This window comes from Alligator mississippiensis, chromosome 16, assembly GCF_030867095.1.
Source record: "Alligator mississippiensis isolate rAllMis1 chromosome 16, rAllMis1, whole genome shotgun sequence".
Classification (NCBI taxonomy): Eukaryota; Metazoa; Chordata; order Crocodylia; family Alligatoridae; genus Alligator; species Alligator mississippiensis.
The window spans coordinates 33,881,493-34,013,125 of record NC_081839.1 but is presented as its reverse complement, the minus strand read 5'-3'; the positions used below and the strand labels follow the sequence as shown (position 1 = coordinate 34,013,125).

The window sequence follows — 131,633 nt, the reverse complement described above, 5'->3', positions numbered from 1 at the left end:
TCGGCCTTCTGCGATGCAGGGATGTGGTCCGGACAAGGCTGCCCTTAGACAACATCAGAAACATTCCTGCCTGACGGTGCAAGGGAGTCTCCGAGGACCTCCAGGGCAGCAGCAGAGGAGTTATAAATGGAAGAGCATCTCCTCGAGCAGAGGCATGTCAAGGTGGCACGGCTGCTGCTTTGTTCCTCCTTTCAAGACACTTTTGCTGGCACCGTGCCGGTACAGGAAGGGAGCAGTAGGGCGCGTGTAAACGGCCTCACCAGGACTGGGTGCAGCATGGAGCTATTGTGGGGTCTCTGTCCTTCCTCTTCTCCACCCGGTGCCCGGGGCAGGAGGGCAAGCCCACCCTGCTTTGTTGCTGTGCCGACACGCTGGCTTTTCATTCACCTTCTTCCCCGTCTTTGCACATTGCAAAATCCCCAGCCTGACTGCTCTTCCCTGGCCCTCTGCACCTCAGTTCAGCTGCTGCTTGTGAGCTAAATCCCTTTAATGTGAAGGTTGTTTGTTTTTCAAATTCTCCTGTATTCATCCCCACCATCCTCCTGCACAACAACACAGACAACAAAGTAAACCAACCTTGCACAAATTGTCCTGATTCCTGACTTATGAGCAGAGACAGCTGTGACGGATGCAAGAGAAATACCTTTCGTCTGGTCTACAAAACCCACGTTAATCTCCACGCCGAACCAAAGCCGGGCCTTCCTGATCACATGCCTGTGCTGCCGGAGCGGGCGACGTGGCTAATACTTTGGAGCCACTACAGATGCCTCAGAAAAGGCTCTGCCATGGTAGCAAACAGCTGGTGCATCTAATCCATTTTCCAAGCGCATTTGCAAGATACATAATTAAGAGTTCAGCTGAGGAGGGAAGTAAAGCAAACCATTAGATTTGTTTATAACATTACAGCTAGTGTAAGGCCCACTCAGGACCTGCGTTCCTGGCAGAAGACATTATGGCGCTCCTGAAGAGGTGGCCCAGGGACTTCGTGATGAAGTCTGCATAATATTAATTTTGAGTAAATATTTGCAATCTGGGCTCTGCTATAATTAAGCACAAAGAAAGGATCCTGCAGATTTCATGTGCTTTAATTGTCAGGTCGCTTCAGCGGGTGAGCCCCTTCTTCTGCTTGCCATTGCCGCCGCTTGTTCTGCTCTGCGCTGCACTGGAGGAACGAGCAAGAGGGTGATGCACCCTCTGCATTGCAGGGTGTTTGCCCGCTGCTCGTGGAGGAAGCAGGAGTATCTGTTGCTCACTAGCTATTCCCTGCAGACGGCCAGAGCAATGCCTCTCCTTTGCCTAGCTGAGGTGGTGCAAGCTAGTGGCAAGAGCCCCCAGGTTACAAAAGCAGGGCCAACTTCAGCCCTGCTCGTCCTCTGAAAAGAGGAGCAAGCGCGAGCATAGGTCTTCTTCCAGAAGCACAAGACCCTGCTGGGACGAGGGGCTGGGAAACCTCTTGCCGGCTCCGGGGGAAAGCCCGTCCCTCCACTCCCGGACAGAGATCGGATAGCTCTGCTCCACCTCTGGGCAGCGATGCGGTGCAGCTTGTGGGCCGAGGTGTTCCTTGGGGAGGACCCAAGACGCGGCTGTAATCAGAGCGGATTGGGAAATCTTGGTGGATTTACCAAAGCAGCAAGATGTGTGTCCCAGGACTGCTCCAGGTACCAGTCAGGGCTGCCGGACACACACGTGCCCCGTGGTTTTCTTTTCAGACCTCTTACACGTGGTCCTTGCAGCCAGCTGTCATTGCCCGCAGCCCTCACCTGGCCTAGACTAAGGGCTAGTGCCTACATGAGCCTGCCCAAATTGGAGAGGGTCTCCCAAACTTGAGAAGTAAGAGACAGGCCAGGGCCCTGTGCATCCACATGCTTTCCATCCAGAGGCCTGAACCAGCCAGCGCCGCCTGGAAGACGGGGCAGAGCCGGTCTGCACATCAGGAGGGGCGAGGGGACTTCAAGGTCTGCTCTCTCATCCCTTCCCTTCCCATCCACATGCCAGGTACGAGCACGGCGAGAAGAACAGCCAAGTCAGCCGCGCCGGAGGCGCCCTGCGACCGAGAGCCCCCTCCGCAGCAGCACATTTGTGGAAATAATAAAAAACCAGAAAGCTGGGCAGGGGCGGGCGGGGGGAGCGGCTGGGAATGAGAGAGCGAGAGAGGATGTGTAATTTACTTCAGCCCCAGGCAGCAGCAGTGCCGTCGCAGGCAGCAGTGGCAGCAGCTAACGTGCTGACAAGTTGTATGTGTTTTACATGCCCATTAACTCGCTTACTCAATAAAAAATGCATAGTTACCACAGCTTCAACATGTCACGGCGGCACGTGGCACTTCAACTGCTTCGGAGACATGCAGCGTCTTGCGGAGAAAGGCACTTATCAGCCTGCCGGGGGAATCGGCAAAGGATGTTTTAGGCAAAATGCAAGGGTCTGACAGGCTGTGTCCATGGGTCCAGGCTGTCTCGGGTGTCCTGGCGTGTCTAGGACACGCGTGTGTGCCACGCTCTCTTTTGTGCAAGATCCTAAAAACATATCAGGTCCTGGAATGACATGGCCTCTACTCAGGTCTCTGCGCGAGGGGGGTTTCTGTATTTCTGGCGCGGGATGGTTGCGGGGAATTTGAGCAGAGCCCCGCGCGGCGCCCACAGTAGGTTGCGAGGGATGGTGCAGTAGGCGGGAGGCCCTCCCCTCCGCTCGATCTGGGCACCGGGGTCTGGGCTGAAACTGGTTTCCATCTGGCCTCGCGGATCTCTTGGGCGGAGGGGGAAGAGGAGCTTTAATTAGCCCGTAGTGATGCTCCAGCTGTTGCAGCGTGTGGTGCCAGCTGTTTGGGCTCTGCCGAGGCACTGCGGCAGGCCCCGTTCCTGTGTGTGCACAGCTGTAATCGGTCAGACTTCGGCTCCCATCCCTGCATTAGCAGCCGCGGGCTTGCAGAGGTTGGGGAGAGCCCGGGGTCCCGTATGTGTGGAAAGGGGGTCCTCCCCTGGACTCACTGCCCTGCTGCCTGCTCCCATCCCAGCCTGAGCTCCCGACCACTTTGCTCTCCCCAAGCCCCTCGGTTGTTGCTGGCTCTCCCTCCCCGCTCTGCCATTCCCATCCCCCTGCCTGGCTCTGCTAGTGCTTTTCATAGAAAGCATAAAGCGGGGAGGCTGGAAGGGATTTTCAGAGGTCACCTAGTCCTTGGATAGGATCAGCCCTATTCAAACCGCCCTATACAAATCCATCATCTCAACTCAGTCTGCAGGCAGGCTCCTCCAGCCAGGCGAGGCAGAGGCAGCACGGTGGAAAGGCTGCCAGAGGACGGGAGGGTTTGCTCTGCACCCGTGGTCATCGCGGTGTCCCGGTGCTTCTTGACCGGCCATGGGGTCCTCCCAGAGCCCGAGGCGACCCCATCCTGAGCATGGGCCTGCGTCCGTCTGCCTGGGTGCTGGCTTCTGCTTCAGCCGGCATAGCCGGGGCAGCACCCTGCACCCCGTGCCAAGCAAGGAGACGACTTTTTCTGCAGACACCCCTCTCGCCGCGGGAGCAGCGGTCAGTCCGGGGCCACCCCAGCCCCCCTGTCCCCCACCCACCGGGGACATGCCTTCAGTTAGTTATTTATTGCAAGCGGCTGCCCAAGGGCCTCACTTGTGGCAAGGATGCTGTTTAGCCAAGGGGCCGGGGGAGCCTTCACCTGGCTGCGTCGTATTTACGATGCCTGGTTAAAGATCATTAAAGCCGTTGTTAACGGCGCTGACTGACAAGGAGAGTGGATTAATATTAGAACACCCTGTCAAAAGTGGTGAAAAGGCGGGATTGATTTTATAGGGAGTTTAGTCAGAGCTCTGTGCAAAGCCCTTGGGGGGTTACACTGCAGTGAATCAATCTCCTACATTAGCAAGTCCCTCTGGGAATAGTCAGCTTCACTGTTTATTACAGCCAAGGCTGCATATAATAGATATGGCATTCGCTTTCTTCTCCTCTCCCCCTTGCCCTCTTTCTTCATAATTTGCTACTTGAAATGGCAGCCACGTAGGCGATCAGTGGAGATAAGCGGGTGCAGGGGTGCCGTTGGGAGCCGCAGACCTTGCCAGTCCTGATGTGTGGCTCTTCCAGCCCCGGCCCTTGCTCTCCCCTGGCGCAGTGGCTGTCTGTGGGCATTGCCCAAATGCCCAGCTCTTCCCATGCCAGTCCTGGATCTTCCCAGAGAGGCGAGGCTCTGCCGATGCCCCTCATCCCTTGGCCTCCGTGTGGGCAGGAGACATTTGCCGGGAGGACTGCTAGCACCATTGCAGGGTAAAGCCGTCGGGAGCTTTGCCCCGATGCTGTGACTCCAGCCGGCGCCAGGGAGAATTGCCAGTGCTACCGGTGGCGAACGCGGCGAGCGGTGTCCCCCAGACCTGAGCAGTGCTCGTCCATCAGCGCGCTCTTGGGCCGGTCTTGCCGTGCCTGGCATGATAGGCAGCTTCCCAAATGCCCCTCTCATCCCAGTGTCTCACTGGGGCTTTTGTTCTTGTTTTTCTTGAATGTAGGGTTTTTCCTATCCACATCCGGCTCCAGCCGGCACCAAGGGCTTTTTTTTTTCAATTGATGGTTGAAAGGGAAATAGTTTCAGCTTTTCAAAGTCTCGTTTCCCCTGCCACGCAGCATCAGTGGGCTATACTATTGCCTTCCACATGGCTGCACAGACACAGACAGCTGTGTTGATGACAATCCTCTTGGTACGAGTCCCGAGCCCTCTCCCGTGTACCAGGGTTCCCTGCTTTTGATGTCTTCTACTTAGAGATGCAATTTGCAAAAGGGCAGGTTGTTGTTTTTGCTTTTCCTCTAGGTGCCAAGCAGACTTGAGGGCATTGATTATTTTTTATTTTGGGGTCAACTAGTATCTGATGCACCTTGACAGCTGTCATCCTGGTACCTGAGTAACAGAAATAATATGCACAGAGCAACATCTGCCATGGGGGGAGCTCGGAGAGCTTTTGCAGACATTAATTAACAAAGCTCCATAACACTCAGGTAGGGAGATGTTTTGACATCCCTTATAACAGAGTGAGATCCAAGTGGAGGAGTGATGTAGACACTCCCGCGCTCTCCAAAACCCAATCACCGCCACTTAACCGCTTCAGTCGGCGGCGAGGAGATGGCGAGGCTGTCAGCCACCCGCCAGGCGCCTGTAACACCAGTCCCACCATCCAACCAGTTGCTTTTACTGCAGTGCTCTCCTTTTCCAGCCCCTTAACATGCAATCCCCTTGGCCTGTCCTCTGCAGACTGATTTCAGAGCTGGGCGGTGTAGGAGCTGCGCCCACCACACCTGAGCCACGTGCACTCTCAGTGCGGGCACGGGGGCAGTTCATAGCCCACAATGTTTGCCCAGGGTGCCTATAATCCCTGCAGCTGCATGAGCATGAGTCTGAGTACCCCAGCAAGGGACTAAGCCAGTGGTATGTGGAGTCAGCTAAGTATTTTCATCCACCTCTCACCTTTTAGACTTGCCACATTCGTCCCCGAGAGGTTGAAAGGCAATTGTGCTTTGTAAAGAGGCTCTGTGGGTCCTTAACCCCTGACGGTGGATCAGGCTAGTTCCACTGGCAGGTGAAAGGGAGTGCTCGTTTCTAATTGCCAGGGCCATCAGCTCTCCCTGGGATGTGAGAGGCAGGCCGGGCTCTTTTGTGCATTTTCCCTAGTCACACTCTGCACCTGAGATGCGCGAGGCACATGATTGATGCCAGGCAGGGCAGGGAGAATCAGGCTCACTGACTTGCAATTACCAGCTAATGAGGGAGAGGGTGAGGAACAGGTACTGTGCCGAGAGAGGTAACTGCAGAGAGGTACCTGCTGCATGGAGACCGCTTCTTGGAAAAATTGATGGGGTCGCTGCATATAGGCCACTGTCTCCATTTGATTGCATCCTGCAAACCTTTGGATCTCACTTTTGTTCTGAACCAGCAATTCTCTTCAAACACAGGCTGGGGTGGGCTGCTTGGGCCGTCGAGTCCAGCCCCCTGCTTGCACAGGCAGCCAAACTCTCTCACCCACCACCACCAGGCACAACCCCAGGGAGAGAGGGCTCTGCCCCAGCCCTCCTGCGGCAGTGGCCGAGGAGCAGTCCAGGCTGTACCTCCACGGGCTTGCAGAGCATCTTGCAGAAGGGAGCCCCGGGTGTGACAAAGGCCCCTCCGGGGCTGGATGCATTACAGCAATGCATGTTAGGTGCTTTGGACTAATTGCAGCAGAAAGCAGTGAAGACCTGTATTTTGGGGCTGCCATGTACGTTGCTTGGACCGTACTTCCACGGGACGCCTGGTTCTTAAGGCTGTCAGGAGCGGCATTGCTAAGGACAAAGGCCACAGCTCCCCCGGTCACTTTGGGCCATAACTGCAGGTGGAGCAGGATGATAGACAGGGTCAGAGGATGAGATAGAGCCCAGGTGGGGCATCTCGAGATGCAGGAGCCCCAGGGCACAGAGGAACGATGCCTGAGACGTGCAGCTTCGGGTCCGGCCCCAGCGAGGCGGTGCACAAGCGCGCTCTCAGAGCGAACCGTACCCAACCCATCATAAATCCTGCCAGGAGATGGACCGTGACGCCCCGTGTTTCATTTCCTCCCTCCCCGCCCTCGCGAGCCATGAAATACAGCACCATCGTGGCCTGGCGTGGGGCGTGATTTGATAAGGAAGGGAAATATATTTAGCAACCAGTGTGCACAAAAAAGCAGGCTCTAAATGCAGCCAGCTCCCAGGCTCGCCGCTGCTGATAAAAACACACCAGCCGGGATCAAGCCGAGTGAAATGGATGTCTTCGCCAGCTGAAATGTCGTGGGACAGATAGTGCAAGGAGGGAGGGCATGCGCGCTGCAGGATAAATGGGCTGGGCGAGAGCTGATATAAATGTCATCGCTGCATATGGGTGCAGGAAAGCCGGGGAGGGTGATAGAGCAGTACCAAACCACCCTCCCGACATGCCGAGGCTTGCACGCAGACAGGCTCCTTGGCACTGATTGCCAGGCCGCGATCCACTCCTGGCGTGCCCGGCAGTAGCTCACCGCGCAATAAAAAGGGGAACCCGATGCTTCCCCAAGGGCCTGTTGGTTCGGGGTGCCTCCGGGGTCCGGTGCATGGCTGGTGACAGGGTTGGGGCCCCACTATGTGCCCACAGCTCGGTTGGGCTTCGGAGACCTCCCAGCATCAGACCCCAAAAAACAGTCGCCCCATAACACCGGCTGCTTCTGCAAAGCCAGTTGCTTGCGCGGTCCATCGCCGCTCGGAGCCGGGCCATCCCCTCTCCCTCCAGTCGGTCTCCGGAGGGCCCTATTCCCAGGCTGGCAGCTGCTCCAAGGAGACTAATTGGCTAGCTGAGGAACTTCCAGCCACAGATGAAAGGCTATAAATAAATATTTTGATATTAAACATCTTTATTAGAAAGCATCAATGTTTTATTAGCATGGCTGCTGCCTTCTGGCTGTTTGTTTTCCGCCTGGCTCAGCCGTCTGCAGCCTCCTCGCCCCCCATCGCATCAGAAGTTGCTGGGAGCTACAGGGAAGGGCTTTTCCTGCTACTGTCTTGCATTCATTGCTAAATAAAAGCATCAGCTCTGCGCGCGAACGGCACAGGAAGGCTGCTCCTGTGAGGTTGAAATTAAAAAGACTCAGCCAAAGTGTTGGGAGCAAGACTATCAGGGGAGGCAAGAGCGGGGCGGATGTGTGTCCTTGGGCTCCTATTGCAGCAGGCTGGGCCTTGGGGAGAGGTGGAGCAGCCTGAGCCCTGGGTAGGCATCTGGTCTGTCCTGCACCCCTGGGCTCGGCTGCTTTGATGGCTGGGAGGATCAACCCTGATCAGCACCCTCCTATCCCTTATAACCCAGAGAGGCCTGGATCCAGCTGGGGTAGTTTGCCTGGAGAGAGACTTCATTGAGGCAGTGTTCAAGGCCAAGCACGGGGAGCATTGGCTTTGGAAATGCAGGCAGAAAAGAGTCCAAATGTCATGGGTTGCGTGCACTTCCAGTATCATTCCCCAAGCCCTTAGTACCCACACAAAGAGCCAACATCACTAATTTTACAGTTGCCTTAAAAGATCTGCCCATCCAGGGTAGACTGGGGCAACTGGCAGATCAACCGCAGGTGCATCTGGGGCCCTACCCGCCGTGCCGTGCCGTGCCGTGCCGCTGGTTTTGGACAAACCTCCGCATCCTGTGTCCCTGCTGGCCCAAAGGCACCCGCTGCGCACATGAGCAGAGCGCTTGGCTTCCATGCTCCAGCTCCCCGCTGGCCTCTCTTCTGAGACTGCTGAAGCTGCAAATTGAGATGGTGCATTTTATGTGTGATTTGAGCTCCTGTCAATTAGGAGCTGGACCGAAATCCACCGGCTCGTTTCCTGCTGGGCGCCGCAAGCGGCTCGGGTGGTGGAGCAGAACTGAGCATCTGGATCTCTTCCTGCTCCGCGGCATTAGGTGCCACGCACACAGTCGCTGGCACACGCTTGCAGACGTGAGGCTGAGGGGTTCACACGTGTGTGCAAAGCCTGCCCTGGAGTGAGGGGCAGAGAGGCACCTTCCTGATGCAGATGGCACATCCGACTCCCCCGGGGCTGGGTCTCTGAGGAAGGGGCTGCATTTCTGTCCACATCCATGCATTTTTCCTGGACGGCGGCATGCATAGCCCGGTCCTCCAGCCCTGCTCGAGAGCTGCAGACACACTGCTGTCACCCACGTGTACTGACCACGCTCACAGAGCCAGGCCATGGACCGAATACCTGCTACTCCACAGGGAAAAAGCCAGGCTTGAGGAGGGGGCAGAGGGAAGCAGCAGCCCCCAACCCCCATGCACATCTGCAGCATGCCGCATGTACCCAGAGCATGCCCTCCGCCGCGGCCATTCCCCATCCGGTCAGCTCAAATCTCCCTGAGATCCTTGAGGATGTTTCCTCCCATCCCATCCCTCCCTCCCTCCCTCCTGCTGCTCTTGACATTTGCGGGGCGGGAGGGTGGCGTGGATCCAAAGCAGCTGTCTCTGCTCTGATCTACCTCCCGTGCTGTCAGGTCCAGCCCACCACTTCCAAGGAGATGGGATGGGGAGTGCAGCAGGGGGGCATGCCCTGGCACAGCAGCGGGGGGTTGCCATCGCTCCTGCCCTCGGGACTGAGATACCACGTGGCCGGTCCTTTAGTGCCACGGAGAGCGGCTCTGCTCCACCCCGGGGGTGATGGGCTGCAGGGGGACATGCCTGTTGCCCTCCCCAGGACCCTCCAGCCCTCTCGGGCCTGTCCCTGTAGCAGCAGGAGGGTTGCGGGAGAGGCCGAGCCGAAGCCCAGATGCTCTAGGAAATGCAAAGTAGATCCCCGGCTGGACCCAAGCTCTATCTGAACGCCGTTGGAGCAGACCCAATGCACCTCGCGGAGGCAGCAGATGGAAATATTTATCCGGGATCTAAAAATAAGCTGGTGGTTCCCCCCTCAGTGTGCCCACCCCCTTCTCCATAAGTCGCATCCTTTCCATCCCTGCTTTTCCACTGTCATCGGGTTCAGTTTTTATCTGCACAACAGAAATCCCTTCCAGCTCCCCCCACCCTCGTTTTCACTAATGCTCTTCACTTTCAAATGCTAATAATCTCCAGCAGTAAAAGGCTTAGAAGTGGTTCTAGATTGTTTGATCTTTGGCCTGTGATCTACTTTCATCTTTCAGCTTTCAAATGTTACTTCAGATTTACTTTAACCTATTAACATGCTTGGTATTCACAGCCATGCCCTTTTTGTATGTTTTGCATCAAATCTCCCCAAATTCAAATGAGGCAAAGGAAAGTTAAACTTCTGGACATTATAACTTTGCGGAGCTGGAAAAGGAAAGCATGAAGGGGAAGGGGGGGAAACCCGCTACAAAACACCGCTGGCTAGAACTCTGCCCCGTGGCTTGTTAGACAATATTTAAATGTTCCTCTTCCTCCCTTGGCGGGGATTGTAAAATGGAGAAATGTCGAATTACTACTTAAGATTTCTTGCTACAGTAGTTGTGCGGGAATATTTGCCATGTTCATTTCCACAGAAATGGGAGCCATGAATATGGATGGAATCCCTCATTGAGACCGCACCAGCATGGTTCAATTATTTGTGATATGCTGTAGCCTGCAAATGGGATTTCTTTTCCCTTGTACTTCGCTGCTTGCAGAAGGTGCAGCCCGGCTTCCCCAAGGACAATTGGGGCCTTGTGTCACCCAGCTCCGAGGGGAGCACCTTGGGGAGTGGGAACTGTCCTCACCACCATCCCCTTCTACCGGGACGTCTAATAGGGACATCAGGAAGGTATAGAAGAGACGTGCTCCTCCTCCACCTTTTATAATTATGCCCCTGGAGAGCCTGACTTTGAAAACCACTGCTTTGTTCACAACCTCCTCCAGACTGTCTGGTCCTCAGTTAATGTTGGATGTCTGAGCAGTGGCACAGACATCATAGCCTTCTTGATGCTGTTATAACTTAATCTGCTAGCCCAGCCAGCTCTTCCATGCTTTGCCAAGAGCCAGAACACTAGATGATTTTCAGACATTAGTGAAGGCAATAAATCAGAGAGAAGAAGTTATCGAGTGCTTTGCTAATGGATGTTCCCTCCAAATGCATCCCCTCGCAGACCACCGGCAGGCACAGAGATTGCCCCCTCAAGGGGACAGCCGCGGGAGGCTTTGCCAAGTCACGTTCTCCGTGGGGAGGGTGGTACAAGGAGAGCGAGAGCGTCCGTCCATCCGGGGGCAGATGAAGGAGTCGCTGGGATGCCTGGTGCAGGCTGTGATGATGCTCTCAGTCTTTAAGGATGCTTGTGAGATTTGGAGAAGTGGCCCAGAGTCAGACCATTGCTGGGCCTCCCCTCCATGGTCCAGAGAGCGGGTGGAAGTCATGAGACTCCCTGGGTGATTTAGGGACCTTCCTTCTCTGCCTGCCCACCCCTAGGGGCATAGAGGCAGCTGCCAACATGGAGACAAATCCTGTAAGCAAACTTTGCTTAGACGTAGGAAGGATACAGGGCCCAGCACTTAAGTGTATTAAGAGGACTTTACATAGCTCTTTATTGGAGCTGTGAAAGCAAGGGATGGTTCACTCGCTGGCAAGTCAAACGAACCAAAAGCAAATCATCTTAGACCCACTCCTAAAATGAGGGGGTTTCAAAATTGTTTTGTTTGTTTGGGTTTTTTTGGAAAAGTCTATAAATGGGAAAAGTTCAAACTGGGCAGAACAAGGTGGCAGGTTTGCATGCAGGGAGCGGGGTATTAACTTTGGATTCAAGCCGCTGCCTCCTGTTGTCTTATGTGTGTACAGAATATTGCAGCATACGGCTGCTTGGAACCGACAACTCAAAGCATTTCATTTAAAAACGTTGAAATGAAACATCTTGACTTCTACCAAAAAGAGAGAGAGAGAGAGTCCCCACCCAGCGGTCAGGGGGGCAGAGAGGAATTCCCAAAGAAGTTCAGCTTCTCTGAATCTTTCCAGTACAAGAGCTGAGGCTGAACTATTTCCTCCCCAACCATCCCCATCCCCTTCCCCTTCCACCCATACTCCTCTTCTGGCCCATTTACACCTCAGCAGCGTGAACGAGCCTTAATGAGAAACAAGCCTAAAATGCTTTCACTGCTGGTACAAAATGCATGACTTTAAGCAGTGGGGGGCAACTTTTTTTGGCAGATGAGCCAAGTGCCACTCTGATCCCCTTCCCCTGCCGGCTCTGCTGCCCTGCTTTCTGCTCCCTGCCTTGTTCCCCCAGCCTGATCTGCTGCTCTGCTTTCTGCTCCCTGCCCTAGCTGCCATGGTGCTGCCTCTCCCCTCCCCAAACTACTGCATGCCACGTGCAGAGGCTGCCTGGGCCCCCCTTCCCCTGGACATGCAGCTTGGCCACCCCTGATTTCAAGAAGCTGCGGTGCTACCAGCTCTGGCATTTATCCACAAATGGGACAATATTGGGTCTTTCATAAAGACCCAAAGTTTTTGTGACAACACCAAAACTTCCCGCTTCACGAGGCTGATGGTCCCAACTCCCCAGACAGCCGAAGGATCCAGCTCCCCGGTGGCTGGGGTGCAGCTCCCTGAGTAAGGGCATCTATTTGGGTAGCCGCCTCCGGAGCTGGGAAACCCAGGGATCCTGGGCTGACATGCCCAGCGTGCGGGTGAGCCCCCGTCGGCTTGCCTGGCTGCTGTTGGGATTGCCAGGGAGATCAACATCTTCCCGCTGAATGCTTTGATTCCAGCAAATCGGCATTTCCCGACAGAGCAGGGCCCGCGGGAAACCTGCGGCCCAGCTCTGTGGAGCAGCCTCTGAGAAAGTGCATGGAAATGCAGCCAAGAAGCAAAAGGCAGCCGGCAGGGCCACCCTTCCTGCGGGCTCACTCTATGTTCAAGCTCCTCTCCCGGGGGCTGACATTTTCCCAGGCTCAAACAACATCTGTGCCTTGCTGAGCCGCAGGAAAGGTGAAGGCTGCGCTACGGGCGGGGGCTGAGCTGCTGCAGAGCAGAGCGTGAGACAGAGAGAGCCCGAGCACACACGTGTGCACACTCCTGTGGAGCATGCACACACCTGAGCCCTGGAGGGGGAGGCTGGGGAATCCCTCAGCCCAAACAGCCGAGGGCATGGGGTTAGGCTTCATGGACCTATTCTGAGGTCCATCCCAGCCCTAAGTTTCTGGGGGTTTTATGATTCATGCAGATGAATTTGCGCCCCAGCCCATGCAGGGGCATGCACGCTGGCCCCAGACACTGCCTCCTCCATGGGCTGCAGCAGGGTGAGGAATCCTTCCTCCCCTCTCCCTCATCCTCTTCCTCGAGGAACCCAAATGGAAGCTGCTCCCTGCCCAGGAAGAATCATGCTATTTAATATTTAAACTCCAGGCAAAGCTGCCTTTCTTTTTTATTTATTCTTTTAATTAAATGCCAATTAGAACGGAAGAGAGAGGAAAAATAGGCATTAAACACTTAAACACACACTGCACCCAGGTTGCTTAGGCAGAGCTGTTATGGGCTAATTAGATACTTAAGTGATCATTTGAAATTCCATATCAAACATTTCATAATCTAGCAAAAAACCCACAACCTGGATGGCAACAAGTGGAGGGTTGCCCTTCCTGCTACCTGCCAGGTGCTGCTGCACTTATAGAAGCCCCCTGTTATAAATGCACCGCCAAGGGCATGCAAAGCACAAGAGCCAGAGGTCTCTGCTGCTGCTAGCTGGTGATGCTTAACCACGGCCCAAATCCATGCCGTGGTCCCCTGGCCACAGGGGAGGGCAAGGATTGCATTCTGCTCCCTCCCAATGACTCCTGCTCCCTGTACACATCTGCATTGTAAAACCAGCAGCATCTCTGCTCTGCAGGGGACAGACCTCAAGCAGCTTTTTGGCAGCTGCAGCATTGGAACAAAAGACCCGGGGTGCTGCCTCCCTGCTGCTTATTAGCTGTGCGAATTGATAAACCGCCTGGATGCTTTGTCCTGTCTCTGCAGCTCAGATGAGCTCTGGAACACAACTGCTTTTGCTCAATCAGACCCAGGGTTCAGACGTTTTCTGTGACATCAGCACATTAATCTAGTCTAGAAACACGGGGAGGAGACAGAGCTGGGGAGCAGGCGCTGGGTTTTGTGGAGCTGGTTAGAAAACCCATGTCCCACACCCCAAAATTTCCAACAAAATGCTGGGTTTGAAATTTCTCGTTCCATTTTCTCAAATTGCCGTGACAAGTTCCTCGGTGGGGCACAGAGCGTGCTCCGGAGAGCATTGGGGATGGCCCAGGAGCTCTGCCCCTTCCCGTTGCTCCAGGCCTGTTTCTGGTCCTGCAGTTTTGGTGCTGAGCAGGGTGGGCATTTCCCTGTGACCTCTGAGCCGACCTCCTCATGGGTGAACGTGGGGCTATTTCTTCTCAGCACCCAGATGGGGTTTGCTCCCCTGCCTCTCCCCCTCCTAGAGGGAGCGATGAGCTCAGTGCCACAGTTGCACAAACGATCTGAATCCAGGATGGTTTTGCACAGGGCAGTGATGGACCTGGCTATTTTCTGGGACCATTTCAAGCCCAATGGAAACTTCATGGACCTTCTTTCTCCAGTGGGAAAGTGCTTTGCTCCTGCTAGATGATGCATCTTTCCTTTCGGGACCCAGCGGCTGGGCTCTGGCGCTGACTCTGAAGGGTAAGTTGTAACCTGATTGCTCAGGTTTGTGGCGGCTGATGCTGGGCCGTGTCCAGAACCCTGCCGGAGCACATTGTGCAGAGAACAATCCGTTAATTAGAGGCGGGCATTCAGCTCCTGCCGTGATTGATTCCACCGCTGCCTGCACATCCGACAAGCTCTTCCACTCCCTTCTGTGAGATTTATTTATTATCAGTGCTTGCCTCAGTGTGGCATGCAGAACTGAGCAGGGGCAAGGAGGTGCCAGAGGGAAGGAGGTCTGAGGGAGGTCTGAAAAGGATGTTTCTCTTTTTAATTAGCAAAACCAGCCAGGTCCTTGCATGAGGGAAAGGGAAATGGGCCTGCTGCGATCTGAGCCTGAGCTCCTGTCCTGGCCAGAGGAGATGGCTAATGACACTAAGGTCTTGCCTGCATGTAGGTATAGTCCTTATTTCACTGGGCACCCTGCTGCTAACCTCTCCTTTGGGCAAGCTGCAATGGCTCATGTGGTGGGATTGCTGCCTCTGAACTGAAAGCCCACGCTCAGATGCCAGGGAGGACTCTAAACTTTGTTCCTGGAGCCACCCGCAAGAAAGGTGCCCTGTCCTGCGGGGCAGGATGTGCAGAACATCCTGACACTGCAGCTTCCAGCTCACCTCCGCTGCAAAGCCTGGTGCACACGGATGCTTTCCTCGTCTGCCGTGGGGTTGTGCTCATTCTGATGGCCAGGAGTGGGCAATGCGTGGTACAAGCAAGCGTAAGAGCCGCTCTGTGCTCGGACTTGCTGCCTGTTCTGTGGAGGGTCTCACCATGCTTCAGGAGGGTGGGCAGCTTCGCCATCCCGTTGTGGGGCTAGATCAGACCCCAGAGCTTCCCTTTGCTCAGGAGCTCCACTGGGGAGAGGCTCAAGATGCCGCAAGAAAGCCAACTGCTGTCATTTCCCCGCAAGCCTCCTGCTCTCTCGTGCTCTCTGTAATGGCCCAGGAGCTCTGGGACCTGCAATCACAGGAGAGTCCTGGTTTGCATTTAAATTTAGGAAGTCTGTGGGGAAAAGCTTATAATGTTGCAAGAACCAAAAGGTGAGACTCCCCCTCCTACTGTGGAAAACCAACCCCCTCGTGCTTTTCAAGCCAGTGCCGCGGGTCTTGAGGCCTGACTCATGCTTGGGGTCATTTTGGGCTCAGCCAAAGTGGAACTGGAGAGCTGTGTTTCTGATCCACGCCTGCCCGAGCTGCCGAGGTGGAAGGGAATCGGGCGGCTCTGCCTGCTGGGATTCAGACCCTGGACCCATCGCGCTGGGCTAGGCTGTTGTACCTGATTTTCTTTTTGTAACTCTTCATAACGTGTACATGGTCAAACCGTAATGTGTACATGGTCGAATCGTAACGTGTACAAGTGCCCTAGAGCATAGGGCATCTTCCAGGGAAAAACCAGACACACAGACATTGTTTCTGAAGGGATGCTTTTCATTCTCCCCGAGAAGCCAGCCCTAGCCAGGATGAGACCCTTTACATGGATCCTCCTACTCTCCAGAGTCAGAGGGGCAGCGGGGACAAGGCTCAGATCAGGAAGCAAAGCCTGCCTTGCTATCTGCCTGCCTATTAATAAGGCAACATTGTTTCAAACTTCAAACCTCATTTGCCTGCTAGGAAGCAGCAAAACAAAGCCAGCCAGAGGCTCTGAAAGGAGACTATGTTCTAAATGCGCCTCTGAGAATTCAAAGGCACTTTAAAGTGGGGATGTGGTCCGGGGAAGTGTCTATTTTCAATGCAGATTTGTTTTTGTTTGAATTAGCTGATGCTTATTTTAAGCTCCTGTGGCACCTTGTTATCTCCGGATTGCTTGTTTTCCTGTGCCAAAGTCAACCTTAATTTTTTTCCCCACTTTCAAGAGGAAGATGCGATTTTCCCTCTGTTGCACAGCGCATCAGATGGGCAGGACAGACACGGTTCCTCTAAGTAATGCCGACAAGATTACCGACTGATTGCTGGAGTAAAATGTTGCATTTCAACTAAAGCCAGGGCAGATGGTGGAGGAAAGCACTGGAAAGTTGTCACTAATTTCTAGTGAAGGACAAACCTCTCAGGGACTGGAGGTTCAGTTTGGATAAGCCTGCAAAAGTTTGGCTGTTTTTCTAAAGCTTATCCGAATCCTTAGGCAGCCTCGGCAGCAGGCTGTTTCCTGGCAGCTATCTCGGTCCCAGGATCTAGAGAGACTTTCTGTGTGTCGACATTAGATAGCCGATGCTGCATCGGGCAGTCTGGAGGCTACGCGGCCGGAGGGAAACGTGGCACCTCTCTGAGCCCAGGAGCTTTGCTAAGGTATCCCCTCGGCTTGACCACTGGGACTGGGCAGGACACAGCGTTGTGTTATTTCTCTTCCTGAACTGGGGCAAAACAAGTGAAACATCTCATAAATTTTGAATCCCAAACTAAAAGTTGGCCCAGGCCGATGGAAGCGTTCCCTTCCGATGAGTCTGCAATGCTGCGCTGGGATGCCGCGCTTTTCAAAAGGGCCACCCTTGTTGGCACCAGCAACCTAACATTTCCAAAACACCTCTCCCCAAAAAGGGGCTCTTGGCCACGACCTGTGTCCTCAGGTCCAGAAGCCACCAGGATCGGGCATTCGGACAGCTCTGGAGCTTTTCCCCAAATATGTTGGAATCCAAACCCCAGCCTTTTTGGTTTCTCCTAGTTGCTGTTTTCCGAGGGGAAGGCATTCGAGCTGCCGACTCCGTGCCGGCCTCTCTTTGCAGCTGAGCCCTGTCTCTCTGCTGCCACAAAGCACCGCGCACCTTCGCTGTGCTGGCTTTTCTCCTCTCCCTTCTTCAGCCCTCCTTCCAGAGCCGCATCCCCGCTTCCCCCCGCTCCTCTGCTCCAGACTGAAGGGCGGTGGAACGATACGAGTTCATGCCCGTTTTGTTTTTGTAGCACGACGCGGTGACAGGTATTTGGTGGCCCGTGTGAAATGAATTTGGCAGGACTCGTGCCCAGTGGCTGCATCCCAAAAACAACCCTCCCCACACGCTTGGCTGCACTTTTGCTGGCTGTCTCGGTGCAAAAGCCCGGGATGCAGTGGACCGTAGAGAATGAGGTGGCAGAGGCGAGTCTTCCAGCGTGGCGGCCAGGAGCGCCCGTAGGCAGGAGCGCGTGCGGGACGGCTTGCCAGGCCGCGTACCTGTGTGGGGAAGCAAAACCATCTCCGGGGCGGCTCTCCTGGCATCTTTCACAAGCATCACATTCACTTTAAACAAGACAGGTGGCTCCTCCAACATGTTCTGTGTCCTTTGCGCTCGACGCGGGAGCCTCTGCCGGGCCTGGCACAAGCTGGACGTGATGGGTTTGTCTTCCAGGGGTCCGGATGCCAGGAGCAGGCTGCATCTCCCTCCTGTTCCTCCCCGATGCCTGCATGGAGACGAGACGCTGACGTTTCAGGTGCCGTCGCTCGCTCCATCAAGGCTCCTTCAGATGCGCCCCTTGATTCGAAGGGAGCCAGGCAGCAGCCGGCACCAAGAACATGGAATATTAATTCAGGCTCCTCGTGGGAGACGGGAGCGCGACGGCAAGGGAAATCCATTTCAAAGGGCAGCGCAGGCGGAGGAGGGAGACGTTTTTGTCAGGGCCTTTTATGCTTTGTCTCAGACGAAATCCTCATGGTCCTCAGCTCTTCGGCAGGGTGGGGATGTGTGCCAGGCATGCAGTGAGATCCAGGACTGCTCAGAGCCCTGTCTTGAGGGATTTGCACAACGCAGCAGCATCGAGGGGCTTTTAGATCCCCTTTACCCTTGGGTCGACCCTGCCTCCATGACCCTGCCTCTCACCGACCAGGCCAGGAGCAGTCATCGCTCCGGGAACTAGCTTCAGAGCCGGGAAGAAACACCTATCCTGTCCTGGTTAGATTAGAAATAGTGGAAACATTTCTTGTCTTGAGTCCGGATGGAAGATACACATCTCAAAACCGTCCCCGGGCTGAATATCCATTAGCAATGTTCACGTTGGTATTTTCAAACCATTTTGCTTTCAGTCTCGGCAATTTTTGTATGTATTATTTTTACATAAGCAGCCCAGTTTTCAAAACACAAGGCCATTTTAAGAGGGGGATATAATTTTCCATTGAGAAAGCAAGAAAACAAAATCTCTAAACATTTTAAAAACCTTTTTGAGTCAAAATCCTTGTCAAAGCTAACACCTGTCCTACTAAAACTAGGGATGGATCAGCATTTTCTGGCAAAAAGTTTTTTTAATCAAAATATTCACATGCATACACACACCCAGGGTTGCACACACCTCTCAGTAGCTTTCCAGACCCGGGTTAGGTCCCGAGTTCAGGTTCAAAGCCAAAGCTGGGCTACAGCGTCCGTGTGAGCGTGCTGCCACAGACAGAGGTTTTGAGAGAACTTCAGATCCAACTCCCACACCGTGCCCTGAAGTCCCGAAGGGTACGGACCTGTGGTGACAGTCCGTGGCATTATACGTAACCGTGCCTTTCGTTCACACCAGTGATTTCAAGACCTGTCGCAGGCTCCTAGATTCTGGCCTTGTTCCCAAGCTACTGAAGTCAACAGGAGCCTTTCCATTAGCCCCAGGGGTGTCTAGGCCAGGCCCTGACTGAAGGAAGGGGTGAGCTGCATGATGAAAATCAGCATTGGGGCATTCCCTGTTGGCCCCCTTGGTTCATTCACTTGGGCTGGAGCAGCTGATGTGTAATGGCTCCAAAGTAAGTATTTGGAGATGGGAACGAGAATAGAAAAATGAGACTAGACAGGCCCTTTTTGTAAGCAATCAGGGACTGGCGAGGACAGTGCAAACCCAGGAGGCTGTCGTGGGATAAAGTCTACCAAATTCACTCAAAAGAGATACCAACAGGGGATGGCAAAGCCTGCTACCTCAACGCTATGGGCTGCGCATGGTCCTGGGCAATGCAGACCTTTGCTCCAGGGGCATCAGCAGGCCCGACACCTGTGCAGCTCTGCACTGGCTGGTTCCCTGCGTGAAACCCTCTTTCTCTATCTCTACGCTCCTACACGCAATCGTGCCGTGAAAGGCCACCTCCCAACACATCTGCACCCGGGAGCTGAATGACAGCCGCACATTTCTGCACTTTTACATGCCTGTGTTGGCGACCTTAATGTTTTCGTAGCATCTTTGATGTAATATCCTTCTGCGCTGCACCCGGCATATCCATCTCCACTTTATCTCCTCCTCCAGGAAGGACTTGTGCCGCATTACCGATTCCTTTCTTTTCTCATTAGAAATTTCCCTCCATTTAATTAAGCGGCTTATTTCTCCCTGCAACTGGAGGTGCGTTGGCTTCCCGGCTCCGCTGAGCTGAGCTGAGCTGGAGGGAGCAGCTGCTCCCCTCGGTTCTCCTCCTCCTGCAGCCGGATGCCTGGAAATGTCAGCGCCTCCTTCAGCCAAACCTGAAGGCGCCAGGACCGCGTGGCCCCAGCATCATTACCATAAAGTTAATAAAAATAAGCCTGTGCTGAGGATAACAACAAAAGCCAAATTAAATGTGATGCTCGGGGAATAGAAGAGAGAGAGACTCCGAAGCCGTTCTCCCAAACAACACAGCGGCTGAGCCCCCGTTTCCCTCTCCCTCTTCTAGGTGTGGGGCAGTGCTTGGGAAATGCTTCTCCAGCTCAGTGGGAAAAGATGCAGAGATTCATGGGTTTCCTCCTCCTTGCATTGGACTTGTTCTTCCACTGCAGGGGCTGGCTGGTCGGATTTACAGAGATGCTCCCAAATGGCTCAACGCTGCAGGCTTGCAGGTGGGAATGCTCCCGTTGGCATATCCCAGGGGCATGGGGGCTGCCACGGCCAGAGCCCGCACCACAATGCAGCATGTCTTTGTCTCCCAGTTATCCCAGTGTCTCGATCTGCACGGCCGCGCCGCGCTGTGTCTGACCTGTTCTCTCCAGCAGCGCCGTGGGGCCTGCATCGAGCCACGGTCCCTCCCTGCAAGAGAGCGTGTCCCAGGGCTCACGGGCGTTTAACCTCCCCATCTCCCTGGATGTGTCACATTACAGCAGGAGCTGGGATTCAGTGACCCCTTTCTTCCCTTGGCCACAAAAACCTCCCCTGGTAATTTTGAGCTACACTCGCTGGGAAATGCTGCAGCTGTGTCTACACAGGGGATGGGCACAATTGGACTGAACTGGTTTGCAGTGTAGTTAAACTGGTGCAGCCTTTGGGGGCAGATCAGCTCTTCCCAGTAAGGAGACATCTGAGCTCCCCTCAAGTGATGGGGAGTTTTGCCATCACCTGCAACGAGGCCGGGATTTCACGAGAGCGCTTCAGCAGGCTGGAATCGGTGCAGCTCCCCTGCAGTCGATAGGGTCTGGTCCAAGAGATCAAACAGTAGCTAATTAGCTCATTATTAGCTTCTAATGGCCAGACACTTCACAAGCCTCTCCTCTCAGCACCCACTGATTGACTGGATGCTGAGCTAGTTGCATCCAGCAGCTAGCACGGAGCCGGTCGACACTCGTCTCACTCGTGACCCATTCAAGTCTTGCACCCCATTTTTTTGGAGCAATACTGTTTTGCTTCTATGCTTGGCTCCTGTAGCTTTGCAGATGGGCCCTTCATAAATTGTCCAAGACTTTTGTCCAAGTTCCCCCAAGTCTTCCTCTCCTCCAGCTGCCCAGGCTCCATCTCATGTCGCTACCCCGCACGGTCTGTTTTCCATCCTTCTCTCACCCCTCCAGGTTTTGTCCACGTTAGTCAGCTCCCGCAAGGTCAGCAGCACACAACACGTCCCCCTGGGCTGTCTGGGAGCGGGCTCCACATCGCGCTTCTCCCAGAGCCGTGTGGCTCCGTGACCGCCCCAGTCTCCCCGTGGCCTAGAGCTAAGCACCCCCCGGTCTCCGGTTGCCACTGGTCCCTGAGGGTTCAGCTCAATCATTTTGAAATTTGGAGCTGTAGCTAAAGTGCCTTTGCAGTTTAACAGGATTTTTCACAGCCTACACAGCAGAGGCTAAAGTTGCTCATCACCTGCTGTTGTAATCGGCACCGTTAAGCCTCCGGCTCTATTCGGAAAGCTTAACTTTTCTTTGCCTATTTGCCTCTGCTATTCCCTTGCTTCCAGCAGCCATCTTTCAGAGAGGAAAAGCTAATCTCCCCCCTGACTCCAGACAAAGGTGTTTCAAAGGAGATACAAATTGCTGATGAAACTATTGGCTTGAGCCTCATCTGGGGAGAACCTGCTTAGAAAAAGACCCTGATAAAAGGAAGAAAGGCAGGTTTCGTGACTCTAATGGAGGGCTGTTGAGAACTAACCACCGTCTTCTCTGCTTGGGGGCGGTCTCCTTCTCTAGCCAGGGAATGGGCCCGACGGTCGCCCGGCCTTTCCCCTCTCCGGTGCGGTCGCAGGGTGAGAAGGACGTGGCTCTTCCTTTGCTGAAGGCCCCAGACCAAGACTCTGGGGTCAGTTCCCAGCCGTGCTCAATGGTATTATTTACCTACATTATGGAAGTAGCTGAGATTTCTGTCCCAACGTGCCAGGTGCTACGTGGCCTCTGCCCCGCGGAGCTTGCAATCTCAGCTGGTGGAGAGGGAGGCCGCAGGGAGGAGAAGTGACTTGCCAAAGGTCACGTGGGAAGTCGGTTGCAGAGCCAGAAATAGAAACCAGGTGTCCTGAGCCTAGTGCTGGTGTCCTGGCTCCGGCCACGGGGCATTTGGGGCAGGCCACGTTATCTCTGCAAGCTGCGAGTGTCCACGTAGACAACAGTCGCTCTAGGCTGTGAGTTTCCCAAAGTGGGGCCTGTCTTTTCATACGCGTCCACACAGAGCCCAGAGCCTCGACCTCAGCCGGTGCTGCCGTAATACACCCTCTAATCAATAGTGTCGCTGTCCAGGCAGGGATGGGAGCAAACGTGCTCGGCCAGGGAGCAGGGCTGCCCCGTGGTACCCTACCCTTCTGGACATCCCGCGTCCCTCCTGGCCTCGTCCTTGAGGCTCTCGATTGGCACAAAACCCCACAGCACAGAGTCAATCTCAGAGGCTGCACGCAAACTGATCCCCGTGGCTTGAGTGACCCCCCACCCAATGTATCCCCTTCGGGCTGATCCCCCGAGGCGGCAGCAGAGCCTTGGCAAAGTGAGACCCCCGGGAGAAATCCCCGAAGACCTGAACTGCAAGGTCCAGTCTCCAAGTGCTTGTAGGAGGCCTCTACAACGGGAGAGCTCTCCTGATTTTCCTTGTGGGTTTGCCCAGCATCCCAGGCCTTTCAGGACTCAGCTCTTGATCCTCTCCGGTGCATTGTTACAGAATTATTTTGAACTTGCTTCAAAGACTCGGAGAAGAAAGGAAGAGACGCTCGGGGACCTGATTTCCTCTCTGTTCTACCAGCGCAGACAAGTGAAGTTGATGGAGACACTCTGCATAAAGCAGCACGAGAGGGTGGGAAAGCAGGCCCTTTGTGGGTTGGGGGGCGTGCCGGTGGAGGGCGGAGGCTGGGACCTCCTTTGTCACCATCTGACCCCAAAATGGTAACAGATAAATGAATAATGTCCAATTCCTTCCCAGCGTGGCACTCCACGGAGTTTCCTCTGTGTGTCATGGAGTCCTTCTCCCTGCGCTGCAGTCGCCCCGGCATTCGCACTGGAAAAGCATCCAGGCTGAGATGCTGGGACAACAGAGGACTCTCACTTCATTAGATCCTATTATCTTTGAAGATAAATGTGCAACTTAATGCAAAGGTCTGCTATCTAGTGACTCTGGGAAGTTATAGATGTTAGCTTTGTAGTGTTATGAAAGCGCTTCCTTCTGGAACCCAAAATGACCAAGATTAGATTGAATTAAAATGTACGGTTTTTTTTATAAAGATTTCCAGCCCAAGCATTTCATAAAAATGCAAATCTCATTTGAGATTTATAATTAGTAGAGATATGTGTGGAGCTAACGAATTATCAGCACAGCCAAGCTCTCCACGGATAATTGCATGGGGCTGCACTCGGCGACCGATGGCAGCCTCTGAATCTTGCAGACGCCCGGTGCTTTAGAAGAGCACCCGTGTCATGGGTTTGGTGTCTCTGGTGTCGTGGCTTCGTTCATCATATCACAGCACGCATCCCAGAGCTAAGCTGGGTGCAGCAGCACTTCCTGCGTCTATCACAGGCATTGGTATTGGGGGACCTTCTGGACGCCCTATATTGAATTAATTGAATTAATTTCTTTTCCTCTGTTCTGGGCACCATGGCGCTATTAGGAAAAGGAAAGTGTTTGCTGCCTTCCCCCATCCAGGACACTCTGAGCCATTATAGCTCCTTTAGTGCAGATGAACTCGCATCTCCATGAGAATCGCCTGTGTCAGGAGCCTCCATCCCAAGGGATACAGGGAAACTTCTCCCCCCATGCTGGAAATACTGGACTCTCACTGCCATGCACGTGCCCAGAAGCTGCTGCAATTTCACTGATGCCTCTACAAAGTTTTAGGCAGAGGGATGCAAGGCCAAGGGGCCGTGGCAGGCCATCAGTGGGCACGAGACTGCCCGCTCTCCCAGAAGTGCCCAGCACATCAAGCTGAAAAGGTTCCCCCTTCTCTCACTCCGCCTGTGCTAGTGCTACTGGAGGCCAAAGGGAGATCCTAGAGGAACGGTGGGTCCCTGACTGCTGTCACCCAGGGGAGACGAGCAGTTCTTTATTACCAGTATTGCTTTCAGCTCCTTTGACTCGCCTCTATTAATTACGCTGCAGGGTGAAACAACCAAGCCGAAAGCTGGAGCTAGCAGTGCACACACAGGGATGGAAAGAAATACCCGCAAGTCCTTGTGGCTGGTTCTTTAGGTCCCAGCTTGATATTTGATGTGATTGCAGGGCTGGACAGGGAGACAAACCCAGGGTGGACATGCACTCAGCGACAGTGGGGCAGTGCCCAAGACAGCCCTTTCCCCTGAGCTACCCCTTTGCAAGACTCATTGCAGATGAGACTGGAAGCAGAGACTCCCCATGCCCGAAGAAGGGGGCTTGTGCCCAAAAGCTTGCAAAGAAAACTCCCCAACTGCTCCGTTGGCCTAATAAAAGATATGGCATCTACCCAACAAACCTTGCCAACATAAGACTTTAAGTCTGGAGTCCGTGGAGTGAAACGGGAGAACGCGAACCCTCGAAGGCTCAGCAGCCAGAAATGTCATTCACTCTCCTTGAAAGTACCAACATTTTCCAGGCTGGTCTCCATGTTTATGGCCTAATGCCAGGCTTTTTTAAAGTCCCTTCTGTGGCCTCAAGCATCTCAGCTCAAGCATGGAAAAGCAGCATGTGCTTGGTCAGCTGGGCACCTCCGAAGAGCCCTGGGGCAGCAGGGACAGTGATAGACATTGCGCCCGGCTAGAACCGGACAGTGCCCCGCATGCCGCCCGTACGGGAAAACCGGGACCGAGGCAGAGCTGTTCTGCCTTGTGTTCTGCAGCATAGAAACATTATGGAAAAGGAGGAGGAATGAGAGAAATGAACTCATTTACATGGCATTCGAATCCCCACTGGGGACTCTTACAGAAGTGGAATTTGAATAGAGGCGCTGAGTGCCGGGTCGAGAGCTGAGAGCAGCTCTGTTCTGGCAGAGTTATTTAAAATTTAAACCCACAAATTAAACAGATTCTTTTTTTATGATGCCCGAGTCCATGTCCTGAATTCCCGAACGCCCCTCGCTCCGCACGGCCCAGCCTCAGGGGGTGACGTCAGCCCCGATACTGCTGTTCACCATCAGCGTGTGGATTTCGGGAGCGGGCCTGTGCCTTCCCAATCAGCCCGGCTGCCTCTCGAGCCCGCGCTCGGTGATGGGTATGCGCCCGCGTGGCAGCATCCCATATGGCCTTGGGGACTAGCACAGGCACGATTCTCCTTGCATTTACACCAGGCTTATACTGGAGGAACTCCATTAACATGAGGTCTCTGCCGAGTTGCACTTGAAGCTTGCGGGTTCATCTGCAAATCAGTGGCTCAGAGCAAGACGGGGGTGCGAGCACAGGTGGTAGGAGAAACGCATCAAGAAGCAGAGATTTCTTTGTGCCACCGACTGCCACGAGAGAGACACGGTTTGGTTCAATCACAGAGGGAGCTTCCTCCTTCTCATTCTGGTAGGGCCCAACAGACTTGAACGAGGGTGGTACAAGCCATGAGCAGAGCACTTTGGGGCTGGCGGGACATTTTCTTTTTCATCCCGTGGGAACAGGGTTTGCAATGGGAGCACACATTGCAGAGCAGACCTGATGAAGGCAGTGCAGCCCTGTCTCCATCATGGTGCATCAGCTGTGCAAGAAGGTTGCTCTTCGGTGCCAATCCTTAAAGCCGTGGTACCCCTTGGTGGGAGCAGTGTGTTGCTCAGGACCTGGTGAGGGTCCTTTCCAGGAGTTAGTGAGTTGCTCCACTGCCCTGAGCCTCAGGGCAGTGAGAATAGAAGTTAACATTGAACTTCCTACTCTGGGGCCTGGGAGCATTCATCTGCTCATGGTTGCAAGTCCCTCCACGGTTCTCCGAGGCAAGATACTCTGCAAGCACATCTTGATAATAACTGGGACCAGACCAATTTGTGCAGAGAAACAGCTTCGAAGGCAAATATTCCAGTGTCACCTGGGCTGGGAGTTGGAAGGAAGTAGGGTAGTTGGAGACTTGCTCCGGGTCTGTGCTGCAATATGACTTTAAAAGAGAAAGAGAGAGAGGGACAGAAAGAAAGGGGAGAGAAGCTATTTTATTTCAGCACAAAACTATCCACTTTAAATACCCTTTTTATTACATTATCTGCATAGTAATACTAATAATAGATCTTGTTGGCAGTTCTAATGAGGTTGGAGAATATAAGGTTTCCAATAAAGTTAATTGTTGCCTTTAATATTCTCATGCATTTATACATGGTAAATCTTTAAGGGAGAAAACACTCATTTCTTTCCTATTAAACATTCAGGAGGGGTCCAGTGCTTGATGGGGGCAAAGCACATGCTCCGCTGGGTCACTTACTCAATGACTAAGTTCAGTTTTACAGCCCAGGCAACCGGAGCCACGGGGCGGGATGATGGCAGCGGGCGGTTCTTCCACCTCCTGCTGACGGGGCCTGAATCCTAAATTAGGGGAACGAGCTTGTGGTTTCCACGTAGGCTGAGCAGGATGCATCGTGAGAGCACTCGGTGGCTGGTCACCATTGCACCGAGCCGTCATTTCGGCACGGGAGAGGCAGAGGGCTGGAGGTGCCTTCATGCAGAGCGGAGAGGCAGGGGCAGGGCTGCAGGGAGCTCCCTTGCAGATGGTGCCTGGTCTGGTGGGCATGGCCTGGCCCAGCGTACAAATGTGCTGGCAAGCGCCGCTGCAAAGGAGCCACACATCTTCTCTGAGTCCTCTGGGCGTTTATGCACAAGACGCCGTTTACTGCTCATTGCCCAGCGGAAGGGATTCGGACTCAACACGGCCCAGCACCGGCTGGGACCTAGCAGACAGCCGTGTGATTGCCCGGGGAGGTCTTGCTTGCTTCTTGCTCATTCCATGCTTTTGTGGGGATTCAACCCCCTGCCTCCATTTGCACTCCTCTCCCTGGGGACCGGGTTTTAGTGCCAGCGCGTGGCAAGGGGACGCTGGAATGCAGAATCCTTCCAGGCCCAGAGGTGGGTCTGGGATGCGACTGATGGCTGCCAACATCCCAATCCAGATGGACAGGCAGGCCGACCACTTCTCGGTGCCCGATGAATTGTGGAAGAGGCTGCAGAAGTGAGAGCGAGAGACGCAGAGAAAGCCGGGTGGGCGTGCGGGCTGGCTGGAGTGAAAGGTTGTGGAGGAAGATGGAAGCATGTCCTGAATGGATCCAAATTTGCTCCCTGTTTGCTGCAGCTGAATGATTTTTGTCCCCCTACAAAGAGTAAATTAATCAAAAAACAGAGGGTTTTGGGGGGGGGGAGGGAGGGGGGAGGGCAGTACTATTGGTCAAATGTGGTTTAGAGTCAAAAATGGGGGGAAAGGTATATAAAATTCAAGGCATCTTGTCTCAACCCCTCGTGCACAAAACACCTCCTCTTGGAAATATCTAAACTGCCTGATTCAGTTTTTAGTTTCAAAATGATGTATTTTAAATGAACCTAAATAAAAATAAATAAAACATGAAGAGGATCACATAACCCTGACCTAAAGAGGGGCTAGTGGTTTCAGGTGAAAGAGGATGTTTCAGGTCAGGTCTGGGTGAAATCTGGGGGGGGGGGGGGGGTGCGTTATTTCTGAAGCAGCCTGAAACATTTCTAGTTTGGTCCAAGTTGCATCCAGTTTCTTTTCCGCATTGCTGGGACGGAGCGCTCCATCACTCGCTGCACCCTGCTATTGGCAGGCCAGTGTCAGCTGAGCTGGGAAAGTGCCCCCAGTGCCCCATGCGGCTTCTCCCTCTGCTCCGCCTGCCTTCATCCCTCCCCCCCTCTGGATGCTCATAGCCTACTACTACAGCAGTTGGATAATTTAGAAGGGATCTTGCCATTGGCTGTGCCTGAATTCATAACAGGTGGTTGGATAATTAAGTGTGCTTTATGCATACAACACTGTTTTGCTCGATGTAATTGCAGATTCCATATAAATAATTCACATGGAATTATTATACCGAGGACATCACCCGCCTCCTCATAATTTGCTTAACTGAAATAGGCTCTTTCATCATTTGCCGTGATTTGCTTTAAGACCATGTGCTCAGCATCCTTTACAGGCTGACTTCAGTAAAGATTACTGTACATTTAATTAAGTTATGTAAATTGTTTGTCCACTATATGGTGAGTGTGTGTAGGGCCATTGGCATATTCAACTTAAGGGCACTGAAGTGTGCACGCGGGGGTATTAAGCTTTGGGTCTCTTGGAATCAGTAGGTTATTATCAATCATAATATTACAACAACAACAATAATAATGACTATAATAATAACAGCAATAATAATATTAATAATAATACCTTACCTTTCATAAAGCATCTTTCATCCTGAAGTTAGTCTCAATGCGTTTTAGGAATGCGTTTTGCTCCTGCGCTGAGTGGCGAACCGAGGCCCGAGGGCAGTTTTCCTTGCCAAGGGTATTGAGGCTCCTCAAGGGGAGCCCAGAGGTTTGGGGAGGTCTGTCTCTGCAAGCCGGGAGCACGGTGACTGATGAAGACGCAGGCGCAGCCCGGGCCGATGAGCTTGTGGCTGTCGGGTGGTGGGGCTCGGGGGCGAGGACTGCTTGCCGCCCCTTCACCTTTGCTGGAGACCTTCCCGCTGCTCCGTGAGCAGCCGTAAAGGCTCCAGATGGGCACGGCGGCCTGAGCACACGGTGACCTTATCTTTGGGAGGCAGGCAGGCCTACTAGGTCTGGCCCATTGACAGTGCCGGCAATTCATTTCCCAGGTTGACGAGGCCCCTCTCATCACGCCCTACTCTCCAGACTGTAGTTCCCACGGCTGTTGGCTGCTCACGCTGATAAGGGAGACAAAGCAACTTAAACTGTTCTTCCCTATTCAGCGGCGCTTGCAGAGCTGAGGCTGGCAGCTGGGTAGAAAAGACAGCTCTCGCTCTTTCTTTGGCATCGTTTCCCTCCCTTCAGTCCCTTCCTCACTGGGCAGCGGCGGTGACGGCGGACAGACGGAGCAGGGCCGAGCGAAAGGCCCGCTGGTCTCACGGCCGCGGCTGGACTCCTTCGTCTTGAGGGTCCAGGATTGCAGCTCAGGCTTCCCTCTTTGATCGTCCCCGCAACTATAAAGCAGTTGCCTCCAGTATCTCTACTTCCATGTCTAACGGAGAACCGACTCTCCCAGCCAGTTACAAGGAGGAGGAAGAAGGCAAGAGAGGGGAACTGGACTTTCCTTGAGGATGGGCACTGATCATCCCTGTGGTAGTTAGAGAGCAAAGGCCACATGGTCACGGTAGACCCGGTAAGGAGCTCTAATTGCTTGGACCAAGATGCTCAACTTGACCTCAAATGACTCCCCTCGACCTGCACTTGGACCGCAGGGGACCAGATCTCACCCTTCCCATCTTGAACCCAGAGGGTGGGAGGTGTTTAGCGCTTCTCAGAAATTGCCTACCAAGCAGATGCTTAATGATGGACTCTGGTGCCTGAACGAGGTGCCCGTAATGGCTCGTTTTTGGCCATTACCTCTCTGCCTGCCAGTTTCCCCATTTGGAAGTTCAGGCTGATAATAATAATAATCCTGGCTCGCAGGGTGTTGAATATGGATATTTGTCCAGTGCTTCACAGACATAAATTGCTGTGCAAGTGCTAAGCACTATTTTTACAAACAAGCGGTTTCTAGTGGGCGCTTATTTTGCATCCAGCCTCCAGAATTGGCCGTGACTCAAGAGCAGATCCTTGCATCTGCTTAGGGAAAGCTGTTTCCTCCCCCCTGCTGCTCTGGCTCTGGCTGATTTAGGTGGAGGGGGGTTAATTGCCAATGTTTCCCTGTGCTTCTCTCCCCGTCTTTTCCTGCCCTTCTCTGAGCTGCTTTCTGCACACGAGAGCCCCCTTCTTCTCCACTCCCCTGCCCCCCCAGCTGACTTGTAAGGCTGTCCTCTTTTCCAGCTTTCAATCTCTCTTCATCACTCAGCCCTGCAAGAGGCTGGTATTTGCCCAATGCAAGGCCCTTGGGGACTGCGGATACCTATGTCTGGATGATGTGGCTGGTTCCTCCCTCGTACCCAGTCCGCACCAAGTGCACAGAAAGCACAAGCAGCCTGTGAACAGGGCCTAGCTACAGTGTTCAAGCACAAAAGTTGGAAAAATTCTTCGTTGCTAGCTTTCGGGTACAAGTACCCTTCGTCAGGCAGAGGAAGCATCCCTACCTCTACCCAAAGAGTTTGTCTGCTTTTATGCAACCCGGTTGCAGCCACCGGCTGGCCACCTGGACCAGGGAGAGGTGGTTAGCCGTGCTCCTTCTGAGCCCAAGCCCATGGCCGGACCCCGTCTCTCCCCCCGTCCCCGGGTGTTTACAGCCGGCAGGTGCAGGAGGTCAGGGGCTCTGTGTGCAGGGCAGGCCGCCTGCTTTCTGGCCTGTCACTGTGAATCTCGCAGAGTTTCCTGAATAATTCCCAAGCAGGATCTCTGCCCCCACTTTTGGACCGCTGGTTTGTTTTTGTCATAAGGATCCCTGTGTTTTTAATGAGCAGTTAATGAGCTGTCAATTACTTATGCAAATCAGGGGAGCCAGCACGTCCAGCACGCTGTCCTTCAGAGCTAGGCTCTTACCTGTCCATGTTGGGTAAGACTCGGCCACTGCTAGCAAAGCTCTCCCTGCTTTCCTTGTGGCAGTGCGAGCTGGGCACTGCCTTAGGACACCCCAGGCACGGCCGAACAGCTACAATAACACCCCCTTGCACCTTCCAGCTGGACACCGGGAAGCACTTTACAAACATTAATTAAGAATGAGTCCTCACAGTGTCCAGTCGTTAGTATTATTATCCCCATCTGACATACAGGCAAAGAGATGGACAGCACCTTACCCAAGGTCAGCCAGCGTGCCAGGGACAGACACAGACGGAGAACCCAGGAGGAAGCTAAACATGAAAAAAAATCTGACTTTTGTTTCTGTTGCATTTAAAAATAAGATTCGGTTATTAATTATCTTGGTTTGTTGTTTTTTTTATTTTTTTTTTATAATGGATTTTAGCTTTGCTTCAGATCCCAAGATGCTAAAAGATAAATGCAGCTATTATCCAAATAAGCTCTCAGTGAAATTGATAGCTAGGTGTTTTAAATGAGTGTGTACACACTCACGTGCATGCACACACACACACAGGGATATTTTTAACATGGATACAGGAAAATACTAACACAGAAGCAAGGTGTCAGCTCCTGGCACTTGGTGCTTTGGGAAATGATGGTGTCTCTGAGTTCAGATCAGGCCCTAAGGATCGTTTCCAGCTTGTACCGGTGAACGCCTCGCAGTCCACCCAAGTGTCGATCTGCTGTAGTTGGGATCTGGCCCCTTACCAACATGGTAAGGGGCCAGACCCCCATGCGTGGGGTCCCACGCATGCATGCATGTTATTCTGGAGGAGGGGGGCAGTCATCTGCGCGCAAGGCAGTGTCCGTGCTCACACTACAAGGCAGAGCCTATGAAGTCGGTCTGTAATATAAAGCAGTCTCATTTCCAGCGTGCCCACGCACACGAGAGGTGCCAGCGCACAAGGCGTTAAACTCCGTCCTGCTAAAGGTTACCGAGAGACCCAATAAATGCCCAGTTTAACAATGGAGAGAAATATTTTTATCGGTAACCTTTGGAGGAGATGGTTTAATTGCATGCTAACAGTCATTCACGGAGAGCGGCGAGGAATTACACGGAAGGGAAATGACAAGAGTGTGAAGGGTCATTAAAGTTCAAGCCTCGGCTTTGTTGAGCTCTGCTGCAAGCATTATTTGGGTAGCTGAAGCCAGGCGGGACTCGGCAGCTGCCTGAATGAAAGCTTCAGCCTTGGGTTGTGCACACACCTCACTGCAGTCCCCGTGGCTAAAGGCTACCGTGCTGCAGCCTGGTGCGTGCATCCTACCAGGTGACCTGGGGCTCAAGGAAGATGCGGTATTCATGCTTTAAACCCCCAACTTTTGCACCTCTGACATATGACACGCATGTGGCAGAGGCAAAGAGACATGCCTGGCAAAGAATGGGTTTCCCTATTTGTGGGGCGAGCTAGTTTATAGCACGGTTTGGGGGTGCGTTCCCTTCCAGCTGTACATCGTTCCCATCCCAAACTGGGATGGGGATGCTGCCTGCTGTGGTTTGTCTTCAGCAGGAGATGCACAAAGTCAGCAGAGCAGGATTAGTTGATCTCAGCACTCGGCTCTGGAGCAAGATAAATCATGGTTTGACAGCGACAGGTAGCCATTGATTCACTGGTTCCTCTGGCAGGGCATTCAAACCCTGCACTAGAAACCAGCTGCCCCAAATAATCATCACAAACCCTCAGGACAGTTAATTATGCTGGCGATTTTATGCTAAGACAAAGGGTTTGTGTCTCTAGGACACCTTCCACACCAGAGTCTCCAGACCTCTGCAAACATTTAGGCACCCTGCCAACCCTCCTGGCAGCCTGGATCGCCATTGCCAGAGCTGGGAGGCTACTGAGAAGATCAGCACAAGAGGCCAGACCATAACCCAGGGATCTGGACTTCTGTTCCTAGCCCTGGACGTGGTGCCAGGCGGTCAGTAGCTAACTGGGTGTGCATGTGGATGGCAAAGCGGGGACACAAAGGTGCAGTCTCCCCTTGGTTGCGGATGCTGCACGGATCTGGGTGTATGGACAAGAGCTTGGGAAGTGCACCAGTGGAAGAGTTAATGGGAATGATAATTTAGGGCTAATTACCTGCAGCTGGCAGCAAGCTCCCAGGTACTCTGAGCTGCCCAAGGGAGGGAAGAGCGGAGCCGGCCTGGCTGTTTCCTTGCTGGAGCATGGGGCTGGGAGTTTAGGGGCAGGGAGGCTGGTTTCCCCCAGCCTGGCTTAGCGAGAGCACCCTCCAGGAGCGGCACGGGCAGCAAAGTCCATGGGGACTGGAGTCTGCCTGTGGGAAAAGCAGCTCCCGCTTGGCTTTCTTTCTCCTGAAAGAGCTGACCTGAGCGAAAGCCCCCGAGTTCATCTCTCTTTGTAGCCCGCTGATTTAGCCCTCTTCCCTTTGCTGTTTCCCTCCCAGCACCTCTCATTAACTCTACCTTAAAACTGTGCGCCAAGCATCTATTCCCCTCCCCACCCCCAAAAATGTCCCTGTGTATTTATACTACAGGCACTAAACCCTCTTAGAGATTTGTAATTGTTTCATCTCAAATAGTGCATGCCGGGCGGCCGCAGAGGCTTGTTGGGACATTTCTCTTGGGGCAGCATCCAGAGACACGGGGCTCCCCGGTGCCGGGTGCTGCACACGCGTGGTGCAGACCAAGTGCTCCTTCTCTGCAGGACTTTCAGTCTGAGCAATAAGCAGGAGCAAGTTCCCGGGTTGCAGGGCTCAGGTCGATTTGCTGATGATGTATATTTAGTGGAAAGGCTTCAAAATGAAGAATCAGGGGTGCGTCATGGGGCAAGGCACGTTCAGGTGAGGCAAAGGCCTGGAGTTTGGGGATTAAACACCACTGGACGAGGAGGAGAGCATCCGGCTTTACCCCTGCCTCTGGCCCCAGCTTGCTGCTTGGCTTTGGCTGCTGGCAGTATTTGAACATTGGGTTTCAAGCATCTGCTCATTATCAGTTTCCATTCAGCGGCGCTGAGCATCTGCACAACTTAGCGGCAGCCGCTCGGAGAGGCGGCTGGAAACTCTTGGAGTTGGGCACCCGAATCCAAATGTAGAGGCCACTTGTGGAAATCTGGCCCTTCTCCACTCCGGGCACCGCTAGTGCCTCCCCCAACACGGAGACCACTGCTGCTGCTTCCCCGTGGTGGGTGCTGTGCTGGCAGGTGGGCTGCGTTAAACAGAAATCATTGCTGTTGGGGACATGAGCCAGGAAACACCAGTGCAGCCTCCCCTGGGGACACCGAGGCCTCTGGAGACGGTTCCCAGGGATGCTGGATTTAATGCATTGAGAAGGGATAGTGGGAAGGAGACGGGGCCTTGCATGCAGGCTCTAGGGTGGGTGATGTAGGGTCCTCTCCTCCCCTGAAGCTACTTTGAGGGCCCTGCCTCACGGCTGCAGGCAAGGCGCCGTCACAGGGCCACGCTCCGCTCAGCAAAGTGCCTTTCGTGTGCCCAGGTCCTGGCAGCCAGGCCCCTGAACAGCAGCAGCCCAGGCAGCTGCAACGTGGCTCCTGCCGCCGCGCTGGGAGAACCAGCCCGTCCGTCCAGCTCCCATCATCCTTTCCTCCCTCCCCACGTATGTTTTATATATTTATATTTTTAATAGTAGCCTAATATAAATAAAGCACCATTATAAAAGTGTCAGGGAAAGTTCAAACCTATTCATTATCCATTTCGCACAGATTAAAATTTCCATCAAGGCTGCTTGGTTTTGACTTGAGTCGCTTTCGTTTTAATGAGCTTGATGTGGAAGGCAAAAGATGCTAATTCATCCTTACATCTCTATCACATCTCGGCTTTTGCTATATAAAGCATCAAGGTCGCATTCTGGGGAAATGTCTTTTTACCAAAGGTGCCATAATAATAATGAAGAAGCAATTTGTTTCAGCAAACTGCCTACAGTAATGAAGCTTAATTATAACCGTGTTATTAATACTGCTGCTTAAGGTAATTCACTTCTGAGCGGGGCGCAGCACAGTAAACTATAATTTAAACAAGAATTGAGACCTAATTTAAATCATCAGATCTGCTCTGGAAAAAGGCAAACAGAATGACTGTGATTGCACACAATCCGGCGCTCTCCCTCGGCTTGGCTTCTTCGCAGCGTCTGGAATTGGAAACCATGCCGGGAGATGTTTCAGCGGTGTGACGGCGAGCGCACGCCTTCCTGCCTCGCCTCTGCTCCTTCCCCGCTCGCCCCTATCCCTGCTGTGCACACGCGTGTGTGTGCCTGCCTGCCCAGACGCCCACAGATAGGGGCTCAGTAGAGACATGCAGGTATTTTTATTTATTTCTCTATGTGTTTGATTAGCTTGAAGAAAAAAAAAAAGCTCAAGGTGGCTTACAGGAAAAATAAGATTTCAGCTGAAACAGGCTGCTTCGTGCCGAGTTTGGATGGGCCAGCTCCTGTACCCCTGCAGATGGGGAGCCAAATAATCATGTCGTGGATGCATAGCCCGCCCTGGGCCCACATGTGCAGGCAATGGGCCAGATCTTCAGTGGCGTAAATGAGCCTCACTCTCTTGCAGTCTCCGGAGCATCTCCTCAGCTGGCATATATGGGCATCGTTCCCAATCCCACCTGGTGTCAACGGGCATTGCTACGATATACATTCTGGGTGAAAGGGGGCAGGTACAATATACAAACGTTGGCCCTCTGAAGTTAAAGGGGAGTTTTTAAATTGGTGTTTCTGCCCAAAAGCTTGCAATTAAAGAATTTTTTTTTGCAAAAATCTTGTTGATCTAATAAAAGATATCATCTCTACTATGAGTCCTGATTGCTTTTCCAATGGACCCTGATTTCAGCCTTGATTTCTGATTGTTGACAGGTTGCCTGTGTTGTTGCAGACCAGGGTCCCTCTGAGCCGGGTCCTGGACAAATACAGAACAGCAAAACAGTCCCTCTCCCAAGAGCTCACAACCTGTCCCTGAACCCTTACCCCAGACAAGGTTGGAAAAAGGTGCTTTGCTTCCTCCCAAAACAGCCCTGACCTACTCCACCTCCCATGCAGGAACCTCGCCGCTGTGCACTATCCGGAGATGCCCCAGGAAATGTTTTGGGCTCTAGATTTCAGGGGCACTGTTTTTCCACTCTTCTCTTAGTGCACGTAGCTAAGCACCGGGGACTGGGTTTTGAAGAAAGCCTTTTGCTGTCTGAGCCCTCTGCTCCTCAAGGACGTGACCCCAGGGTTTAGGCTAGGCACTGAAATGCCAAAAGCTTTAGCTGAGGAAGTTGAACTCTTTTAAAGCCCAAAATGTTTTCTGTTCCTTAATGATCTCCTCACACCAAACTCAAATCAGCCAGGGAGTCAATGAGCAGCCCCAGCTTGCAAACCCTGGGCTTCCCATCTCAATAGAAATTGTGCCTTCCTCGGCTCGCCCTCTCCTCCCCGCTTCTCCTCCTGCCTCTGGGTCCTGATTCTCCAAGCTCTCCATCTGTTTCTTGATTGCCTTCCCATCCCTCCTCCACCCCCAGCCGTTCATCCATTCTTTCACATCAGCTTCCCCACCCCAGCCTCCCCCTTCCCATCACCTCGACCCCCAAACACTCCTCTCCTTGCACCCTGACTATATTGCTTTCCTCCCTCTCCCATTGCCCTCCGCCTTTCTAAGTGCATTTATCCACACCCACTCCTCCATGCAGACGTCTCTCCTCTCCAGCACTCGCACGGTTACATGAGCCCTGTGAAGCCAAATGACATGAAATGATATTTCTGCTTTGCCAGTAATAACATTTCCCTGAAAGCCCTGCCTCAATAGGAAATAGAGTGAGAAGCCACGACGGCGTCTCTCTCCTTTCCCATTCCTCTTTAGGGCTCACTGTCAAAAACACATTTCCAAGTCCTAGCATGCAAAATGCATTCATCCGCACAGGGTTCAGGCAGCTCGGTTTGCTCAGTGATTATGGCCAAGTTCACCCCTGTCACTGTCAGGTGTGGCTCTGTTAGACATTGTGACAGAGGAGAGGAGGTACAGAGGAGAAGTAAATGTGTGGAGTGATTCTTCTTGGGAAGGGAAAAAACCCTCCATCACTGTTCCACTTGACTGCAGCCTCCTGCAGGCTGTTTCATCTCATATTATCTAAGCTCCAAGGGGGTGTCCAATTTGAGGAACAATAACTATAAAGTCATTTACAGTCCCCCGCTGAGACACAGCACATGATAGCCTGTGTAAAGCAGCAAACGGATTTGATGGCCCCTTCTGCAGAGCTGGTCCTGAGCAGAGTACCTAAATGGTGCAGGTGGAAGAAGGCCTCTCTCCGCCAGCTCCGGGGAAGGTGTCTGCTCGCAGGGAGCCATCAGCTTGCTTCGCTGGCCCCTGCTGAGACAGACGCACGAAGAGGCAGGCTGTTACCTTGCAACCTTCAGTGAAGGTCACGGGGATGCGGCGCTGCCCTGAATGTAGCTCAGATGGGGCGAACCCCTGTGAGGTCAATGCTAGCATTTCCCATGGCCACGCTAGGATCCAGGCAGCCCTATGGGAATTAAAGCAGCAGGGGTAGGTAGGGCTGGTGGAGCAGGATCACACTGGAACAACAACCGAGAATTGCAAAGGTCTGTCTGTTAAGTGTCCCCATCCGAGCCGAGTGGGAGCGTTTGCAGGAACGGCCCCCTGCCCAGCGTCAGCGACCGGGGGATAGCAGTGCCTGTAAGGGAGCATGTCACCGGCATGTCGGCCTCTGGGCCGCCCTGCAAACCTGGGAGCAGCTCTGACATGTGTGGATGAAATAGCCTGGCTCTGCTCCATCTCTAGAGCACATACACCATTTATCTCGCGAACGTCCTCCCCAGGAAACCTCCTCCCCACCTTCTCTGTAGCAGCAGCTCTGCCGCATCATGACACGCTCTTTGCATTTTTTTTTGGTGGATTTCTTTTTTTGGGGAGGGTTGAGCCACACTCTGATGGATGGAGGCTGCTTGAGGTCTGTATTACACACATTACCGGCACAATAGGCACTAACGGGCCCCTGGCTGGAAGACTCAGCAGGGAGGCTGAGCAGACTCTGGAGAATGAATTTCTTTCCTGTAGGGAAGGACAAAGAGGGAATTCGTCCCTAATGCCACTGCCAAGTGCGTGGCTGCCTCTGAAAACAGCTGGTGCTGCCTGGTGTCAGAGAGAGGGCCCGGAGCTAGGTGGGTTAGATGGAAATCCTGAGATTTCCAGCCTTGCTTCCAGAGCAAAAGAGTCAGTTCATTGCATGCTGTTGCAATGTTTTGGGTTGGTTTTCTAGATGCACAAAGCCTTCCTTATACCCTGAACAGGAACGGCACGGCCACAAGCAGCATGCCTCAGCCTTGTAACAAGAGGCACAGGAGCAGATCAGTGGGCCTGGGAGAGGAGCTTGCTCTCCACAGAGCAATCGCTGCCTATTGCACAGGGGATGTTTGCAGTACAGGTGCTTCCTATGAGAAGCTGGAAGGCTGGTGCAGTGCAGGTCACTGGACAACCCTCCCCATTTTGCTTCCCAGGTCCTCTTTATCTTGTTTCCTTGGCAGTTGCTCAGTCCTCCAGGGCTCTTCTTCCATTGGGTCCCACCGTCCCCCTATCCTGCTGTCCCTGGAAGCCCCAGCCCCGGCCAACCGGGACCGCAGCATGGGCTTCTCAACTCTTTGTCCTTCCTATAAAAGAGCTGTCATAACTACAGAACTAATCCGCGCTAAGAGACTTGATCTCAGCAGGAGAGAACCGACTGACAAACTCCAGGAGCAACATAAAGCAGCCCGGCAGGACTGACTTCATTAGCTGGAGATTATCTTAACAGAGGACAAATACAATTAAAATTACATACCACTCCAATGCAAAGGTTGTCTGCGCGGATGTGTCACCTTGCCAAACACCTGCAGTCTCTCAAGTCCTCGACACATTCACATGGGAGGTGAGCAGCACAATGGGTCAAAAGCTAGCACAACAGCTCGAATGATAATAGCTTGGCTCCATGGGCTGCTCCTGCCTTGCTCTGGGCATCGTTCCTACAGCGCTTTCGTGCCCAGCAAGGACTGCAGAAGGTGCTTCAGGAGGCAATTCTGACTCCCATCCACTTCAGCTCTCATGCCACATGATTACCCGTGTGCCTGTGAGCTGCCTGGACACGTGGGCTGGCCCTGCCGGCATCCTCCACCCGGGCCTGCACTGGCATGGGACAACCCTGCACCCCTCTATGAACACCCCTGAAGGATTTGCAGGGCTGAAGCATTGGGAAGCCAGTCCCCGTGTCCTGGTTGTATAGTCAGAGGGACCTGAAATGGGAAAAATGGATAAGCCTGTTAGGTCAGGAGAAGGAGTCATCCCACACCTGGCACGGAAACCCTCTTCCCAGGTTTGTTACAGAGCAAATCGAATCCATCGGAGAGGCTGCGTGTCTGCTGGATGAGTGCTCCATGTGGCTGAGAGAGAGTGGGGACAGGCATGAACCCATTACAGTAATGAAGTTATTGCGGAGCAAAGCAAACTTGCTAAGGAGGCCTCCCCTAAGGAGGCTTTATGCAGGTTTAACAAAGAACTAAAAATCAGGGGGACTAAATACCCACTCTGAGCTGCTACAAAACTTCTGGTCAGGCTTCTTCCTTTGCTCACAGGCTTTACCCAGGCTCCTTTCCTGATGGGCTGAGAAAGGCACGTGCCTATTGCCCTCTTGGTAGCAGCGCCAGGGTCTAATTGAAGTGACTCCAGGGTCTGCACTGATTCTCCCCAGAGGTCAGCAATGGGGGGACCTGTAGACATTTGTTCCTTGGGGTCCCTACTTCTTTTCTGTGGTGCTCAGTAGGTGGTGAAGGAACCGGGTGCCTCCAAAACAAGCATTTCATTTGGAGCCAGTTCAAACCAGAGGATGGGAGAAAAAGTAGAGAGAGAAAAGACTTCGGGAAGAACAGAAGTTTTAATTGGCTTTTATTTATTAGTTAATCAGAAAGTATTTCAGTGACAATTAGGTCAAAGCCTCTGGCATGTCTGCGAGGGCACCATCGATCATTAGCTCTACCTGCACTTGCAAAGCAGTGTTTATGAGTTTCCAACTGGCAAGAAAGACCTCCTTAGAAATTAAGGTGAAACCCATGCCGTTGACCAAAGGGGAAAGGCTGTCAGTGGTGATTGATGTCCGGGAGCTGGGAGAAACAGCTGTTTATTGGGTCCAGCAGCGTTCGGCAAACCTTTGTGTGCCAGCAGCAGCTCCCGGCCCTCGAGTGCATGGATGCGAAGGCTCGTCTAGGCTAGGTGCATTCGCTCTGGTGTAATTACATGCACGGCAGTGTCCTGATGCAAGCCCGGATGCTGCAGCACGGGGATCAGTCACACCCACCCAAGCGGCGCAGCTACAAGGGGCGCGCGCTGTTGCAGGCAGCTCGGTGCAAAAAAACATGGGACAGACAGGGCTGGATTTTCCACCAGGACCTGAGGCTGGGCTGTATCGTGCACCAGGGCGCAACGTGCCTAGCAGAGAGCAAGCAAGGCCTCTGTGCAGCAGGGGCAGACACGAGAAACAAAGCAGCCGGGTCCTGCTCCTTTGGAGGGAGGAGAAGAGCCGGCCTTGAACATCTGCCGTACAAGCAGCCGCAAGAGGCGGAGGCCGCGGCTGCAGCTCCCAAGTGCAGAGCAACAGTATTTGTTTCTCGGAGATATGCAGCCGGTGTCTCCACAGGCAGCTGTAACCTCATTGCAGTGGTGAGAAAATGTGATTTTCCCAGAGCCGGTGTGTGCACATGCCAGTTCAAATGAGTATTATTCACACCGCGCTGTCCAAGCATGTTCGAGCCCTGAGAACCTGGGCAGGCACCCGGCGCGCTTCTGTTTCCGAGGAAAGAGTGAATAAAGCGGACGAGCTCATGGGGCTGCCACTGCGACGGGTGTTGGGTGAAAACACGGGGAGTGCTTCTTGGCTGGGGGAAAAACAAGAGCAGGAGAGGAGAGGCCGTCGGTAGGTAAATGGGTGCTGGAAATTTGCAGCCACCCTTCTTGAACACGGAGCCTGAGCGCAGTTACACATACTGGGATGGTTTGGATAGGGATGATGCTACTTCAGGCAGGGGGTGGACTCGAGGGTCTCCGGACGTCCCTTCCAGCCCTGCTTCTCTATGTCTCTTTGACCTCATTCAGGCCTGGATCAGATGAGAGCAAGGCGAGCTACGCTGGAGGATCCCTTGGAAATGGCTGGGTGGAAGATGCAGCTGCCCGTGTCAGCAGTGGTGCATCTCTCATGGAGCAGGTGGGCTGTGTGCTTTCAACACCCCTGGCAGCCAGGTCATTTCTGGGATCTCCAGGGTCCCCGGGCAATGGTGCGAGAGAGCATACCTCTCTCCTGACACTTTAAGCTCGGGCTGGGGAAATTGAGCCAAACAGGAATTCAACTTCTTGGGTCCAGACAATGTTTTGTTCCACCATTTACTTTATCATAAAGGATGTGAAAAGAATGAAAAGGCCAGGACAGGAAGGATGGGTTTGCAATGATTGAAACAGCAGGCTTCGATTGATCTGTCCGAGCTGAATTTCTTTCAGCTTCCTTGTCCGCAAAGTTTTGCCTCTTGGCCCAGTTCGGGAGGGGGAAACGGCTCCAAATCTCACAGTTCCTCCCTGCTGGGAAAGCCATTTCCCCTCCTGCTCTAAGCTGCAGGTAAGACCGTCAGCTCTGCAATTCGCTTGCTCCCCTGAGCCTACCTGACCTGAGCCCGGGGATCTGCAGGGCACCTTACTGGGAACATGCATTCATCCAGGCTGCTGCAGAGGTGCGGGTCGAGTGGGCTCGAGAAAATCACTGCGTATTTGTAGGATTTAGGGAGCAGCACAGAGAGAGCAAAGATGGAGGGGGAAATCTCAGCAGCACCTCGTCATCTTTAGCATGTACCAGGGCACCTTAGAGTAGGACGCTGAATAGCAAAGCCGAGGCTGGTGCACCGGAGGATTTCTCACCCCGAAGGATTCCCAAGCAATAAACAGGAAAAATAACAATCTGAAAGGGCCTATTTAAAAAAAAAAAAAGTGGTTCTGATTAAAACAACTGAAAAAGAAATCAGTTGCTTTTCTCCTTGCTACGTGTTTATAACCTGGAGACACTGGGAGAGGCGCACTGAATAAATCAGATGAGCTATTGCAACTGGCTCGCTTCCCTCTGCATTGGTGAATTTTGCTTCCACGTTGACTTTGGGAGCCTTGTGCTTGGTGCGACGCAGCGTCCAGCTGGGTCAACGGAGTAAACGGCGAGACTGGAGGGCAGCCGGAGCCCAATGAAGGGGTCAGCTCCAGGCCCTGCGGGGAGGCCTGTCCCTAGGAGGTGACTAGTTTAGAGCAGTGGGCACGGATGGTCGTTCAGCGGCTCGTGAGCTCATGCGATGCAAGGCTGGGGTCTCAGTCCCTACCCCTAGCCCTCCCACCAAGGTGCAGGGTCTCTGGATGATCTGTGATTCTGGAGCATCCCTCGGTCCCAATTGATTTTCTCACAGTGCTGGCACAGCAGGCAAAAAGATTAGCCTTGTTTCTAAGGCCCTGGATCGGGCCAGGGGGGATCTCAGTTCAAAGCCCAGCACTTCCATACGCGCCCTGCCTGACCTGCGGTGAGTCACTTAATCCCTGGCTACCGCCGGCCCCCGTTTCCAGACCGGGGCTGATAGTTGTGCTAATAACACTGAAAGGATAAATCCACTCCTGGGTGAGAGGTGCTCAAAGGATGCATGTTGGGGAGCTTGAGTGGTCCCTTCCTGCTGATCTGGGGTCTTGGTGAATGCAAAGCGTTGTGGGGACACAAAGCTGCTGGTGCAGAGGACGCATCTCAGCGGTGCCTGGTCATTGTTAGCGTGCAACGGGGCACCTCCGCGTCAGACCGCGAACAGCAAAGCCCGGACGCACACGCTGGAGGATGCTTCATGCTGAAGGCTTCCCAAGCAATACACTGGAAATAACAACAGCCTGAAAGGGCCTTTTTAAGAGCAGAAGTGGTTCTGATTAAAGACCTGTTAATTGGTTGTCTTATTAGCAATCTGCTTCCCGTCCATCCGGCTCTTAGCAGAGTGGCAGGGAGAGGCGGAAGGCGACTGCCGCGGTGGCAGGAGAATGAGACTCTGCCGTGAAGCCATCAGGATGGAGCAATTAATGGAAGTTTTGGAGCCAGTTCCCATCAGGGAGGTGCAAAGCTGCTTCTGTCCTGTGGAGACGAGGGAAAGGTCAGTGCTCCGCACAGGAAAAGCATTCACCGGAGAAGCCTGCACAAGGGAGTGGGGGGAAAGGAAAAGGTCTCTTTTAAGGTGAAAAATGAGGGAGAGACTGACATTTGGAGATGCAGCTGAGCAAGAGGGGAGGGAAGAAATAATTCAGATAAAGCTGCCAGCCAGCAGCTTCCAGGGGGGCATCTTTGACCAGAGCAGTCTTGACCGCAGGCCGAGTGCGTCAGCAGCCCGGCGGCTCCATTAAATGAGGTCCTTCCCTCTCAGACAAACAGCCCCGATGGTCTCTCTGCCCGTTTGCGGAGGCCAGGGCAGGCAGTCGGCTCCTGTCTTTTAATTAGATGCAGTGGAGGCTGGAACCGCTGGGCATGAGTATGTCCCTTCTCCGGGTTAAGTGGTGATTAGGCCTAATTAGGGCCAAGTAAATATTTTACATTGTTGGGACAAACGCCAGTGACCAGGGGGAAGCAGGAAGGACTGAACAACCTGTCTGAGCTGCCTGTAAATCATTGCCCAAGTTGCCACTCCATGCCGGCTGCAGGGGGGAGGCAGCTGGTGCTTCCAGCTCCACGCGTACAAGGCCATCGTCAAACCAGCCCTTGCCCTCGGGTGTGCTACAGCCCTGCATTCTGCATGCGCAGGAGGGAGGTGGGATGGCACCGGTAGCCCTGCAAGGCACGCCGGGCCCTGCTAAGGGCAGGCCAGGGAGAATGCTCTGCTCCTTTTCTACCCAGAACTGATCTGGCATGGCAGGCACATGCTAACACGGGACCCTGGGCTCCTGAGTACCTCTCCAGCCTGCTGGGGGACCGGGGCAAAGTGATTGACCCTCTCCATGCCTCAGTTTCTGCATTAGTAAAACAGGTAATAATAATTACTGGCTCACCAGGAAGTGGGGAGGCCTAATTAGTACATGCCCATAAAAAGATGTGCAAATGCTCACATTGCTGGTACCACCTTTGTGCAGTTCCCTCACATGTTTCCTTTCTGCGTCTCCGGTCCAGGCCTGGTACAGAGTATCCTGGGAGGAAGGCCAAAATGCAACGGTGCTGTGTTTCTGTTCTGTAATAAACAGCAGTGGGTATTCATTATTATTTAAACACCCCGTGCGTCTGAAGTCTTATTTAGCCGGCATTTTTCCGCAGCATATGTTGGAATTTACAGTAAGTGCATCCTTCTACGATCAACATTTGGTTTCCTTCACCCACAGACTGCAGTGCTAATTAGGGGAGGTTTTCCCTTGTTATCTTGGAGAGGTCAGGCAAAGCAATTAGCATTTTGCAGAGATCTAAGAATAGAAATGGTAGCGCTTACCCTGCAGTAGCGGATGGAGCAGCAGTCCTGTACCGTGCGAAGCAGCGGAGCTCCTCGGGCATTAGGTGGTAGACACCGTACGCGGGGGCAAAGGATTGCGCAAGGAACCTTCCCTCTCCATCAAAGCCACAGTCCCGCATGCTGCGCAGGCTGCCGGGCTCTCTGCAAATAAGACACGGGGAGAGTAGAAAGGGGAAGAGGAAGACCGCCGTCAGCAGTTCTTGCTCCTCTTGTGCCTGCAGCTTTCCCATGATTAAATGGGTTTGGGGTTTGAAGCCAGATTGAATGCCTTGGGGGAGCACTGTCCCACCACTCCTACCTCCCAGACCAGTGCTGTGCCTCCACATGAGTGCCCAGAGCCCAGCCAGCCTCCCCAAGCATGCCGCATCTCGCCGGCCCCCCCTGCACATGGCAGTAACAGCCCCATCCCTCCCCTTCCCCAGCTGCTCTCGAAGGCAGTGGGGTCCTAACAACACATGCTGCAAGCACTGCATGGCCAGACAGGGCTCTCAGGACATGGCCTCCTAGACGCAGCGCTGGGGGGTCTCTGCTCTCTAGCCCATTCCCACCGTCCACGGTGCCTGCTGGCTCCTGGGTCAGTGCAAAGTGCATGGTGGAGGTGAACGGTCACGGGTGGGAAAAGGACACTGCATTTTCCGGCTGCCTCAGAAAGACCAGTCTCACGTGGATGGGAGCTGGGATATGGGACCTGATGTACAGACCCTCAAAGTCAGTGGAAAGACTCCCCTGAGGGCTGGGTGAGGGCAGACCAGGCAGGCGTCCTGCAGCAGGGCCGTGCTGGCACATTGGCGCTGTATGTTGTGCAAGGCAGGCCGGGGCAGGGGGTCAGTGCCCCGGTGATGGGGCTCTCGACACAAACACCCCATTGAAGTCTTGCCTTTTTTTGCCTGGATCTTTCCACATGCCCTTAATGGAAGTGCATCGATCCCCGGTGCGTTGTAATGAGGCTGCTCACGAAGGAAGACACCACTCAACGCAAGTAAAGGTATCAGAGTCTGCCCTGAAGCATTTGCACCATGGCTGGGGCAAAGCTTTCCAGGCACAGGCTCCGAGACTGCAGAATCCAATCAAACTCCTTCCATCTCAAGCACCCTTCTTCGTCGGTGTTGCCCGCGCGGGGGGATAAAGAGCGCTGCCACCTCGAGTCACCGTGGCAGCTCTCGCGATTCCTCCTTTACACGCACACGGGCTCTAACAATAGTGAACGGGGTCCCTGCAGGCAAGGAATATCAAGCAAAGCAGCTTTTGTGCTTCTGCCTGCTGAGCAGAGCGAGCCCTGCTTCAGAGCTCAAGATATTATCTGCAAGCTGCTCTGAGTAACTTTATTTAGATCTTTCTGCATTAATTGCATGGAGAAGGGCTCCAAAGTTCAGAGTGTGAGAGAGGAATCTTTGATGTAAGAGGCTGTTGTCTCTGAATAAAGCTTTATATTATTATGTAAAACATAAAGGGCATTAGTTAGAGTTCTTAAATTAATCAGAGCAGTTTTCTATCTTCTTGCATTCGGGTTTCTTTCTTTTTTTATTTTTTTTCTCCCTTCCCCTTTGTTTAATGAGAGGTGGGAGGTAGAATCGCTTGAGAAATGAACCTTTTTTTTACTACTGGGCTCATTTCAAAAGAGGTGTCATGAAAGGCAGAGATGAAACCGTTGTATTATCCCAGGCGTGCAATGACGTGGGCCAATTATGCAGGAAGATGTCCAGGTGGGCGAGCGAGGCCATCAGGTTTGGGGAGGGAGAAGCTGGCATCCTCGCCCGGGCCACTGCACATCGCTGCAGCCAGCAGACAAGGCACAGCCAAGAGGGGCGGAGAAGGCTTCCCGGGCCTTGGAGGACACCCCCAGCCCATGGGTGCTTAGCCAGGTGTGCATAAATCCGAGGGGAGCATCGGCGCCTGTCGAAGGGACGTGCAGGCTCTCTGGGGGAAGGACAAGAGCAACCGGAAAGCAGAAGGGAAGTAACCACGTCCCTGCAGGCATCCGGCACGGAGCCTAGTCCATTAGGAGATGCATCTCCAGCCTCCTGAACCAAGGGGGTGAGGAGGCGGCAGGCCTGGCCCCCGGGAGTGGCAGATCCATGCCGCAGCACGCGCTGTCTTTTCCCTCTGGCTGCACAGGCCGCGTCTGCCCCTACCAGACAGCAAATTATCCCGCCAAGATCCTGGCGCCTCCTCCCTCGGCCCTGTAATACCTCCTGAGCTTCCGCCTCTTGCAAGAGGTCTCCCATCCCAGCCCCAATGATGCTGCTGCTGAAAGAGTAATGAGAAAACTACACCCCTTTCCCCCCTGAAAAATCAATAGGAAGACCTGGGGGGTCACCTAATTGGATGCTACTCACCGAGAGGCCATTACAATAAGAAACTCAACCGCAGCACTTCAGACAGCCTGCGAAATCATAAATCACATTCTGAGCCTGGCTCAGCTTTCTCTCCGTCTGAATGCCTCATTGATTTGACGCTTCAGTTCTCCTCTGCATGAAAGAGCAGCCAGCCAACGAGGAGGCACCATGTGACCGTGCCAGGGGCACCTGGGGTGCAGACAGGCTTCGTCCGAGCTGCCCGCCCCGGTCCCCAGGTAGCTTGGGGGAGTCGTGCGCTCGAGGACCATGGGGCGATGTTCGCAGAGAGGGCGCTTGGCGCTTTGTTGGCTGGTGCTGTGGCCGAGCGTCGTTGGTGAGAGGTCCCAAAGAAAAGCTACAGGGGAAAAAATAATCCCCTGGGCCTGGCCCACTTCTGCATCTCTCCTTAGTGCTCTGCAAGGGATGTCTGCAGGAGCAAGCAGCCTGATCTGATGGACCGGCAGGCCTTGTCCAGCCCCAGGCCTACACCCAAGGGGTCTAACTTGCCTCTATCCTGAGTCAATCAGGGTCTAGACCTGCTTTGCTTTGCACAAAGGGCAGCCGGACCCTTCCTGCCTCCTGGTCCTTCTTTCTTTCCAAAATTAGAACCAACTTCTTCACTTTTGCTTCCAAGGAGACCTGGGAGAGCCAGGATGGTGCGGGAAGGTCTCTTCTCAAGGTATGTCCTACCTGCCTGAAATCACACGTGTGATAATGTTGGCTACAAATGTCCAACTCGGGATCCTTAAAATTCTAGTTTATTAGGCGGATTGAAACACTGTAATCATAAACCTTGGGGCTGGTCCCCCCACACACACACGTGCACACACACAGTAGCAGGCTACAGAGTCAGGTATACCTATCCTACAAGCGCTGGAGTCTGTCGTCGAGGCTTCTTTCAGCGTGGTGTTATCTTCCAGAAGGGGGTCGCCGGCTGGTCCTTCTGGCTGGACAGGTCTGGTCGAGTTGGAGATCAAGAGGGCGCCCCTGAGGGTCACTTTTCACTGCCTTTTATCTGTCCCTGGCAGACTTTGGTGACTCCCCAGTTTTCTGGTTTGCCCAATCCAGGGGTCATTGACCCTCGTGGGACTTCCCCCCCCCCCCTCGGTGGCTACTGGATGGCATCTGGCAGCCCCAGGGGTCGTCCGCATGTACGTGCAGGTTTGGGAGTCCATTGATGAATTTAGAATCGGGCTCTGGGAGTGGTCGATCTGGAGATATTCAGCCCAAAAGTTGGTCCCCAGCGTTGATTAAGTCAGGCCAGGGCTTCTAGCCCTTGGTCAGTGATGTTTAGAGATTTCCCGGTTGTTACATTGTCTTCTATTGAGTTCAGCTTCCAGGTGATAATTGCTGCCTGCTTCCACGTTACACATTCAATCACTAATTCACTCGCTTTTTCAGGGGCCAGCCTGATACAGGGAAGGGCAGTTTGATTCCTGCCCTTGTTAACAATGTTACAATATATAACTTACTAAAACACCTTTAGTTGCAAGTTGAAAGGTGAGGAGTATAAAATATAAGCTACAAATGCCGTGGCACACAAATAGATAAAAATACCAAACTACAAGGGGAGACACAAAATGCACACATACAAATTTTAAAATACAATTCCTTATCTTAAAGTGAAAGAGAAAAGAAGGAAGAAAAGGTAGAAAAAGAGAAACGTATCCAAAGAGGAGAGAGCAAATGCAGGCAAGAGGAAAAGGGGGCTTTCTGCTACATTAGAGGAAAAGGGGACTTTCTGCTACAATAATATAATAACGATGCAGAATATACAATACACAACATGTCATAATATATAATATCCTTGCATTGTATATTGATATTACCAAGTATTATGTCATAGAGTCATAGGCAATGAGGGTTGAAGGGACTTCAGGAGGTCACATCTAATCCAACCCCTGCTCCAAGCAGGACCAGCCCCAAATACATCATCCCAGTCAAGGCTTTGTATACCTGGGTCTTAAAAACCTCGAAGGATGGAGAGTCCACCACCTCTCTGGGTTGCCTGTTCTAATGTTTTACTACCCTCCTAGGGAGAAAGTTTTTCCTAATATCCAACCTCATCTTTTCTTGCTGCAGCTGGAGCCCATTGCTCCTTGTCCTGCCATCTGCCCCCACTGAGACCAGCCCAGCTCCAGCCTCTTTGCAGCCCCCCTGCAGGGAGGTGAAAGCTGCATTCAATCCTCTCTCCATCTGAGCTATAATAGTGTAGTGTGTGTCCATGGGTACATGCAAAGATGCTGTCCAGAACATCCCTTGGAGCCACGGCTCATCAGCGGTTGAGGTCCTCGCTCCACCTGAACCAGCCCTTTGTTTCCACCTCTACAACCCGAGCAGGCTCCTGCCTCTCTGTCCTGGCAGCAGACCTTCACGCTGCGGACAGCCCCTGGGCCAGGTGGAGGTCAGCGGGAACCCGGTGGTTGACTCCGACCGGAGCCGTTTATAAATTGCTTTTCCTTTTTGTTACTTCCCCCTTGCCCATCACACTGCCGAGTCCTATTCACCGACGGAGCTGCGTATCGCTGCGGCTCAGAGGGATGCGGCTTGACTAAAACGCGGGTCAGATGAGCATAATGGCTGCAAGGGCACAGCCACAGACAAGCTGATGAGCAAATGCAGGCTGAGAATTAACCCTCCAGCTACTGCCCCGAGACAGCTGCCTTAGAAAGACAAAACTGACCTGCCGGGGTGAAGGCTTTGGCACATCTGGTCGGACTATGGCAAGTAACAGACCGTAGAAGGTCCTAAGACTAAATAACCCTCCTTGCGTTTCCACACACCCGTGAGAGAGGAGATAAAACCTGCACATGGGTCTGGGGGGTTTCGAAGGGTTGGGGGTCGAACCCCAGGGAGGGAAAGGGCTGTTTCTCTGTCCGAAACGTGGCTAAAATGAAACGTGTGTCGGAGGCGCGTGAGGCCCTGGCAGCCGGCTGCGCTGGCAGGCAACTTTCTCAATAACATCCACAGAAACACTGGGAACTCGCCCAGGCGTCTGTGTGCTTTGCTGCTGTCCTCTGCCAAACACCCCCAGAAGGATAGCGGAGAGAAGAGCAGAGCATAATCAGCATGGACCTGGGAGATAAAAAAATAATAATCAAAGACTAATCCTAAAAACTCTCCTTTAATCTTTGTGCTTCCAGACCTAGTCTCCCTTTCATCTAGGACTTTGCCATTCTCTAGTTATTCTGCGGTTGTAGAAACCGCCAGGCTAGGAGAGGGAGAGCTAGAAAAGAAAAAAAAAAAAGAAAAGATTAAATTAATGAACAGGTAAGCAGGTTTATTATTTCGTCTGATCCTTCCTTCCTTCCTGCTAATTTCTCTGAGCCAATTTGGGAGGCAGAGCCTATAACATTAACGCTGTGACAGACTATTGTATCCATTTTCTTCTTTAAACCATTTATCTGAATGATATTAAGGCCCAATTTGCATAGATACTTCGAGGTATCGTACAGCATGTATATGAGTGCCTCACCGAAGCTGTCGTGTCTGACAGGGAGAATATTGGCACCCATAAAAATGAGTGACACTTTCAACGTACAGCATCGTCATTAATAATGTAATTAATTTTCACAAATCAGGAGCAGAAGAATTACAGTCGTGCTTTGCAGTGTTGGAGTAGCAGATTGGGCTTGGGATGGGCAGAGAGGAGAATTCATTCAGGGTGACCACCGGATAGTTTATCGCATAGGCAGCCTCTCATCTCAGCACTGACTTTGGCTGAATTTGAGCAGCACATAGGCAGGGAGGAAGGAAGGGGCTGACATACCGGGGGTCTGGTGCTTACAGAGCACTGCCCTCTTCCTAAATAGCTTCAGGACATGGTGCATTGCTTTAATGGCGTGGTCCTGTTTGCTGCTCGGAGGAGGTGCTGGACAGATATCCTGTGGCAATGAGTTCCACGTGTAACTTCGGGTGCAAACTCTGTTTAAATCTACTCCAGCAGGTTTCCACAACACGAACGTGCCCGTGTGCTTGTCTACATCAGCTACGGATTACAGTCCGGGAGGCTTTCCATTAGGAAAGCAAATGCACATTTTAAAAACCCACTGGACTACTGTATGTATCGGAGTCAACATTTAATATTTATTTTCATGAATACCCTAGCATTTATCTCCTGGGTACTTCTCACTAGTGTCCTGGAGATTTATATCTAATTCCTGGAGACTCAGGGCAACCCCAATCACTTGAGGAAGGCGTATGCAGGAGTGTGGGGCAGATCTTTCCTTGTTCCCACTCTCAACTCCCCTTTCAGGAAGAGCTCAGACGACGAGGCCCTTAGAGGAGCACGGTAAGGCCCAATGAAGGTCACTTTTCTGCACAGCCTCAATGATGGTCCAAGGAGCAGGACATGCAGGAGGCTTGCAGAGGAGAATAAAACCGCAGGCTCCTACGGCAGCTGTAGGGACATCAGCATTATGCAGAAGAAGGCAAACTGTCCCGGGAGTTTCCAGGGCAGCACTTGTGGTTGGCTTGCTTAGTTAATCTCCAGGACAGCCTGCAAGGAGGTGGGGAAGAGACCTCCCGTTTCCTTTGGCCACGTGGCCATTAAACGAGCATCCCGCCACTCTCGGTGCCATCCTCCGTTTCTACCCGTATCCAGCCCCGAGGACCTGGCGGCCACAACAGGCCCCACCAGTGGATCTAGAGGCTCTCCGCTCCTCCGCTGCTCCCAGCCAGCCTCCACACTCATAAATATTTAAAGCTTCGGGAGTTGCATCCTGGAGATCTAATGGAAACGTTGCACCCGAATCAATTTTTTCCTTTTCTTCGTGCAAACTTCTGAGCTGGCTGCTTCAATTGGCTGAAGTGTGATGTTCTATCAATCGAGTCTGTTTGTTTTAGCGATCAAAACTTTGCTTCAGTCTTTTTGCCAAACTTGAAATATTGTCCTTGAGCTGGAAAAGGCCCAGCGCGTTAAACGCGCTCGGAGACATGAAAGCCGCATGCGTGCGCGCTGCCGATCTCTGTCCCGAGGGAGGGCCTATGAAATATCGGTGTTTGCTGTTCCACAAAGGGAAGATTCATTTCTTGAAGGAGTTCATCTGAGGAACAGGAGGAGTGGGGGCGTGTGTGCGAAGGAAAACACTTCATCTCATTCTGTTTGTTGTTTGTCTCAGAAATTGGCTCGCAGGCAGGCGGATTCCAGGCAAGGACTCGGAGGGGGAAGATAAGTCTCCCGGAGTTGGGTGACTCCCATGGCTTCAGCAATAGACCCGGGCTAGGGAATGAGTAGCAGAGTCTCTATTGCAAGGGGCCAACATATCCCACATGGCATCCACGGGAGCCTCAGGAGGCTGCAGGGGTGCCCCGAGGGTCTAGTGAGCCAGATCTTCAAATTCATGTTGTTCTTCCAAGTGATGAGTTGGTTGGTGCTGCTCCCCTACGCCCGGCTCTGTCTCACCTCCTGCTGGGAAGGGTTCTCAGGTGCATTCACAGCACCCCTCACTTTGGTGGCAGTGCCCACCACCCTATCCATCCTGGCTCTGAGACCCACGGGGCATGAGGCCAGACTTCACAGCATTGAGGGAGGGAGCAGTTGAGACAATAAAATGGGTTAAGAAAAGCCCTGGTGGAACCGGCCCCCGGCAGGGCAGGATAATCCCCTTGCAAGGACCCACTGACCAGGGGCACAGTGCAGGGCAGAGCGGGCACCTGGACCTGGCAACTCACTGCCTCTTACCCATGTTTTTAGGTCAGGAAGACAAGTGCCAGCCTGCAATGCTCGACCATTACTTTGCACGCCTTTAAGTCCATGACCAAGTGTCCTTGGCGGTGGAAGCTATAACAGAGGAAAAAGCCCAGGGAGAAGGGCTACCATTCACCACTGCTGGAAGTGAGCCTGGTTCTTGCATTTCCCAGAGGGAAACCTGGGATAAGTGGAAAGGGAGGGAGCGCCGGCAGAGCCATTACGAGCGGCCTATTGTCACATCCTGGATCCCATGTCCCATTAATCTAGCAGATGAGTAGCCAAATGTGAAGGCAGATTGATTGGGCCTCTGTGTACATGTTTCTGCCTTGGGCTGGGCCAGTGCCAGATGGCGACAATAGCACAAAGAAAACCCACCTCTGTCCCGGTATGTGCGTGCGGGGGGAATGAATTATCATAACTTATAAAGGTTATTTTGTCTGCTGCCGTTTTCAATGACCCATTCAGGAAAGCAATAGGAGTGATAGATTCTCAAACCATAAGGTCTGTCTTGCTTGCTGATAAAGCTTTAAGTTAATGATTATGAACTGGAAACAGGAAATACTCTAGTGCAATATGCTCCATGCTGATGGCTCATTTTTAAGCCCTGCTGCTTTAGAGCAAAAGCCTAAAATTAACTCCCCACCCCACCGCTGCCAGCCGAGGGCCCAGTCTATGGCGCATTAAAGTCAAAGGGAGCATTGGATCACGCCCCGACTGCTGGTAAATTGTAGGTGGTTTCTGTGCACAAAGTTGGCTGCAGCTGGGCCCCTCCGGTGCTCCCGTGCCCGTCTGTGCTTCCCCCAGCTTGGGGCTGTCTGGGCTTTGCCCAGTGCTGAGCAGTGGTAAAAACCGCTGGTAAATGTGGGGCTGCATCTGACAGCCGTCGTAGTCCCCCGGGGCAGCCAAGAGAGCAGCACAGACCATGCTGCAAACTAAGTGCTCACAGCCATCGTGCCTTGACCCCAAAGATCCTTTCTCTTATTGTCTGACACTTGCTCTCACCCCCTGCCCACGCTGCAGTGCTGGGACCCCAGCCCTGGCTTTATACCATTACCAGGAGGGAGGAAGAAGAGCGAACATGTAGCACGTCATTTCCCAGGGAGACGCTTTGCCACCGGCCAGGCTGGTTCAAAAGGTCCCAAATTGCTCCCAGAGAAGAGGAAGGGACCCAACGAGCGGCACCTTGCAGTGCATCGCAGCTCTTGCACGGGGCCCTGCAGGAGGAGGGCACCGAAACGCACTCTCTGCTCCCTCCCCAGGCATCAATCCTGACCCCACCGCCCCTGCAGCTCGGAGGAGAGTCCCCCTTTCCATTTAGTCTGGCTTCCCATCCCGAGCCCCTGCCAGCCGAGATGTCCTTGTTCAAACCTCCCTGTAGCAAAGGCAGCTGGGATAAGCCCGGAGTGGGCCACATTCGTCCTGGTCCTACACCTGGTGGGGTGCGAGCACGCGGCTGACCGCCGACTTTAGAGGGGAGGGGAAGGATCCCGTGCGCCTGGCTCTCTCTGGGTGCCGTGGGCCTGGCCCTGGAGCCGGTCCCCGGGCTGGGCCGTGGTGTGTCCTTACGGACCCGTCCGCTCTACGCTGCACGGCAGCGAGCTCCCATCGCCCTCTGTTCATCTCCTGCACTGGCGCCCGGTCCTTTTCCTTCCCCAAAACTTTTGTTTTTAATGATGTTTGCTCCAAAGCTGTTTTCCTGCCTCATTTCTTCCCATCTGCCTCCTCCTTTCAGTCCAATTAGTGCCTTGTTGATAGTTCCTCCAGGCTAAGTGATCGCTTTCGTTTGACCTTTAACCCCCAGGTTTCTCTTTCATGCCCTTATAAGGCAATATCTGACAAGTTTGTTCATTTCATCTTCACTTGCCGGAGCCATCTGGAGTCCTCTGAAGTGTTGTTGCTATCTCCAAAGTAAAAAGCTTTTCAATTAAGGAACTTATTTTTGGGTTTTTTGTTTTTAGAGCTCATTAAAAAAAGAGAGAGGGGGTTCTTTTTTTATTTCTCCCCTTTTTGGGTAATTATTATTAACAGGCTTGTTTTATTTTGTCTTTTCCACATGGTTTTTTGACCTCCACCGGGAGGGCGGGGGACGCAGGTGGGCTCCTGCCGTCTGGGGGAGGCGAGAGTGGCCTTGCGTCCGTGGTTTCCCTGGTGCTCAGAGCAGGACATGCACTGACACGCGTGTCAGGGGAGGCATGGGGCCCCTCCTCGGCTGCCTCGTACCAACACATGGCCAAATCAGATCACTTTGTAGTGGTGCCAGCGGTGGCTCAAAATGGACAGCGGAGAATCGGTCTCTTGGGTCGTTCTTGTGCCTTCGTTCTCCTCTTTTCTTGCCATTGTCTATGGGAAACCCTTACACTTAGAGAGGGCACCTTTTCCCGAAGGATCCCAAAGCACGTGGCACTTGTTTAGCAACTCAATCTCTCAGCAACCTCGGAGAGCAAAGTGTGCGGCTGTCCTTGCTTTGCAAAGGGGTGGCTGAGACCAGAAACCGAGCTGTGCAAGAGACGCATCGAATCATAGACAAGTAGGGCTGGAGGGAACCCCATCCGCTTCAGTCCCCTGCTCCATGCAGGGTCATCCCTACCCAGATCATCCCAAACAACAACCCGTTCCCAAAAGTACACGATCAACCCATCAGTCTCTGGTAATCGCCATAGCGAACATCTGAGGAATCCGGTGCATTGGGTAAAACGCTCGGCCCCGCACAAGCACGATCAGTCAAGTTGCAAGTCGGCTCGCCGGCGTGCCGACAAGCAGCGAGCTCCCCAGTCCTCTTCCCCGGACCCCCCTCCTTTTTCCTTGCGCATCAAAGCATCTCCAGCACGCTACTGTACATGACCCACTTTTGTATCCAAAGCATCCACTGCTGTTTGCAAGCTCATAATGCCGCTGTAATCCCAGATGATCAAAGAGGCCCACGTCCACCCACAGGTATAATAAAAAATCAAAAACCCTGAGAGAGGCTGATAAGAAGAGGTGCTTTGGGCAGAGAACAGTGTAATGCCTCCCTCTCCGAAGGAGTGCAGGATCTTGCGTTACAGCGGCTTTGCCCAGTATTCAGCAAATGGGGACGGTTCCCCTCCTCCTACCCCGCTGCAAAAGGCCCAAGTCTTGTCCTCAATCATGTGAAGAGCTTGCTGGGGAGTGAGGCGTGGGAAGCAAGCCCTCCACCCACGCAGGGAAAGGGCGGCGGGTCTAGAGGAAGTGCTGAAAGCACAGCTTGTCTGCAGGGAGGGCCCGCCATGGCAGCGTCGCTGATGAGGCTGGAAGAGGAGGGATGGATGGGTGGCACCACGAACCATCCTGCGGTGACCTCGTTCCTTTGTTCAGCTTCAGTTAGATCCACTTCTGCAGCTACAGCAATTTTTTGGGGAAAAGCGGGGGGGGAAGGACTCAGCTCTCATCTGTGCACGACAAGAGCAGATGCTGCAAGGGGAGCGGGACCGGACAGGCAGTCCCGTTTGGGGGGAAAGGAAAGTTCACTTGTTCAATCGCACATTTTTCCCTGAGTGATGGCAGGGGACAGGTTTCCTCCCTCCAGCCGACCTCCCCAGAGCAGGCAATGTTGCACAGCAGAAATGCCGGGGTGAGATAGGACAGGCTGGAGCGGACTGGCAGAGCACACAGCAATTAATGCCAGCTCAAAAGGGGACACCTTCAGCCATCAGACAGCAAAGGATGGACTGCAACCAGTGCTGTCCTCAGAGCCTTTTACCTCTCAGTCACAGGTTCAAATCTAGCCCAGGCAGCCAGGCTTATAGCAATCAAAGGTCATGCCTGTCAACAGCTCTCCAGTAGCTTCCCTGAACGAGCGCTTGAATTTCCACCCACAGCTTGACACGAGTTTTCCCAAACTTTTGAAAGCTGAGCCTATTTTTAGGAAAATTAAATGAATTCCTTCACTCCTTCCCCCTCCATAGAACCTCTCCCAATGGTGCGAAGAGTGTAAAATGCTGTCAAACTGGTGTGTATTTTCATCATCTGACCCTTCCTAGCCTGTCTGAGCTCCTCCGGAGAACAGCGATAGAGTTAACGACGATGGCATTGAGCGCGTCAGCCTCGGCCTTCGAGTGAGCGTGCAGCGATGAATAGGATCGTGCGCGCCTCGGCGGGATTGTTTCAGGCTCTCTTTCAACTCAGGTGCATCCATCACATTCCCGTCATATTTTAAAGGGATAATTTTCCTCCAGCCGAAAGAGTCACGTTTATTTTCTCCAACCAAAAGAGCCGAAGAGTCATATGTATTCTTTTTAAATACAGCCCAAGCTCTGGAGAACAACTAAGATGTCTTTCTAGCCCCCCCCCCCCCCCCAACCTTTCCAGGGGCTTTCCCCCATTTCATACAGAGGGGGTTAAAGGAAATGTCTTTCTTATAAGAAGTGCCATCCCAAATCCTGTGAACTCTCCTCATCATTCATCTTAGCACAGAGACAATGCATTTGTTTTTAATGGAGACCAAGCTCCCCTGGTCCCCTTGGCCAGTCATCCCGCTTCTTCCAGGGCAAGTTGCACACGAGTACAGTATATGCAGGACACTTTTATCATGGTTCTTCCTTCCATACCCGCTCTGCAGATTAATGGAGGACTCCACACCAATTTCTGAATTTTTTCCTCCAGGCATGTTTTCTCTGCCTAATTCAATTTGTTTCTATTAGCAGCAATAATATTTACCCTCTCCCATAACACAAGGACAAATGAGCTCTTGATAGAAATAAAAAGCAACGCATTTACAATGGATAAAAGGAAGCCCTTTTATTACAATAAATAATTAACCTGTGAAACTCGCGGGTGCAGGATGTTATTCTGGTAATCGCTTCATTACGAGTAAAAGAAAGAGGGATTAGCCATGCTAATCAGAGAGGCTTCAAGGGTTGCTCTCAAAAGGACAAGGAGCCTAGACTGCTTAGCAAGGCGAGAAGCTGTGTTCAAACTGTGGATAAAGCCGTTCCCCAAATGCAAGGTCTTGTTTGCACGCTGCAGATCAGTAGGGCTCATCTCTGCTTGGCACTTGAAACTGGCCCTGCTCAGAGGCAGTGATAGTGGGGCAGTTGTTCCAGTAAAAATGCCACAAAAGCCAGGCAAAGTGCCCTTAAGGGCTGGGGATGCCACCTCAGCCAGCCGTCTGCCCAGCAATAAGTGGCCAGGGGGCTGGTGGCTTTGCTCACTCCTGCATCCCTCCCTTTGCCATCAAGAGGTGGGAGCAAAGATTGCAAAAGTGACACCACGCAGCTAATTAACGTGGCACCTGGAAGGTCTGATTGGGATGGAGAAACCTTTCGGTCAAGACTTGATAAAGACACCTGACAGATACAAAGTTAGCAAGAATCATGCTGCCGACTGTGCTGTGTCCTTTACTGCCTCTTTCTAGACGAGATAATGCTTTTGTCATTTTCTTTGGGAGCTTTGATATCAGCACAGAATATAGATTAAAAAAAAAAATCCATCCCTTAGTACCCAGCTTCTTCTCAGCATTATTTTCTTATTTGCATTTTTTTTTTCCTTCTCAGGACAAGGCACTACATTGTGATATGACTAGAATAAAGTCTAGTGGTACCAGCTGATATGAGTGTACTGCCTTTCATTCCCGCAGCACTCCACACACATAAAATAACATGCAGATGCAGGGAGACTGAAGGGGAATCAGATAACAGTCTTCCAGCAGGTAAAGGGCTTAGGCAGAACAAGGCGGTCACTGATTATTTTCTCTTTGTTCCCTGGGGGCACAACAAGAAGAAATCAACTTAATTTGCAGCAGAGAAGATTTGGGCGCGATATTGGGAAAGATGTTTTAAGTGTAAGAGTCACAAGGCGTGGGAATCGGCTTTGCAGGGAGGTGGTGGCATCTCTTTCAGACCAGCACCTGCTCAGGATGGCATCGGTACCCACGACCCTGCCTCCGTGCAAGGGGTGGCTCCTTCCAGCCCTGCATTTCTATGCCGCCGCGATTCCCGCACCAGCACGCAGCTCCTAATGTAGCCACGGGGCTGGATAAAACCTGCCATGGGGATTTGGCACTGCTTCCCTCTCCCTGCCCCTAATTTGGATTCATTTCCCCCTTAAAGAGCGATCGCATTATTATATTATCACATTATGCAAACCAAATACCACAAAAAGACTGATAGTTAACAAACAGACTGCTAGATTAGGGTTTGCCTGTGGGATTCAGCCTAATCAACCAGCCTGCTTATCTGCCTCTGATCAGGGCGACATAGCTTTATCATTCAGCGGAGTGAAGCAACATACCAGCGTCCCAGAGGACCAGAACAGCATTTCAATTACATATCTATTTTTTATCACTTTGCTGAAGTAATGAGGGTCCCAAGCTCTAAATTGCTAAATATCACTCGAAGTCAAAGAAACAAATATATACTAATTATGGGGAAAAGCAGAGTCCAAACGTGCGTGCCCATAGAGGAGTGCAATGCATCTTCGGAGCTGGGTCAGCTCTCTAGGTCATCGAAGTAGGGCTGGATTTTTGCTGTAGATCCTCTCGACTGGTCTTCTGTTTTTTATCATGAGGACAGAAGATAAACTAGCCCCCAGGGAAACAGAGGCAATGGTTTGAGGGGTTAGCCTACAGCACGTGCACCGCAGTGGACTTCCTTTCATCGAAAGCCATAAGAGGGTGGCCGTGGAGGACGAGCCTGCTCTGCTCTTCCCCAGGGAGGAAGGAAAAAAGCAGCTGGGCTGCAGTTGCATGCACACTTCCAGGGGTCTGGAAAAGAGCCACAGCCAGGTCCGCTCACCAAGGGGGTTCAGGCCAAGGTGGGGCGAGGACCCGCTCCCCAGCTTTGCCCGTCGTGCTTCGTCTCACCCGCCGGCCCCTTCCTCTGCTCTCTTGCTGGTAGCTGCAGCTAATCCTCGATAGATCATCACACACAACCTGCTTGGCTCCAAATCACTTCCTGCTGGGCACCCATAATACACAGATTGGAGGTAACTTTACTCCAGAGAGCCAATTAGTGCAAATCTCAGCCTGGTAATTACAAGTTGATAAGATCCTGGCTGCTGATATCCCTGGGCAGATAAGGCACCAGGAAGGGATCTCTCAACAGGACTGCGGTGGGAAGCTATTATTAAAGCCTCCGGCCAGGCTCGCACTGGGGCTCTCACAGCAGCGAAAGGCCTGAAAGGACCAGAGCCGGGATGGGATGGGATGGGATGGGATGGGATGCGATGGGCCTCTGATCTCCAAACACGGCACCCCCTGCCTCCCTGGCCCTGGGCCTCATCCTGCCGCTTGCTGATGACAATACCAATAACAACGTGCGCAGAGCGGCGTGACATTTGCAGGGGTTTTGATTAAAAGGTCACCCCTGAAGAGCTTATATTCTGCAAGAGGCAGCTGCGCCACATGAAGGGAAGCAAGGAGAAGGGTTAAAAGATGCAGCGAAGATGGGAGGCCAGTTATAACGGGAGTGGAGCCCGTGCCCGGGACGCTGCATGGCGGAGCACAGGAGTGGAGGCTGCGGTGGTGCAGCCCCCACCTCGGCTAGGTTTCGGCTCCCTGTGCTGCTCTGTGCTGTGTAAGCTTAAAGTGTGAGGCTCTACCCAACCACCTAGAGTAATTGGTATAAAATTAGAAGCTTTATAACACCAGGCACATAGTAGTAAAGGATCCACAACCTCCCTGATGGTTCTGGTGGTTAATGCCTGCCTATGGCTTAATTACATCATCAATCCCATTAAATAATGCAGTAACGAACCAGGGTGTAATGAATACATAGAAGGGAATTAATGGAACTTACAGTATCACCGGGATCTCGGTATGGAAACAGAGGCGCCGGAGCAGGGGTTTGCATTTCGGCTTGGGAAAAAGAAGGGGAAAGGACCCCGCCACCCCGAGCAGCATGCGACGGGGTTGGCGGTGTCCGGCGGGAGCGTGGCGGATGCTTCTAGGGGATGCTGAGGCCTCGCGACCTGCTCCCAGGACCCACCAGTGACAGGCATGGAGATGGCTTGGGCTTCCTGGGAAATCGTGCCGCGCCGCTCCCAAACACAGGGTGCCCTGTCCACGTCCCCCATCTCAACTGGTGTCACCAGGAGCTGTGAGGCCCACGGTGTCCCCAATAAGGTCCCCAAACCAGAGAGATCCCTGAGAGCATTGGGGTAGCCAGACCAGGGGCCCCCCAACTCATCCACTGGGGTCCCCCCTCCTGCCTGGACTTCTGGCCTTGTTTTGGGGTGCAGCGCTACTTTGGCAGCCGAACTTCTCTTGGGCTCTTGACCCTGCCTCTAAAGGCTGCCACCGCACCTGGAGCCGTGACCCCTAGTTTGGGGACCGCTGGTCAACAGGCACCAGCTGACATCAGGACCCACTGTGCTGGGTGCTGTGCAAGTCCGTGCTTTGGAGAGAGAGTCCCTGCCCTGGGGAACCTGCAGATAAAGGGCCGGAGGAGAAACAGAGGCATAGGGAAGGTTGCAGAGTACGTCCAGCTGGGCAGAACCCAGGCCCCGTGTCGGAGCAGTCCCAAAAGCATGCTCTCTCCCTCCAGATGAGTGCTTGCCCATCGACCCTCACCTACAAGAGTCCTTTTCCAGGTGCTCAGATTGGCACGGGCGGTGCAGGCTTTGCCTTCCCCTGTAGCAAGGCATGTGGCCCCTTTCCCAGCATCTCTTGAGCATATTTTAACCTTTGCAGCAGCAGGATGTTGGCTGCTGCGCTTCCCCTGCTGTAGTAGTTTCAGGTGTTAAGTCTTGTGTCAGGACTGGTGGCGTAGTTTTGCTCGGCGGTTAGACCATGAGTTGTCTGGGATGGTGCAGAGAGTGACAGTCCTGCCTCTGGCACCTATATCGGACCCTTTGGAGGTCCCTCCCAGCCCCGTGTCTCTAGGAGGGATCCCCTTCCTTGCACACAAGCCCGCTCCTGCTTAGCTGGGGTTTGCTTGTTGGAAGCTCAGCAAGACAACGGGGTGGCAGGCAGAGCCGCTGGATCACGACTCGGGAGCAGCTGAAAGGGAGTGAGGAGGAAGAGGAGGAGGAGGGAAAATGGTAAGAGCTTGAAAGGAAAGAATAGCAATTAGTCACTATGGAGGCGAGCCAGGCAAGGCCCTGTTGTTACCGAGCGTGGAGTCATTTCACTCGAGGGGGCTGATTTGTATCCTGATCCCCATGTGCAAAGCCCAGTGCTACAGGCATCCTGGGTGGGGCTCTCACATCTGTCGTCCCTCCGGGCAGAGGTGCACCGGTGTATCATCACTCAGGCTGAGAGATTTGGGGCTGTAACTGGAAAGACTCACCTCCTCCCAGAAAGAAAAGGAGTTTCAGGGAACAAGGGCAGTGCAGATGCTGGTTTCGAACCTTCCCACGGTCGCTGCAAACGCCAGCTTCAGAGTGCCCGTGGGGACGCGTCTTTGGGGAGTTCCCATCCAAAACCAACCATTATTACCAAACACGCTAGCTGAAGCACTAACATACAGCCGATGTCTAACACAAGCGTGCCAAGCACAAGAGCTTGGCGGTACAACTTCACGTTGCAAACACCATCAGCAGAGCAGGGGCCATACACAAAGCACAGCATCTCCTGAGCCACCACCTGCCTGCCGGCCGCTGGACAGTCTTTCTCCACCTCGCTAAAATATTTGTTTGCTTTTTTTGCTTAAATAAGAGCTACGTGTTTGTTCAAGGTGTGCTGTGGCACGGAGCAGGGTTTGCTCAGTGGATCATGAGGCCATCGTGATGAACAGCGTTTGGGGAGGTGTCAACACTTCCAGAGCCCGGCCTGCGTATCGCCAGCGCTGGTTCAGGGGCTGCACGCCAGACTCTCCCAGCGCTTGTCTGCACAGCGGTAACTTAAGGTGTGCGTTTAATCTGACATAGCTAAACTGGTGCAAACGGCCAGGTGACACTGATGTCTGTGTTGCACTTGAACCGATGGCTGTTGGGAATAGGTTGAACTCAACCAAATTAAGCCGCTCTTCACCAAAATACAGGACTTTGTGTGCACTAATTAAAATTCACCTATATTGGCCTATATTGGCTTACAGGCAGGTTCCTATATTGGCTTACAGGCAGGTTCAAGTCCTACCACAGCGACTTTCTCTTGCAGACCAAGTCCGAGTTACAGGAAAATATCCTCCTCCGAGAAACCTGTCCATGTCACTGCTAAATCAGAGACTGACAGGAGGGATTGAAAAAAAAAAAAAGCCTGAATAATGATTTCTTGCCTCTAAAACATGTCACGACGAAGGTATCCTGGGTTGTGATGTGTGAACCACAATAAGCCTGACCACACTGTTTGCCTTGAAAGGGCCACCAAGACCAAACCTTCCCTCCCACTCTTGGACATGAACCCTCGGTCTCAGGGTTTCCGTGGATTGTCTGTAGCCTGATGAGCATATTGTCGGAGCACGAGCAAGAGGCAGTAATGACAAGGACCACGCTGGTAGGGCAGCGTGTTAGAGACCCCGTTCTCCGGGGCTGTCAATCTGCTCTCTCTCGCCTGTGCTGAGCACTCTTTAAAATGATAATAAATTGCAGGCAGAAAGGTCCCAAGCTAAAACACCAGGAAGCAGGAACAGCCGAAATCTTCCGTCTGCCCAGCTCCGAAAACACTTAAGTTTGCAAATTCTCATGTTTTACTGCTCATTCATCCCCTCGCGCTCGGTCATTTTCGCAGTCCCCCATCTGTCGGCCTCTTCACATGCTCCGTTCTGCTTGCTCCTGGGCTCGTTCTGAGCAGATGACACAATATTTTTTCCTTTTAAACCAAGTTCAAATAATTGCCTCCCGTTTGCTGACAGCCTCGAGTCCCAGAGACAGCTGAGAGCAGTGCATGGACCACAGGAAGGAATGAAGCTCCTCAGCCCTGTCCTTTCCCTCCACTGCCTCCCCACCACAACCCGGGGTTGGAGAGACACCTCTGCAGGCGCTGGGCTTGGGAGCGAGGGACGAGAAGGAGCTGCAAGTGCCCGGCCCGGCCCTCTCCTCCGCTGCTTTTCCCCCACAAATTTCACGTGGGGATGGAGAAGCTACAAGGGTCAGAGGAGAAATGTAATTGTGTTGAAGTCCTGATTTCCTTTGACCCTGGTAGAAATGCACAGCTGGTAACCACCCAGAAATGCAACCCGGGCAGCTAGAAATAACACTGAGCTGACATTTAGTGTCTGACTTCTGTAATATGCCTAGTGCCCTGGGAGCTTCATTTCCTCTTAGCCCTTCTCCACATCTTCCAGACTCCCACCCGCCAAGCACCCGATGCTGCAGGAAGCGTGCGGATAACCACGGAGGCCCGCGGCATCACTGCATCCGCAGGAGGGGCTGGAGGAGAGGCAGGACCCCCTAGCAGAGGGCTCCTGGGTTGTGCAAGGACTGGGGGCTGCTCCCCCGGGAACGGCAGGAAGTGTCCCCCAAACCACCTGCTTCCATGAGCAGGTTTTGGTTCTGCTGGATTAGTATCTGCCTTCGAAAAGCCCGTTTCCTTTGCAATTCCTCACCCCTTCTACCAACGGCCCCTCGGCCCCAGGCAGTTCAGGGGTGCTCGTTGTCTTCACTTGCAGGGTCATCAGGAGCAGGGAGAGTTGCACACGGAGACCTGGGGCGAGGACAGGACAAGCCCTTTTCTCCTGGAGCAGCTCTGGGAATGCAGCTGGAGCTGGGGTGCAAGGCAGAGAGACGTGCCCAGGGTCACCCAGGGAGCCAGTGGCAGAGCCAGGGATGATTGCATGTGTCCCAACAACGGCACATCTCCCGAGCCCCCCAGGCCTGCTCCTTGGTCTGTCTTGCGTACTTAAGCTGTGACCTCGCACCACAGCTCCCAGTCTGTCCAGTGCCTTCTCCAAAAAGCAATGCTGTGACAGCCGCTGCATAGCCGGCATGGATAGAAACCCCCGCAGCCCCCACCCTGCTGCGTCTATATTATATAATATCCTTCTTTAAATGTATCCCTGTAATACGCGGAGAGGTGGCGAGCAAACAGCAGTGACCGATGCGAGGGGCTGATTGCCTGCATGCAGCTGCTGAAAGGGGTCGCGACATCCTAAGTGCTCGTCAGAATGAGGGATGACAGTCTGAGACAATGAGACACTTCCTTTTCCTCCTCTCTGGCTGCTAATAAGTGCTTGGGAGCCCAGGGCTGCTGGGCTTTTTCCTCTCTGCCTCTCTTGTTTGTTTTCTCTCTCCCCCTTTTCTGTTTTCCCTTTGGCTGCTGAGGCTGTTTGCGTTGGATCCCATGCAGTTACCACTGAAAATTTAATTAGGCACTTGGAAGCAAACCCACATGAGCCCTTTGCTGGAATTCAGGCTCCAAGAGCATCCCCCATCACCCCAGCCCAGCCCAGCCCGGCAATCCTACCCTCCCTGTGCCCTGCCCGGGGGAACAAGGGACCTCCCTTGGTCCAAAACTGCTCACACCTGGCTGCAAGGGGTCTATGTCCTCTTCCCCTGCTGCGGGACCTGGGGGGAGTCAGGAGAGACCCGAGTGCCCATCCAGGCCAGGAACTCCCCGCTGCTGCAGCATCCCTGGGCTGTGTGTTCAGAATGGGGGATGCAGGTTTAGGGCACCTGAATTTGCCCCAGGGGCAGCTTCAAGCTGTACTTGGCTCTTCCCTCATCTTCCACCATTGAAGGCATCAAAGCACTTTGTGGGCCTCGTTTCATTAACCCCACGTGGGGTAGGGCGGGTGATCCCTCAACCCCTGCCCTAGCCACTGAGCCCACCTTCCTTGCCTACAACCATGCAAAATATCTGCAAAAACTGGCTCCCCGTCTAACCCTGTGGCTTGCAAGAGAGGGATGCTAGCATTACAGATGTACCCCGAATCTCACTCCTCTGCCTTTTCAACCAGGGGACCCCCATCCATGTCTCCCCTACCTTCCCCTGTCCTGCACCCATCGGATCTCTTTCCTCCGATTCATGTTCATGTACTGTACGAGCCTTGCAAATAGGAAATTACACGCCGCCTTAATTGGATTCTCCTTCAGGTGCTCTAAAAGCTTGCCATGACACCGAAGGAGTCAGTCTTGCCTCAAAGCTGGATTCAAAGCCCAGGTCCCCGTGGAGCCTTGTCCCCTCTCGAGCACCTGTTTTCAGATCTATGCCAGACCAGAGCACCATTTCTGTCAGAGCGACCTAAGGACCTGCTGGGATTGGGCCAATTCTTCTCTGTTCAAACGTGCTGAAAACAAGCAAAATAAAAAAAATAGATGTATCTGATCGGCAGCTTTCCGACCAGACACTGAAGAACATCGTGAGAGTCCGACTTGTCCTGGATTCTCTGTTACAAGAGAGCCCTGATTGTCAGAACAACAAAGGAAAAAGAAAATCAAATGAAAAAACTCCACTTGCAAATTGAGCGTAGGGGCAGAGGTTGCCCCAACTCAGCCCAGCGCCCCTCAGCTCCCAGGCAGGATGACCAGCAGGTAGGACAGGTGCAAAGACACGGTCCATAGCAGGCGAGGCAGTGAGTCTGGCTGGGGAAAGAGCCAGTGCAGAGCTGCCTACGACATCCGTGCTGGCTCAGGACAAAGTGGGGAGTGGAGACAGATCCATCTCCTGGGGACCCGGTGTGGGCTTTGTGTGCAAATAGCTGCTGGCAACCAGACAGTGCCTGGGGATGGAACAGGCTGCCTTTTCCAGGAAGAAAGCAATACGAGCTAATCTCTGGGACGCCTCCTTCCCCCTGCCTTGGGTCTATTTACTCACAAGGCTCGGGAGGGATGGGGCCAGAGCTAGCCAAGCCCCTGACATGGCAGTCAAGGACACATTGCCCTTCATGTAGGGGGAAATCATGGGCCATGTTTGAGGACTTGCATATGTACCACCTCTCCCTGCCCAGTGGGACAGGACATTGGCTCCGGTGCCTTTTACTAGTGGTTCAAATTCCCAAGGAGCTTTGGAGAATGGGTGGAAAATAGCAGCGCTACTTTGGATCTCGACTGGCTCCTGAAGGCTCAGTGCCTCTTGCGGGTGCCCACAGGCTTGTGCAAAAGGTGACCTAGACCCAGCCCCAAACCAATGCAAGAGGATGAGATGAAGGGCTGCGCTTACGGCACCTCGTCCCCAACATTTTGCTTCCTCGCCTCGCTTCCGATGTCTTTCAGAAATAGGCTTTATCTGACTTTGAAGGTCTCGTTCTGGGGACATCTCCTTAAAAAAAATTTTTTTTTCCAGAAATCTGTGCCATCTTTCCCTAGTCTCAGGGTGACACCAGCAGCTGATTTTTATGCAAAGTTGCAAGTGCCTTTCAGGAACACAATGGCAGGTTCTTTGACAATGTCACACGTCTATTGAAAACAACCCGCGTGCCACTCAGAGGCCCACACATTTGCAGAGCGCTTGTTCTGCGCTGCGATAAGGCATGTTAGATTCCCCGCCCCCCCACCCCGTGCTACGGGAGAAATAATTCAAGTCTAGCTGAATTTTTCTCCCCCCTTCTTCTTTCCAAACAACAGGCCGTGTTCTTCTTCGGTTCCTTGCAGTAGCCCGGCCCACCGGAGAGAAAGGCAGAGCAGGCGGAGTGAAGGTTTGGGGTCTGGTGGTTTCTGCTTATTGGGTGGTAGAACAGATGAGCTGTAAATAGGAAAAGTGCTGAACATCCCTGTTGTGCCATTGCACAGACATCCTTGCCCAAACCCCCGAGAGCATCGCATCCTTTGGATGCTGATTGCAACACGGCTCCAAACTTTGCAACGAAGCCCAAATCGGGACGCACAGTCTGAGAGCCCATGGGCTTGGGGGAAGTCTGCTCATGCAGTGCCAAGCTCAATGGCTCCAGCCCAGTTTTCCTTGCTTGCAGGAATGCCTCCCCAGTGAAGGGCATAACCGTGTCGGGAGGCCCCGATTGGCTGGGGCTGAGGTGATGTCATCACCAGAAGCCCCTCCTCCTCTGAATGGGCGGGATCGGGATGCCTCTCCGAGTGCAGAAGGCATCAGCACCTTCAGTCCCTTTGCAGAGGCTGATTTTATGCAGCAAATAGCAATGAAACCAAATCAGCCCCATCTTTATTTTCTATTAAATGAGCACATGCTGGAAGAACCGCAAGTACTGGCATGAGCACATAAAGGGCTGGAAGTATGAGCAGGTACTAATAAATTACCTAGCAAATTGACACTTTGGGAGGGTTTTGCCTTTAAAGTAAAAATTATGCCAGCTTCTTTCCTTCCTTTGTCTTTCCCTTTTTTCAAAGGGAGCAGTTAGACATGAGGCCTCCAGCAGGAATAAACCCAGATTTATGTGCCCAGCAGCAGGATCCTTAAACTTCCTAAGTACTTAAAACGGACACGTTTTAACTTGAAAAATTACCAGGTTTGTCTAAAGGAAGATTTCGAACATAAAACATGGAACTCGTTTGAGGGAAGAAACTCTCCGACGAAGCAAACCCAGGCAGCCATAAAAAAGTGAAACCAGGCATAAAGGGAAATGTCAGATGTGTGGGAGAGCCCAGCTGTCTCTCTATTTTTTTTTAATACTTTTATAACCTAGATCAGATTATTGGAGAAAATATGAACGTCTCAGGCAGGGAGGGGGGCAGGGAGGGGGATTTTGCTGCCAGCCTATAACTTGATGTAAGGCAGAACGCTCTACAAAGGGAAAAAAACCCCACATTTTTTCACTTCTAAATAAAGCACTTGAGAATGACACATTTATTGCTGGCAAAGAATTACTCAAATAAGAGACATTGTCAGCTATTTATTTTAAAAGCTCTGTTTAATGAAAAAAAAGCAAAGCCCCTTTCCATTCTTCTCAATCCTCCCTTAAAAGCTTTAAAATGAAGTCTTTCTCCACTTCTGAATGCCTGCTCCTGCCTGCGCAGCGCTCCGCCAGGCATCGGCTTCTCCGACGCTTTGCTGGAGCCGCAGGAGGTAAAGCGCCTGCATTTGTGTCTACTTTCTTCTCTCCGCGCAGAAGCCTCCCCAGCCCGAGCCGTAGCTGGTCTGGAGGAAACTCCACCACTAAGAGAAATTTGGGCCCTGCCAGGCTGTTTGCCCCATGGGGTGCAAGGACTGACTTGGATGCCTGACCCTCAAAGGACCGGGTTATGGACTCTGGCCCTGCTGGCTTTAGGGTGGGATTTTCCCATCCCCTACCCCAACTGAGCGACCTGGATCTTTGCGTCCCTCCCCTGTGTATGGGAACTGGCTAGCTAAATCCCCGAGAGAGCTCGGGAAGCAGACGGAGCCCTAATTTATGTCCTGCACTTGTGCTCCCAGCTGCCAGCATCCTCCCCATGGCCTGTTCCTCATTGCCGCCGGAGCCTGGAGTGCGTCCCTCAAGAGGGAAAGAGAAATACGGGCCCCGAGGCGAGAGCCCAGCAACCTGTAAATAACATGTTGTTCCCGTTGAGCCGAGCGCTGCATGCTGCGCCGCTCCCTCTCGCTTTAAAATATTAAATGCAAAGCCCCCCGTATCTCTATTCATCCAGAGCCAGCTTGAGTCCCAAATGCCTGCCACGGCACTCCGGCTGTCTCCTCTGTTCCCCCGGCAGAGGTAGAAAGAGCAAGAGCATAGGGCCGACAGAGCCCGCGTTGTCTGTCTGCGCCTCCGCAGGTCCTCCCCAGCTTCAGGGGTGCAGCACCCGAAAGGTTCGGGGCTCAAAGCAGCGATGGGCAAGCTCTTCCAACTGATATTGTCACTCCCCTGCTGAGGCTTGACTGGGATCACATCCTGCTACGGATCTCAGCAGATGATCCTCTCTGCCTTCGCTTTATAAGGTGCAGTCAACCCACCTCAGGGTCTCGAGGGAAAGCTGAAGCCTGCAGCAACCACCAGACTGGCAGGGGTATTGCAGAACTGTCATTTAGGGCAAAAAAAGTCTTCTCTGCCCTCCCATAAAGCCAGCAAGGGGAAGTAGATGTGCTGAGAAGGAAAGTTGGCCGAGTGGTTTCCAATGGTCTTTGGTGATATCAGAAGACGTTAGTTTGTCCAAACCAAAGCTGCTGGTGGGATGTGTGGGGTTGGGATCTGTCTGAAAAAATAAAATAGTTAAACGTGGTTGAAACAGGAGAATGTGGCTTTTTCCACAGGAAAAACTAAATTCCAGGTCGAAAGGACTTTTCCTTTTCTCAGTGTAAGTGGATTTATAACAAAAATGTAATAAAAAAGTCTCAACTTTAAAAATATCAAAATGATGGACTGTGTGGAGGGACCTGACTCATATCAGGAAAAGTTTCAGGGTTTCCACTCTTTGCCCAGGGTGAATGGGAAACATTTCTGACTTCCCAAAACCCCTCCGGGATGGAGAAAGCGACTCCCCTCCCAACTCTGCCAGGTATTAAGACAGCGCCATTTCTGCACGGCCCCTTCCCTGATCGCACGGATTTTATAATCAAGCCCGGGCTGGGTTTTGATGCGATGGGCCCCTCAGCAGCAGTAATGAGTCTTGCGTGAGTAGCAGGCCCAGCTGTCAGATCGAAGGGCCAATGCAAGCAGAAGCATTCAGAAAGCTGCACTACTTCCTACAAGGTCGCTATATGTGAAACACCTCATTAAATTGCTCAAACACTGAGCCATGTCTTTAACCAAGGCCGTTTAATGTCACTTTCTACAGACTAAATAGCACAGTATTAGCATACCTGTCAAGGCTTCCCGGTTAACCTCTGCAGCAAGAGGAGCTTAAAGTGCCGTATTCAGCTCCCAGCACATTCCTCTCTGCATTCTTTGAAAAAAAAAAAAAGAGAGAGAAAAAAAAAATCAAATCTCTCCTCCTGCACCCGGCTCTGGATATTGCACCAGGTCAGACTCCGACACCTCTATGAGCCTGCTCGGGGATCAGCACGGTGCGGGGTCACCATGGTGCAAATCGGAGCAGAATCTGGCTCGGGATCTTTCAGGAGCCAGGTCAGACTTATCCTCTCTCATTTCTTTTTAAAACCCTGCGTTCTTCAGTGTAAAATATTTTTGAGTGAGGAACCTGCTAGAAATACAGCCCCAAATACCTTTAGTGCAGCAAGAGCTGGAAGGTTTATCAGGAGACCGAGTCCCTCCCTATGGGACCGTGCTCTTTGCTGCGTTTTGCTAGCGTGGAGGTATCTGCAGTACGGTACCCAGCATCCCCGTGGCATTCATGGGCCCAGTTCCTCACTACTTGGAGCTTTCTTGACATGAAGGCAAGAGCAATGCCCAGAGAGGAGCAGGTGGTGCAGGACAAAGCTGGGGCTGCCAAATGCATCCCAGCAGCCTGCGAATGGAGCTTGTCCATCCCAACCTCTGATGAAGTAGGTTGTGGCCTGCAAAAGCTTCTGCCTCTCCGAAGCAGCGGGTCTCTGCCCTGCCTTTTGCCAAAAGGCTCGAGGGTGTTTCTGTTTGAAACTTCCAGGTGTGGCAAAATTGCACGAATCATATAGAAAATGAGGGTTGAAGGGACTTCAGGAGGTTGCATCTAGTCCAACCCCCTGCTCCAAGCCCAACTCCATCATCCCAGCCAAGGCTTTGTCCAGCCGGCTCTTCAAAACCTCCAAGGATGGAGAGAGTCCACCACCTCTCTGGGTAAAAGAGAGAAAGGAAGATCTCCTAAGAGCCCACTTATAGTCAGAAACAGCTTTTCCCTTGGTGGTGTTGCCTGTGCTGCGTGGCACAGCTAAGCCGTGGGAGGGAAGAGTTGCAGTGAGACCGAATCAAGAGTGACCAGAAAAGCAAAGCAGGCTCTCGCGAGGGCCCCCAAAAAGATGCCCTGGGGGAAGCCCTTTGCGGAGCAGATTAGCACGGCTCTGACCAGCCCGTGTCAGACGAAGGCGCCGTTCACAAAATGCCCAGAAGGGGCCTTCCCATTAGTAATACAAAATTAATTATTGCCATCTACTTGAATTAAAAAAAAAATAAATAAAAAATGAGGTGAGGGATTTTTTCCCCCAGTCAGTTCTAATTTTAAATGAATTACCCGAGTCAAAACTAACTTCTAACTTGAGTAGTTCCAGACATTTGTCAGACTCCCAGAAATGCTTTAATTAGCACCAGTTATGAAAGTCTTTAGATAATTAGGAGAACATGTGTCCCGCCTGTATATTTTTTTGTTGCTCACAACAATTAAAAAAAATAATTAGAGTCTAGACTTCAAGAATTATTAGCCTTTTTTTTTTTTTTTTTTTTAACAGTTACCCTGTTAATAATTACACCAGGATTTTAGTGCAATTACTAACAGAAGTAAGTAACAAGTTGGAAAGTTTTTCTTTCTTTTAAAACCTGGTAAGACCTGTCGGAGCCAAAGTTGTAGGGTCCCTGGGGACGGATCAAATAGCGGCAGAGGCAGGCTCTTCCCTCCTGGGTGCAGCGAGCGGTGCCCTCTGGGATTATCTCCTGTCGAGAGCGAACACGCGGGTGCCAGTGTCGTGTCTCTCGCGCGCTACTCGAGGGCTGAGAAGGCAGGCGCCGCACTTCGCTTCCCGCACCATGGCCTGTCACTCAGGCAGGAATCAGCATTTAAAACCTACCCCCAGCATTGCCTTTGACAGCTGTTTGGAGTTTGTCTGTGGCAGTACCCATGGTGCGAGCTTTATCCCGCTGCCCCATCTACAATCCAGCGCCCCTGCCCCAAACAGCATGCTTCAGCAGCTGCTTCCCCCACTCAGAGGGTCGCAGGAGCCCAAACAGCAACTCACCTTGAATTTTGCTTGCTGTTTCCAAGTGACTCATGAGATGGCAGACCAGGATGGCAGGAGAGAAAGATGATTAGTATCTGCAAGGGGTCAGAGGGATCTGTTGGCAGGGAAGGGGTTAACCAGGTTTTTGGCTAGAGGGAGGAACACAGCTGGTTGCCATCAGGGCCAGCAATCAGCTCCCTTCCCCCTGCAGTAAAAGAGATGGTGCTCGAGAGGGTTGGGGGCTGATGTTATGGGTGCAAGGCTGGCTTTTGTGGCTGGGGAAGGGGGGACATTATTATCTTTTTCTGTTTATTAGAGTACTGCCTAAGGCACTGCATGAGCAGAGGAGCAGGCAATGCAGACAAGACAGGTGCAGGGCAGAGGAAAGGGTGATACAGGGGCAGAGGCAGCCGTGCTGCCTGTGGGCTCCTGCATTTGATTCCTGGGTGGTTGGGTGCGATCTTGCTATCGCCCGCTTAGCTCCTGCCTTCTGCTTGGGCAGCTGGATGCTCTGCTTGGTTTGCATGGGGCCTTTAAAAGGCTGAAGCATTTCTCCTACTGAACACAGACATTTTCCCACAAAAGCACTTCTTAATCCTCATGGCAGGAGGCAGCATCCCTCCAGCTCCAGAGCCCGGCAGATGCTCCTGGGGGCTGGCTCTGCCCTTTTGTCTCAAGGGAAACTCTGAAAACTTTTAAAAACATTTCTTATAAGATTCATTCAGGTCTTCAACAAACCAACATGAAAGAAACCACCAAAAAAATCCACTTTTGTGATAACCACAACAGTTCCTTGTGCTAGGACACTGATTTCCAAACTGCAGAAAGACTTCTGTATTGCCAGGTTGTGCTGCCAAAAAACAAAAGCTTTAGTGAAAAGGTGGAACTTGCTTCATTTTCTGCCACGAAGCAGGTGTGGGGGGAGAAAGAAGTGTTGATTTGAGCCAGCTGTGCTGGGAGCCCCGGAGCAGTCTCAGACCCAGCATCACAGGTGCTGCAGCTCTTTTCTATTTCCCCTGCAAAACTGGGGCCTTACTTGAATATATCCCATCCTCTCCAATCTACTTGCTAAATGCTTCAGGAATATGTTTCCTTTTGTAAAAGATGTGCTCAGGCTGCAAGGTGTAGACCCAGTTTTCAAGTACCTGGAGGGTGGTGTGTTTGTGAGCCAGGGTTTTGGTCTGGCTCGTTATGAAAACAGGCTCCACCTGCAAATTGCAGAGCTCAAAGTGAAGTTCAGACACCTGGTTGTAAGTGTGGGGGGTAGCTTGGGTTGCTCTCCCTGCTCTTCAGCCCAATCAGCTAATTAGGCAGCCTCCTCCTGCAAGGTGCTCAGCATGGCTGCTGCTGGCCCTTTCCAGCCAGTGCTAAGGGCAGCTGCAAGAGGTGGCCGTCCCGCTGCAGGTGTGTCCTGTGGGTCCATGGGTGCAGGGAGGGAAATTCATCTCTCTAGGAAAGGTCACCCCTAGCATCTGCCCGCCTGCTGCCAAGCTCGTAAGCTTTGAGTGCCCTGGTGGGTTGGCATTTAACTGGTGTGACCAAATCAAGCACTGCTCAGCTCTGAGCAGCCGAAACCTCGTCCTCCTGCAGGAAGGGTGGGACCCCAGTCCCAGCCCCCATATCAACTCCGCAACAAATAAAGCCACCTGGGGAATAAAACCCAGTGCTTTCCAGTCCTTTAACCCATGGCGATATGTCACTGATCAGCACAATTGGTTCTAATAGCTCCCCAGGTAGATTCAGGAGAGCAAGGAGCGGAACATAAAAATCCCTTTATTATTGCCATTTCACTTTTATATACCCATCAAGCTTTCATATTTAATCTCCTACATCACAATAGCTGATCATTTTTAACATTTGACATTGATAAAGTGCCCGCTGCTATTATTCTGACATCCTATAAAACATTACACCCATTTGCAATAGAAAAGGCAAAGAATCAATACTCAGCCCCATTTTCCAGCATAGTAGTAAATCACAGAGCGCCTAACAAATTGTTTTAAGTAGAAGCACCTTCAGAACCAATAAAGAACCCGACCAATCCCTGTCCACTGTCATATCTGTCAAAGGTCTTTTCTTTAAATGGGCGTGTGGGTGTGTGAAGGGAAAATGCCCCTCCAAACACATGTCCCGGGGGGAGTCTCTCTGAGTTCGGAGAGGCCCAGTCGGCGATCCGGAGGCAACTTGTTGCTGGATAAACACCGAGTTTCTCCAAGCACCTGCTTTGCTTTCTCGGTTGTGCCCAGCTCATTGAACTCGATAGGATCCATCCACGTGCTCTGACTGAGCTTGGACCATCTCCTGGCAGGAGAGATGCACTGAGCTTAGCAATCGTGGGGGTGATAGGATGGGGCATTCAGAGGTAAGGTTTTTAATGCAACACTCCTCACTTCTTGAACCCAGGCAGCTCGAGGCTGCGAGCCTCCCCCATCCTGGTGACCTAGGCAAAGATCGATCACTCCGGGAGTTAACCTGAGGTTCGGGAAGCTGATGCAGTTGGCCTAAGGCCACACACAAATCAATGCCCGATCGATGGAGAAAGCCGGTCAATTCTGTCTCCTGGCTCCACAGTGCTCCCTCCTAGCTAAGTATCACAGCTACTGTGCCACGGTAGCATGGCTTGTATTTCCATTTGGAAAAACCAGAGGCATTTCTCTCGGGCATCGAGTGAGGGCAGAGATGCACTCCCTGTGTAGCAGTGCTGGAGACTGTGTAGGCAAAGACGTGCAGACCAGGCAGCTATGGCTCAGATGCCATTTGTTAGCATCATTTACCTTGGCACAGCGACTCTCACCCAGGGTGCCACGTCAACCTGGCGTGCCTTGAGCTCCTTTCAAGGGTGCTGCGGGGTGACACAAACTGTTAGCTCTCTTGGGTGTGCAAATATGATAAACCTAAAGATTTCAACTAGGAATCCACTGCTCAGATACTGTTCACTAGCATCATTTACCTTGGCATGGTGTCTCCCGCCCAGGGTGCCACGTCAACCTAAAGATTTCAGCTAGGCATCCACAGCAGTAAAACCATTCAGACCTGTTGTGATCTTCCTGAACTCTTTGCAGCAGAATTGCTCTATTCTTTTTCTGTAGGCGAAAAATGAGTGAAAACAAAGAGCTGGCATTTCCCGACCGGTGTCTTGAGTCTCAAAAAGTGGAGAACGAATGCCCTAGCCCATAGGGACCCTAGTCATGGGCAGGGACCCTGGTTTGCTAAGCACTGACCAGGCACAGCAGGTGCCTTATTATCTCAAAAGCACCAGAGCCACCGAAGAGACAGGACTCCCTGGGAAATGAGTAAGCGGAAACTTTTCCCCATTCAGCTTCTGTGTCTGTTGCAGGGGAGGATTCATGTCCAGGTTTAGCGGAGGATTTCTCTCAGCCCATGTAGCCTCTGCCTACCCCCTTCCTCCCTGCACGCACTCATGTGTGTGATCTCCGCATCGTGGCTTCTTAGCAGGATAAAGGGGAAACGAAACAAGACGGCGAGCATCGTGTAACAGAAAGCATGCGCCCGCCGCTTAAAAAAATGTTTTCAGCGTGTCTGTTGTCAAATGGCTGCTAAATAATACAGTTTACCTGCAATGATTGATTTATAGGAATCCTTCTCATAGACCCAAACGATGACATTTTAAACACATCTTCCTTTCATTTATAGGGAATTAAACGAACATGTTTTGACAAGATTGATCATATGGAGGGTGAGACTGTTTCTCTCTGAGGTTTCAATCTATAGCTCCGAGAGCTGATAGAATATGATGGTGTCTCATTAGAATAATGCACGGTTGGCAATCGCTGCGGCACGCATGGAAACAAATGCGCGGGAGGAGTTCCCCGAACGGTGCCTCTGTCGGGGCTGTATCCACTTTCCATACGCTGGCTGCTGCGGTGGATGCAACTGTGACTAGTGCAGGTGAAGCCTGTCTTCAGTTGGGTTTTTGCATGCATGTCAGTGCCTCAGTGTGGGTCTTTCATTAGAGGTTTGCTATATGGAGGAGCCCCAGAGGGATTGCTCAGCGCTAGACTGGCCATGGGAAGTCTCAGGGAGTCCGACTTCCTTCCTGGCCCCCCTTGGGAGTAAGTTATTGCAGGTGACTAGATGGATGCACATGTCATTCCTCTCAGGGGAAAATCCTTGTGCAGATGCTAAGCCCTGGGCATTTGCAGAGAGGGGATACAGGGAACAGGAGCAGAGGGCACAACCAGGCACAGCCCAGGGGAAGCTCTTGGAGGAGGGGGTCTATGTCACGCCACGTGCCGGGGCCAGGGGAGCCCATGTGACAAGACCCCTCTCCCACTTGTAACGGATCCCTACACTCTGGTCCCAATCCCTGCATCCCGTGAAGCCCACGGGCTGGAGCCAGAGGAGAAGCAAGCCCATGGTTGCTGAGTCCAAACCTCTGCTTGTCTAGAAACAAAGGTCAAAACAATCTCCTTTCGCCCAAACTTTTGTTGTCCAGCCTGGTCTGGGGGTGGAAGCCAGATTCTGATTGCACTTTCCTTGCTGAGGTCTTATTCACTAAATCAGTTATTCTGGGACTATGTCCCAGTGGGGTCCAGCCTGCTGCAGAGTGTGTCCTCCCACCGTCCGGGTAGCTTACACTGGTACATTCAGGCCTGCTGAGTGGCAAGGGGTTTGGTTACTCGGTGTCCTTCAATGGACACAGCAAATGCAGATGCATCCCATTGCACCCCTGGGCCCTTCCCCGGAGCTGTGGCAGGCTTGGCAAGCTATGGCATGGGTGAAATCAGAACCTGTTGAAGCGGAGGGCAAAGCTTGCATTGGCTTCAGGAAAGTCCGGATCCCAGCCACAGCGTCCGACACGGTCCATATAAGGCTCCCTGTTCCCTGGAGGAAGGCTCCTCATGGGAAGAGTGTACACGTGTGTAACATGCATGTTGCCACATCGCAAAGCAAGGTCAGAGGAAGGAGTCCTGTGCTTGAGCAGGAGCATGGCGAACCCTGTGATGACTCTCAGGCAGGAGAACAGGAATTCGCCGCCAACCCAGGGATGCTGGCAGATCTGCACTGGAAGAGGAGTGCTTGGATGCCAGCCTCTGGTGAGCAGTAAGGGATGTCCTTGTCTTGGCTTCGGCAGCTGAGCTGCTTTGATTCATCTTTTAGGCCATGAGCCTGCAGACAGCACAGCCAGGGCGGGCTGCACAGCTCTGCTCAGGAACAGGCGTCTGCACACACAGACAAGCCTGCGGTATCGGGGCCACAGTGCAAACGCTTCCCCGAGCAGCGAGACCAGCCTGATGTGCATAGTGACTCCTGAAGGACGTTGTGGGCATGTGATGAGATAAAGGCCCGGAGAAAAGAGGCATCTTTAAAGCCAGCCAATATTTAAAGATGCTGGGAGGAAATATGCACTGATTCCTGCTTGAGCGACAGCTTAGCTGTGCCGTTCCTGTGGCAGAGTGAAGTCGCGCATCCCGTTGGCAGGCAGAGGTTAGGTGCTTGACATTGACCCGTCTGGGTTACGTGCCATAGGTTTGGACCGGCCCTTTTGGGCACGTGGTTTACAATTTAAGCAGCAGACCTCCCCAGGATTATATTTCCCCACCCCACATTCGGGTTATAGTTCCCCACTCCAACCAAGGATGTAAAAATGGACTTCATCTCTGCTTTACAGGCCATTGCAAAGCTGATCAGAAGGATCAGGACTGGGGGGGAAAGTGCTGGAAGTCAGTGACTCCCACTCGGATAAGCCGAACGCACTCAGGAGCAGCACGACCACCTCCGGCTTTACCAAGGGCTCCCTCGCGGTAAAGCCCGTTGCCTTGAGATAGAGGCCACGATGCAAATGCTCTCCTCCTTTTGGTGACATGACTTCAACTTCTGTTCCCCAAATCCTTGGAAAGACTTCTCCTAGGGAAGAACGGGGCTGTCTCTCTTTTTATGGACACACTCTCTGGAGAAAGAGAAATAACGGAGGAAAAGCATCCTATGCTAATTCAGGACTGCAAGACACTCGCTAGAGGCCTGTGCTCCCACCTAGCCGGGCTTTAGCAGAGGTGAAAAGAGAACTGCGTTTGGACAGGGGACGTATTTCCAAAGAGACGCTCTCCTTCTCCGGTCCGGAGAGGAATCTGTCCCAGCCAGGATTGAGGCATGGGAATATGCATTCACAGCATGGGACCAGTTCAACCAGCTAAAGCAAAGGTGAATCCCCACAAAACCAGTAAGATTAGTCTGGCTTCTGTGCACGCATGGAGGTGTGCGGGCACTTGTGGGAGCGGGAGCAAGGTGCAGAGGGCTTAGCACCTGCGGTCGTAGCACTGGGACGTTGTCTTGATTGCACGTCACAACAGTCTAATTGTGTTTAAACTGGACTCTGGGTGTCACGACTGTCTCCTTCGATGTGTCTGTCCAGCACCTGGTGCAATGGGCGCTAGAAGCCCGGCGCGGTGGCAGCCTGTGGGCACAAAAGCGATCTGAGTGATGAACGCCGGGTCTGGGCAGACTCTGCCGTTTGCTAACCCTGCTTCCCCTTTCCTCTCACACCATTGTCCAAGCCCCAGGAATGTTTTCATCATGCTCATTTGTACCCAAAATCTGCCCTCTCCTCACCTTGGAAAGAAAATCTCATTCCTTTCGTGGCTGAATTTATAGTTGCTGAAAGGCTTGGCAGGGCTGGGCTGGTCCTGATTCATCTCGCCTGACCTCTGCTTCTTTCCGTGGCTAAGTTGAGACAATTCATTATGCTGCCCTTTAGCAAGGAGCCAAGCAGGAATGAGAGTGGGATTTTCCCCCCATGCACAGGTCTCGGTTCAGTCATGGGAGAGCTATTCCCTAGCCCCTGCCAGCCCTGGGGAGACTGTGCCCACCCAAAGGGAAATGCAAGGATTTTAGGCGCTCCGATTCTGGATTGCTGAATTAAGTGTGAGACGCGAAGATAAAGCACAGGGAGCAAGAAATCATTGCGGGGTTTCTAATCTGAAAGGTGAGATCGAATTGTTGTTTGTATTCTCCCTTTAATGGCCCTCAATTGATAATTAGCGTTATATTATCACGTATCTTTAATAGAATATTGATGCCTTTGGCAGAGATATAATCCCAATGTCAAGAGTAATTCCCCTTTTTCCACTGGGCTGCACTTATTACATGCAGCCGGGGCAGAATCAGTTGCAAGGCTTGGCTGATGCATCTCAAATCAATTAGACGCAGCACTTCACCACGAGTGACTTACAGTACGTCAGAGAAATGCATATTAATGATTTGCCTTGGGAGCATAAACAGACAGGGAGGAAATGCTGGCTTTGTCTGACTTGCACTTGCTTTTCCTTTTGGTTCCTGGGAGGCCTCTGGGATATCGCTGTGCATCCCGGATGGCATCCCGGCACCCGCTCGGGGCCCTTGGCACAGGAGGAAGAAGAGTTGCCGGTGTGGCACAACTGTCTGTAATTCTGACGTGCAAAGGAAAAGGAGACCTATATTTTTCCTAGTGTCACGCTGCGGCAGGAGGGGTCGAGCTGTCTGGTGCAACTCTCTGAGGAATGCTCTCACAAGAAACCTCAAGGGCTTTTCTTGCCCCGGTGCCACTAGCAAATGCCTGTGCTTTCCTAGGGGCCAGTCCCTTTGCAGAGGGCTGGCACAGGCCAGTGCACCACTTAATACTTGAAATGCAGGGCCCTGGCACTAATACCTCTCTGGGTGAGTTGCATTTCACCCTCCATGAGACATTTGCTGGCCTTTTGATCCCCCCCTTGCTATGCCTGTGCTAGAAAAGCAGTCCCGGGTGCCGGACAGAAACACCTGCGCAGAGGATGCGGAGGCACTTCGGGAAGCAAGAGTGAAGCCAAACCACGCTCCCAACTCATTTATCAAAGTGCTTTCAGTTCCCATTTGAAGGCAGGTGAAACAATAATAAATACTGAGCCATGTGAGTTAATCTCTCTCCGCAGCATTTTAATAAATGAGAAGTTAAACAAAAATCAATGTGGACCTGTTAGTCCTGGCCAGTGCCTGGCTTCCTTGCAAAGCTTAATTCGGTAATGGTGGAAAACATCTGAGCACAAACAGCCTGTCCTGGGGCTTTTCCCAAGACAGTGGGAGTCCTGGTGGCATCACAATTCAGGGGGCCTGGTTCGCACGGAGGAAGGCCAAAGCCCCGGGGGCCTAGCTGAGGGTGGGCATATGGCCCCTTACCTGCTCAGGGAAGGTCATTCTCCTGGGTATGATTTAGGAGGGCTGTTACCTAATGAGTTGAGCGCACCACTCCTTCCTCCCGTGCCCCCTGCCCTCTGCCACGGATAGGCAGATAATAGAAACCTCACAAGCCATTGCTTCACGAATGACAGCGAAGGGAAATTGGGATCAATACCTCCCCTGTTATCTTAGTCTGCTAAAGACTTTTGGTTTTTTGGATCTATGCGTGTGCTGTTCCCTGCGGAAAGCTTCGCTTCTCATTTCCCCTCTTCCCCGCGTTCGCAGGAATGAAAGCCAAACACACCAAAGCTCTGGTTTCCCTCTTGCTTTCTTCAAGGATTCCTCAGCCAGCTTTCAAGGGCACTCACCGCCCAAGGGGTGGCAGATTACAAACATCCTCCTTTAGCATATCTCTCTGATCACGATGACACCAGTCACGACGTTCTCTGAAGGGCTTTGCGCCGGGTTTCTTTTTGACACGAGTTGTGTTTAGCTCGCTGCATCTCCCCGGGCCTCTCAAACCTGCAGATGTCCAGATCCCTCCCCATTGCCGGGTTGCAATGGGTGGGCGCGCAAGGAAAAACGTTGCATTGAGATGGGAGGATTTTGTGCGTGAAAACAGTGTCCATCAATCTCATGTGATGCACGTGGTACTAAAGCAAAGGTCTCTCTCCGCACTCTTCGGAAGTGCCGTGTCCAGGCTTATTCAGATCCCACGCATACTGGTGTGCAAAAGTGGGATGCTCCTCCAGAAAGCAGGCGAGGAGGCTCTGTGGGAGGTCTGCTTTCGTGTTGGAGCCACACACTTTTATGTCTTTCTCTGGATATAAGAATATGATTCAGGCCGTACATTTCCTACAGAGAAGACAACTGCCCAAGAGCTGGACAGTCTCCATTAGGATCAGAATTCAGGTTGGGCTCAGACTCTGTGAACCTCTTGATCTGTAAATCAGTCCCGGGGAGTTTCTGCAAACGTGTTTCTCCCAGTAGGTCCCTAGCTTCCCCTTCTCCTCCTCCTTTTAAGTATGTGCCTAGTTTTAATCATGCCACACTAGTCGCCTCCTTCACTTCCGTGTTAGGCATGTGCATTAAAGACCCAGATGAATCAGGGCCTACGTGGCTTTGTTATGGCATGTCAGGGCTGATGGCGCCGATCACGAATTCCTCTGGAGTAGGAGGGTCGTAGAGCCTGATTCTTCTGTGCGGAAAGCTGCTTTGGATATCTCATTTGTCACCTGTGTTCTCTGCAAAACACTGGGAGATTTAACCCCACTTCCAAATCGGGGAAAAGAAAGAGAAGAAAGAAAACGGATTAAAATGGATTAAACCTGCTGAATATGAAGCGAAACAGAGCAAGCTGTTCCCAGCACAGAACGCATCCCTGAGCCACAACCTGGTGTCGCAGGTGGAAATAAGGCAGCGGTGTGATGTGCAGCACAGAGCCGGGTTTGCTGCCAGCCCACGAAGTAGGCAGGCTTTTTTGCTTGTTTCTTCTGGGACAAGTCCACCGCTCCTCCGACTTTCTGCAAAGCACCTGGTCCCATTCCTGCCCACTCAGGACTCAGAAACAGACTCCTTTTTTTTGCCAGAAACCCACCCTTTTCACTCTTTGTGGAAAACGTGGTGAAATGTTTTGTTTTTGAAGTTGGTCACTTTGTTTTAAAGTTATCCCCCGCCCCCTTGCAAAATAAGACAAGGCTAACTCTGTAATGAATGCAAGAAAAGGAACAAAAAACCCCCAAATGAAACGATGAATGAAGAAGTACATCCACGCAGGCTGCCCCTGGTTTCATTTTGGCTGGTAAAGACGGAGGAGTTTTCCACCCGGGAGGCACCGGTGCCGGAGAGGCAGCTGATGCTGGGGCTGTGCTGACACCTAGTGTCGAGGGTGCACCAGGAGCAGTTGAATAAATATGGTTGACTAATCGGACCTGGGAAGCTGGTGGAAAAGGGGCTCAGCCCCCTGTTTTGGAAGCATCCCCGAGGCAAAACGCCAGGCACTCGGGATGGATGAGCCGGCGCAAGGCTGAAGCAGTGACGGGAAGGGGCTGAGACACGACTAGGTTGGGAAATCTGGGTTTTGTGCCCAACTCTGCCTGAGACTCGCTGTGGGACCCAACGGGTCCATGTGCCTCCATTTGCTCATCTCTAACTGGAGGCAAGAAGGCAGCTTTTCCTTCCTTGGGTGCAGCCGTATGGGATGCCGAGGCCCTGAGAGGTGTTCAGATGGCATGGCTTGGCTCTCTGGAGAAATGCCAATTAATCAATTAAACCAGGGCAGGCACCATCTTTATTGAATATGCACACACAGTGCCCAGCGCAACGTGGCCAAGGTCCACTGCAGTACAAATGCATGCAGATGAATAGCGGTAATGAAGATGTCTTCATTAAGGGACGTTCACCCGGATAGTGGTTCTCAGGTTATCTGCTTTCTCCTTTCTCGTCCTATTTATGCGTTGCCCATTTACAGTTTATCCACAGGGCCTAATCCAGCCAGCTCATTGAACATCATGAAGTGAAGAGTTGAGTTGAATTCTCCCCCCCCATTAAGTTTTCAGGAGGGTGTAGGTGATTTAGGCACCTACACCCCATTTTTCAAAAGTGATGTGTGTACAAAGGGCCAGATTTACACCAGGATTTAGGCAGCTAAGGATGCTGATTAGGCACCTAATGGGATTTACAGAAAGTCCAGAAGCAAATTAGGCACCTAATTTCCACCGACTTTCAGTGAGATTTGGTCTCCTGCTGAGCGCCAGAGGCGCATGCAGTAAATGCAACCCGCTGCCTCTGAAAAAGCCTGAGACGTGGAGGACCGGAGTCAGTAAAATGCAGTTTCTGCTTAGAAATTCTCCTCCTGAATTACAAAGACTGGATGTATTTAACTTTTAGCAAAACACCGGCAATCAGAAATCTTTTCTTCATAGACACAAAAGCTTCTGCACCTAGGTCTCCCGAATAATGCTGGTGATGCACATTAGCATATATTTTCTTGAGAACTGAACTGTCACAGGGCCAGCCTTGAAAGCGATTCAGAGTATTTACAGCTTTTATGAGGCCCCCCGCGAGAGAATAATCTTAAAGTGCTGCAGACACCACATGGAAAACTGTGAAAAACATTCAATTTAGGAACAATTTTGCCTCCGTCTATCTATCTGTTTTTTATTTTTTATTTATTTATTTTTTTGTTTAAGTGCTCGCTCCCACTGCAGGTGATTTCTCTACCTGGAGCCTGAATCTCCTCTGACATCGCGGTGGGTCACCGCAGAGATGATTGTGATGTCACCAGTGGGGGGATTAAGGGTTCAGGTGGAGAAGGAGCAGCAGTAGGCAAAAAGCCCCGAAAAAGGGGCTGGTTTTCATGCAAACGTCTCTTTAGATGCAGAGGCAGAAAGGGAGAGAACCGCAGAGGACAGAGCAGCTGAATTGTCTCTAATCGAGTGGTTTTCTGAGTTTTCCAGGAGGCATTGGTGGGTTTTTCAAAGTACAACAATGCGAGTGTTGCGTCCTACTAACCCATCCTCGGGATCCTGTAACCATGTCAACCAGGAGAAAAAACAAGGAAACAAAATGCTCTCCTTTGGATTGCACAGAACGCACCGGCACCTGATCCAGCCTCCAAATTACAGGGTTTTACAGCCGGCTGTTTACAGTGGGCTGTCACAAATGGATGTATCATTAGGGGAGCAGATTCCAAACCTGGATCTCTACATGTTTATAAAAAGCATCTCATTTACTGTACGGCAGCGAAAGGGCTTCCTGAGCTTTATTGGCAAGTTGTAGGGAGGGCGAGCATGTTGTTTAGGAGCTCGTGCATATACAAACACAGCTGCAGCTGCGTGCGCGCACATGCACGCACAGGCATCTTGACGCACGCTCGCACTCGCAGATGCATATGTTCTCACGCTCGTCAGCCTGGAAAGGGCCTCCACGGGCACCCGGTCCAGCCCCTGGTACAAATGCAAAGAGACGCCCCTCCAGCCCCTTCTTGAAAACCTCCTTGGGCAGCTCGCTCCACTGCGCTGCTGCTCTCGCTCTTCGGGAGTTTGTCCTGAGATTGAATCCGAATTTCTGTTGCTGCAGTTCAAACCCATTGCGTTATGTCCTGCCCTCTTCAAGGGGACAGTTTTGCTCTCTCTTCTTTTATGGCAGCCTCTCAAATCCCTGAGAATTGCTGTCATGTCCCCTTCTTCATCTCCCCTTCCCAAGTTACACAGATGGTCAAGTAGCAAAAGAATCACGGTCAGTGAAAAGGGAAGGTCAGCATGCAGAGAGATATCCTATAAGCCATGCGTGACTATGTCGACGACCGACAGATATTGCAACAAACATTCACGCCCTCCAGAAAGTTTTGCCAATTGGCCTCTCTCGACCAAATCTCCATGAGGTCATTCTGTATTCTGCTATTTCACATCCTTTCTCCAGCAAGTCAGAAAGCAGAAACACACAGGTGACCATCTGTATCCGTAGCATAAATAAAAAAAAGCACCACATTAAAGTATTTTCAGCTACCAGGTTGGTCCAGATAGATTAGGAAGAAAACTATTTGGAGAAATTGTTTGGAGATTAATTTCCAAGAGTGTTAACCTGCACAAAAATACGTGTTGGTCACCGGGGTCCGAATTCAAACATTGCACCGAACCAATGGTTTTTCCAGTAAGAATTTGAGCTTGAGTGGAGCTACATGGGGAACAAACCTCTGCACATTGCCTGCTTTCTTGCTGTTGATTCCTTTAAACTCTTTGAAATTTATAATCCAGCAATATGAACATGACAAACAGGACACAAGAGGAGTCTGGGGCTCTCTTGTAAAGTTATAGTGGGCAGGCCTGATGCTGGGTCCCTTTTAGTTCTTCCCAGGTCCGCCTCAGATTAATACGTTGGACATCCAGGTTTGCACGTCACATTGTTCATGGCATGGGTGGGTGCGGGCGTGTTTATCAGCTTCCTTGCACTGCTCAGACTGATGGCCAGAGCCACATTAAAATGTTCGCGTCAAGCTGAACCACACACACATAGGTTGGCAAGGGTTCAGTGATCATCCCACGGCACCAATGTTGAAACCTGGTTGATGTTTAAACATCTCCACTCCAGATGCTTGCCAAATACTTGGAGAAGGTGATTTCTGTCCTGAGTCTGGGCTAAAACGAGCCTGATTCGGTGTCCTAGGAAATACTCCGCATGCACTGGGACACTCCATAATCCAATCTTCATTTGCTTGCCATCAGCTCCAGTTGGGCAGCAGGGTTTTGAAGTGCAGCAACGATCCGGTCCCCCGCAGAAGTGATTGCTTGGCTCCCAAAGTCACTTGTCCACTGTTCCCTTCCAGCATAAATCCATCCAGGTTTTGCTTCTGCAAGAAAAACCTTTCTGTTTGCTTTGCAAGTCCGGTGAGGCAGGGACGCTGGGCTAGACTTTCAAAGGCGATTAGGTACCTGGCCAGATTTTTAGAGCGCTCATTTCTTTCCCTAGGCATTATGAGCACAGGCTCTTCCGAAAATGCAGCTGGCGGCTTTTCTGCTTAATGTCTTAACTATCGGGCCCTGTGTCTTCACATGTGCTTAGCCCTAGTCCTGATCAGAGCCTCTGAGTCCTGCTATAATAAAAATACAGAAAGAGGAAGCAGGACAGACCAGTTGAACTGCTCCAAGAAGATCCCTGTTGCTCTCCCTGGACAGAGCCATGCTGTGTGGAAAGGAAAAGAAATACAATAATTTTTGGAGCCTGTCTTCTGGGTGCAGTGGAGAGAAGCATGTTTTATTCAGTGAGGAGCAGCTGCAGTACCTGGAGCTGAAATTCAGCTTGTTGAGCCCTTATTTAAGTAGATCTCTGAAGCTTTAGATGGCCTAAGCGGCCAACGCTCCCTCCTGTTTCCAGCCACACATTTTTGGAGAGGAGAGCTTCTATACTCTCCATACATCCGGAGTGACTGCAGGCATCGGGGACCAGCCTGAACCTAGCCCTGAAAGACTGAGTCTTAGCAGCAGACTTTCCAAATGCTGACCTGGCGGGGGGAGCTAGGTGCCCCCGGCAGCCAGCACGGGGCTTTTCAGTGCAGTGGACTGGCAGGTGTTCAGCCAGAGAGAGAGGCCGCCAGGCAGTGTGTGGTGGGGCTGGCTGGTCAGCAAAGACCTCCCAGACGGGTCAGTGCTGCACTGGAGGTCAGCACATTCGAGGGCTGCTAACCCCAAGGGAGCAGGGGAGTTATTGGGCAAGGCAATTCCAGTACCAGGGGGCAGAGGCCCAAGCCCAGATGTTAGGAACAGCTGCATTGGGGGGGACATGGGAAGATGTGGATGCATGCACATGCACATACACGCATGTCTGTGCATGTCTGAGGGACGTTCATGGGCATTCAGGGTGTGTGATGCAGGGAAATCCTCCGGTGGCTCCGTGAGTTTGAGCTGCAGGGTTGCAGGAATCCTTTTCTGGCTTCCCATTTTTCTCTCTCACACTCAGCGTGGCCCTCCGTGACCTTGCTCTGTGCATCCAGGAAAACACAGCCAGAGCCACCCTGGTGCGGCTGCCCCGAGCCCCCAAAGCGCCGATGACTCCATCCCGAGCTGTCTCTTCAATATTGCATGTGAAGCGTACGCAGCCTGGTGCTTCTCTTTGCAATTTCCATCCGACTTCTTCTATTTTTAAGCTACATCTATGTCAGGCAGGGATCAGTGCACACAGTTCCTGAGCCTAAGCTTCCAGTGCTGTGTGAGGGAGGCCCGTGCAGCTAGCCGTGCTTGTTGTACATAGCACTGGACATGTTTTCCCAGCTAAGAAGCACCTTTAATCTGGAAGTCTGCAAGCAGCCGGCCCTTGAAAGCAGAAGTTGACAGGGCGTGAGCTACCCAGACATGGTTTCCCATTCTTGCCTGCATGCAGCTTCGTTCTGAGCCTGTCGCAATGAATCTGTGTGCGGCTCGTGCCCATGCTAGGCCGCGTCTCTGTGCATTTACATGGTAAGCACAGACGCCCTGGAGCATTTGTGAGGGCGTGTGTGCTCTGGACGGCTCATACAGCACTGCAGGATGATGACTCAGACTGTTGCAGAGCTAGCAGAAGGAGAACAGGGCTGAATCATCCCCCCACATAGTCCTGAGCAGCCTCCACGGATCCTTCCGAGCCTTGGGGAATAAAGACCGCCAAGGTGGCTCTCAAAGCAGCCGCTTGAGAAGTGTGGGGAAGGGGCAGCATAACTGCGGTGATGGTGAGTCTGGTTCTGGGTGGATTAAGATGCCCCCAGGCTTTGCTCAGCATTGGCCTGAGAGGAGTTGAAGTGCGCTGGGCAGCACTGCGGGAATCTTCCCATGCATCCTTGCCTTCTCCCGCAGCCCTGCTCCCCCATGCACCAGCGCCCGCATGCACCCCATCTCTCTGTGCACCCCATCTCTCATACCGGGCTACAGCACGGCACAGTCTGATGCCACGACAGCAAAGGGGCTGCAGAGATACACGAGGCACAGCAGCATCTCAGGTGGGCTGGCATGCATGGGGCCAGACCAAGGCCCACCTCGCCCCGAGGCCTGTCCCCGATGGGCCAGTGCTGCCCAAGCAAGTGTCCGATCTGCAGCAGCAGAGGTGCAAGAGGGCTTCCTCATAGCAAGAGATTGCTTTACAAAGCACTGCATATGATACCGTTAGGCTGGGTGTAGCCTGTTGTTCCCAGGGTGGCTTCTTTGCCCTTTTTAGCATTTCCTCTATCTTGTCATGGGGCTGTTCACTGTCCTACCTCTGATCCATGAAGTGCAGCCTTCAGGAGGTGGAATCGCTGGGATTAGTCACGGAAAAGTGCCATAACCTCTGTCCTCTGCATTGCATGGCAGTCATAAGCTCCCATGCACGGACTGGACCTACCTGGCTGCCTCCGTCTCCACTGCTGGCACGTTCACCGCACAGAGAACAAATCAGGCCCGGCAGAGAAAGGACCCCCGAGCTTTCATGTCAGGCTGAAGTGAGCTACATGCTTGAGCTGCCATCCCCTGCCCCTGAACAGCAAGCGAGCCCATTATAGAGGGAGGGCTGCTAGGGCCTGTGACTTTGCTCCACTTAGCAACCTGTCAGCAGCATCCTTCTGTCCATCCATCCATCCTGCGCTCTGACAGCAGCCAAGGACCGAGGCTCATTCTCAGTCGGTCGAGGGAAGCAGCAAACAGCTGAGCTGCTTGGAGCGCTTGAAGCAACGCAGGGCCAATCATACCCAGGGGCAAGGGAAGAGAAACGACAGGGGATCTGAGCGAGCTTTTCTGCCTCTAGTATCAGTGATTCCTCTGGTGCAAGGAAACCCAGATAACGACAACGGCCTGAGCTGGGCGCTGGTGGGAACAAGAGAAAGCACCTGATTAAAAGCTGCAAAACCAAGTGTGATTTGAATCGGACCTCTCCTCGGCCTGTTTGCCCATGGTCTGCAAACGGTTCGGGAGAGGCAGCGGGCTGGGTCGGTACAGAGAGGGCCTGGGAGGCTGCAGACCTTAACCGGATTTCTCCTCTTCATCTAATTAACCAGGTCTAATTTGCAATAAAGTAAAGCTAATGCGGTACTACAGCACAGCGCACATCTGCCCTGCCTGGGGAAAGACAGCATGTGAGGCAGGGGAGCGTGCACCACTTATTCTGGTCCTCAGCAGAGGGGATTACACAGCCCTGTTGTCGGGGAGCTCTTTGGGGACCTGCTTTTTGTTTGCCTTCCATTTCCTTTATGACAAGGACCGTTCTGCCCGTCCGAGGGGAGGGAAGCCGCCCGCGCCATGTGCATGGCCTCAGCAGCACAGAAATCTCCGTGCTCCCTGCAGCCTCTAGCTGCCATGGGGCCAGGACTCCCATCCAACCCAAGTGAGGGCACGGGCGGATAAGAAGAGAGAGGGGAAAGGCAGCCAGCCAGCTTTAACCACCCTCCTCCTTTCCTCGCGCCCTGTGTGCACCCATCTGCCCCTGCACCCAGCAAGCAGGGCAGGGTTTGCACTCAATGCCCCATGCAAACTCCCCCTGGGACCCTAAACTCCCCTCTCCTTGGAGGTCCTTGGGGCTGAGCTGCTTGCTCCAGGTTGCCAGCTCTCGTGCAAAGCAGCTCCTCTCCGTGCTTTTCCATCCACCGTGCTGCCAACTTCCTCGTTACCGTGCAGAGCTCAGCTATCCAGCAGGGACAGGTTTGGAACTAAAGCCGCATATATATCTGAGTGTGTATACATTAACTTTAGCAGGAAGAGACAGTGCCTTTTGAAAGGGCCCTAATTGTCCCAGCTTATCGCGGGTTCTCTGATTGGAACACACATCTCCCGTGGAAGAGAGGAGGGCCCTCCAGCGCACAAAACAAATGGGTCCCCATGTGAAAAATGATTTAAAAGAGAAGGTTTAAAAGTCGGGATGATTAATGTATATGACTTCGCTGGCATGCTGGAAATGATAAATCAAAAAGGAATGGGAAAGCGGTGCATAAATTCACAACCAGGCTGCGCAGGATTGGAGTGGTAGGAACTTGAGGCCGGCTGCCAATGCAACTCGTCAGCGGGGTGGTATCCGTCCAGCACTCGGCTACCAGCGGATGGGAGATCTCCGGATGCAGAGGCCGAGGCTGGGGGCTGCGGGAGGAGCGGGCTCCACCTGGCCCGCGCTCGCTGTCCGCGCGCCTCAATTGCTGGGTCCTCGTTAACACCGAGTCTTCCAGCCCGAGTGGAAAGTTTCTCCTCCAGTTTCCCCCGCTCCAGCCCAATTCCTCATCATAGCTTCTTGAAACTGGCACAAATGATTAAATTATCTGCAGTGAAAAGATTTAGGAGGCATCTCGAGGCCTCTTCAAGATACCCAAGAATAATCTTAGAAGATTAAGGAAGTGAGAGGGACTGAATCTCTAAGAAAAGAGAAAGGCAAGAAGGGGGGGGGGGGGGAAAGGAGATTTTATAACTAAAATTTGCCAGCGAGATTCTTTAATAACGTTATTCATCTTTCTGTCAAATGCGTCACATTAATGTAGTGAAAAGGAACTTAGAGAAGATGAATTAAGACTTAAATACACTAAAATGACTTACGGAATATTTAAATACAATACAATTTATTTTTTGTGTAGTCTCATTTCATGCAAAAGTGTCTCAGGCATTGGCAGGCTAGCACGGCGCTGGAGAAGTGTGTGCAGCTGTGCATAAGCAATGGCCTTTCCAGCAGAAACAGGACCCAAATCAACCTTTGCTCTGGACCAGAGAGCAGCTGTGCAAAATGATCCCCGGATCTGACCTGCAGAAGCCAAACCCCCTCGGTTTTCTGAGCTGCTCCATGCCCCCCCTGCCAGCTCCGTGGGCATCGAAGGGAAGAGAAAGCCGCAGCCTTCCAGGCTGGCCGATGCCGTTATCTGCCCCTCCTCAGCCTGCCCGATGGCGTTGGCTGTCTGCCGGCAGCCCGCGCCTGAATGCTTGCCCCTGATGCTGCTCATCCCCTTGACAGGCAGACCTCTGGTTCCTCGGCAGCAGCAGGCATTGAAAAGGGAAACATTTCTCCTACCGAGCCAAAAATATCTCCTTTCTGTTCAGGGAAACATCTCAGCATATGTTGACGCATGTGGCGTGGCGATAGGGAGAAAACGCCTCCTCTGTGCTGTCTGCTACAGCCGCACCGAAAACTGTAACGGGGGCGGGTGCTGGAGCGGGGGCTGCTGGCCACGCTCCACGGACCGAAAGTGCAGGGGGTCCTCGAGCCGGGCCACGGGGCGGCGAGGGACACCAAGCGAGGCTCTGCGAGGTTGGAAATGGCAGGCCTTGCTCCATGCTGCTGGCTGTCTAAATAGAGGGCACAGGTGGGAAGGGGCATGGTCCCCTTTGGATTGATGGGGAGGTGGAGCTGAGAGAGGTCAAATGACATGCTTGAGGTTACAAGGGGCATCGGTGGCAGAGTGGTCAGTGCCTGGACTATGAGACCAGCCTTCCTCTGTTGTTGAGGTCTCCTGCCCCTGCCGCAGGACACTGCCCTGGGCACAGGTTGTGCACGTGCCGGTTCGATGATGAGCTGTAGGGAGGGACCACTCTAAGTTTGGCGATGGGACAATGCGACTCCGCAGGTCTCCTCTGGCCCTGTTTTCCACGGTGCCACTGGTGTCAGGGGCTGCAGGACTGGCCTAGCAGGGGCTGGTGAATCAGCAGAGCTGCATCCACCCCGACAGACCCTAAATCATTCGTGTGTGGGTCAATCCCAGCCCGGACGAAGGCTGCGCTTTCACGCTGCTCGTTCATGGCTGCAGAGCAATGAAAACCAGGGGGGAGAGGTATCTCTCGGAGGCCCGGACTCTCAACTCAGCTTCTGATGCTGGGCTTGGAGCGCGTTGGCAGAGCCGTGGTGACAATGCCACGCTCCTTCAGCTGGCCCAAGAAAGGAAATCACCAAAAAGCCTTGCTGCCGGCCCGTTTCCTGGACCCGCGCGGCTGCACCAGCCCGCCAACCTGGCTTCAAGGTCTGCACAATGTTTGCGCTAAGCTCTCCCTGCTTGCACCAAAACAGATCTAATCACTGTGCAAGCGAGCGCTGAAGACGGACAGAAATCCCCTCGCTTCTCCCAAAATATCACTTTTGTTCTGCCTCTGAATCAACAAATTTAAAGGGGAAGAAAAAAAACACCCCAGCAAATTGCCTGGAGCTGCTGCTTGTTCTGCAAGGTTGGTTCTAAAAATAGTTCAGCAAAAAGGGTTTCTGTCCATCAACACCGGCGCTGTGAAAAAGGCTCCTTCTCCCTTGCAGATGAGACAAAAAGTAGTCGCTGCTTGCTGACTTGTTTGCTGGTTGAAAGAGTTTTAGGCTGATTTTTAGATCATTTCTCCTCTCCCACCCTCAGAGCTTCGTCAGAGACAAGCCACAAAAACACAGAGAATAATTCACCTTCAGAGAAAAGGAGGAGAGGAGAAAAAAAATATATGCCAAGACACAAAGCTCCGTCAATGCAGGGTACAGCACACTGCAAAATTGAACTTCCCCTGCCTCACAGTGGTCTTTGAAAGCATTCAATTATCTGTCTGCACCTATAGAAAATGTTGGAATTGCTTCCCGAAGCCTTTAAAAGGCTCTGGCTATAAAAGACACACACCAGCTCGGTGGCAGAGGGAGGACAGGAAACAGCAACCATCTATTTGTTTACCTCTGAGGAAGCAAAAGAGATACAAATTCATCCTGCAACCATGTTCATTTGCGCCTGGGCTCATCTCTCCCTTCCTATGGTCCCCTGCAGAAGCAGACAATGGGGCTGATTTTTCAGACCGACCTTCAAACCTAGGGTCATGATTTTCCACCGGCGTACAAAAAGCACCTGCAATGAATCATGGGCGCTAGCAGCACTTTGACATCCGACTGCCAGATTTGTCAATACTATTAAGTGGCGAGATGTGAAGTGCCGCTGGTTTGCTGGAGGTGCAGAAACGGCAGGTGTAAAACGAGGCCCCCCGTACGAAGCGGTATGATGGGACCCGTGCAAGGCTGGGGATTGTGGGGCCTGGCAGAGGTCAGCGGCGAAGGACGTTGCACCCACTCGCATACGATGGGGAGCGGAGCGGACGCCGGCCTGGCCCCGCTCTGGGAGAACGGGGAGCCGTCCACGCAGAATAGCAGGCAGGCTCTGCACCAGGAGAAGTAAATGCAACCTCACCCCGCATGTAGGCAGCTGGCTGGAATTAGCAGCGGCGGGAGGTCAGGGAGTTAAATGTGGCCGGATTTAAAGAGGAGCTGCATAATTTCGTGATCAGCGATAACATTTGTAGCCCTGCACGGTGGAGAGAGGGCTAATGAAAGCTCAGAGCGGAGGCGACACAATAATGACCGGGGGGAGGAAGGACGCTTTTCCCTTTAGCACATGGTTGCCCAGTTGCCTCTACGCTTCCACCTTCCTTTGAAGCCCTGGGCCCCTGAGCTGCTGACCTTGCTATTGCAGCAACCGGCTCCTTGGCTCCCTCTCACAAAGCTGATGTGCCTTGAGACAAGTTCCCTTAGCTCCGGGCCAGGCCGGCTAACCCAAGCATGATGTTAGCATGGCACCTCCCTTCGCCCTGCCCTGCTCCTGTTCCACGGCCCCGACCCGAGGGCTGCCAGACGGAGAGTGCCTGGCAGGACGACTTCCCCACAGCTTGCAAGAGAAGCCCCAGGCCGAAGGGTCCTCTTGGCTGGCCCCTCTCCCCCTGCCACGGGCCGATTCGAGGGCAGCGCAACATCGGCGTGGCCCAAGCGCACAGCGACATGCTCGGTCTGAGCGACCTTCTCGCTGTCAGAAAATGCATCTTTTCTCAACATCTCTCTCCTCCAAACATCACCTGCAGCCAGCTTAGCCGAGACAAGAGGCTTTCGAGCCATGCGGATAATGTTTTGAGGGCAAATGGTTTTTCCAGAGTGCAATTCTCCATCTATTAACCGGCAGGCGCAGCACCTCCAGCCTTGCTCCTTTTCCGGAGCTGGCTTGCAAAAATACTGCCACCCCACCCCTCGGGTGGGGGCCAGGGGGCCAGGCGCATGCTTCACCTGCCTCACTACTTGATTAACGCCTCTCCTCTTTAGACCCAGCCTCCTGCCTGAAAAGCAAAATGACGAGTTAACAGATGTGACAAATAACTGGAGAATAATTGGTGTAAGTTGTCAGAGGTGTTCTAGCAGCCTTTGGTTGGCGTGTGCTGCAGTCATGCTGCAAATTAGACTCCCCTGATCGGCTTACTCCTCTCTCCGTGGAGTATACCGGCAGGATCTGAGCGGGCGCGCAGAAAAAAAAGCTCGCGCTTGCCTTGAAATTCCTAATCGGGACGCGTGGTTCTCGTGCCAGCCCACGCACTGGTGAAGTTTGGGACAACGCGACACAACAGCGTAGTGCGACAACAGCATTTCAAGGAATCCCACTGCTTTTAGATTCGGTGCCCACTGTTTCTTGGAAGCCGATGCGACGTTTGGTGAAAGGCAGACAGATTAGGGACTAACTAGCAGCCAATGATTCAAAATAGCCGTGAACACTTCCCTGCAAATCAGTTTACGTGCCACTTGGCAGGCTATTTGCAGCATGGAAGAGGGAGGTTTCTGCTTGCCTTGCTGGCGGTATGGGAGTCCATGGGGTCCAGCTCACTCTGGCCGCTTGTGCTAATGCTTTAGGGTGCCCGTGCATAACAAACAGAGCAGTGGCAAGTTCCTTGTGGGACACACCTGGCATACAACAGTGCACCTCCTTCCCCCCATCCTCCCCACCAAGGAAGAGGCCCCCGGCGAGGAGCACATTGGGGCAGGCAGCCCAAGTTCTGCCCTGCAGCCCCAGCCAAGAGCAACCCCACAAGATGTCCCGTGCTGTCATGAAAGAGGGGCAGGATTTGGCCCACAGGACCGGCTCCTGCCTTCAGCCTCGCCCTTGCTGCCCTGGGCACTGCTGGGCCTGTACAGCTGATTGCTTTGAGCATTACGGTGTCTAGAATAAAATTATCCTCTTTGCACTTCAGGGCAAGAAGTCTGCTGTGGCCAGGGGACCCCTTGATGCCTGGGAACGGCGCTGAGCACCACTTGCAACCGCTGCTCCTGGGACCTGGGTCCCAATGCTGTCCTGGGCATTTTGCCCCCCGTGCCCACTCCCTGGCACCTCTCCTGCCAGTCACCGGCCTTCCCCCCTGCTAGGATGCTTGCCTTTTACAACTAATTTACACTTGGCCTTTTCTCAGTGCAAAGCCATTATTGTCTGTGATCTATCTTCGGTCAACCTCAAATAAGTTTCCCCTCTCGCTTTTATTTTATTTCCTCTCCAGGATTTCATGGGCTTTATAATGTGTTGCTTGCTTTTTATATTATGTGTTTTATGATGTTTTAATTATTATTGTTTATTATTATTGTGCTTTAATTGTCTGCCTGGGTCCCTCTGTGCCTTAGAGTGGAGCAATTTATAAATAACACTATTTTTATTATTATTATTATTATTATTTGTATAGCTCCATCCTATTCCTTGCAGCTCCCTTCTGCCCCTTTATTTCTTTACAGCCCCATAAGTTAAATTCCTTTATCTTTTCTCATAAGTCAGGCCTTCCAACCCCCTTATCGTGGTTTGCGCTTGATTTTAATGCTCATTTTTTTTAGCAAGGCACCTCCAACTGTAAACTGTATTCCCAGGGTAGATTTGCTGGGGCTGAGTGCGGAGGAATTATGACCTGGTCTCATCCTACAGCAGGGAAATGGCTCACCTAAGATAGCACCTCCGATTGAGACCACACTCCATTTGTCACTCTCCCCTTGAAAAGCGGGGATGGATTATGATCATCAGTTTGCGAAAGCAACAACTCACTTTTATTATGGGTGAAAGTTAAGGAATTGCAGGCAGCTGCTCTGCAGAGAGAGATACAAGGCACCCACCCATTATACCGAGAGCCAGGGAGCAGCAGTGATTAATGTAGGACAACCACAGAGATGCTCTGGATGATAAACAAATACCTGGGTAACCTCACAGCCAATTTCTGTCACAGGTTCAGTGTGTTTCTCTGGCAGTGAAAAAATACGGCTGTCGGCGCCGTTTCATCCCCCCGGCTCCGATCTGACCTGCAGGGTGCAGGGAGCTCCAGGTTGTCCTGATGTCGGAGCCAGGCGGATTTAACCCTCCCGAGCCCGCGCCGAGGGGTAGCAACGAGAAGACACGAGGAGCTGGAATTTGTCTGTGCGCGGGCACTACCGATCTGGGGCGGTCTAGCCCAGGCCCCAGAGCTTCTTGGGGCATCAGCACTGCAAGAGCCCTGCAGTAGCTTATTGCCAGGGACCCTGGTTTTCTCTGATGCAAAAAAAAAAATCAACAAAAAAATCCTTAATTTTCAGATTAAAAAAAGTAACCCCAAATCCACATTTTTCTGTGATTTAAAATGGAACACCAGTAATATATCTATATATCTCTATCGAGATAGAGATATTTATGTATCTATAGATATAGATACAGATCTATAGAGAGAGATAGATATAGTGGTATTTCATTTTGATCGCAGAAAAATGTGGATTTTGGGTTACCTTTTTAAATCTGAAAATTGGGGATTTTTTAAAGTAGTGAAATCCAGGATCCCTGCTTATTGCATAGGGCCACATTTCACCCTGCTTTGAACTGGGCAGTGCATTGCAGGAGGGGTCCCAAGGCTTCTCCTTGAATGTCCTTGCGGACAGATGACTACTGATGGCTTATAGCACGGTCAGAGGCTTTAATGGGCCGGGAGAGTGCAAGTGCTGGTGTGGTTCCCTTTGGCTCACCTTCGCCAAATGAAGCTTGACTCAGTGCTGGAAATCTTGCAATATCAGGCTTTCTCATTTTCTCAAGCTCAGCACTTTCCTGGAGGAGCTTTGGCACATCCTTATCCAGCTCCAAAGGAAACTGGGAATTGCAGAGATGCCTTTTTTTTTTTTTTACATATTGCAATGACATATCTAATGAGTGCATGTCTGCTCCTTTGGTGATATTCCAGAGACTTACCCACAGCACTTTTAGAGGCAGATCATTCCTTGCTTTCAAGGGAGAAGCAGGCCTATGCTGTCCATAGAGCCTGGGTGACCGGGCGCACTCCTCCTTTTTGCTCCGTCTCAGAGACTATCTCTGCTAATGAGTTTGCTGGCAGGAACATCTGCAGGGGCAGCACATTTTAAGCCAGTACCTGTGAGAAATGGATTGTAAGCTCATAAGAGCCAAAGTTCTCACTGGAGACCTGTTTCTAAACATCACACTCATCCAATTAGGGAAGAGACACAGCGCCATGTGATCTATGTGTCCAATCAAAACTAGCTCTGGTAGCTCCATTTTTTAATATAGCCCAAGTTTGGAACAAAAAACTCCTCACTAATGGACATACTGGGTACATCTATACATTCAATTAATGCACTTTAGGTAATGTGCATTAAATCGAGTACCTGGGGCACGTCTACACATGCACTTTAATGCACATTAGCCTATTTTAATGTGCAGTAAAGCCTCACTAAAAAAAACCATGCTTTTAGTTAATGTGCATTAAAATAGGCTAACGTGCACATTGTCACTTAAAAACCATGCTCTTTAGTTAATGAGCATTAAGACAAGCTAATGTGCATTTCCCTAGTACCTCACAATGAAGGTACTAAATTTAATGCACATTAACTAAAGCACATTAATGCACTTGTAGACGCACCTCCATTGTGAGGAACTAGAAAAATGCACATTAGCCTATAATCATGCACATTAGCTAAAGAACACCATTTTTGTGATGCTTTAATGCACATTAAAATAGGCTGATGAACACTAAAGTGCATCTGTAGATGTGTAGACATGTCTAAAGAGCAGTAGTTGTTTATGATCAGGGACAAAAAGCTTCTGAGAAAATGATAACATTTTGCTTGCTGACCATTTGCAAACAGAGAGAGTCAGAGAGTCACCTGGTTTTCTACTCCACATTAATTGAAAAGCTTTATTTGAAATCCTTTAAGATAGGACGGTGCTTTCCCTTGTGATAAACTCCATGCTGCCATGGATGCCATGACTTACTGGGGGATGGAAGTGTTTCTTTCCCAGTACATTGTTAAAAGCTTTTTCCAGCCATGATGAGGGGAGCAGAGACTCCAACTTGGCAAACCACTGTGCTCGATGCGTGCCTGCTGGAAATGTTTGTCAGAGCTTTTTTGAAATACTGTTGTGTTCGTTTTGAGGAGAAGAGGGGAGAAAAGGCATGATTAGACCCGGCAGAAATTGTTTGGTTTAAAACCAAAATGTTTCAGTTAAGCAACAAATACTTTATTTTTTTAAATAAATACTTGTTTCCTATATTTCATACATTTTATAGACACTGCGGCTGGAATTTTTTGTCAAAAACATTTAAAATGGGTAACTGGGGGAGGAGGGTACTAGAATATGATTTAGTTTTCGATCTTGGTTGATCATTGAAAAGCCAAATCTTTTTTCACCCTGAACTTGGAAAAATAAAACTACTAAAAATAATTTTGCAGGGAAATAAATAATTGGAGCTGCTCAAAAAATGCCAGCGTGTAGCCTTCCCGAGTGATCCTGGGAGCAAAACTTCCATTGATCCTAAAGGCTAAGTGCAGAAATAGAGCGGGCCCAGGGGTCAGCGTGCGTCACGTGGGATTGTGTGGAAGAGGCATATTTTAGGGGCCATGGAAATGCTTTGCAAGTTCCTGACATTTGCAGCAATCTGGTCGGCTCCAAAGGCCAAGCTCTCTGGAGGTGCTTTGTGTGGCTCTGGAGACAATCAATGGGGGCTTTGTTATTGGGTTCCCCCCCAGTGAGCTAGTGGCATCATCCAAGGAGGAGAAGTCGCCCCAGACCCAGGGCTGCTCGGGGACAGAATTTCTCTCTGATGAAGCACTCGAGCCAGAGAAGCTCCAGAGAAGGTATCGGCTCACAAAGCCTTTCTGGAAACGTGGCTGGGAATGTGTAACCAGAGAGAGACCTCCTGGGCTCCCTTCCTGGGGGGATTTTCAGCTCTGTTGATAAAAACACAGCATTGTTCAGCCATCAGGCAGCGATTCTGCTTCAGCTGCTTACAATCCCTTTGCCAGAGGGAACAGAATGCGTGTCCGGGCGCTGCTGGCTGGAAATCCTTTCTTCTACTTAGCGACTCCTCTGGTTTTCATCCCGTTTCCCAGGGACAATAATCTGCAAAGTAGAAGGTCACTCTCTGCTCCAGTCCAGATGAGAAGGATGAAGGGGAAACATAGCACCATTCTGTTTATCCTCATCCAAGCCCAGGCTGGCGTCCAGCTCGGCTTGGCTGTCATCAGCCATACAAAGCCTGCAGCGACTACCGCGTACCTCACCCAGCAATGGGAGCATAATGAACCGAGCAGACAATGGCGGGTTCTAGGGGACAGGGCAGTGCAACTCAGCCAGAAAGGACAGTGATCAGGCTAACAAAGGAAACACACATCATCCGAAAACTTATAAAGGCCAAGCAGCTGGCGCAGCTAATTAAACATTGACAAATCTGGCAAAAGCAGAGCACCAAAATCCAAGCCGGCATTACAAAGCGCTGGTTAGAGAGCCGTGCCTTTTCCTCTGCGCGTGCACATCTGAGGGCACGTGTAAATGCATCGTGCATGCATATTTGTGGTTCTGTGGGCACGTGTATTGGCGTGCCCATGCTTGCGTGCCTTTGTTCATGGGGGTTGGACGACATGGGCGATGTGGGCCTGCTGCCTACTGTTGTGTGTGTGTGTGTTTACAGGGGAGGGGGACACACACAAGTGCATACATGCAAGTGCATGTGTGTACGTGCATTTTTCTGCATGCATTCTGCTGGCACATTTAACTGAATATATATTCGCATTGCTATGCTCGTGTGCCGGGTGCCTTGACATGTGGACGTGTGCTGCCAGAAGGTACATCCATGTATTTTGCTCAGATTCAGGTGCCTGAGCGTATGCGTGTGCTTGGGTTCGTTTTCATTCGTCTTCCTACTGTGGGTTTTTTTGGTAAATATTTGTTGGCAGCGCCTTTGCAAATCCACATGCTGCAGAGAGGAAATAAGAGCTATCCATTTGTGCCTGCACTGCTAAAGATTTTCTATAAAGTGCCTGCATTTCCAGTACAGCTGAATGGATTTCATTGCAGAAAAAATGTTAGGACGGAAAAGCGCACTGGAGGAAAATATTGTGTACAATAATGATTCACAAAGGCATAAAAATACCATCCCCGGTTTTCTATTCTTCCGCCACCCAACAAATGTTGTTTGACTCATGCACTAATGTATGGGCGCATTTAAAAACGAAAGTTGTGTATGAGCATTATTCATCAGGAACTTAGATTAGTTCACCTTCCCGTTTTAACTTGCAAGAGCTAACGCACCGGGCCAGGGCAGAATGAATCTTAAAGCCATCGCAAGATAACTCATGCAGCCATGTTTTTACACTAAATATTTACACTGAAAAAAGGCATTAAATATTCCTCCCTAGACTCTACCAGAGCCCTCAGCACGGAAGGGGAAAAAAGCCGACACTCCTGTTGCCATGAACGGTTAACTCCAAGGACCGCGGCGCTTTTGACAGACAACAAGATTACAAAGTTTAGATGATAAACAAATGGGATGCAGGCTATTTTCTGTACAGTGACTGCAATTTGAATGCCTTGCAGCTGGGAATAGTAGGAATCAAGCTATTAATAAAGGGAGCCAGTAGAATGATTTACAGTCAGACATTAATATGGAGATTTTTTATAAACACAGTAATTCACACCCCAAGCAGAATGGTTAATGCAAAGTTGCATTAGCGATTCCAATAGGTGCAGAGCATGTCGCACAAACAGTGGGCTGTATCGTAATGGCAACAGACCCAGGGGTCAGTTGTGAGGTTATTTTAAGTAGGGATAGATGAAAGAGATCCAATAAAAAATGTAAACAGAAAGCAGAAATTTATTGAAGCTCAAAGTCATTGTGGGTTTTTTTCTGTCTCTGAGTTTCTTAGTTATAGCTGAGATCAGAAATAGCGTTGAAATAATAGCAATAATAAATATCAGAAATACTAAATAACAGCACTGCCTGCTTACAGATGCTTTGATGCCAAAGGACCCGAAGGTGCTTTATAAACCCAGGCTATGGCTCTTCTGTGGGGGAGCCAGAGCTGTAAACTTTATTTTTCAGAGGAGGGAAACTGAGGCGGGGAGGAAAGGTGATTACCTAAGTTCACGCTGCGGGTCAGCAATAAAACACAGCAATAATTGCTGGGTGACACAGCCCTGAAAGACCAGGGAACAGCTTGTTCTCATGCAGGAACACAAGGTTGTTGCTCTCGTGATCCCATCTTAGCAAGGAAAAAGTTGAGGTCCCTCCTCGTCTCTGCTTTCTTTGGCACGAAGATGCAAACCAAAACAGAAGCCTCCCTGCTTAACATATGTTTTTTGAAAATTACCTCCTGCTTTTTATATTTGTGTTTTAAACAACATCTCGATTTTGGGGCAACGGCTTGTTTTGTCATCCAAAAAAAAAAAAAAAGAAAAATCAAGTCTGCTTGTTTGTTTGTGGATCCTACGGAAAGAAACCGTCTGTCTTCTGCCGGGCTCTGTTGACAATAAATAAAGAAATAACAGACTGCAACCGGTCGGGAAAGGGAGGGAGGGATGTCGGAAACCAAAGGCAGGACTTGTCTGCTACAGGTTATCGAGCCTGATTAGACCCCGGATGACATATTGTGCTTGAAAATCCTCCGGTCGCTTTGTTGTTGCAACATCCCATTTAGCAACTTGGCGCTGCTCTCGGGGTCGGGAACTGCTCTGCTTTTAGCTTCTGCCACCGCTTTGTGAATCACTCTGTTTACAGTCTTGAGAGCACCGTTCGGGTAGCTAGCCTGCGGAAACGCGGTGATACATGGCAGATCAGCGCCACGGTGAGCAGCCGGAAGAACATGAGTCACAGAAAGACCAGATGCAACTCAGTTTACCATTTAAAGATCGAAAATGCAGGGCGGTCAGGTAAACCAGAGAAAAGAGCTGCAGCCCAGCCTGCCGTCATCCCCTCTCTCTTCTAGACGAGCCAAAACCCCCCCAAAACCAGGCCGGTGTCATTGTGCATAAAGCATGATGGTGTCGTGATGTACCCACAGCGCTGTGCTATCCAAATATATAGTCCGTGGCATTTCTTATTCCACAGAGCTTACCATCGAAAGGTTAGATTTTGACTGTTGCTACAAGTAACCTTCACTGTGTGGTCCCACACTTCCTGAAGTCGTGGCTCTTAATTCCTCCTTGGAGATTGGGAATACCTGTTTTAGGCACCTAAATACGATTTATATGAACAGTCATTTGCCTGAAGGAGTTGTCAGCTCGGGGTCCTCAACCAGGCAGTAACGAGAATATGGATCGTGTGATCTGTGCATCTCACTCACACGCAGCAAGCATCTCCAAGGCGAGGCGTCAAATTCTCACTATGAACTGCCTGTGAGCACGGTATAGGTCAAGACTGCCAGTCTCCTGGATACTTTTACAGAGATCACGATCAGCTTGCAAGGAAAGCATCAATGCTCATCGAATAATTTATGCATGCTCAATTGTTTGCCTTGTTCTGCCGTTAAAGTCGGGGGGAGTGTTGCACATCGCTCTACATAACAGCGAGGAGACCCCTGCAGTTAGGATGACCTTGATTTGGGATTAAAAGAAGACCAAAAACTAAACTTGGCAAGAGAGAGCATATTGTATGACGTGTCGCTCGTCGGAGACAGTCTACCCTGAACTGAACGCAAAATGGCTGTCGGCCTCTGCAGAAAGAGCAGGTTTTTGCATACTGAAAAAGGCCGTACTTGCGTAGATACATATGCCTAACCGCAGTACAGAGGGCCGGGGCATCATTACACTTAAGTTCTTTCAGATCGTCTGATTATATGCTTCTGTTTGTGTTTCATTTGAGGGATTACACCAAATGTTCAGCAGCACGGGACGTTTTCCCTAATAGAATTAAGGCTGAGACCTAGCTATTATAGTAAAATTATAGTAACAGGGCTGGCGCTAACATAAAGCTGGAGTTAATCGCGCAGCATGGTTTACCACAGCATTCCTCCGCTACCTACAGATTCATGGGAGCGTTACTCTGGGTAAGACGGATTTACTGGGAGCTAACTTAATAAAATGAGGTTTATGATATTATCTGTGCTGTTATAGTGCGTTTAATATCGTAAATATAGTTCTGCCTTGGCATCGGTGTAAAAAGTCCTGTTACGATGCCACGTCCCTTTCAGTTTGTTAACTCTCATCACTTCTGCCACAATGCAAGGCTGGTGGAAAGAAGGGGAGATGTGGAGCTCTGGCTGGAGAGGAATCGATCTCCCTAGCGTGGGGGGTTTGATCTAGGGAAGTTTCCCGGTCCAGTTGGTGACCAAGTGCGATCCGATAAATAATCTTCCCTCGTTTAACGCTCTGGGTACGAATGGGGTGAACATGCCCCTCAAGCATCCAAGTGGTGGCTCAAGGGGCATGCAAAGAATAATTGCTGGTCGCCACTTTGTGGAAGGCAAGCGGGCCTCGTGAGTCTCTCATTCCCCCTTGCACATGCACCGGGGAAGCCATGGTCCTTTTGCTCTGCTGGGTGGCACCATGCCCACGCCAGGCTCCCCGCAGCGCCAGGGACCCCGTGTCTGCCTGGGAGGGAGCTCTTGGAGACCCAGCCTCGGCGTGTCTTTACGCCACCCCGCCAGCCGGTGCTGAGGTACAACGTGGTCGTGTGCCTCATCAGGGAGGTCCTGTGAAGAGTCACAACTGTCCTTTTGGGCTCTCTGTCACTACTCTGTGTTTGCAAACCGGGGGCGTTGGTTGACATCCCCTGCACCACTACCTGAACCACCTGCAAGTGCCTGCTGGGTGGGTCCAGAGAGGGTGGTCTCAGTGGTGCAGGGGACAGCACAAGGAGCAATGGGCGCAAGTTGCAGCAAGGGAAGTTGAGGTTGGATATTAAGAAAAACTCTCTCACTAGGAAGGTGGTGAAGCCCTGGAACGGGTCACCTAGACAGGTGCGGGACTCTCCATCCTTGAAGGTTTTGAAGACCCGAGTAGACAAAGCCTTGGCTGGGATGATGTAGTTGGGGTTGGTCCTGCTTGGAGCAGGGGGCTGGACTGGATGTGACCTCCTGAGCTCCCTTCAACCCTCATTTTCTATCAGTCGATGATTAGAGATGAATTATCTTGGCCAACACTCTCAGCACAAGCTGGTAAAACTTTGACGCCAAAGCTTACAGCCTGAGGTAGAGACCAGATGCCCCACTTTCCACGCTCGCCGGTCTAACTGCACCTAAGGTGACACTGGTATGGCCCCCGGCACTGCGGTATCTGAGCACTCCCGCTCTACCGTGTGTTCAGACTTGGAGGCAGGAGCGAGGTCAATGCTGTCATCCTCGTTTTGCAGTCGGAGGATTGAAGGGCACGGAGTGACTGGCCCAGGTCCCCGACTAGCGCCCTAGGCAGCAGCCCGTCCCTCCCGTCCTCCACCAGCGCTGTGGCCCCTTGCTCGCCGTTCTCACACTAAATGAAAAATGACGCGGTTCGGCGTGTTAAGCGTGTTGCTTGTGCAGCCCTTGTCACTGGCTGTTAATGTTTGTCTGAACTCCTCTGATCAACACCAGCGGGACTTTCAGGTTTGCTTTTCCACCCATCTGCGTCTGTATTAGCAGCTGCAGAATCTCTGGTTCAGAAATAATCATGTCTTGGGAAAATCCATTAAAGGACAGTAGCCATGTGTATTGTGTGGTGACCTTTAGGGCTCTTGATTCCACCTAGCTAATGATCACTGGGGAAGGGAGAGGCTGAGAAGAGACGGGAGCGTTCAAAGGCCGCTTGCCACCTGCTCTGCAGACGCTGTCATCATTGCCCTGTAGCATTTAACGCACGCGGGTAACATTCCTCGGTAACGTTAACGCTATTAATTGTTCTTCAAGTGGCCACTCTTGACCAATTCAGATGCTTCTCAGCCTCTGCATAATTGATTGAAATGACGTCACCCAAAGCCGCAGAGAGAGTTTTGGAGCAGGTACTACTTATTAAGTGGAGTTAAAAGGTTGTGCATTAGAGAAACTGGCTGCTGGCTTCCAAAAGAGATTCAGAGAGCGAGGTATGAAGATTTTTGTTTTCACCCGGAAACAAATGTCATCACTTATCTGCCCTTTTTCCCATGGATGGAGCATTCTGGCCATCCACGATCATTCGCGCTTGAAGACAAGCTGGTCCAAACTCTCACGGGACAAAGACAGGATAACTTCCGTGGGACTGCTTGGGGTGAGTTAGGCTCTCGACTGGGCATCAGGTGTTCAGAAAAGGGAAAGAGTGGTATAACTGGCACCAGCTTGGTATGCCATGGCAGTGACAGAAATGGCAGGAGAGGACAGATGAGCTGCCAGAGTGACGGGTATAACTTACACACACAGTGGAGCAAATGGCAGCTGAAAAAGCAGCAAATTTAAAAGAGAAAAAGCCTTATTCATTGAGACAGTCAAAAATGAGAGTGGACAGAGCACTGGCGTTTGCATTAAGGAGCAATCCTGAGCTGGCAGGAGATGGGCAGGACGAAGCGTCGAGGCATCCCCTGTCCCTGACTTGTCTGCTTGTATCAGGAGAGAGCGGTGTCCCACGTACAGGACTGCCAGGTGGTTTGGGAGCACGCTGCAGGACCGGAGGACTTTGCCCCCTTCCCCGCCTCCCAACCCCACTTCCACCCACACAGATGTTTAATTTCTCCTTCCCCGCACGTGCACTCCTACATTAGGATCTACAAGGTGAACACGTGCATGTACACGTGCACATGCCTACATAGGGGTTAGCATGAAGCCAAGTCAACAGACGTCTGCGCACATCCATCAGGTGGTCACAACTTCCAACCAACTTCCACTGCAGACCTATGCAACCACCCCCACTCACCACCTTCCCCGGGCCCTGAAAGACAGACCTGTGCCCACGGACATGTATAATATAAACCAGGGGTCAACAATGTATGTGGGCAGAGTGCCAAAAACACCTACAACCTCAACTTGCAAGATGTTGGTGTGCCGGAGATGGATGGCCAGAGAGCCGTGAGGGGTCCGATCCTTGTTGTGGCAGTGCAGCTTCGGCTCCTTCCCCGAGGCATGTGCGCCAAGCAAAATGCCTTTGGGTGCCACTCTCTGGCACACGTGCCAGGGGTTGCCTACCTTTGATATAAGCTATAACACATCCTACCTTATGCCCCTACCCACAGATGCCAGTTCCTTCAACATAGTTGATGCCTACCCCAACAACCTGCTGTCTGGATTGCTCTGAGGTGGTGAAGATGATGTTGACAACTAGGCGCTTGCTCTGTAAATGAAGGCAGATTTCACTTCCCTCTCCATCCGCTCCCTGCTCCTGCAGGCAGACGTCAAGCCAACCAGCCCCCCCCCTTCCGGGTGCTGGCATGCACGGCAGCAGGCCACACACACAGCATCTGGCTGCAGATATTCATCTTCAAGTCCACTGATTTCCCCCACGTGATTAATGGCGTTACACTTGATGGGGAATGGAACGAGTAATGATTTGTCATTCACAGCAAAGTGCTGCTATTTCATCTGCTAGCATCCCGCGATTGCTGGCTGTTCACTATATGCACCAATTTATGGTCTGTCTCTAGACTAATGAGGCTGCACTTAAGAGGCAAGGTGGGGTTTTGTTTTTTGAGTCCCACCAGCTGAGGTTTCGATTGTTGATTAATGTCCACCTGTGCATCTGATTTGAAAATGTCTTCACTTGATATCTGGAACTGCATGGTAATGGGCAAAACAGACAACTGCTTTTCAGAACTGAATGGAGCAAAGGTCCATTGCTTTCAACTGGGGCAATATGGTGACGTGGACAATCTTCATAGTGAGTGTTACAGCAAATCTCACGAGCAATAGAGCACCGGAGGAGACAACGGGGGGCCTGCGGGAGCTACCGGGTGCCAGCTCCAATGGGGCTACAGTCAAATCTGGGGGGTTGAAAGGGCAGGGCGGGGGCTTCCAACAGCTCACTAGCTCTTCATGTCCTTCCCTTTGCAAAGAGAGTTTGGAGCCCAATGTAGGGGATGTCCTGGGACCTGCTGAAGCCAAGAGACCTTCTGAACAAGGCAGAGGAGCCTGAAGGACGTCGGTGCCTTGCACCTGTTGACTTTCATTCAGAGGCCTTCATCTATCTCAGCCCAAAACTTAATTTGTTTGAAAACCTAGTGCATGCAAACACTGACGTGACACTCCAAAACAAACACATTTAAATTTTATAAACCTATTTAATTTTAATGAGGATTAAACCCCACGGGATGTATAGGCACCCCAAGTCGGCAAACGAAGGTTGAGGAGTAGGAAGGGATTCAAGGAGGGGAAGACTGTTCTCAAAGACTGTCAGCTCGGCTTATAGCCAGGAACATCGCTGCCTGGAAATAGCAGGCCTTGGGGTCTCCCCCGTCTCCTGTGGGCATGCAGGAAAGCAGTTGAAGTGCTCTGTAAATCATGTTGCTATTTATCCCTTGTTGGTTCTCTGGGGGCACAAATCGAACCAGCCAATATTTAGCCCCGAATTCCAGTTAGATGTACATGCATTCAAGGGACAGGACTGCAGCTGGCAAATACAGTTGGGAGCTGAGGAGAGATGCAGATGCCCATCGTCTTCCCCTAGATTATAGACGGATACAGCCTCTTTGGCATCTTGCTGCCTCTCTGGATTTCCATTTCTCTGCTTCCGTCGCCCTTCCAGCCTAGAGGGTGCACAGCCTGAAGAATAGTCCAGATGTGCTGAGCATGGATACACCCCCAGCACACCCCTGGCACACCTCTGACACGACCCCCACAAAACGTAGATCACCCAAAAGCAGTTTGACACACCGCTGACATGCCCCCAGCACATTCCCAACACACCTCTGACACGCGGCCCCCCAAAATACTAGCTTGCCCAGAACACACATGACATGAGACAGACCCCCGGCACACTTCTGACACACCTTCCACAAAAAAGTAAGTCACTCAGAAACACACTCACACACCCCCAACACAGTCCCGGCATGCCCCCAACACACCTCTACATGCCCCCCACAAAAACCAACTCCCAGCAACACCATGACACAGCCCCAACACAACCCTGGCACACCCCCGACACACCTCTGACACACTGCCTGCAAAAAATCACTCAGAAATACCCTGACATGCTCCCAGCATGGCCCTAACACACCTCTGACACGCCCCCACAAAACCTAGTTTGCACAGAAATAAATGGGCACACCCCAAACATGCCCCCAACGTGCCGCGATACACCTCTGACACTCCCCGCTCCACAAAAACAAGTTTGCTCAAAAATAACCTGACACCACCCCGACGTCCCTGGCACACCCCGGTACTCCCCTGACACACCTCTGACATGCCTCCCACAAAAACTAGGTCACCTAGAAAGCCCCCAAAGCCCCCAGCACACCCCTGACACACCTCTGACACACCCTGCTAAAAACCAGGTTGCCCAGAAATACCCTGGCACACCCCTGACACACCTCTGACACCCCCCACCAAAACTAGATTGCCCAGAAATACCCTAACACCACCCTGGCACACCCCTGACACACCTCTGACCCTCCCACCCCCAAATGGGCTCACCAAGCAATGCCTGTACACACCCCATCACCGACACTTCATCTGTCTCCATCGTGTGCATCAAGGCTGAGCTGTAGAAGGCCCCAGAGAAGGGAAACCAGCGTAGCTTTCTCCGGCACTGAAATCCCTGCCAGCTTCGTCCCTGAAGAGTAACTCTCCCACCCTATGAATTTAGTGTAAATACATTTGTGTGCCGTTTCTTTCCTTGGTTGTTCTCTCTTTAAAAACCCTGGAGCAAATTAGCCGGCTGGCAGGGGGTGGGGTCGGAGGTGGTCTGCGGAGGCCTGCTGGCTGGCTGCCTGGACACCAGTGCATTGCTAACCAGCAGGGTGCTAATGGCTATTAATATCTTCAGAGGCAGTGCTAAAAGGCCAGTAATGTAATTACCATTTATTTTGTAACGCTAACTGGCCCCTGAGTCCTAGCTGCCACATGACACATGTATGGGGAGAAGGGAGAGATGGGGAGGTGCCCGCGTCTGGCAGAGCCACCTGTGTGCTCCCCGGCTCCAGGGGTTGCGCGGGGAACGCGGCATCCTCTGAACTTGTGCCGCTTCGTCCGATACCGCCGAGAAGGTGAAGCAGAAAGCGATCGCGGGGCAAGGCAAGGGGCTTTTCTGCGTGTAAACGCTGGGCTTGAGAGCATTTTGGGGGCCAGCGAACCTCCGGAGATGCCAGCTGATGACTGTTGAACTGTTTCCGTACTGGTCCGGTTTACTGGCTGGTGCGGAGGACTTAGGAGCTGCTCCGAGGAGGGGAGGCTGCAGGGGAAGGGGCTCTGCACTGCAGGGCCAGGCAGGGAACAGAGATGGGAAAGATGGAGAGAACCAGCCATGAGAGCAGGGGAAGGAGGCAAAGGGCAGAAACAAGGTGTGCTAATTGGACCGGGCAGCACAGAGTCTCAAGGGCATGCTCCAGACCTCCGGTAGGGAGGAAGAGCCAGACCCGGCCTTTCCTCCAAGGGTATTGTAGCTCCCCTAGTCTCTGGGTTGGTACCTTTTACATTCCCCCTTTGGAAGAGAGCAGAAAGCAGCTTTGTCTGCTGGGACAGATGAGACAGGAGACCAGAAGAGCCAATGCATGAATCTGCCAGCCTTGCTCCGGCAATTCTGTGCAGACAGCGTCTTCGTTAGCAAATTTGCTCTGGAGCTTTGGGCACCGGGAAACGCTCCTGCCAGCTCCGACCGAGCCCCACTGAACGAGGGATGCAGTGGGAGATGTCTTCGGCGTACGGGTGATGGGCTGCCAAGCACGCACTTGCCTTGCTGCCCTTTGGATGGTAAATGAGCCTCCTTCTCCCTAGAACAGCCCTCTGCTATTAATTAAGGGACACCTGAGGAAGGTGCTCACAACACTGAGCCCGGGTGCAAGCAATTGTTTCCACTCTTTGCTTCATCAGGGCTTCTCCACCCACCTCACCCCACCAGCACGAGTGCTCCCCAGCTCAGGGTCACCTGGAGAAGGCACCCACAGCCACACACGCAGCCTCCTGCCATCGGTGCGGCAGAGCAAGTGCTACGCTCCTGTCCGCGTGCTGGCAGGATGGCACGTTAAAATAGAACTGTTACATGCACGAAGGGATTTCAGCTATGGATGGGATGGTGGGAAATAGATTAACAGTGTTTTTTCCCCCCTGGTACCGGCTTGACTGGCAGCTTGGGTAAAGAAGAACCCATTCTAAATGCTCCCAGGGGTCTACAAAGGAACTCATTACATCTAGACTGCCAGTAGCCAGCAGTTCTGCTTTGTGAGCTGTGAAACTAATGTTTATCCACTACTCAGTTAGACTCAGCGCCATTAAGGAGCTCAGGGTATTAAACAGGAGGAATGAGAAGTATATTACCCAGTGCCTTGTATAAACCGAGCCTCCATTAGGGGCATGGGAATGGCACCCCTTTTCACTCCAGCTGGAGTGTAGCTGAGAAGCCAATGGGCTTGGGCAGGAGGGAGAGGATTTTGGCTGGTGATTTGTTTTCCCTTCTGCTGCTGGGTGCTGGATAACGGGCCGCGCCAATACCGGGCCCTCCCGCGATTGCCGACAGCCTGGTGCTGCTCGCCTCTGCGAAGCCCAGCCTCCAGGAGCACAGGGCGGCTTGGAGAGGTCTGAGCATGGAGCACCTGTTCCCTCCCCGCGGGCTGGTTTCACAAAAGCTGCCGTATGTTTTGCTGTTGGGTTCCCAGCTCGAGATGCGCCAGGAGCCTGATTTGCACAGGACTCGGGGCCTGGCATCTTTAGAAAACCCAGCCCTTCTCGAGGCCCGCAGGCAGGCACCTCGGCCGCTCTCAGCCTCCAAATCCCTGCAGCAGGACCGAGGGGAACGGCCTGGCGCAGGGCCCGGGCTGCGTGCGAGCTCCCGCAGCAAGGGAGGAGGTGAGAGCACTCACCTTCCTTCCCCGGTTTATCTTTATTTATTCTTTGTTTCTGACAAAGCCGCACAGCCCTGGCTGCCAACCTGGCCTTCAGCTCAAGGCAGCCACAGGCTGCTTCGCGCACAAGTTGCCATGTACTCAAGCCGCAGCTCCCTGATCCCTTGTAATCTCATTTTTTTCCCCCCTGCTTCCAGCTGTCTTTGTCTCTCCCTCCCTCCAGCAACCTCAGGGACGGCTGCACTGCCGCACACCTACTAGAGACGGGGGGAAATCAAAGCAGCTCCCCAATATGCAGACCACCCCGCAAAGGAGCTTTGGAGGGGGTGAGGAGGTCCTGCATGGTCTCCGGGGTCCTGGGCTGGTCTCTGCTCAAAGCTATGGCTCAGGGCAGCTGTGTTTTGGGTTGGAGGGATAGAGGACCCCTGGGCAGGACTGAACCAGGGTGCTGGGCAGGTGGGAGGTGAATCACCAAGACCCTGCAAGGAGGGAGGAAGCTGGTGCTGGCCTGGCAGCTGCCAGGGAGAGGGCAAAGCTTGCTTCAGGTGCAAAGGCTCCGGCTGGGATTCGGGATGGACTGATGAGTGGCACCCCAGTCTGGCACACAGTCGTAGTCGTGGGCAGCTTGCCATCAACTGGCTCCGTGGGTCTGTCGGCAGCAGTCTGGCAAGGACAAGGAGGAGAAACCTGCCCCTTGGCTCAGCGGGTAGAAGCTCCCACGGCTGCAGGTGTCACGCGATGCTGTGGGGAGGCAGAATGAAACCTGGCCCCAGCCTTGGGCCCTCCTCGCCCAGATGATGTGCCGTGCATCCTTGGAGAGCGGGAGGGAGATGGAAGGTGAGAACTGGCCACGGGTTGCTTGTTTATTTATTTATTTTTGCAATCGATGATGCCCCAAAATGTTGACTCTGTAAATTTGTTCAAGAGGGAGCTCGGCAAACACAGACGCTTCAGGATTTGAGCAGCCTGCTGAGTTTACAGAAGGACTGAACATGCAAGACACAGCAAACAATATGGAGGAGAAACAAGCAACCCTGAGCTGGGAGATTACAGCCACGTCATTCAGCATCCAGCCCCGTGGCAGGGAGCTGCAGCAGCAGAAAAGAGGGCAGCGGGCATCACGGGCAGGCGCACACACCTCTCCCTCGAGACTGGTGGAGGATGGAGGTGCTGGGAGGGGCTCCCAGGGCTGCCACTGCCTCCCTGCACGACGTCGGGCACCTGGCACATGCCCCCTTTACAAAATGAGGCAAATAGGCCTTTCCATCGGGTGAAACCTTCAGCCTCTGGATTATAGACATCGTGGGGGTACGGTGGCAGAGAGGAGCAGGTGGGAGTCACAACCCAAATGCTACAGAGCGATTTAGTAAAGCGTTTGGTGGGCCATGGGGTGCCCAGACCCGTGGGCTGTAGTTTGTGCACCCCTGGGGGAAGGCCTCCCGTGGTAGATCCAGTGGCCAGACTGCCAGGCTTGAATTGGCTCCTACCCACGAGCCTGGAGGGGTCCAAAGTGGCCAGACATGAAGCTACCCACATTGCTTTGGGGGCTACTGGCATGGATCTGCCTTAACAATGCGAGCCCCATGCACTCCCCAGGCTCCTACGGGCCTCTGCCACTATCAGTGCAGACCATAAGTAGCAAAGACGTTGGAATCTGGGCTTAGACAGGGCACCAAGCCCATAAGATGCTTCACACAGCTCTTGCAAACGTGGCCAGGCAGGTACTCTGTGCTGCATGTAACAACCTCCCGTTTGGTCCACGTGAGCGTGTGTTTTGTGTGCATGCAACCCGCCTGGCTCGCGTGCAGTGGCCCCCCGGACAGGGCAGCTGGGAGGAGGAGGTGGGTTTAAGGCATCTTTAAATCAGCAATAAATCTCAGCCCCCTCTACTGGAGGCCTGCAATGGCAGCAGCAGCCGCCGGCTCGCACGGAGAGATGCTCCCCTGTTACCATAGCAGGCGAGCGAGTGCAATATGTGACACCTTCTGAGCAGTTACCAGGGCTGCCGGGAGCTATACAACCAAACGTTTTCTGATCGTCAAATGGTGTTTGTGCAACGCAGCAATTTTGGGGGGGAGAAGATCAGAAGGTGATGTGCTGACAGTCTAGGGAGGGGTGGGGTTTCGATTTGCCCTTTTGCAAAGTGCTTTTCTTTCTGTCTTTTGACCCAGTGTTTCAGCATTGCATGGGGTGCAAGGTTGCATTTCAGCATTGCATGGGGTGCAAGGTTGCAACTGTGCCCTTGAGAGGACCTGCCTGTGAGAAGGGACCAGAAGAGTGTCCAGCCCTGGCAGGTGGCTTTCATTTTGCTGCCTGGTCTCTACGGGATTTCCTAGTGGGGCATGTTTCTATTTAAAATGACAGCAATGGCTGTTCTTATGCCTTGTTGTATTTTAATCCATTCCTGTTTATTTCTGTAGCATCGGCCACGGGTTAGGAGTGTTTATGGGCAGGTAACAAAGCAAAATCCCCAACAAGCTCATGGCTTGAAAAACTATCTGGGATGGCCTTATTCTGCCCCCACTGCACCGCTGCTCTTCTGCTGCCTCCACTCTCAACTTAGGGTCTTGTCCTGATGAGACGTGCCCCCCAATTCCTGCGAGTGCTGAAGGCACGGACACGTGTGCGAGCGAGCTGCGGGATCAGGGCTGGCCTCCACCACCCTGCACACCTGAGCCTCGTGTCGCATATTGTCCACGAGATTGGACCTGGGAAACAGGAGGCTAAGAAACAGTGCAGCTGGGCTGCAAAGCTCTGCCTAGCTCTCGTAAGCCCTGTAGTTTTGGTTGGGATGTTTTATCTTTTTAATTTGTTGCATGTCATGCATCGCCTGATTAATTATTTCTTCTCTGCAGGGAGGACGAGGGTTTATAGAGCAATATAGCATCAGTGCTTTTATTCGCCCTGTATGCCCAAAGGAAAGTCAGCAGAGTACTTATGTGATGTTCTGTCAATAATAACGACTCTCGGCACTTGGCCGTTTTGTGGGTCTATCAGAAGCCCTGTATTAAATCGTACATAACTCACACGCTGAGCACAAAGCGATGCAGAGCGCACGGTCTGACATGCAAGCTCATTGGCCTATATTCTGGGATCGTCTCCCCGGGTAGCTCCGAGCTTGTGAAGCACTTGTTTGACACCCATCTCTAGTGGAAGGCATTGTAACTTCACAATGCAGCCTGCTCTCCCCTCCCCAAACCAAGCAATACAGAAGCTTAATTGCAACCCCCAGCCTGGGATGCAATGAACTGCTTGACACATCCTCCAGCTCCAGGAATCCAGAAGCACTCACAATAAAATTCCCTTTACAGCCACATCTCTCCTTCAGCCGAGTAAGAGCCCTCTCCCTGAAGAAGCGTTCCCATACAGTAAACGATATTAAGACGGTTGTATAACTGATTGGGGAAGGTACTGCAGCAAGACTAACAGCAACGAAATGCATTTGAACATTTCCAGTGCTGAGTAAACCATATGTCTTCATAATGTGATTGTGCCCCAGTCCCACAGGCACCTCCCAGCTCTATTGAACACCGATGGAGTTATTTAGAATCATAAATAATATTATCAAAGAGGGTCCACTGAGTAAACAGAGTCAGTGTATAAATTGTTGGAGTGTGATATTGATTGTTCTTAGCTGACTAATGAATTATTCTGTTTAAGAGCCCACGGAAATAATGTGCAACGTTTTCAAGGCAAGGGCCCCTTTGAAGGATTTCCCCGAAGTGCTGCGTAGCTTTGTTGTTTCGGCCACTGCAGGCGGCGAGACCGCTCCATCAGCCGGCACAAGCCAGGTGAAGGCGCAGGCAGCGTGCGGCGGGGGCACTGGGGCAGGCAGGGAAAGCTTTATTAAAGGTGGCGGCTTGTCAAGGGTAATTCGTGGCAGGCTTTCCTAACCTTTGATCCTTCCAGCTTCTTCTCTTCTTCCTGGTTTTGTCATCCCCGGCCCACTCCTTGCCGGCTCTGCTAGGCGTACCGCACCAGCATGCATGCAAGGCCCCACGTTCCTGCCGCGATCGTTCTCCCTGAGCTCCCCCTGCTCGAGTGCTTCCTCCGGGGATGGAGGGACTTGGGCAGAGCCGAATGCAGAGGTGCGGTGCTGATGTGCCAACCTGAGCCCTGTTCAGAGAGGAAATGGAAATGTGATTTCAGGGACACTTCACCTGCTTTAAAGCTGGGCCAGGGCTTTCTGAATCTGCACCAACAAGGTCCCCTCACCATTTGGGTCCCTGCAACATCCCTAATTCACGCTGAGTGTGATGAGGGCTCCCCCCTCTTGCTTTCCCATGATGTCTCCTACTCAGTGCCTGAAGTTTGGGGCAGTTCTCAGGCATGCGCTGCACAGACTCCCCTCCCCAGAAGCAGACGAATCATAATGTCATAGAAAGTGAGGGTGTAAAGGGACCTCAGGAGGTCACACCTAGTCCAACCCTTGCTCCAAGCAGGACCAGAGGTCACATCTAGTCCAACCCCCTGCTCAAAGCAGGACCGGCCCCAACTCCATCATGACATGAAATGAGCATTGCCTTTTAAAATTGCTTCTCACTTTTTCCGACACCTGCATATAATCCCTCCTGTTAATTTTAGAGTTTTACAATCCCTTTGATGTCAGGCACTCGACGTACTTCCCAGCTAATCTCCCACTGCAGTGACTGGCATCCTGAAGGCACTGGCAGGGGGTGTGGCAGGGAACCAGAAGACAATTCAAGGCATTTCGAGGGAGGGAGGCAATTCTAAAATAAGATGCTCCATAGAAAGAATTCATTTTATTAACCCTGCTCTCTCTCGCTGCCCTGATCCTCCTGCACCTCCCTGCTCTCCGTCAGCCGCGCTGCCCCAGCGTCCGTCATTACCGAGCGGGGTCGTGCTATAAGGGAATTCAGAAAGTTCCTCGGAGGAGTGAGAGCGAGCGCTCGCAGAACCAGGGCCCATATTATTTCACAAACAGATTAAATGTTAAGATATAATTAACCCCCCACCCAGAGATGTAAGCCTTTCCATGGTTATATCAGCAATTTAGAGATGTAAGCCTTCCCAGAAGAGACCAGGTCCAGCATGAGCTGCTCCAGTACGTAGGAGTGGCATAATTTGACCCTCATGAAATCTGTAATAGCTTGGGATATATTTAAACCCTGAAACATAATGTTTTATATTTAGGTCCAACATCTTTTTCCCCCCCACAAGCATTTACTCTTATAATCCTTTCCATCATGCATTGTATTCTAGCAATGCTCCACCTTCGGTTTGTCTGTAATTTCATGCCAGCTTTATTTTTGTCCTTGTGTGCGATTCTGTACCTCTCCCATTTTGCCTTTTATTTTTTAATTTTTTTTCGCAACTACTGGTGACATGACCATTTTCACCTGCAAGCCCCATGAAACTTCGAACCGCTTCTGAAGCAAAGCCTCTTTTGTTTGCAAATGAATCCCTTTGCACTTGAACAATGTACTTGTCTAATTATCTCGCCAAAAAAATTTCACAGAAACGGACCCGTTTGGGGGCTTTGCTGTAATACCTGAATTTTAAGTTGTTTTGCATTTAATGACAAATAATTTGCACACCTCATATTAAGGTCATGTTGGCATCTTATTTATATTCCATATTAAACTGTCATAAAAAGTTATTTGAGAATTCAAAATGTAAGAAAATTAACAGCATAACTCAGGCTTGCTTTAAATGAAAGGATTTAGGGGCTTTTGCATGAGAAATGAGCATGACAAAAAAAGTACAGTGTGCATGCTTAAAAACCCATAAAAACCCCAGAGACCTGTAGGTGAGGCAGAAATGGTACATTACATCTTGAGAGCACATTAGAGGTTTAAAAAGTGGCTTTGTGTGGAGAATAATTTACTATTATTAAAAAGGTAAATTGCTGGAATAGCACTTTCCTGCCACTGCTCTTTTGCTAGTTAGAGTAGCCAAATTAGCACTGTGCTGTTTTGCTGTTTACGGGGAAAGATTCCCCAGCAGCTGCGTTACATCTCAAAGTGGGATTCTGGGATGCAGCCAAGTGATTAAAGGAGACTTGTTAGCCTTTTACAAGAGCCATTTTCTTCTGGAGTCTTAAAACCTTTACTGCCTCAAGTGGAGCACTTTGGCTACTGATAATTAAAACTGATTTCACTGTAGCATCTGATTTCTTTCAATGCATCATCTTGGTTGCTCATGAGCTGCAGATATCACTCCAGTTTATGAAATGAGGCACGGGACCGTCCTTCACAGCTGTTGTGTGCGGGTCACTTTCCAAGCCCCCTCCAGCAGCTCACTCCCATCAGGTTATCTTGAACACGCTTGAGTCCATGGTTTCGCAGTCCTGCTTTTAAGAAGCCAATTATTTATCTCACTTTTCTCTTTTTCTTAACACGCCAGGCAGGAGCACACCCAAGCATTGGCTTAACTGTAAGCATGAGCTTCAATTCCATTGTAATCAGCAGGACTTACACACATACTTACAGTTTTTCCTGAATAGGATGATACTAATTGATTTCTAAGCACCTGGAGGATAAAATGGTGATAAATAACAGGCAATGTGGATTTGTCAAGAGCAGATCATGCCGAACAAACCTGATTTTCTTCCGTGACAAGGTGATAGGCTTTGTGGATGGGAGGAGAGCAGTAGATGCAAATACCTTGATTTTTCTTTCTTTTTTTTAGCAAGGCTTTTAACACTGTCTCCCAAGACATTCTTGTACATATGTAAGCTGTGAAAATGTAGCCCAGCTGAACCTGCCATCAGGTGGGTGAACAACTACTTTGAATACTTGTTCTCAAAGCGTAGTCCTCAGTGGCTCAGTATCAGACTGGGAGAAGTGAGGGTCCCTGGGGGAATATCCTGGGTCTGATATATTTACCAGGTTCATTATCTTTCCTAATGACTTGGAGGACAGAACTGAGTTCACACTTAGGACATTTGCAGACAAGGACAAACTGGTTGGGAGAGCTGATACCTCGCCCACAGGTACAGACAGTCAGAAAGCCCAAGGCTGAATCGATTCAGTCTTTACAACTTAGTCTAAACTGCGCAGATTAAATTGAAACAGAAGTGAACAGACATTTACTTTTGATTCAGGAAATGCAGCCACATGCCTGCACTAGCTCCACCAGAAGCCAGGAGGCACTAGAGCATGGCTCTTTGGCTGTGTATTCGCTTCATCTTCCTGCTGCCCTGAGGCCTCTGGGATTTGCAGTCCAGGCTCACAGCAGCAGGACTCTGCATGGTTGCTCATCACTTCCTCTTCCTGCTTCCAGGGGCCTCTGGGATTTGTAGTCCACAGTTGCAGCCAGCAGTAAGTTTGAATGGGGGAAGGGGTGTTTAACTCCCATCTCTGGCCTCAGACCCACAGCCAGGGTCTGCCTGGGGGTGGGCAGTCCCCCCCAGTGCAGACTGGGCTGCATCCCCAGCTGGGCTTGTGCCCCCACCCTCTTGTCAGCCAGCCCTCACTGCTCCAGCTGTGGAGCAGAGGAGTGGGGTCAGCCCTGGTCTCTGGAGCAGACAGCCCAGGGCCGGAAAGCATGCTGGGATGCTGGGGGACTGTGATTTAACTTGAACCAGGAAGGGGTCTGGGACAGAAGTTTCATAAAGCAATTTGACCCAAATCAGTTAAGTCTGACACTACATTCAGCTAGGTTTATCTTAAACCAGTGTCAGCCATTTTGGAACTGGATTATATGCACTGAGCTTCTGTTCTGTTCCAGGTTTAAACCAGTTTTTGATCACTTAAACCAGTTTATGTGTAACTTCTGTCAGTAGCCAGGAAGTGCCAGACACTACACTTAGGACTGAATAATCAAGGCACAAAAGGAAAATGGGGAATGAGTGGCAAGGCTGCAATACTGCAGAAAAGAGCGCAGGGCTGGTCTTAGTAGACCTCAAGCTGAATATGAGTCCATGGAATAATATTATTGGAAATAAAACTAACAGTGCCATAAGCAAGTTGCAGGAAGTGATTCTTCCCCTGTATTCAGGACTGGTAAACCCTCACCTGAAGAGCAATGCCCCAACAGGATCCAAGAAAGATTTTGGAAAGATGTTGGAAGAGTCCAGAGGACAGCAACGCACGTGATTCGAGGTCTTGAAAACACAGCATGTGAAGACTGGGATTTTGTGGTCTGGAAAAAAAGGAGACGGAGGGGAGATTTGACAGTAGCCTGCAAATACAAAACACGTTGTTATAGAGAGGAGGAATATCAATTGCTCTTTGTGCCCGCTGGCGACAGGACAGGGGGTAAGGGGCTTCATCTGAAACAAGGAAGATTTCGGTCGGATATTAGGATGAACTTACTATCTAGGAGGGTGGCTAACCACTGAAACAGGTTACCTAGAGGGGTTATGGCACTGGGTGCTTTTAAATGCAGGTTGGACAAATGTTTGTCTGGGGTTGTTGATACAGGGATGTCCCAGCCTCGAGCGGGGTCTGGGTTGAGGGCCTTTTCAGCCCTGTTTTTCTATGCACCGAACTCTCCTGTTCTTTGAAGCTGTTTTATGGAAAAGCAGCCCACACCTCCCTTTTATTTCTGCTCTGGAAAAAAGGGGAACTTGACTTCTTCTTGGGGTAACTAATTTACTTACTTAATGCAAGCTCTAGGGATTTTCTATGCACACCCACATATTCTATGAAGATCCGAGAAATAGTTTCTGCTACCCGAAAAGATTTAACCCTTGGAAGCCCTGTCAAACGGCTGGGAATATTGTGCTGGCGCCGGGAGGGAGCTGGGAAGCATAGGGCAAGAGACTGGCCTATGCTTTATCTGGGCGTGTGCGTAAGGATGGGAAAGGGTTATACCAAAATCGGGATGTCCAGCATAATTCAGACCGTTTAATTAGTGCCCCATGCTTGTTATATTCAATAGTGTTTTCCCCCTCGGGAGAAGTGTACTGGCTTGCATGCATTGCCTGTTATCTTTCAAGTACTCAGAGCAGAATGCTTTTTCAGTAACCTCATCAAAGGATAAGCTAGGATTCAGATAAGCTTTTCAAGGAGGAAGTCAGGGTTATAATTTTCAGAGACTTCTGAATGTCACCTCCAATTTTCAACTCTTCAATTGGAATGCCAGTTTTTGGAAACCACAGAGCCTCAGATATTGAAATTGTTGACCTCTGGACTCAGGCCTTCTCAATTCCTGGTCATCTCCAGCCTGGCAGATCCCGGAGTTGAAAGTGCCGGAGATTTCTGACTTTATAATAACGCAGCTTCTCAGAAGTGCAAATTACAGAGGAATTGGTGCTAAACTCCCCATTAACTATAGAGTCCGAGAAATCTTTAGTGGCCCAAATTACCTGTCACTTTCTCTGTAACACGGCATAATTCTGTCGCTTAAAAAAATGGCCGTAATTTGGAATTTCAGTGAAATTTCTAATTGAATCTGCACCGAGCTCCGCAGGCTTGATGTCCCCCCATTTCAGTTGCAGACCAGAACTCGTTCAGCATCCCAATTACCAGCGCGCTCTCCCCTTTGCATCCTTCAGAGCTCAGCCCGGGCCCGATGTAGGCTGCACAGGTAATGTTAACCGAGTGCCCTGCCTGCTCGTGCGCTGTTTCTAGTGGCAGCTCATCAGAAGGGGTTCAAGGAGGTCAGGCATTCTCAAAAGTCACTTATAAATATTTAGATCTGGGTAGTCAGAAAACACAGCGCTGTCTCCTCCGCCTTCCATCGCTTATACAAATTTTCAAAACCCGGAGCATTCTTTATAGATTCCTTTGTTACGATTCCCCTGTAGATTCACAGTGAGAACTGTTTCTTGCTTGCCAATAGGCAATGTAAAAGATTAGACAAATGGGTAGATAAATACGGAGAGAAAACTAGACAGCTAGAGGAGAAAAAAATCAAGGTGGTCAGCAGGCAGGCAGGTCGGGACGGGATAAAAAACGGGACGGATGGGTGAATGCACCGGCAGAAATAGAGACATGCCAGAAACTAGATTCTCTTCAGCACCTGTGGGACTGTGGGAGCCTCCTTGTAGCACTTCATTTTCAGGGGATGCAAGGAAAAGATTTGTTCGGCGCTCACCCAACAGCTTGCTAATGGAGCCAGCAATCTCCTGCTCTGTGTGAGCCGAGGGGCTGCGCGGCCAGCGGTGCGGGGAAGCTGGACACAAGTGATCGCTGGGCGAGCAGAGCCCTGCCCTGCAGAGAGGTCGCTCCCCTGGCAATCAGGTCCTTGATTATGCTATTAAAGACAAGCCTGTGCGATCGGCATGTTAAACTGGAGCATAATGAATCAAAGGGAAGATTTGGATCTGGGTTTGATGAATTTTCACTGAGAGAAATGTCACCGTGTTTGTCAGTTAAAGAAAAGGCAAAAGGTATTTTCTAGTGGGGATCTCATGACTCTTATTTGCATGACAGTGGTACGTGGAGGTCCAAGCTGAGTTGCCTTGTGCTAGGTGCTGCACGTATGCCTGGGGGAGTTGGTCCCTACCCTGAAGAGTTTACAGTCTACATGGTGAGGACGTTATCCTCTCCCATTTGCAGATGTAAAACTCAGGCATGGCAAAGAGAAATGATTTATCCAAGTTCACAAGGGGAATCTGTGGCCGTAGACAGATGAAGCTCTTATACCGCTTCCTCCATGCACAATGCACAGCCCAGCCAACACGAGCCCCCCCCTCTCTGGTCACGTCTAGGGCACGCTCGCCCTGTCTGGCAGTGCCGCCTGCCAACATGGCATGTGGCTTCCTACATGCTACAGAAGCCGTGTAGCCACGGCCCCCTCAGCAAAGACATCAGGCTAATTGCTTCTACGCTGTGCTAATTAGCCCAGCTCCGGAGCACAGAGCCAGGCAGCATGCTGCAGCCTGGTGCTGCTTCCAGGCTAGACGGCCTCTGCCTCTCCCCAGAACGCTCCAGGCACTGCTCCTTATTCTTGGAGATGCTCCAAGAAGAGCAATTGTTGCTAAATCATCCTTCAAAATTGCATCCTTCAAAAGGAGCCCCTGCATGGCTGAGCCACGGGGCCCTCCGAGCCGTCCTGAAACCCCCCGCTTAACGTGGTCCACATTGGGGGGGGTGCAATGCTTTTCCTTTGCTGCAAGCAATCGCACACCCCGGCTGAAATGTCTGCCCGGGTGTTCATTGCACAGCCCTGCTATGCCTCTGTCAAACAGGGCGAGGATCTGCATTAAGCCACACAACATATCTATGCGGTAAAATGTTGACAGCATAACAGAGAAGGTCATTTTCCGAGCCAGAAACAAAGCCCAGACATATTGACTCCAATTCCTCCCGCTCTGATCATGAGGCAGGACTCTCTCCCCGGCTTCTTCCCTCCGCTCGGGGAGAGGGAAAAGCATCCTCTTCTCCGTAACTCAGAAACCCCTCTCCCAGGTCTCCTTGGGGGACTCTTAACTCCCTAGGCTAACTCATAAAGAGCAGTAAAAGCTACTAAGAGATTCATCTAAGTTATATTGGACTCTAATTAGAATGATGTAAAAAAGACCGTTTAGCTCGAGATAGGTATAAAACATGGAAAAATCAGAGAGCAGCAGGGAATTTTAACATTAACCCCCCCCCCCACAAACCACCGGGATATTATGGGCTGGGTAGCTTCTCTTCCAGCTCTCCTGCTCCTTCACTCTGAGATCCTGGGGTGTTAATATTAATTATGATGATTAGCTGAAGGATGATTATGTGCTCAGCCCTGTACAGTGCCCAAGCACCCACTTACAGTCTGGAGACTAAACACAGTGATGGAGAATGCATTCAGAAACCCAGACGTGAGCTAATTCGAGGTTGGAGAAGGTGCACTTAAAGAGGTCTCTAATGCCCTAACACACCCCTGCTTCATGGAGCGGGTGAGGCGAGCAGAGGAGTTTTGGGTAAGGAGAAGTCAGTGTTTTGTCAAATAAGAGGCGGTGGAGGAGAGATGCTGATGAGCCACAGAGCTGGGCATGTCATGGCCTGGATGTGCTCAGGGAACTGATGTCTCCTGACAATAAAAATGGTCTGTTTTAGACAAACTGATCAGCAGAACCTTCCCCCCCCGCAACCCTGCAAAAATATCCCTGAAAACCAAAAATTGCTCAAAAATTCTCAGCCTAAAACTGCCCCAAACCTGAAAAACACTGGCCCAAAAGTTGTGGCTTTCCCAGCAAACCCAGTAGCAGAAGCTGAGCACAGAACCGCTCATTGCACAAATGCCCCCAGGTTTCTCTTGAAGCCTGTGGCATGCTGCGAAGTGCCTGCACAGGGGAGTAAAGAGGCAGGGGGTGCTTTCCCCTGCCCAGGTGGGTGCCATCACCCCCAGGCGGAGCGAGGCAGCCCCAGGACACCCCCCCTCTCTTCCCAGCACGTTCAAGGCCTCCTCCCGTGGAGGTCCTGCTTGGGTTTGCTTCTTCTCTTCCCCGATGCCAGTTTTTTCCTCTGCTCAGATTCCTCTGGCTTCGGCGGTGCTGCTTCTGATTCCCCGCAGCAGGAGAGGAAGCTTGTCCCCCGCGAGCCCCTTTGCAAATGTGCTGTCGCTGGAGTTTTTTTCTCTCTGTAAATGGCAATGTAGCTAAGCTGCTTTGTCTGGGAGATATTTTGGCCTCGCGTAAGTGTATAAATCCAGTTCATATACACTTAAAAACTCACTCCTGCCACGGTAAACAGCAGCGCTCCAAGGCCTAATTGCTCTCCCTGGTCTTAACTTGCCATTGATTTCCTATTTTCTGTTCCTTTCCTCTGCTTTCCAAAGTTGTTTTCCTGCTAATGCCACAAACACAGGTGTGTTTAGTTAGTCACTTTTTCGCGGTGGGAAGCTCTCATGTTCCCAGCTGCTTGCACTTGTGTACAAATAGACATCAAAATTCAATTAGCCCACCCCACTCAGCCGGAGAGGAGGGGTCAGGTTTGGTTGGGGTGGATTTCAGAGGCTCTGATTTATCTATGGACAGCTTGGTGAGTTGGGCCATTGATAATCCCAGCTCTCTTTCCTATCTCCATCATTTTCAAGCTGGTACAAAACCACGCTGGGCAGTAATCTCCATGTCAGTGAAGCCAGGAGCTCTCTCTGTGGCTTACAAGCGAGATTTGAATGCATTACCCTCAGCACTGAAAGGCTACCCTGCAACAGCGGTAGTATCAGGGTTGTTGCATCAGCTGTAGCTGTGCATTGCTGCCTTCGACTGGGGGTCACTCACCAGACTGTGCGCCCGGTGCAGATACAGCATGTGTCCTCCAACTTCAACTAGCTCCACGTCTCCTGGCAGAGAGGGAGCTTCACCTGGGTCGCTCCCCCGTGCTGCACCGCTGGGATGCACCAGTCCCACCAACTGGGATGCCTTTATAACCGAAAGGGGAAAGAAAATGTCAAAAGAGAATAACCAGAAGCTGGATTTGCCTGTCCTGGGACTTCAGACTCTTGCGGGCCTGGCCGAGGCGCTGACCGCCGACACGGCACGGTACTCTCTGCGCTCCGCTCTCCTGCGGCTCTTTCCCCAAGCGTGTTATTTAGCTTCAAAGGGCTAAATCGCAGTTTTGAGCGGGAGGCGCTCTGGGAACAGCGCACGCAAATAGGATCATTACAGGAAAAGCTCCCCGAACGGTTAATGAGGGGATGCATGCCGCATAAGTAAGCAATGCACAGACACCCCCGCCCTAGCTTTGCTCCTGGGAGAGTCTCCGGATCTGGCACTGCGGTCAAGCCAGGTGATTTGGGCACGCGCCAAAGGAGAAAGGAGAGCCAAAAATAGGAGAAATTATACGTCCCAGCTAGCATGAACCCAGCAAGTATCTGGCTTCCCCTTTGTGCTGGGCTCCTCAGAGATGAGCTGTGTCCGATAAAATGGTGGAGAAGGGTGCAGTTTCCCCCTCAGATTAGCAGAAGGTGTTTTATTTTGGCTCTTATGAAGGCAGATGCTGGTGGGACCTCTCCAGGGATGTGACAGACCCCCTGCCATCTTCTCTCCCTCTCTCCTCTTGCAGATGAGTGGCACCAGGCAGAAAACGGGGCCTTTTCAAAGGCATTTTGGACCAAAAAGTGACAAGAAAATGAAATGCTTTGCTCTAAGTTCCCTTGGGAAATGGTAGCCTTTCACCAAAGATGGAAAACCCCCCAAACTGCACGTAGTCGGGATTTCTGCGTTGCAGGGGGGCGATGAACATGGATCGCTTGCACTTGCCGCGGGCTCGGCCCTGTGCTCCCTGGCAGGGCAAATCCCATCCAAAAGTGTCCGAGCTGTGCAGGGAGGCTGTGCTGGTGACACTATTTAAGAGAGGGAGAGCGGGGTGAGATGAGTAAATCCCCAAGCACCTCGGCAAGGATCAGGAGCGCTGGGAGACAAACAGCTGCTCCATCGTTAGCTACCAGCTGTCCCCTTGGGAGGCGAGCGGAGAGGAGCTTCCTGGCGCAGAGTCCAGCGTCAGAGCAAACGGCAGAGCTGCCGTGCTGGAGAGGAGAGGGTGGGGGAAGACGCTGGGGACCGCGGCTCCTCCTGCCCGCGCCAGGTGGGTGCAGCTCCAATGTAGACCCAGGCATGTTCAGGGGAGGCCAGCCCAGTTTGCTTCCTGAGCTGAGGGAGACAGCTGCTTATCTGCAGGCCTCCCAGATGGGTGCTGTGCCACGGCAGTGCAGGGTGGCCCAGCAGGAATGGCTAGCTAGGACAGGGAAACCCTTGGAGCCAGGGAGATCTTGGCATTCGTGCCTGAGCCCCTTCCTGGGTGTGATGGCAGGCGACGTCCGAGTCTAGGAGGGTCCCTGCAACCTGCGACCTAGCCTGGCAGCCCTGTCGGTCAAGCCCACTGCAGGCGTCCAGGGGGGTGGGAGCAATGAGATTAGCCCCTAGGATCCAGGTGCCCGTGGGACTCCAGGCCATGGAGGGGATGCGCTGCTAGCCAGAAACCTCCCATCCTGCTTTGGCATCTGCTTGCCACCCCAGCGCCAGGCTGCAGACACACGGGGACAGAACGCCAGCCGCTTGCAGGGGCACGGCTCCCGGGGCGCTGGTGCGAGCAGCGCACTTGGGGGAGAAGGCACAAAAGCAGCTCAGCACATTTTCCTCCCTCATCTCCTTTTTTTTCCCTCCCCCCAGCTGAATCAATAATTAAGCACATTCTAAGTAGCGCAGTTTTGCTTGAAATTTTCCATTTGGCTCATGCATTAGTCGGAAATGAAATATTTAGAGGACAGAACACAGTGATGAAGCGAGAGCACATTCCTGGCTGTAGATTTTAATTCTTTTCTTTAGTCATGAGGCGCTGCAGCCCATCTCCAGCCCCCCGTGTCGGTGGCTTTCCCCTCGCGCCCCCCTCCCCTTCCCGCGCAAGGAGGGAAGATAATATTGCTCTTTTAAAAAATAATAAAGTCAGATGTGTCTAACAAATCTCAGGGCCCGTGCTCTCATGTTGCAAATGTTCAAAGGAGTCTCCGAGAAGGCTGCGAGAGAGCGGAGTACGCGAGCCGCCCCACGTGCATGCTTTGCTGGTAATTTATTTGCAAGGGGGAAGTGAGAGGAATCCCTGCACTTAAACGACCTGGTCCCTGGTGCTACACCTTCCATCATTTCCCACCCGGAGCATGGCTTTTCCTCACATATGCACAGAGCCCAGCCCAGCCCCCTCAGTTTTTCTGTGGTTCGCATTTTCACTTGCTAAATATATTCTGACGTGGGGGTTTTTTTTTACCTCTGTCTGTGGCTTCGAGCTGTTTGCAAGAATTGCCTCCCTTGGGAATTTCCTGAATACATTACCGGTGCTAACAGCAAGGCAAGAAGGGGGGGGAAAGATCCTTTATCTTAAAAAAAACAAAACAAGTTATTTTGGCACAGGGTTTTGCGGGGACATGGCAAATGCGATGTCGCCGTGACTGTGACTCCACTGCAAGAAGACACAACCAGTCTATTAAGGGTGGCTCCTGGAAGTGTGATGCACGGGGGAGGCACTGCGCCGGAGCTGGGCCGAGGGAAACGGCCTGGGGATTCCCAGCTCTGCCCCTGCTCTTCTGCGTGTTCCTGGTCAAGTCACTTCACATCCACTTCACAAAGAGGACGGAGCTGGGCTGTTCTCCATGGGGGCAGATGACAGGACAAGGAGCAATGGGCTCCAATTGCAGCAAGGGAGGTTGAGGTTGGATATTAGGAAAAACTTTCTCTCTAGGAGGGCGATGAAGCACTGGAACAGGTTACCTAGACAGGTGGTGGACTCTCCGTCCTTGGTGCTTTTTAAAGACAAAGCCTTGGCTGGGATGATGTAGTTGGGGCTGGTCCTGCTTGGAGCAGGGGTTGGACTAGATGTGACCTCCTGAGCTCCCTTCAACCCTCATTTTCTATGATCTCTATGCCTCAGCGGCCCTATCTGCAAAGCCAGGAGGATTGAGCTGGCCTCCTTGAAGCTCTTGCAATGGCAGCACCGGGTAAGGAGGAGGTAGCAGCCTTCCCCGTCGCCCATGCTGAAAGCAGTGAGCATTTGAGATGCATGCAAACTGCTGGGCCAAAAAGCAGTTGTGCCTGCAGTACGGGGGGCCTTTTGCAAGCATCCGGGCAGCAGGCTGACAGGTGCATCCCATCTGGAAATCCCTGATGCATTCAGGAGAGAAGCAGGTGCCTTCTTCCCGGACCGCACGCGTCCGCAGTCAAGCAGTTAAATGGTGTTTAGTGAGAAGGGAGGGAAAGGAAGAGAGATGCGTTCTTGACTCTTGTCACCCATCAGCAAATTTTGCACGTGGCTGGCTCCCTTCCAGGTGCTGCTGAACACACGTTTCACTATCAGCTTCACGTCTGATGCTCGTACCAGGGAAACATTCGACTATGAGCTGGATCAACACAAACTCATTTGTCTTTCATTTTCTCTTCATCGCTTTCAGGCCCTGCTTCCCTTGTATCCGTGACAGTGCTGGGCAGGAAAGGGCTCACCCGCCTCATGAGAACTGGGAAGATTTGGAAAACTTTGGAATAGGGACAAAACCAAAATTGAAATCGCTCAAATTTTCATGAATAAAAAAATTCCCTCCAGAAATAAAAGCCAAATCTCTCAAAATTTCACGAGTCAAAAAAATCCCCCCTCCAAAATAAGATAAATAAAAGCCTTTCACTTGGAAAGTTGCCAAATGCTCCAGTCAGGGTTTGTTTTATTGTATTTGATTGCATTTTTTGAGTAGAAGTTTGCTTGTTTTTAGTTTTTAAATGAAAAGCTGTTGCATGCAGATGTTTTAACCACTGCAGAATTCATTACAAAATTTCTTTTCGACAAAGTGAACCCTTCAGAGCTAAGCATTTTCCAGGGATAGTTTTAGTTGCAATAAATATTTATTGTTTGCTTTTTTTTTTTTTAAAGGCAGTTTCAGGAAAGACTTTTTGGCCGGCTTTAACCCTCCTTCTGAGCTAATCCTGACAGCAAGGGAGGCAGAAGCATGAACTGGGGGCCTAGCGGGTTGTATGTGCAGATATTTCATAGGATCATAGAAAATTCAGGTTGGAAGGGACATCAAGAGGTCACATCTAGTGCAACCCCCTGCTCCAGGCAGGACCAGCCCCAACTACATCATCCCAGCCAAGGCTTTGTCTACCCAGGGCTTCAACACCTCCAAGGATGGAGACTGCACCACCTCTCTGGGTAGCCTGTTCCAGTGTTTTACTCCCCTCCTCATGAGAAAGCTCTTCGTACTATCTAACCTCAACTTCTGGGACTTGCAGATTCAGATCCTGGCCTCATTATGCACACAGCTCGTAGTAACCCTCCAGGATGTTCGGTCACAGTCGACTTGGACTAAATGTAGAGCAGTGACAAGGGCTGCAAAAAGACACAGCTAGGCAGCCTTATTTGAGGACCTTGATTAGCCACGCTGGAGTAAAACTCCCCGAGTCTTGTCTCCACTACTGCCCGATACTGAGACCGCTTGGTGCAGAGTGCCGCATCCTTCATTGCGGTGAAGACGCAGCCCGAGCGCCTGTTTATCCCCTTCCCAACCCTGGGGACTAGTCACTTTTTCTCTTTGTGCCTGCTCTTCCTTCATGCTAGGGTTTCAGATCGCAGCCAGATTTACATGGGTGTCATAAGACATTTTCTGCTGATAATATTGATCGGGTTGACTGTTCCCACAAGCCGCTTAGTCATTACTTCAGTTCCACAAAGATGTGATTAAAAAAAAAAAATCCCTCTGTTTCAGGTGTGAAACAGCTTAAGATAACTAATTATTTGCACAGCTTGCCACTCTAAGCTCCTCGCTATTTTAGATAAATATTTTGTATACGTTTGAACTTGGAAATTAAAGGAAAAGTTGAGCAGTGTTGAGCCAGAATCCAGCTTGGCTGCCGGGCTCTCGCAGTGTTTGAGAAGTCAATCCATTCATCTTCAGCAAATGGGGGAATGCAGAAAATTGATATTTTTCTAATATTTGCTCAGCCTATTGTCTCTTGCTGTGTATTACCAGGAGGAAAGGTTCGTCACAGAAATTCAATCACTGGGTCTTAAGACCCCCTAGGCTAGGCTTGCTTTGGAGTGTGTGGTGCAGAACGTGGGCTGGAAACGTCTCCACTGGGCCCACGTGCCCTCTCGCTCCCAGCCACGCAGATCTGGGTCGTTTCAGTGCACCGACGGCATTTTCCCAGCGAAAGCACCATGAAGTGTAAGTGCTCGGGGGATAGTTGCATTCGTGGGCTGACCCGGAGCCCACTGAAGTCAAAGGGAAGACCCTGCCGTGTTGCATCTGGAGACCTTTGCCTGCCCTAAAGCAAGAACGGTTCCCACTCGGCGTGCTAGACCGGCCTCCTGCTTCCCGCTCGCAATAACTGTGATTTCCCAGGTGCAGAATCGCTCTGGCGATGGCTCCTCTGCACCCCTTCTCCCTGCGGCACACCTGTGCCAGGGACCTCCTGGGCTACGGGCCGTGGCAGCGGAGCTGGGAAGGTGCACATGGCTGGAGGAGCAAAGCGATGCCAAGCGACAGTGTATCAGCCCTGCGCCGACACACGTGGCCCTATCACAGCAGCTACGTGGCGAAACGTGGCTCCCTTGGGAGACGCCTGTAAAAGGCTGAGCAGAGCAAAATCGATGCAAGCCACTCTTTTCTGAGTGCCGTGTGGTCCCTGGCAGGCGTAGCGTGTAATTTCCTTGTATCTATCGGTTTGAATTGCAGCGTTATTTTAAGCAGCCCAGGCTTTGGTTTATATTTCCGCTCCTTTCCGCTGCTGGCTCTGCTGCGTGCATGTGGACGCAGCCGTTGTCTTTAACTCTCTGAGCAACTTTGGAGCCGGTTGCCGATTTAAGCAAGATTGAAGGAAGCAGAGCAGGGTCCTTCTTCATTAATAACTCTCCCTGGCAGTCAGGAGGAAATCTTACTAGTCGGCTCTTTGTAGTTAATTCTTGATGATAGTCCTCCCATTGTTAATATTGTTGTTAAACTCCTGCATTCGCACTGAGTGAAAGCTAATTATAATAATTAACAGAGAACCCGTGAACTTGTCAAACTGGTAATTATAAACCACAGGGACTTTTATCATTAATAGATGCCATTCAGAAGTGGGGAGAAAAAATAAAAATCACAAAACCTCTTTTGATTAAAGACATGCCAGAGATGATTTATGCCTCTGTCCAGACTTCAGCTCCTCTTGGATGTGAGCAGCGCCTCCTCTGTCACACGCCATAGAGACCAGCCAAGCAGTGCTCCTGGTTGAACTGGGCTTGGTGGTCCACCCTCAAAAGCAAGCAAGCAAGGAGGGTAGATAGCTCCCTACGGGCCCAGCAGAAAGCGTCTCCCCCAATCCTGCCCGGCCAGTGCTGCCAGCCTGTGAACACGCCTTGCTCTTCTGCTTTAGAAATTATCCGCAAATGTGAACCTGAGCTTTCCCCTATTGTTTCCTTCTCCTGCCTGCTGCTATTCTCATTAACGAAGCCCCTGGCAATGAGGAAAGCATGCTAGGATCTCCCCACGACGCTCTTCCACATTCCCTGGTAACAGATGCTCTTGATCCCATCCTAATGCAACGTGAGATGGGTGGGGTGGATTATCCCTGTGGGTCCGCAGCGTGGCTCTTTGCTGCTTGTGCATGTGACCGCTTGCTTTCCTCAAAATCTTTTCTGCCCCAGGATGCTGTGATGACCTAGCTTGCAAAGCAGACCCTGTCTCAGAGATGTCCTGGCAATTGTGACCTGCATTGTGGTGAATGCCGGCGGTCCCAAGTGCAATTGTGGACTCCGTGCACTCGGTGATGTCCATGCACCTAATGAATCAAGATGTGGCCTGGTCCAGAGAGGGCAGCGGGGGTATGGAAGCAGATCAGCTCCCCATGGTGCACCACGATGCCTGGTTTTGGCATATTTTGACAAAGAAATAAATAAATCAGTTGTTTTCCATTTGAGAAAAAATAGTTTAATCAAAAACAATGCAACCTAAAACCCATTCCCAGTTTGGCCAGGTTGTTTTCTATCCACTCTTTCCTAAGGTTTCACTGTTCAGGTGTGATACCAGTCTGCTCTTCCTCTTGACTTCCTCGCCAAGTGCAGAAAAGCTTGGACCCTGTAGAAGTTGGATTGGCAACTCAGCTAGCCAGAAAATGACCCTCCAGCAAGAGTGACGGCAACGTAGCTGGCTTTTTATCAATGCAACCTTGCTAGCAAAGCTTGTGTACTTGGCCTTGGGGATGACTCTGGGTTTCATTCAAATAAATGCCACCGTTTTAGCAGCTGCTTCTGGTTCTTTTTTTTCATTCAGCAACTTTTGCTCAGTTATTCTCCAAGTTCCCCCCGTGTCTATTGTGAGTTTTTGCTCCTGGACAGTAAACAACAAATGGTCCTTTTCACCCAGGAGATAAGATTGTTCATCTTCCAAAGTCACCGACACTTGTATGCCGGGCCTGGAACGGTTTGAATAATGAGCCTCCGGGAGAACTCATGTTTCTTTTGCGTGTCCTTTTCTTAACAAAGATCTGAGATTCCCCAGGCAGCGGTGGCTCCACCGGAAGGACAATGCGAAGGGGCTGCTTCTGAAGGGCACGACTTAGAGGCAGGGATTTTTTTTTTAATATTACTTTTTTTCACTTTTGCAATTGTATTTTGCCAGGCACCGGCTCCGAACAACGGGCCCTTTCTGCACAAATTCCCACCGGGAATGGCACGGGTCTTGCAGCAGACAGCTCTCTCCTCCCACGCGCACCTCAGGCTTCCTGTGGGTTACCTGCTCGCTGCGGTGCGGAAAGGTCCCGCTGTCCTCCATATCCTCCCCGTTGCTTGTTATCTCCTCCGATGTGGCAGGCCATGGACCGTGTCGCCCTTGCCTCTACCTGGGTCACCGGCCAGCAGAAATCCTTCTGCCGATTGCTCGCCCTGCTGGGGTGCGGGGTCAGTTCAAGGTGCTGCCCTTGTTCGTGCAACCTCCGGCCTCCAAACGCGTCGTCCAAAGGGATGCTCCAGGTCTCAGGCAGCAGAGCGCCGGGCAGGATTGCCCTGAATTGGAAGAACATCTCAAGCACGTGCTGCTTTGAGCTCTTGCTTCAAGCATGGCGTATATCTGTCTCCCACTGACCCCGAATGTGGGCCTAAAAGGACTTCATGTCGTTCCTCCTCCTTATGCCCATCTGCTGCCTGTTCACGGTCCCCCTTTTCCCTCACACTATCCCTAACCTCGCCGTTCCCCAGGCTTGGCCAGGCTCAGAGAGCCCTTCCCTTCCCTCCCCCCAGGCCTGGGTTCACCCCTTCTGTTCCCCACTCAGGCTAACAAGCCCCGAATGTGCAAAAGCAAGCTGTTCTCACAGCGATTACATTAAAATTGGAAAGGGGGAAAGAAATAACACAGCCAAATTAGCCATGTTCACTCAGTGTGATCGTACTTTAATCCAGGTCTGTGAGTTTGACAGGGCTCAGAGTAAACCCAAGCTGATGT

At 51.8% G+C, this 131,633-nt stretch overlaps 3 long non-coding RNA genes across 4 annotated transcripts; 1 reads left to right on the top strand and 2 right to left on the bottom strand.

The window, feature by feature from the left end:
• Positions 1–67,417: 67,417 nt before the first annotated feature.
• Positions 67,418–72,455, bottom strand: LOC109281449 (uncharacterized). Its single transcript, XR_002088104.2, has 3 exons — positions 71,338–72,455; positions 69,316–69,398; positions 67,418–68,708 (listed from the first exon to the last, which is right to left on the bottom strand). It is a non-coding gene; the product is annotated as an uncharacterized LOC109281449 (long non-coding RNA).
• Positions 69,416–130,435, top strand: LOC132246475 (uncharacterized). Its single transcript, XR_009457797.1, has 2 exons — positions 69,416–69,580; positions 129,842–130,435. It is a non-coding gene; the product is annotated as an uncharacterized LOC132246475 (long non-coding RNA).
• On the bottom strand, positions 106,114–107,743 carry LOC132246500 (uncharacterized). Of its 2 annotated transcripts, none has more exons than XR_009457821.1 (2): positions 107,485–107,743; positions 106,114–106,614 (listed from the first exon to the last, which is right to left on the bottom strand). It is a non-coding gene; the product is annotated as an uncharacterized LOC132246500 (long non-coding RNA). The 2 variants fall into 2 exon arrangements; XR_009457820.1 differs by having other exon boundaries at positions 107,505–107,743.
• Positions 130,436–131,633: the final 1,198 nt, after the last annotated feature.